Genomic DNA, 144,179 nt, shown 5'->3' on the forward strand with positions numbered 1-144,179 from the left:
CGCCCCACGCCGACTTTCAGCATTGTAGGATGGCCACACCAGTCCTGCAACTTGCTGGACACCACCTCGGTGCCATCCGGATCTTGGCGCGTTGTATTGCCTTCGGCCTATTCGCACATCGGTCCGCTACTGACGCCGCCTCACGTGCCAACGTATTTTCTCCGCATTTTATACCCTATGCCGCATAACAGGTCATGTGACTTGTTTATAAAACTTTTCATTGGTTCATTTTACTTTTGGTTTCCTAATGATGGAAGGCTTGATCATATGACCTAAAAACAACACTTTTCATTGGATGAAAACTTATTTTTTTTTCCCAAACGATGAAAGCCCCACCTTGTTTCTGGATGTTTCAGACTAAACTGGCGTCAGCATGAGAGCACCACCATCTCGTAGCTCCGTCGTGGTCATTCCGCGAGCAATCATGGCAGCCGCTCCCCACTAGAAGCCTGCAGGAGTCGGGGCCCCCAAAACTTTTGATGAATTCTCAAGGCAGAGGGGACGCTTTCGAGAATGGGGTCCAAGACCTAGCAGACAAGCGTCCGATTTCCAAGGTGTCCCAGGGCCATTTCAGTGGACCAGGCCCAAAAAGGAAAGAGCCTGCCGCCATTTTGAGAGTCCTGTGACAGCCGCCTATCGCTGCACCGCAAGAGTGGGCGCAACTCAGCTGAATTGCGGCTTTTGACACAGTGGACCAAAAACGGACGGAATGGCAACTGAAACGGTAAAGGGGCGCTCCACTACAACAGATGACACTCCACCTGGAGAGGCCCATTCACGCCGCCTCCCCCGGGGCGCCCCACGCCGTTATTCGGAGCAGCATTGTAGGATACCAAAACCAGTGCGGCAACTTACTGGACATCACCTTGGTGCCATCGTTCTGCTGCCTTGGAACTATTCGCACAACAGTTTGCTACTGATGACCCACCCCCCGCGACGCCCCACGCCGTTATTTGCTGGGTGGCAACTTACTAGACATCACTTTCGTGTCATCTAGATTTCGGCGCGTTCTGCTGCCTTGGAACTATTCGCACAACAGTTTGCTACTGATGACCCACCCCCCGCGACGCCCCACGCCGGAAATCTGGACGTTGTGCTGCATTGGGACTATTCGCACAGCCGACCGCTACTTCGTTGTTTTTCCCTAAAAATGTTTATATGTTATTACTATTTTTGTTTTCTTGTATATATTTATAAATTATTAAAGTTTTATAATCTTACTACTTTGTCGGAGTGCTATATATTTTTAATGTGACACATAATTGTAAAAACTTTGATGTACAAAGAGTCATCCCTGGAATCTTCCGCTTCACGCTCAGTCCCCTCCCCAATCACAATACAGGATGGTTTTCAGATAATAGCAACGCTTCTGCTGTGACGGATCTCATTGAGTGTGGGCCTTGATCTACTATAACTCCTTTGAAGAGGGGTGATTCTTTACAGCTGTGGCCATAAACTACATCTGCAGGGCTAGCTGATAGCCTAGGACCGGCCTGGACAATCGGACACAGAGGAAAAGGAGTGTCAGAGGGTGCGGTAGTGAATAGGGCGAAAGGGAGGTGTCGGGCGGGCACAGGGTGTGATTCTCAGGGAAGAGCAGCGCAGATGGGGGGAGGTTTATTACCCATGCATAAGACAGAGAGCGGGGGTGACCACTGCCTGGGTGAGATGCTTGCGAGGGTGGGGAGCCATGCTAAGGATCGACAGCGTGCACAGAGTGGGTCTGGTCAAGGCATCTAAAATGGCTGCCGTGCACGACAAAAGTGTGGCATTTGAAAAAAGACAAGATGGCGCAGACAATGTTTTTCAACACTTCCTGATTTCCTTCGAATCGAACGTTAACAGACGTTGGGGCATATTACCAAAGTTAAGCGATATTTATCCCTAACGATGCATTGCAAATATTTTTTTACCGTCAGAAATTATCGCAGATAAACCTTGCTATTATCAAGGTTTATCGCAAATACGATAAAAAACGACCGCAATGCATTAATATCGCTGAAAACTCAGCGATATTCATGCATTACCGAGCTAATGCTCTTAGCCATGTTATCCACCTCCCATTGCATAACATGGCTAAGAACTGCTCAGGGCAGCTGTTACTTTTTGGAGATATTCGCGCTTATCTCGAATATTTCCAAAAGTTGATAATAGGAGATAGCGATGTTAGCGACTGTTTCCAGTCGCTAACATCTTGGCATGCCCACTTTGCATGTCATTAGTGATAAATATCACTCACATGCAAAGTGGGGCCCAAGATGGTCGCTATCTCCTACTAGCCGTCGCTAACTGGTGTTAGCAACAGCTAGGTAATACAGATATAATTTTATCTCCGCGAAGCGGAGCGCTGTTACAGATATATATCTTGTTTTTGAACGTTAATTTCTCAAAATGCACTGAAGCACATATATTGAGACCTAGCAAAGGCACATCGGGCTACCAGTCCCTAATATTTTACCAAGTTTCGTGCAAATCCATTCAGCCGTTCGATTATTATTATTATTTTTTTTTTTTGCCCCGCGGGGCCCTTTTTAAACCTCCACATCAAACCTAGGGGGTCAGCGAGGATCTACTATGCCCCCTTATGGTCATTTGCCCCTTCGCTTTGGCCTCCTCTTGTCTCTCGATCCTACCGAGAGACAAGATGGCGGCCGCTACGTACTGTTTGGAATGTTTACAGACACCGGAGAGCCAATCAGCTTCGCTTCGCAAAGCTCCGTAACGCGAAAAGTACGCAAAGCGGTGCGCTGTTACAGATATATATCTTTTTTTGAACGTTAATTTCTCAAAATCCACTGAAGCACATATATTGAGACCTAGCAAAGGCACATCGGGCTACCAGTCCCTACAATTTTGCCAAGTTTCGTGCAAATCCATTCAGCAGTTCGATTATTATTATTATTTTTTTTTTTTTGCCCCGCGGGGCCCTTTTAAAACCTCCACATCAAACCTAGGGGGTCAGCGAGGATCTACTATTCCCCCTTATGGTCATTTGCCCCTTCGCTTTGGCCTCCTCTTGTCTCTCGATCCTACCGAGAGACAAGATGGCGGCCGCTACGGACTGTTTGGAATGTTGATAGACGCCGGAGAACCAATCAGCTTCGCTTCACAAAGCTCCGTTGTGCGCAAAGTACGCGTCCTGGGACGCTGCCCGGTCCGCTGTTACAGATATATATCTTTTTTTAAACGTTAATTTCTCAAAATCCACTGGAGCACATATATTGAGACCTACAAAAGGCACATCGGGCTACCAGTCCCTACAATTTTGCCAAGTTTCGTGCAAATCCATTCAGCCGTTCGGGCTAAAAGTGAGGCCAACCGCCCTATGGAAAACTCAATGTTAAAAACACGTTTTGGGACCCCCCTTTTTTCTCGGCCCCCCCTTGATGAACCCCCCCCAAATTTTCAAGGGCTGCTCAGAAACAAAATGTGCCATTTTCCTGAAAATGTCAGCCAATTCCGTCCACAAACGCCAAAGTTATTAGACATAGAATTTTCAAAAATACCATAGAGAAAAAATCCTAACTATATATACCTACTGGCGACCGCCAGTAGGTAATATATATATATATGTTTGCTCCCAGAAGTACACCAGCCTGCTGCACTCGCGAGCGGGAGCTCTTTCAGGTGGGGGTGTGCCCATCCAATAGATTCTTGCTCCAAAATCCAATCACAATCCTGTGAAATTAGACAACAGCACTCGCAGGGGCTCATCGCCGAAACGCGTCTTGTCTGTGCTGGTAGCCAAATAAAGAATCGTTGGCTTTATACCCCCCTGCGAGTGCTGTTGTCTAATTTCACAGGATTGTGATTGGATTTTGGAGCAAGAATATATATATATATATATATATTCACTGAAAAAACCATAGGTTATAGACCATATATAGTTAGGAATTAGCATTTAAAAAACCTTATTTTACTCACACAAAACCATTGAAATTCCATATATAGTTAGTTGCACTAACTATATATCGCGCACCCGCAATCCACTGCTGATGATGTCACATATTACATCATTCATGACATGGTCAGTGACATCACTGATGACATCATCCAGTGACTGTGTGTTTCTGTAAAGTTTAAATATGTTTTACATATTGAAGAATGAGTAGATGTAGAAGTGTCTGGATGAAGGATTTAGTAGGTGCGTGACTGACTGTATGAGTGAGTGATTAAATGTGTCTCACTGAGTGCATGGGTTAGTGACTAAACTGTCTTAATTTGTGCATCATTATGTCTGTTGTTCTGTAAACTGCTGCATGTGTTGATCAGTAGCTATATGAGTAACTATATGGGTTATTGATTGATTGCCCAAGTATTTGTATGGGACACTGAGTGTGTGTGTGGCTGGCTGGGAGGTGTGTGACTCTGTGCAGATCAATGTGTACTTGTATCAATGATTGTATAAGAGAGTAATTATGTGTTAGTATATGTTTCAAAATGTAAGGTGCTCTATGTTTAACTGTATAGATTAGAAAATGGAAGTGTGATTGATTCTTTACAGGACTGACTAGGTGTGTGAGTAACTCCATGGATGAGTGACAGAGTGTGAGAGTCTGTATAGGTGTATGAGTGCATATGATAGTGTTGTAAAGATGAGTGATTGTATGTATGAATGATTGTATGGGTAAATGAGTGAATGTGTGTGTAAACATAGGAATCACTGAGTGCGTATGTAGTAACTAGTATTGGTGTGTCAATGGTTTCAAAAATTATACTCTGTATTTAACACTGGGTGTAACAGAGGTTATATTAAAGTGTGAGGAGATGCATTGTATTGTCACATGAATGATATCATCAGTGATGTGGTCATTGATGTCAAATGAGATGTCATCAGTGATGTCATCAGTGATGTCATTTGAGATGTCATCAGTGATGTCATCAGTGATGTCACTGACCATGTCATGAATGATGTAATATGTGACATCATCAGCAGTGGATTGCGGGTGCGCGATATATAGTTAGTGCAACTAACTATATATGGAATTTCAATGGTTTTGTGTGAGTAAAATAAGGTTTTTTAAATGCTAATTCCTAACTATATATGGTCTATAACCTATGGTTTTTTCAGTGAATTTTCAAGGTTTTGTAAATGCTAATTCCTAACTATATATGGTCTATAACCTATGGTTTTTTCAGTGAATTTTCAAGGTTTTGTAAATGCTAATTCCTAACTATATATGGTCTATAACCTATGGTTTTTTCAGTGAATTTCAATGGTTTTTTAATAGCAAATATCATAAGCTGTCGAATGTCAAGTACGTGGTAAGTAAAAACATTTTCGTGTTTATGCACACTGATCTGCTTTGAATGCTGCCCCCCACCCCTCATTTCTATTAGGAGTACTCTCTCTTTGCAGATAGTGAAGGGTAGTTAACGCAGCCCTTTGCCCCCTTTGTAATCCGTCGTGCCTGCTTCTCTCTCCATTTGATTGATTGTTCTCTTTGGTTCATTCTCTATTTACAAACAAGCACAGAGTCGCAATACTCTGTTTAGTCTTTGCAGATAGCGAAAAATCGTGTAAAAAAACAAAAGGAATCGAGCAAAATCAGTAGGCCACTAATGGGATCTCTTTTTGACCTCGCTAAAATAGAAACATTAGGAACAACCTGTTAAAAATAGCAATGCGTATGTATATAAGCGGCGTTCATTTGTGTTCACAGTACCCCTTGTTGATTGTTTCAATCGAGCATTGAATTGTTCGAAGTTAATTCTCTTAAGGATCTTCTCTACCTGCAAACGAGGAAGAATAGGAATATTCTCTCTCCCTTTGCAGATAGTGAAGGGTAGGTAACGCAAGCCTTTAGCACGTCGTACCTATTTCATTCCTCATTGATTGATTGATTGTCCGAACATTGACTGTTTGGGAATTAGTTCTTTTTGGAGGAATTCCCTGTTTGCAAATAAACGTAGGAAAATCTTTGCAAGTAGTGAAAGGGTACGTAATGCGGACCGTTCTCCCCCGTTGTAATCTGTCATGCCTATCTACTCCCCACTGATTGATGCACCTTTTTCACCCGGACCATTTACTAGAGATACGTCATCTAGCCCGACCAGAGAGCACCCCTAGTGAAAAGGACATATGCAATAATAACGAAGTGATCACTGTATCCTGTTAACAGAAACTTTACCATGAAACAACCTGGAAAGAAAAAAATAGGAAAACGAAAATCAGTAGGCCACTGATGAACATGAACTTTTATTAAACAACGAACAAAGAAACGATAACATAACGTAATGATAAAACCTATTAATGTCCTAGAAACAAGAAAACGTTAAAATATGCCAGTGGTGAGAGACCAGAAAAACAGTAAGAGAAACCAAATCACCCCTCGCTGTCCCACCGCCTGCCACGCCAAAAAAATCGATAGACTAGGGAAAATGCAAGTCAGTAGAACATCCACCCCCACTCTGGAAACTTCCAAGGTGGGGCAGGGTTCCGGCTACGCCCAGCCGGGAGCAGCCCATATAAGGCAGGTCCTGTTGCCACGCCTCGGCCAGGAGATCCTAACGTAGGGTGTAGCCGAAGGAGAGGCCGAGGCCAGCGGGACCCGGCCAGGGGATTGCCTTTACAACGCTGAACAGTTGCAGGGGGGGGGAATGTCTCCTCGACCCTCCCCTCTCTCTCCCAGTCCGGCCGCGGTGGCCCTTGAGAGTTGCAGGTAGTCCCGCCACATGCTCTTCCGGTCCGACCACCAACGGTCGGGGGGCCGAGGCCGACGGGATCCGGCTGCAGCCGATAAACCAAGAAACCCGTTCATGGGGCCAGAGCCAGGGGCGTCCGGCCGACATCCACCGGAAGCCCGGCCCGAAGACGGACGGGACACTTCTTTCTTTTATAATGGCTGCGACAACACTGGGGGGGGATGTCTTGCACATGCCTCCGACCCCCCCCTCGTCCTCATCGCCTGGTCCGGCCATAACAAATCTCAAGCGAGACGCCGTGGGGTGCACTGGGAGGGAGAGACGGTGCGAACAGGCCTCTCCCGCCTCCCCAGGTGGAGACTTCCCAGCTGCACCCTCAGCGCTCCAGGCGCCCGGAAAACGGTTCTTCCACTGTGGCCATGCTGCAACGTCTCGCCCGGCAGGGTGGAGCCCGTCCGCTCATGTGACCCCGCGATCGCCGGTAGCTGCCGAACTCTCAAAATGGCGGTCGACCTGGCAAGAGCGGGCCCAGCATAAAGAAATGGCCCGGTCACTGGTTGACTCCACCACCGTAGTCCTCCACAACCTTGAAGATTCTAGAGGAGCCGCGGGAGTCTCCGACCCCCGATGGGGAATGACTGCCATGATCGCCCGTGGAGTGACGAAACTGTATCCGCGGGACGTCGGCGCTCCCATGCTGGCGCCAGCCTCACTTTGAATTACTAGAATCCTGCAGACCTCACTTCCGGTGAAAGCACAGTGTGACCCGGTAGGAAAAATTATTGCACCCCCTCCCCTTTTTGACTGATAGTTCAAACCACCGATCCTTTCCTTTGCCCTTTTAACGGAACTTTGGACTGCCTCCCCCTCTTTTACATTTTCTAGAGAAAACAAAACATTAACCACTACATTAGCATAGCAGTTGACACCAGAACTGTTTTCAAATTGAAAACCAACAACATTTTCAACAGAATCCTTTTTGTTTCTGCTGTGACCCTGCTACAGCACAGGCATTGTCCCCAGCAGTAATTCTGCAATGCCGGTAAGAATAGCTGTGGTGCCTACTGGACTCACTCACCCCCGCGGCGCCCCACGCCGTTTTTTGCTGGGCGGCAACTTACTAGACATCACTTTCGTGCCATCTAGATTTCAGAGCGTTCTGCTGCCTTGGAACTATTCGCACAACAGACCGCTACTGACAAGAATATTTCATTATTGGTGCTGTCAATTTCAATAAATCTATTGGATAATTAAAAAGAAATTGCCACGGTCTCTTCGTTGTTTAAATGTTTTTACTGTTTTTGTTTTGTTGTATATATTTATATGTTATTAAAGTTTCATATTCCTACTACTTTGTTGGAGTGCTATATATTTTTAATGTGACACATAATTGTAAAAACTTTGATGTACAAAGAGTCATTCCTGGAATCTTCCGCTTCAGGCTCGGTCCCCTCCCCAATCACAATACAGGATGGTTTTCAGATAGTAGGAACACGTGTGGTGTGACGGATCTCATCGGGTGTGGGCCTTGATCTACTATAACTCCTTTGAAGAGGGGTGATTCTTTACAGCTGGGGCCATAAACTACATCTGCAGGGCTAGCTGATAGCCTGGACAATCGGACACAGAGAAAGAGGAGTGTCAGAGGGTGCGGTAGTGAATAGGGCGAAAGGGAGGTGTCGGGCGGGTACAGAGTGTGATTCTCAGGGAAGAGCAGCGCAGATGGGGGGAGGTTTATTGCCCATGCATAAGACAGAGAGCGGTGGTGACCAGTGCCTAGGGAAGATGCTTGCGTGGGTGAGGAGCCATGCTACGAATCGACAGCGTGCAGAGAGTGGGTCTGGTCAAGACATCTAAAATGGCTGCCGTGCACGACAAAAGTGTGGCATTTCAAAAAAGGCAAGATGGCGCAGACAATGTTTTTCAACACTTCCTCATTTCCTTCGAATCGAACGTTAACAGACGTTGGGGTATATTACCAAAGTTAAGCGATATTTATCGCTAACGATGCTTACCAACCAATTTTTTACCACTAAGCATCGTCAGAAATTATCGAAGATAAACCTTACTATTATCAAGGTTTATCGCAAATGCGATAATAAACGGCCGCAATGCATGAATATCGCTAAAAACTCAGCGATATTCATGCATTACCGAGCTAATGCTCTTAGCCATGTTATCCACCTCCCATTGGATAACATGGCTAAGAACTGCTCAGGGCAGGTGTTACTTTTTGGAGATATTCGCGCTTAGCGCGAATATCTCCAAAAGTTGGTAATAGGAGATAGATATCTTGCATGTTGTAGTGCAAGTTATTGTGGTATATGGAACTCATACCATAATCTCTCAGGAAAGCAGAAACTGATCCTTTTGGGACCGCCTAAAAAGGCCTAGGGGGTGAGGAGTACTCTACTTTGCCCCCTTTTCACGTTCCGAACTATTTTATTTTACTCTCTTCTGTAATTACACAAAATAGCAGCGATAAGATGCATCGGAGACACACAGTGAGAGAAAGGAGGCCGGAGATGAAGAAGACATGTCAAATACACATTGGAGATAATATAGTGGCAGAAGGGAAGTAAATATGAGTAAACTTACCATGTAACATAAAAATGTTGCACTCTATACTCATTTTATACTACAATCACTTCGCTACAACCTCATAAATTAAAAATAAAAATGAATAATGTCTCAAACAATTTTTGATTTCTAAATATAAATTTATTCTTCAGAATTTTCTAAATTTGAAAGAACTAGTAACATGTCCTCATCAGCAATGTCCTCATTAAAAGTCTCCAATGATGATTCTTGTAACTCTATGGTCTCCAAACACTCGATAAATTCGCCATCAAGAGATTGATCAAAAAAATCATTCAAGTCATCTCCTCCTTGTGACAATATTTCATTATTGGTGCTGTCAATTTCAATCAATGTAGTGGAATCATTCAAGTCATCTCCTCGTGACAATATTTCATTATTGGTGCTCTCAATTTCAATCAATGTAGTGGAATCATTCAAGTCATCTCCTCCTTGTGACAATATTTCATTGTTGGTGCTGTCCATTTCAATCAATCTAATGGAATCATACAAGCCATCTCCTCCTTGTGACAATATTTCATTATTGGTGCTCTCAATTTCAATCAATGTGTTGGACAATTCAAAAGAAATTGCCACGGTCTCTTCATTGTGAGCCATTTTATTTTGAAATTGCTTGCTGTAAATTGCAGAAAAAAATAATCACTTTCATTTATCGTTTTTAGTAATACATAATATAAAACTAACTTTATCAAGTATTTAGTATAACAGAAGGACTGCAAATAAATAACAGAAAACATTTTTCAAATTATCTTCAAGTGTACAACATAGTTCCCCTTACAAATTAACAACTCACCTTTTTAAAAGTAGCAGAAGTGTTAGTACTGTGTAAATCAAACACCAGAAATTCACCACCAAAAATTCCTCACAAATGTACCTCAGACAGTAGTATCACAAAATGGCTGTGGTTTCCTCTCATTTGACATATATACATAACCAATTAACTTTCATCACACACAAATACAAAACCAAAGTAACATTTTAATTGGTTCTAAATTTCAACACTTTCAAATGTGTTTTCCCCATGCAATTTTCCATAGGACATTTACATACGTCTACAGCCTGAATGGCTGAACGGAATTACACCAAACTTGGCAAAATGGTACATCAAACCTAAGAGGTCAGGAAGGATCTACTATGCCCCCTTATGGTCATTTCCCCCTTCGCTTTGGCCTCCTCTTGTCTCTCAATCCTACCGAGGGACAAGATGGCGGCCGCTACGGACTGTTTGGAATGTTGACAGACGCCGGAGAACCAATCAGCTTCGCAAAGCTCCGTAACGCGAAAAGTACGCGAAGCGGAGCGCTGTTACAGATATATATCTTTTTTTGAACGTTAATTTCTCAAAATCCACTGGAGCACATATATTGAGACCTAGCAAAGGCACATCGGGCTACCAGTCCCTAATATTTTGCCAAGTTTCGTGCAAATCCATTCAGCCGTTCGATTATTATTATTTTGTTTTTTTTTTGGCCCGCGGGGCCCTTTTAAAACCTCCACATCAAACCTAGGGGGTCAGCGAGGATCTACTATGCCCCCTTATAGTTATTTCCCCCTTTGTTTTGACCTCCTCTTGTCTCTCGATCCTACCGAGAGACAAGATGGCGGCCGCTACGGACTTTTTGGAATGTTGACAGACGCCGGAGAACCAATCAGCTTCGCTTCACAAAGCTCCGTTGCGCGTAAAGTACGCGTCCTGGGACGCTGCCAGGTCCGCTGTTACAGATATATATCTTTTTTTAAACGTTAATTTCTCAAAATCCACTGGAGCACATATATTGAGACCTACAAAAGGCACATCGGGCTACCAGTCCCTACAATTTTGCCAAGTTTCGTGCAAATCCATTCAGCCGTTCGGGCTAAAAGTGAGGCCAACCGCCCTATGGAAAACTCAATGTTTAAAACATGTTTTGGGACCCCCCTTTTTTCTCGGCCCCCCCTTGACGAACCCCCCCCAAATTTTCAAGGGCTGCTCAGAAACAAAATGTGCCATTTTTCTGAAAATTTCAGCCAATTCCGTCCACAAACGCCAAAGTTATTAGACATAGAATTTTCAAAAAACCCATAGAGAAAAAATCCTAACTATATATACCTACTGGCGACCGCCAGTAGGTAATATATATATATATATATATATATATATATATATATTCACTGAAAAAACCAAAGGTTTCAGGGGTGTTATAGTTAGCTGGACATTTCACTCATACAAAACCATTGCAATTCCTCCGTTATAGTTAGTTGTACTAACTGTAACTCCTGCACCCGCAATCCACTGCTGATGATGTCACATATTACATCACTCATGACATAGTCAGTGACATCACTGATAACATCACTGATGACATCTCAAATGACATCACTGATGACATCACTGATGACATCATCCAGTGAATGTGATTTGCTTCCATAATGAAATAAGTATTATACACATAGGAATCTGCATTGAAGACTGAGTGAATGTATAAGTGACTGGATGGAAAATGTAGTAGCACTTGAATTGACTGTCTAAGTCCCTAATTTAAAGTGTCTCACTAAATATAAGGAATAGTGATTTAACTGTGTGAATATCTGTATCACTCTGTCTCTTGTTTTGTAAACTATTGCTGAAGTTGATTACTAGCTATTTAAACTTTATATTAGTTATTAATTAGTTAAGTGAGTATTTGTATGGGATTGTAAATGTGTGTGTGGTTGGGTGGGAGGTGTGTGTGACTGTTCAAAGATGTGTAAATAGTTGATTTAGTAGATATATGAGGTTAAGATTGTATGTGGAAACAGTTGTTTGGGTGAGTGAGTCTCTTTATGGGTGTGTTGATAATTAAATGCATTTCTCAATGGTACATGTCCAAGAGAGTAGAAATATAAATGCAGGATATGTGACAGTTTTTATATATATAAATAAGTATACATAACAGTCAGGCATTGTCTGAGTTACTGTATGGAAAACTAAATACTTGTTATACTGATTTTATAACACACTAAGTATGAGTTAGTATCTATATGAATAGATAAAGTGATGTTTGTAGGAGTGTATAGCTGAGTAAATGTAAGTATAATGAATAATGTGAATAAGGAGTTGGATGACTATATAACTCATTAAAATGTGTGCTGATGGGTAATGTCAATATAAGTCTATAAGTATATTTAATAGGGTTATATTGATCTTTGTCAGCATGAATGAGTAAAAGTATACGTAAGTGTTTAGATGTGTGTGTAGATCTACAAAGCAGTTAGTGGGTTTTTAGAAAGTTAAGTTGGTGTGTCATTCTTTTAAAAATGGTACTCTATATTTTTTAGTGAGTGATGAAAAGTTATACTAGTGTATGATCAGGTTTATCAGATTGTCACATGTGTGATGTCATCAGTGTTGTCATCAGTGACGTAATTTGAGATGTCATCAGTGATGTCACTGACTATGTCATGAATGATGTAATATGTGACATCATCAGCAGTGGATTGCGGGCGTGCGAGTTACAGTTAGTACAACTATAATGGAGGAATTTCAATGGTTTTGTATGAGTGAAATGTCCAGTTAACTATAACACCCCTGAAACCTATCGTTGTTTCAGTGAATTTCTAAGGTTTTTTAAACGCTAATTCCTAACTATAACATATCTGAAGCCTATGGTTTTTTCAGTAAATATATTTATATATATACACATCTCTCCCTCTCTCTCTCTCTCTCTCTCTCTCTTGCGACTTGGTATTTCCCTACCTCATATACCAATACCTGTTTCGAACATTAGGTTGCCGGTTGGTTTGGGACAGTGATAAAAAAGCAAGTCGCAATATTAATAGAACTGTGCATATCTATATACTTGCCTAAATATTAGCGCTATGGCGTCCACAACTGACGTGCTCAGGAACCGTGATGAGCGTGCGGATGCAATGTTTGCCAATATGCCGGTAACTTCAGGGACCGGGCAACAGCATAAAATGCAAACCACAGAGGTGAAAGACATGAAAAGCTTACTAAAAAAACTTGAAAAACTTCAAAAAAATGAACTTGCAAAATGGTGGGTACGAAGATCCTTGGAAAAGTATAAAGAGGCAGGAAGGGTGCCTTGAGGATTGGGTGTTCTTATTGCACCTTCGTTTGAAAAACCTAATCCTTTGATGTTGAAAGAGTGGGCTACGAACAATCTAGAATGTTCCATGAATATGGTTATAATGCTTGTCAAATACGCTGAGATAGACAGAGTGGAAATAGCGGCAGAAATTGAGTTGTTAATTGCAGAACTTGATGCATTAGATCAAAAAGATGCGGTAAAGAAAGGAAGAGAAGAGATACAAAGACGCCTTGATAAACATGAGAGTACTATAATGAATCGTAAAATAACTAAATTTGCGCGTGACAAACGCGATTACGAAACTGGACGTATTTTTACCTTTGCCATGCGTTTCGATAATGTCAAAAAACTGGCAATCAACAAGGTCCAACCACCGTTAATCTCTGTAAACCAAGGAACTATCTCTGATATTGCATCAAGTTCAGGATCTAGTATAATATCTAGCAATGCCGAATCAATCTCAGGAGAAAACGAGCATCATTTAAACCTGTCGGAACCTCAAAGCTTCACTCCCTCGGAAGAATTGGGGTTTATGATATAGCATCGACGCCAAACACTCAGATCATGGGCACCCCAAATGCAGCCACAAAATGCTGCAGACGGAACAAGCAACGCAAAGAGAGGAGGAAGGCGCGGAGGCTTCAAGAAAAGAAATTGAACACGCATGTGAGCCAGTCAAAGGATGTGGACTTATCGTCTGTCAACACTGTTATAAACATGACTGAGCTTGAATTAAATACTGCAGAATTACAGCTGCTGTCTCTGGGACTTTCTTTCTGTCCAAACAATTTTTTTAAATATGTACAATCTCGTATTGACATTTTCAAATTTATCAGAAAGTTAAAACTTGTAAAGTTCCATAAACTAAAGAAAGCAAACGTTAAGGCAACAGTGATCAATGCTAATAATCAGCCCAGTACTCGTTTTCAAGTAGCTGATGTACCTGCTCTTTGTACAGTGAGTGGATTGGCAGATGATAATGATGAGAGTGATTTAAACACACAGGAAGATCTCTTAGGCATGGGTATTTCAACATCTAACGCTGCCCTTACTCCTTTTCGCCCACCATCGACATTCATGCCGGTCATGGCAAGAGATGCCATAGATATTTTTGGTGACTGCGTGATTAATGATCTTAAGACTCTTCATATAAAATGCATTTCTATGAATAAAAAGATTCAATATAGAGAACAACAATATTTCCGCCTTATGGACAAACTTACTAAAGAAAAGAATATCATAATTAATAAAGCTGACAAAGGCGGAAATATTGTCCTCTGGCCTAGAGATGCCTATTTGGAAGAGGCTAAAAAGCAATTGAGTGATATTCAATGTTACAAGCAGGTAGCCTTTCCAATTCTTTTGAAAGTAAAGGATCAGAATTTTAAAGAACTATCTAAGTGGAAGAGAGAGAGTTTAATTGATAAGGATGAATACAACTTTTTAAGAACAGAGCATCCTATTACCCCAACCCTGTACCTACTCCCTAAAATTCATAAACAGATAACCCCAGTGCCAGGGCGTCCCATTATTTCGGCTCAAGGTAGTTTACTTGAATCAATGTCTAAGTACGTGGATTTTTTTCTTCACGACTATGTAGCTGATTTGCCTTCTTTTATTCGAGATACAGGACATTTTTTGGATAAACTTAAAGATGTTACTTGGGAGGATGGTTATCACTTGGTAGTGCTGGACATCTGTTCCTTATATACGAGTATTAATCATCAAGATGGCTTGAATGCTATTGAATTCTTCCTGTCTAACAGAAATATCTGTTATAATGAGCACAACAAAATTTTACTCCAGATGACGGAAATGTGTCTAACTAACAATTTCTTTATTTTTAACATGGAATTGTTTCATCAGCTTAGGGGTGTCGCTATGGGGGCGTGCTTCTCTCCAAGCTATGCGTGCTTGCACGTTGGCTGGTGGGAGAAGCACGTCCTCATGCAGACCCATAGTGAAGATTATTCAGAACACGTCATCAGATGGTGGCGTTTTATTGGTGACGTGTTTGTCATATGGAAAGGTACAAAAGACTCCGCTATGGAATTTGTCAGGGAGATCAATAGCAATTCTCTTAATTTCAAATTTACGGCACAGGTCAGTGATTCTAGGGTAGAATTTTTAGATGTAGAGGTATTTATTGATCAAATGAATATTTGCACAAAATTACACCGCAAAGTAACAGCTGGAAATTCCATTCTTCATGCCAGCAGCGCTCACCCTAGGGTCCTCATAAAAAGCATTCCTTATGGTGAGTTTTTACGTATAAAAAGGATCTGTAATAGAAAGGAGGATTTAGACATTTGTCTACATGAAGCCAAGGAAAGATTTTTGAACAGAGGATATAGTGCCAAAGATCTACAGCAGGCACTTGACAAATTGAACATAATTGCTGCAGCAGAGGTCAGTGAGGTGACTGATGAGACTGAGGTTGGACAAATGACTTTACCACCAGTGAGGTTAATTGCTACCTATAGTAGTCAAGAACATGATATCAGGAAAATTGTGAGTAGGCATTGGCCTATCCTTCACACTGACATTATCTTGTCACCAGAACTTCTTGATAAGCCTACTGTCACTTTCAGAAGAGCACCGTCAATGCGAGATGCTCTAGTTAGAACTAGTCCTGAAGTGATAGATAAAAGGAATTGGCTAACTGACAAGAGAGGTTTTGTAAAATGCTTCTCTTGTCGTGCATGTAAGTTTGGTATCAACAAACAATCTTTTGTAGACCCTTTTTCAGGTATACCTAATAAGATCAATGGTTACTTTACTTGTAAAACCGATTGAGCGGTATATGTTTTAGAATGCACATGTCATCTATCCTACATTGGTAGTACTAAACTCCCAGTTTTCAATAGGATTCTCCAACACCTGCGGGCAATCGTGAATTCTGATCCATCTTATCCGGTTGCCCGCCATTTCAAACTTGTACATCAAAACAAATTAGATGACCTCAAATACTATGTAATTGACTCTGTTCCAAAATCAATACGTGGTGGAGATAGGGAGAAGAAACTCCGCCAATTAGAAAGTCAATACATAGTTAGATTGAATACCAAGATACCCAACGGTTTGAACACTGGGGAAGATATGGTCAATTTTCTATGAATGTACAAGTTTCTGTTGGTTCTGTATCAAGAAGGTTTTAGATGTCTATGTGATATTGGGCTCAATATTAGGCTATTCCTCTTGTACTATATCTATACCTATGTTATGTTCACTTCATGATGAACTGAGCTCCTCGTATACAGATGTTATTAATTTGTGTATATATATGAATTTAGATTTTATAATTATGGGTTAATTTATTATTCTGAGAATAGAATGGATTTTTAACGTAACCTTTTATTGTATATTACCTTATTGGTCTTCTAGTTTGTTCTAGTGTGACTATGGGGTTTTCTGGGAGAGGGTTATCAATCTATTGTTAATATTTTAGATATGTATAATCACTTCAGTATGATTCCACTTATTAGCCTAGTAATATTTATTTAATTTATATTTATACACATTTATATTTCTCTGTTGAGAACTGATCCTTTTTAAAGACTTTCGAATTTGAAGATAGAATTGTAGAAGATTGTCGAACAATGTATTCATCTCTTTGGTTTTTTGCTAGACTGCTTGATAATTGCATCCGCACATTCATTTATTTTAATTTAGCATTCATGTAGGGTTGTAACCAACTACATTTTACTATTTGCACATATGGGTTTTACTATGATCAATGGTTGTCAAAATCGTGTTATACAAGTAGTCCTGTTTATGGATTAAGACTTGGGCACTGGCCCTGGATTTCTTTAAAATCTTTAAAATATTTTGCATTTAATCAAGTGTAAGTAATATTTAAGTTGAACAATGTACAAAATTAATTGTTGAACTCTTGTCACAGGACTTGTGTTTACTCGATTGCACTATGCACTTTAAAATTGACTACTAGTCTTTTTACCCTTTTCATGTGAAAATGGGAGGGTTTTGCATTGTTTCATAGTATTTAAAGGGTGTTTTTTACCTGACATGGCATGTGAACAAGGCCGGGGCGACCCGGCTGAAACGCGTCATGTTGTGTGAGAAGGCTGAATAAATTGTACTGAAATTTTGAAACCTTTTGTGGTGGTCCGTTCCTGGTGGAGGAGTTCGCTTTTTCAAATTCAGGATTTGGTTTCCATATATATATATATATATATATATATATATATATATATATATATATATATATATATATATATATATATATATATATATATATATATATATATATATATATATATATATATATATATATACATACATATATATATATTTGTGTGCCGCATTGGAGAGACAGAAGCTGCTCATATGTATATATATATATATATATTCACTGAAAAAACCATAGGTTATAGACCATATATAGTTAGGAATTAGCATTTACAAAACCTTGAAAATTCACTGCAAAAACCATAGGTTAGAGACCATATATAGTTAGCTGGACATTTTATTGACATAAAACCAATGAAATTCCATATATAGTTAGTTGCACTAACTATATATCGCGCACCCGCAATCCACTGCTGATGATGTCACATATTACATCATTCATGACATGGTCAGTGACATCACTGATGACATCACTGATGACATCTCAAATGACATCACTGATGACATCACTGATAACAACATCCAGTGATTTTTTGTTTCTATAAAGTTTAAATATGTCTTACATATTGAAGAATGAGTGGATGTGTAAGTGTCTGGACGAAGGATTTAGTAGGTGCATGACTGACTGTATGAGTGAGTGATTAAATGTGTCTCACTGAGTGCATGGGTTAGTGACTAAACTGTCTTAATTTGTGCATCATTATGTCTGTTGTTCTGTAAACTGCTGCATGTGTTGATCAGTAGCTATATGAGTAACTATATGGGTTATTGATTGATTGCCCAAGTATTTGTATGGGAGACTGAGTGTGTGTGTGGCTAGCTGGGAGGTGTGTGACTCTGTGCAGATCAATCTGTACTTGTATCAATGATTGTATAAGAAGGTAAGTATGTGTTAGTATATGTTTGAAAATGTAAGGTGCTCTATGTTTAACTGTATAGACAAGAAAATGGCAGTGTCATTGATTCTTTATAGGACTGACTAGGTGTGTGAGTAACTCCATGGATGAGTGGCAGACTGTGAGTGTCTGTATAGGTGTATGAGTGCATATGATAGTGTTGTAAAGATGAGTGATTGTATGTATGAATGATTGTATGGGTGAATGAGTGAAGGTGTGTGTAGACGTAGCAATCAGTGAGTGCGTATGTAGTAACTAGTATTGGTGTGTCAATGGTTTCAAAAATTATACTCTCTTTTTAACACTGGGTGAAACAGAGGTTATATTAAAATGTGAGGAGATGCATTGTATTGTCACATGAATGATATCATCAGTGATGTGGTCATTGATGTCAAATGAGATGTCATCAGTGATGTCATCAGTGATGTCATTTGAGATGTCATCAGTGATGTCATCAGTGATGTCACTGACCATATCATGAATGATGTAATATGTGACATCATCAGCAGTGGATTGCGGGTGCGCGATATATAGTTAGTGCAACTAACTATATATGGAATTTCATTGGTTTTATGTCAATAAAATGTCCAGCTAACTATATATGGTCTCTAACCTATGGTTTTTGCAGTGAATTTTCAAGGTTTTGTAAATGCTAATTCCTAACTATATATGGTCTATAACCTATGGTTTTTTCAGTGAATTTTCAAGGTTTTGTAAATGCTAATTCCTAACTATATATGGTCTATAACCTATGGTTTTTTCAGTGAATTTCAATGGTTTTTTAATAGCAAATATCATAAGCTGTCGAATGTCAAGTACGTGGTAAGTAAAAACATTTTCGTGTTTATGCACACTGATCTGCTTTGAATGCTGCCCCCCACCCCTCATTTCTATTAGGAGTACTCTCTCTTTGCAGATAGTGAAGGGTAGTTAACGCAGCCCTTTGCCCCCTTTGTAATCCGTCGTGCCTGCTTCTCTCTCCATTTGATTGATTGTTCTCTTTGGTTCATTCTCTATTTACAAACAAGCACAGAGTCGCAATACTCTGTTTAGTCTTTGCAGATAGCGAAAAATCGTGTAAAAAAACAAAAGGAATCGAGCAAAATCAGTAGGCCACTAATGGGATCTCTTTTTGACCTCGCTAAAATAGAAACATTAGGAACAACCTGTTGAAAATAGCAATGCGTATGTACATAAGCGGCGTTCATTTGTGTTCACAGTACCCCTTGTTGATTGTTTGAATCGAGCATTGAATTGTTCGAAGTTGGTTCTCTTAAGGATCTTTTCTGCCTGCAAACGAGGAAGAATAGGAATATTCTCTCTCCCTTTGCAGATAGTGAAGGGTAGGTAACGCAAGCCTTTAACACGTCGTACCTATTTCATTCCTCATTGATTGATTGATTGTCCGAACATTGACTGTTTGGGAATTAGTTCTTTTTGGAGGTATTTCCTGTTTGCAAATAAACGTAGGAAAATCTTTGCAAGTAGTGAAAGGGTACGTAATGCTGACCTTTCTCCCCCGTTGTAATCTGTCATGCCTATCTACTCCCCACTGATTGATGCACCTGTTTCACCCGGACCATTTACTAGAGATACGTCATCTGGCCCGACCAGAGAGCACCCCTAGTGAAAGGGACATATGCAATAATAACGAAGTGATCACTGTATCCTGTTAACAGAAACTTTAGCATGAAACAACCTGGAAAGAAAAGAATAGGAAAACGAAAATCAGTAGGCCACTGATGAACATGAACTTTTATTAAACAACGAACAAAGAAACGATAACATAACGTAATGATAAAACCTATTAATGTCCTAGAAACAAGAAAACGTTAAAATATGCCAGTGGTGAGAGACCAGAAAAACAGTAAGAGAAACCAAATCACCCCTCGCTGTCCCACCGCCTGCCACGCCAAAAAAATCGATAGACTAGGGAAAATGCAAGTCAGTAGAACATCCGCCCCCACTCTGGAAACTTCCAAGGTGGGGCAGGGTTGCGGCTACGCCCAGCCGGGAGCAGCCCATATAAGGCAGGTCCTGCTGCCACGCCTCGGCCAGGAGATCCTAACGTAGGGTGTAGCCGGAGGAGAGGCCGAGGCCAGCGGGACCCGGCCTGGGGATTGCCTTTACAACGCTGAACAGTTGCAGGGGGGGGAATGTCTCCTCGACCCTCCCCTCTCTCTCCCAGTCCGGCCGCGGTGGCCCTTGAGAGTTGCAGGTACTCCCGCCACATGCTCTTCCGGTCCGGCCACCAACGGTCGGGGGGCCGAGGCCGACGGGATCCGGCTGCAGCCGATAAACCAAGAAACCCGTTCATGGGGCCAGAGCCAGGGGCGTCCGGCCGACATCTACCGGAAGCCCGGCCCGAAGACGGACGGGACACTTCTTCTTTCATGAATAATGGCTGCGACAACACTGGGGGGGGATGTCTTGCACATGCCTCCGACCCCCCCCCCCTCGTCCTCATCGCCTGGTCCGGCCATAACAAATCTCAAGCGAGACGCCGTGGGGTGCACTGGGAGGGAGAGACGGTGCGAACAGGCCTATCCCGCCTCCCCAGGTGGAGGCTTCCCAGCTGCACCCTCAGCGCTCCAGGCGCCCGGAAAAGGGTTCTTCCACTGTGGCCATGCTGCAACGTCTCGCCCGGCAGGGTGGAGCCCGTCCGCTCATTTGACCCCGCGATCGCCAGTAGCTACCGAACTCTCAAAATGGCGGTCGACCTGGCAAGAGCGGGCCCAGCATAAAGAAATGGCCCGGTCACTGGTTGACTCCACCACCGTAGTCCTCCACGACCTTGAAGATTCTAGAGGAGCCGCGGGAGTCTCCGACCCCCGATGGGGAATGACTGCCATGATCGCCCGTGGAGTGACGAAACTGTATCCGCGGGACGTCGGCGCTCCCATGCTGGCGCCAGCCTCACTTTGAATTACTAGAATCCTGCAGACCTCAGTTCCGGTGAAAGCACAGTGTGACCCGGTAGGAAAAATTGTTGCACCCCCTCCCCTTTTTGACTGATAGTTCAAACCACCGATCCTTTCCTTTGCCCTTTTAACGGAACTTTGGACTGCCTCCCCCTCTTTTACATTTTCTAGAGAAAACAAAACATTAACCACTACATTAGCATAGCAGTTGACACCAGAACTGTTTTCAAATTTAAAACCAACAACATCTTCAACAGAATCCTTTTTGTTTCTGCTGTGACCCTGCTACAGCACAGGCATTGTCCCCAGCAGTAATTCTGCAATGCCGGTAAGAATAGCTGTGGTGCCTACTGGACTCACTCACCCCCGCGGCGCCCCACGCCGTTATTTGCTGGGCGGCAACTTACTAGACATCACTTTCGTGCCATCTAGATTTCAGCGCGTTCTGCTGCCTTGGAACTATTCGCACAACAGACCGCTACTGACAAGAATATTTCATTATTGGTGCTGTCAATTTCAATAAATCTATTGGATAATTCAAAAGAAATTGCCACGGTCTCTTCGTTGTTTAAATGTTTTTACTGTTTTTGTTTTGTTGTATATATTTATATGTTATTAAAGTTTTATATTCCTACTACTTTGTTGGAGTGCTATATATTTTTAATGTGACACATAATTGTAAAAACTTTGATGTACAAAGAGTCATTCCTGGAATCTTCCGCTTCAGGCTCGGTCCCCTCCCCAATCACAATACAGGATGGTTTTCAGATAGTAGGAACACGTGTGGTGTGACGGATCTCATCGGGTGTGGGCCTTGATCTACTATAACTCCTTTGAAGAGGGGTGATTCTTTACAGCTGGGGCCATAAACTACATCTGCAGGGCTAGGTGATAGCCTGGACAATCGGACACAGAGGAAGAGGAGTGTCAGAGGGTGCGGTAGTGAATAGGGCGAAAGGGAGGTGTCGGGCGGGCACAGAGTGTGATTCTCAGGGAAGAGCAGCGCAGATGGGGGGAGGTTTATTGCCCATGCATAAGACATAGAGCGGGGGTGACCAGTGCCTGGGGAAGATGCTTGCGAGGGTGAGGAGCCATGCTACGAATCGACAGCGTGCAGAGAGTGGGTCTGGTCAAGGCATCTAAAATGGCTGCCGTGCACGACAAAAGTGTGGCATTTCAAAAAAGGCAAGATGGCGCAGACAATGTTTTTCAACACTTCCTCATTTCCTTCGAATCGAACGTTAACAGACGTTGGGGCATATTACCAAAGTTAAGCGATATTTATCGCTAACGATGCTTACCAACGAATTTTTTACCGCTAAGCATCGTCAGAAATTATCGAAGATAAACCTTGCTATTATCAAGGTTTATCGCAAATGCGATAATAAACGGCCGCAATGCATGAATATCGCTAAAAACTCCGCGATATTCATGCATTACCGAGCTAATGCTCTTAGCCATGTTATCCACCTCCCATTGGATAACATGGCTAAGAACTGCTCAGGGCAGGTGTTACTTTTTGGAGATATTCGCGCTTAGCGCGAATATCTCCAAAAGTTGGTAATAGGAGATAGATATCTTGCATGTTGTAATGCAAGTTATTGTGGTATATGGAACTCATACCATAATCTCTCAGGAAAGCAGAAACTGATCCTTTTGGGACAGCCTAAAAAGGCCTAGGGGGTGAGGAGTACTCTACTTTGCCCCCTTTTCACGTTCTGAACTATTTTATTTTACTCTCTTCTGTAATTACACAAAATAGCAGCGATAAGATGCATCGGAGACACACAGTGAGAGAAAGGAGGCCGGAGATGAAGAAGAGATGTCAAATACACATTGGAGATAATATAGTGGCAGAAGGGAAGTAAATATGAGTAAACTTACCATGTAACATAAAAATGTTGCACTCTATACTATAAGTCTCATTTTATACTACAATCACTTCGCTACAACCTCATAAATTAAAAATAAAAATGAATAATGTCTCAAACGATTTCTAAATATAAATTTATTCTTCAGAATTTTCTAAATTTGAAAGAACTAGTAACATGTCCTCATCAGCAATTTCCTCATGAAAAGTCTGCAATGATGATTCTTCTAACTCTATGGTCTCCAAACATTCGATAAATTCGCCATCAACAGATTGATCAAAAAAATCATTCAAGTCATCTCCTCCTTGTGACAATATTTCATTATTGGTGCTGTCAATTTCAATCAATGTAGTGGAATCATTCAAGTCATCTCCTCGTGACAATATTTCATTATTGGTGCTCTCAATTTTAATCAATGTAGTGGAATCATTCAAGTCATCTCCTCCTTGTGACAATATTTCATTATTGGTGCTGTCCATTTCAATCAATCTAATGGAATCATACAAGTCATCTCCTCCTTGTGACAATATTTCATTATTGGTGCTCTCAATTTCAATCAATGTAGTGGAATCATTCAAGTCATCTCCTTGTGACAATATTTCATTATTGGTGCTGTCCATTTCAATCAATCTAATGGAATCATACAAGTCATCTCCTCCTTGTGACAATATTTCATTATTGGTGCTCTCAATTTCAATCAATGTAGTGGACAATTTAAAAGAAATTGCCACGGTCTCTTCATTGTGAGCCATTTTATTTTGAAATTGCTTGCTGTAAATTGCAGAAAAAAATAATCACTTTCATTTATCGTTTTTAGTAATACATAATATAAAACTAACTTTATCAAGTATTTAGTATAACAGAAGGACTGCAAATAAATAACAGAAAACATTTTTCAAATTATCTTCAAGTGTACAACATAGTTCCCCTTACAAATTAACAACTCACCTTTTTAAAAGTAGGAGAAGTGTTAGTACTGTGTAAATCAAACACCAGAAATTCACCACCAAAAATTCCTCACAAATGTACCTCAGACAGTAGTATCACAAAATGGCTGTGGTTTCCTCTCATTTGACATATATACATAACCAATTAACTTTCATCACACACAAATACAAAACCAAACTAACATTTTAATTGGTTCTAAATTTCAACACTTTCAAATGTGTTTTCCCCATGCAATTTTCCATAGGACATTTACATACGTCTACAGCCTGAATGGCTGAACGGAATTACACCAAACTTGGCAAAATGGTACATCAAACCGAAGAGGTCAGGAAGGATCTACTATGCCCCCTTATGGTCATTTCCCCCTTCGCTTTGGCCTCCTCTTGTCTCTCAATCCTACCGAGAGACAAGATGGCGGCCGCTACGGACTGTTTGGAATGTTGACAGACGCCGGAGAACCAATCAGCTTCGCAAAGCTCCGTAACGCGAAAAGTACGCGAAGCGGAGCGCTGTTACAGATATATATCTTTTTTGAACGTTAATTTCTCAAAATCCACTGGAGCACATATATTGAGACCTAGCAAAGGCACATCGGGCTACCAGTCCCTAATATTTTGCCAAGTTTCGTGCAAATCCATTCAGCCGTTCGATTATTATTATTATTTTTTTTTTTGCCCCGCGGGACCCTTTTAAAATCTCCACATCAAACGTAGGGGGTCAGCGAGGATCTACTATTCCCCCTTATGGTCATTTGCCCCTTCGCTTTGGCCTCCTCTTGTCTCTCGATCCTACCGAGAGACAAGATGGCGGCCGCTACGGACTGTTTGGAATGTTTACAGACGCCGGAGAACCAATCAGCTTCGCTTCACAAAGCTCCGTTGCGCGAAAAGTACGCGTACTGGAGCGCTGCCCGGTCCGCTGTTACAGATATATATCTTTTTTTAAACGTTAATTTCTCAAAATCCACTGGAGCACATATATTGAGACCTACAAAAGGCACATCGGGCTACCAGTCCCTACAATTTTGCCAAGTTTCGTGCAAATCCATTCAGCCGTTCGGGCTAAAAGTGAGGCCAACCGCCCTATGGAAAACTCAATGTTAAAAACACGTTTTGGGACCCCCCTTTTTTCTCGGCCCCCCCTTGACGAACCCCCCCCAAATTTTTTAAGGGCTGCTCAGAAACAAAATGTGCCATTTTCCTGAAAATTTCAGCCAATTCCGTCCACAAACGCCAAAGTTATTAGACATAGAATTTTCAAAAATCCCATAGAGAAAAAATCCTAACTATATATACCTACTGGCGACCGCCAGTAGGTAATATATATATATATATATATATATACATATATTCACTGAAAAAACTGTAGGTTTCATGGCCGTTATAGTTAGAATTTAGCATTTAAAAAAACTTTGATAATCACTGCCAAACCATAGGTGTCAGGCATGTTATAGCTATGTTTTTTTCAGTGAATTTCAATAGTTTTTTAATATGAAACTTCTAATGAAAACGTGCCTCAATCCTATGTTTTTTCAGTAGCCCACCAGGCACCTCCAGTAAGTGCCACAGAGCTGCATTGCAGAGAGGTGCTCTTAGGCCACACCCCTTTTTACACCAAACTGCAAACACGGCTTCTGGCGTACTGTTGCTCGATGATGAAATTCACTTGTGTCCTGAGGTCCTCAGGACACAAGAGGAACTCATAGCCCCACCAGCAGTGTAACAGAAGCCGCGTTTGCACAGCGGTGTAAAAAGTGAGTGGCCTAAGAGCACCTCTCTGCAATGCAGCTCTGCGTCGCTTACTTAACGTAAACAGAGCCCTGGGGAGGTGGTGAACCCCAGGGCTGTGGGGGGGGCAATGGGCCCCCTTGGTTTATTCTGAAAGCCACAGGAGATGATGGTCCCTGGGGCAGCATGGGGGGATTGGGACCCCCCTCGCATTTTCTTTACAGCCCCGGGGAGGTGGCGGTCCCCAGGGCTGTGGGGGGATGCAGTGCCCCCCGCATAAAATGTAATAAACCCCAGGAGGTGACAGTCCCAGGGGCCACCGCCGGCCACAGCTAGTTAATTTGCGAGTGCCCCCGGGACCTGGCCCACGCGGGGGCTTTTTCAAAATGAAGCGCGGGAGCCCACACTTTTTTTACAAATATAATTTTGGCAGGATTCGCGATCCCAACGCGATTTCCTTGTGGGCCCCCTGTGCAGGCCTAGGGGGTCAGGGTATTTTTACCCTGGCCCCTTTTCTTGCTTTTTCACTGTGTTTCACTGTTTTCTTGTGACTCGTTTCTACAAGTCACAAGATGGCTGCCAACACTTCCTGGTTTGGAGGGTTGTCAGCCAATCACAGTGAAGCTCGTGCTCGGGAGGGTTTGCGAATCCACCACTGTCCCAGATATCGAAATGTTTTCTTTTTCTATTTTCTCAGAAACTACTGAACGGATTTACACCATTTAAAAAAAAGGTCATTTTCTGAACCAAGACCTCCAGTAGGTAATATATATATATATGTATATATATGTGTGTGTGTACGCATATAAACACTTAAAACACTTAGATATTAAAACCTTTAATACTTTCATATATTTACCTTTAAAACTTCAAAAATGAATGTGCCTTATCAATCGTGCCTTCACAACCAAATGTAGTAATGGCATGCATGGTAAAGGCATATTCGTTTTATATCCTGTGTGGTAAAGTCTTGTGTAGTAATGTTGCTTAAGTCTTTAAGCCTGCATGGTAACGGCATGCCAGGTTCTGACTGCGGGGTTAAGGCTGTTTCATGTAAACATTTAAAAAAGCATTGTGAAACCGGTACGGTTCCTTCTTTACGGATCCAGTATCTTTCTCAAACCGTCCATTTGCAATTTCCCATCTTTTGGGCAAGGTTTGGACTTTTCTCTTCCACTTTTTTCACAATTGTACTGAAATTAGAGTATACATGTTAACATTTCAAGACATTCTGTGAATTTCAGTTCGTTTTGACATAGTAAACAATTTAACTATCTCTGTTTGAATTTGTGGCAGGAGCTAAATGTGCATTATTTTCTCTCCTTTATGGTATCCCTTCTTCACTTGTTCTTTTAAGCTGGCCCAAATGCCTACTGATCGACTGTTGATATATGTTTCTAAGTAATGCAATTTAAGCACTGTACCACCGTATTTATTTTCTTTGAAGGCATGGAATGAAGAAGCTGCGAAGGGTGCCGAGTTTTCTGCAAATCGATGTATATTTCGGCACGTACCAGAAGACAAGAGAAATATTTCTAGTAAGTAAGATATTGCCTTACATATTTTTCGGAACATCAAAACCCTAACCACCAAACCACAAATGTAAGGTTCTCTGCGAAGAAATATGCATGTGTAAAGTGACATTTACTTATAATATTCATACTACAACCTTTGAATTCATTCAAAAAAAGTTTAAAAAAGACTGTTGTGATTACTAGTGTCCCTTCCAGGACACCGTACGCCCTGTGCCCACGTCACCAGCTGTCTCTGGAATGTTGACAGATGACAGCAAGTGGCAGGCTTGAGCGTGTGTTGGTGTATAGCATTAAAGAAGTTTAATCAACATACGTGTCAGAGGAACTTCTTAACAAAGTTGGCGATGAGGACAACAACACAGGAACCCACTAAACAAAGCTGAATGAAAAAAATCGTGAGTGAAACGAAATGAAAATAAAGTAATGAAAGGATAATTTAAGTAAAATAAACGGAAGATATAATGAATTTAAGGAAGACTGCAGTGTAAACGACAGCAAAGGTTTGGACCTGGACAGAATGAAAGATCAAAAATAGTATATCCATATGTGAGACAGTGCTAAGGCAGAGTTCAACACAACTAAAAATGATACAGCGTGGTGAAATTATTTGAAGGAGAACATTGAGGAAATAGTTCTGTTTCTCTGTGAGCCTGAAGAGACGTTTGCCAGTTGTATCTATCAGCCGTTTGGAGCATGTCAGTGATTTGACAGTTTACAGCTGAGCGCAAGTCTCCTCAGCAGTGTGCCTCAAGCTGACTGAAAAGCGCGTCTACGTCACGCGCAGGCGGCCATTTTATAGAATAAACAAAACGCTTTGATATGAAGACTCTGTACCGGCGAGGGAAACGAAAGTGTTAGAATAACTATAGGAGCACCACGAGTAAATTATAAACTTAAAGGATAAAGAGGCTTTAAGCTAGCAGATATTACGATTTGTACGATAAACCTGACAACAAATAAAGGAACTAAAAGTGCAACACTGCCACCTGCTGGAAGAAAAGATAATAACTTTAGGAAAAGGAAAGAAAATACAGAGGTCATAGCCAGTGTGAAAAAAAGGAATAAATAAGTAGGAAAATAATGGCATCAGGGTATTTATGGAACTTGACACCACCACAAGCGTTCCTCCCAGGAAAAGGTGAACCTGAAGTAAAGTGGGAGGAATGGAGGGAATATTTCTTAAACTACATCTCTAACTTTGAGGATGATGATGAATTCAAGGCAGAGAAAAAGTATAAAATACTACTACACAGTCTGGGAACAGGAGGAATTAAAGTGTTCAAGAGCATCAATAAAAAGACGAGGGGAGAAGGAGAAAAGGACGTGTTCGAGAACGCTATTGATGACCTAAACACCTACTACAAACCAACTGTATGTGTGGGTGTAGACAGGTACAAACTTTTTCATAGAAGACAAGGCAAAGAGGAGTCAATTGATGACTATGTCGCGGCATTAAAAAACTGCCGTTTTGGGGACTTGCACGATGAATTAATAAGGGACCAAATTGTAATGCAGGGTTCCAACAGCAACATCCAGGACAACTTGTGGGCAAAGGGAGAATATCCCTTACAGAACATAATAGACATCGCAAAGAAAGCGGAACTAACAGGAAGGTGCGCCAAAGCAGTAATTGCAGAAAACAGTGAAAAGAAAGAAGGTGGAACAGTAAATAAAGTGACTGATGTTAAGAAAAACAACAAGACAGGCCAGACATTCAGCAGCTACAAACCAGTGCGAGTAAGAGCACAATACAGTGACAAACGGCGCTGTTACAGATGTGGGAGCACAAATCACATGGCTGATGATAGAAGTTGCCCAGCACATGGTGCAAAGTGCACGAATTGTGGACTTATTTGACACTTCCAAAAAGCATGCTACAGATGGGGTGCAAGCAAAATAAAAATGGTTGAATGTGAGGAACCTGACAGTCGAGAGACAACTGAGGACGAAGAAGAAGACCTGTTTACACTTAGTATCAAGGATGAATGCGTGAAGAGCGTAGTAAATGAAAAGAGAACAAGAACCAGAAAGCCAGTATGTGAGATGACAATAGGAGGAATTGAAATCAGCATCGTAGCGGACTCCGGATCTCCTTATACAATTGTTAACAATGAGGTGTGGAAAGAGAAGTTTGAACGCACTTAGGTATACATCTGGACAAAGCAGACATCAAAATAAAGACATTCAATAATGACCCAATCGAAGTCTGTGGATTTAGGAAATTGAAATTTGCCTTCAAGGGAAGCGAAGCAGTTTGCAAACTCTATGTGTCAGCAGTAGGACCGTCTGTTTTGGGCTGGATGGACCAAGGGGATCTAGGAATAAAACTTGACCCCACCAAGGCGGATCCATTCTAATAGTGGATGACAATGAGAGTTACAGTAAAGTCTTATTGGAAAAATTCCCAGGAGTCTTCAATGGCAAGATAGGGGCACTAAAAGGATATGCATACAAGATTGTTCTAAAGAAGGATGCAGTACCTGTGATGCACAAAGTACGTAACTTGCCCTTTTCAGTAAAGGAAGAAGTGAAGGAACAACTTGACAAACTGCTCATGGAGGGTGTTATTGAACAGGTGGAAGCATCTAAATGGGTTGCACCTTTAGTCGTAGCGAAACGGGCAGATGGCAGTTTAAGATTGTGCATCGACCTACGTGACCTAAACAGAAACATAGTAGTAGAACAATATCCGTTGCCAAGAATCAACGAAATGCTAGCCAGAACAAAAGATGGGAGGTGGTTCTCGACAATAGACCTGAAGGCCGTCTATCACCAGGTACCTCTCCACAGAGAGAGTAAGAATCTGACCACATTTGTGACGCCTTTTGGGTGCTATTGCTTCAACAGAGTTCCTTTTGGCCTGGCATCAGCCGCTGCCATGTTTCAAAGACTGATGCAGAACATCTTTGCAGACCATCCAGACTTGCTAATGTTCCAGGACGATATCCTCGTCATGGGAAAGACTCGTAAAGAACACGACGATAAGGTACATCAAGTTCTGGAAACACTAGCTGCAAAGGGTTTGACGGTGGAGCACAAGAAATGCAAGTTCGCATGTCGCAAGGTGAATTATCTGGGGCATGAATTATCAGGAGAAGGAATAAGCCCCAAAAAGGAACTGTTGGAAGCCATCAATGATGCACCTGAACCAAAAAATAGAGAGGAACTGAGGTCCTTCCTAGGATTAATTGAATTTTATGCGAAGTTCATAAAGAACTTTTCACACAAGATCTACCCACTAGGCAACTGATAAAGGAAAGGAACAAGTTCATTTGGAGTGACGAGTGTCAGAGTACTTTCGCAGAGCTGAAGAAAGATTTATGTTCAACTGTTCCATTACAAGGTTTTGACGCCAGACTTCAGAATGTAATAACAACGGACGCCCGCTGCAAAGGTTTAGGAGCTGTACTAACACAGAGAGAGGTCAATGGAAAGGAGTGTACCATTGCCATTGCCTCACGGTTCTTGACCCCAAGTGAGGAAACATTTTCGGTCATAGAACAGGAGGCATTGGCGTGCATATGGGCTCTGGAACACTTTATGTTTAAAATATTTTATTTGGTGCAACATAAAGGGACAAACATACAAAATTTAGGAGGTATCACGTTAGTGCGGACCAGGCCATGCCTCTAGCGTTATATCTGCAAAGGACAGTTCGATCACGGGCCAGTCCGCCTCAGCACTGAACGATCTTCATCGTTGCAATGATAAAGGAACCTTCCCTCCTTAAACTCCCCCCCAACCCCAACACCCGGGTCGCAGGATCCCCAACACCCCTACCCCCCCCTTGCCCACCCCCCATCGTCCAGTGCGCAGGTCATCTCCCAGCTGTCTACCTTGTTCACCCTTAGCGAGGAAGGAGAGTCCCTTATGTGCTCAGGAGGTCGGTGCTGCAGGACTCGTGAGCCTCAAGAGGCGAAAGTATTTAGGACAGGTGAGTTCCTTGAATTCAGTGAGCAGTAAAGAGTGGAACGGGTGCCAAAGATCGTTAAATTGCTCTGTATCCCCCGCTACCGTGAGCAACAACTTCTCCATGCCCAGTACATGCCATAATCTATGTAGCCAGCCCGTGAGAGAGGGTAGTGTGGTAGTGCGCCAGTGTGATAAAATGTTCTGAACTGCCGAACCCAATGCAATGGCTATTTGTCTGCCCCTGCGTGATCTGAGGGGATACATCAACCCATTTGAAAGCCCTAACAGGGTATATGCGGGGAAGCGTGGCAGTTCTGTGTCAAAGTGTGAATCAATGTCATCTAGCACTTCCTTCCAGTAGGGTCCTAGGAGCGGACAATCCCATAGAATGTGTGACAGTGTGCCCCGGTGTCCGCACCCTCTCCAACAGGTGTCGTCCCTGCTACGGTCCATTTCATGGAGCCGCTCCGGCGTATAGTACCAGTAGGTGGAGACCTTAGTCATTGTTTCAGTGAGGCCCATGTGGTATGCCGAGTGTCTCGCCCTGTAGGATATTTGCTCCCATTCTTTGTGGCTCAGTGCCCTGCCTAATTCTCGCTCCCAGCGCTCCCTCCCCGGGTTGTACAGGTGCGAAGAGAGTGGTTGCAGTAGCCGGTAGAGATCTGTGATCAGTTTTGTGTCTGATGTACGTGTCGTAAGCCATTTCTCATATGGGAGTAGTTGTCTATCGGCCGAGTCCCGTACCTGCGGGTGTAATGCCCAGTGACGAGCCTGCATATAGCCGAGTCTCTCAGATTCAGGGAGTGAAAACTCCTGTCGAAAGCACTGGAAGGGGATGATTCCTTCCGGGCTATACATATGACACAGGGCTTGACATCCGGCCGCTCGCCAGTGAGTAAAGGCCCCTTTTTCCATCCCTGGAGTAAAATCCGGGTTATCCACCAACGGTGTGAGTGGTGACAGGAACGTAGTAAGGTTATGGGCAAGGTTGGTTGCATCCCAGACCCGCAGGGGTACCCTGGTGACAAAGGAGGCATACACATTCGCGGGCCGGTGAGGCCGGCGCTGAAACAGGACTTCCTGCAGGGGTCGGCCCGCCACTGCCTGATCCTGGAAGAGCCAGTGCTTATCTGATTCCCACCTGCTCCATTCAACCAGATAACGCAGTTGCGCTGCTTGGAAGTACTTGCGTAGGTCCGGTATTCCCAATCCACCCGCCTCCGGGGCTAGCATGGAGAGAGTCCTGCGCATCCTGGGCTTCTTGCCTTGCCAAATGAAGCATGAGAGATCTGCCTGTAACTGTGGGATCCACCCGACCGGTGGCTGGAGCGGTAAGGCCCGAAACAGGTACAGAACCTGTGGTAGGACCGTCATTTTGACAGCAGCAATTCTGGCTAACCAGGACAGAGTGCTGCGGTTCCATCGCCCTAGTTCCTCCTGGATCTTCGTGCCCAGTGCAGTGTAATTAGCCGTCACCATGGCCGGTAAGGTAGGGGCTAGTTGTATCCCCAGATAAGGCACCAGCTCCGACGTCCAGAGCATGGGGTTTCGGCCCCGCAGATAAGATTTAGTGGCTGGGGTAAGGGAGATGTCCAGAGCCATCGATTTCTCCATATTTATTTTAAAACCCACGACCGCTGCAAAGGAGTCCAGCTCCGTAATGCATGCCGGAAGGGCCGTCCGGGGCTCGTCTAGCAAAAGTATAACGTCATCCGCGTAGAGGCTTACAGCGTGAGTAAAGCCCCCAAACCGCACCCTTGTCACCGCCAGATTGGTACGCACCCGTTGGGCGAATGGTTCCATATATAGGGCGAATAGCAGTGGTGAGAGCGGGCATCCCTGCCTGGTACCTCTCTCGATGTTGAAGCTCCCAGAACTGTAACCATTCACTCGCACCACCGCAGTCGGTAATCTGTAGCAATTAAGGATCATGGAGCGGAACTTGTCACCTATGCCCGCCTTCATTAGGACCCGTTCGGGATAAGGCCAATGCACTCGGTCAAAAGCCTTCTCGGCGTCCACCGCCAGCATCATCCTCTCCCCAGGGATCCGGGTGGCCTTCTCCAAGAGGTGAACGATCCTCTTGGTGTTGTCCACCGTCTGCCTCCCCGGGACAAACCCCGCCTGGTCCGGATCTATAAGTCCCGGTAGATGGGGGGCTAGACGTGCCGCAAGGATCCCAGTGTACAATTTAAGATCCACATTCAAGAGGGATATCGGCCTGTATGAGCCACAGTGCATCCGATCCTTCCCAGGTTTGGGGATAACCGTGACTGAGGCCCGCAGGAGGTCAGGTGGAATGGCCCCGGGGGCAGCGAACAAATTAAAAAGGCGGGTGAGGATTGGGGCCAATGTCGTGCAGAACGTTTTATAAAAAAGCTAGGTGTACCCGTCCGGACCCGGTGCCTTGCCATGTTTGAGTCTGGCGATGGCGGAGATGACTTCCTCTATCCTAATTGTCCTATCTATGTGCTCTGCCTGTGAGGAGTCTAGGGAGGGCAGGGTGACTGAGTCCAAATATGTGGACATTGCCAGGTCATCCGGCGGATCTCCGGCATATAGATCCGCGTAGAATCTGCGGAATGTTTCAGCTATGTGGGCGTCTTCCGTTACAACCGTCCCTGAGTAGTCAGAGATCCCTTTCACTTGCTGACTCTGATGCGCCACCCGAAGCCTATTAGCCAGCAGTCTGCCACAGCGGTCCCCCCGGTGTAGTAGGCATGGCGTAGGCGCAGCGCAGCGTACTCCGCGTGGTCCAAATCTAGGGCCGACAGGAGTTTTCTCGCCTCCTTAAGCTGCCTACATATTCGGGGGGCTCCCGTCCTGTTCGAGCTCACAGACCCGGTGGGTAAGTTCATCCCTCTTGGTCTGACGTTCCCTATTTTCAGCAGAGGAAATCGCCAAAAATTCCCTCCTAAGGACTGCCTTCAAGGCCGCCCATTGCGTCGCTAGGGTGGTGTCAGGGTTATCGTTGTGGGACAGGTACTCTCGGATCGCACCCTCAATTCGATCAACCACCACCTTCCTGTGTAGCAGAGTGCCGCGGAGGCGCCATATTCTGGGGGGATTAACGACCGGCGGCAGAGACAGAGTGGCAGGGACCGGGGCATGGTCCGATAGAGACAGCACTCCCAGTTCCGACGCTGAGACCAAAGCCCGCACCGGAGTCGTGACCAGGAGATGGTCTAGCCTCGCATACGTCTTGTGGGCATGGGAGTAATACGAATCCCCCGTTCAGTGGGATGCATATGGCGCCAGAGGTCGTGTAGGTCTACCTCCGCTAACTGTGCCTTACACCCAGTTGAGAATTCCCCGACCTGCGGGGAGCGTTGCGCTGATCTATCCATGGCCGAGTCAAAGACCATATTAAAGCCACAAGCACTGAGTGCAAGATGTGTTCCTGCTGGTCGTTAGGGCTATACAAGGACCCAATTGTGTAGGTGATACCCCCGATCTTAAACCGATATGCCAAAAGTCAACCTTTGTGTTCTGCATGTTTGTGGAGGACTTTCCCCCTAACGTGTCTGGCACCAGGATTGCCACCCCCGCCATCTTAGTGGTGCAAGAAGAGAAAAATTGTGTCGGGAACGTATGTGAGCGCAGTCTGTGAGTGTCTCGGGATAGTAGGTGTGTCTCTTGAAGGAGACAAACATCAGCCTGGGTGCTTTCTAGGAGAGACAGGATCGCCCGCCTTTTGACCGGATTGTTGAGGCCCCTAACATTAAGGGTCACCACCTTAAAATTGCCCGGAGGCATAGGAGAAAGTGTAGGTAAAAGCGCAGCATCCCCGCCTGAGCGAGGCAAGGTATATGAATGTCAATAAAGCGCGTAGGACCTGCATAATGCACTGGACGACCCACCCCCTCCCTACCAACCCCCTAGCCCCTACCCAAAACTCCCCCTCCCCACCCCTCCATCCCTCACTCCCCAACCAAACACCAGAAACTCCCCACCATCCCTCCCCCGTCCTCTGCGGTTTCCAACAAATCCCAGAGCATCATAAGCAACCCCAACATTCCCCACCTCCCTCCTCCCCCTCCCCGCAACAAGTCCCAAGTTCTCATAGTCCCAGTCCGGTCCCTCAAGGACAAGGCTGTGGTTGGTTACTGAAGTGGACGTCCCGCCACTGCACTCCTGTCCACCCCCCCACCCCCCAAACCCCCAAACCTGCGTCATAGAAAGGCTGCATCGATCTCCCCCCGGAGTCATTTTAAGCTGTCAACGCGACATCATTAGTGGCCGTGTCCCTGGCTGCCTCCTGTACCGCTCTGTCCATGCCAGACCGGATAGTAGGTGAATCTGGGTGGGCGGATGAGGCAGAAGACCGGCTGTCTGGGACCCGCTGCCAGCCGTCCCTGGTGGTGCGTCTGCGACGCGGTGTAGGTGGATCCTCGTCCGACGCGGTGATGCCCAGTACCTCGCATGTGTCCTGGAGGGAACGGAGCTGGTGCAGGGTGCCGTTCCATCGGAAGATAAGCCGGAAAGGGTGCCCCCATGAGTACTGCGTTCCATGGCTTCTCAGAAAGTCAGTCGCAATCTTAAATATCCTACATTTTTGGAGCGTAATCGCCGATAAGTCCTGGAAGAGTGCGACCGGGTGCCCTCGGAAGTGCAACGACTGCTGCCTCCTAGCTTCACGGAGGATTCGCTCCTTAAGCGGGTAGTCCGGCAGGAAGGCCAGGATGTCTGGTGGCGGTGCCGAGGTCCTGCGCGCCAGGCCCACTCTGTGCGCTCTGTCTATTCTGATGGGAAAGTCCTCCGATTCCCCAAGTATTTCCCTGAACATGCACTGTAGATAATTGGCAACGTCCTCCCCTTCTTCCTTGGATGGCACTCCCCGGACCCGGATATTGTTCCGACGGGACCAGTTCTCGAGGTCTTCATTGTGCGCCTGGAGGTCCAGTTGTTGATCCCGTAAGCGGAGCACTTCCTGCTGCAAGTGTTCGATCTCTTCATCTCTGGAATGTCCAGCTCCTTCCTTGGTAGCCACTCTCTCGCCCAGGCTATCTACTTCTCTCTGGACTTCTCTGACTTCTCCGGCTACCTCCTGTTTCAGTGTCTGGAAGTCTTCTCGTAGGGAACTGAATAGAGATTCCAGGAAGGATCTGGTGACCGGCGGTTCCCTTCCCTCCGCTTCCAGCGGACTTCTCGAGGGGCCCAGCGAGTGTTGCCCTTTGTCAGGTTTCGTTGGCCCCCTGTTCAACATTTCGGGCAGTGTCCGTTCCCCTTTCTTAGTCCCTCTGTTGCTAGCCATCACTGATGTTGGTGGTGCGTGGGCGGAGCTGCCCGGGCGGCAAGGCCAGTGCGAGGAGCGGCGGTGTGCAGGCTAGTGTCTGACCGGGGGGGGCGCGTCCTCGGACTCCGCTATGCAGCCCACCTCCCTTGGCCGAGGTTGTAGACCGACCTTTCCTTCTGGAGGGTCACCAATCCTCCCCAGGTGCAGTTCGTCGTTTTGGGAGGCTATGCTGGTGCAGTCGGGACCTCCGAGTCTCCCGTCCCTGCAGACCGAGACCTCTGGCCGGTGCTCTGCGTCTCCTTCATGTCCCAGCTGCACCCTCTTAACAATGCGTAGTTGGGTCCCCTTCAGTGCTGAGGCCGTATCAGCAGGCCGCCATCAGTCCCTGCTCATTGAGCCCATCCAAATGTCCTCATCAGAGTCAGCCTCGTGCCCCCGTTGGCCCTGTGGAGTGTTGATAATGTCCCTCCGGGCGCCCGCTGTGTTTCGTCCCCTACTGGTACTCAGGCCGGTCTCGCGCCTGGCTGCGCCCTGGCGAGGCCCAGATCTCCGGGTGGGCCTGATCCTGAGCTCACTCCCCTCGCCGGCCGCTGTACATCAATGCCCCATGAAGCGCGTTCTCCGTAGCTCTCCCTACCGTTGCAGGCTCCTCACCTGTCCTCCCCTGGTGGCCGGGTCGGTACACGCTCAGGTCGTGGCGGAGGGATCGGCCCGTTCCAGCTGTAGGCCGCGTCCCCGGCCTCGCGTGAGAGCCTCACGCTGGTTGCGTCACGTCGGTGCTCCCGCCGGCCCTCTCCGGTCGCCCTTTGGGCCCAGGGACCCTCAGCTCGCTGCACACCACTGCCACCGGGGGCCTAATTGGGACCGCAGGAGCCCGCTGTGTCCTGCCTTCCACCGGCACTCAGGTCGGTCTAGCGCCCGGTCACGCCCCAGCGAGGCTTCGAGCTCCGGGCGGGCTGGATCCTGGGTCTACTCCCCCTTCCAGCCGCTGTGTGCCAATGTCTAGGACGCTCGATCTCCGTAGCTCTCCCCACCGGTGCCGACTCCTCACCCGTCTCCCCCGGTGGCTGGGTCGATATACGCTCAGGCCGCTGCGGAGGGATCAGCCTTTGCCGCCTGCAGGCCGATACCCCGGCCTCGCGTATCAGCCTCGCGGCGGCTGCGCCGTTCCGGTGCTTCCGCCAGCCTTCTCCGTCGTCCCTCGGGCCCAGGGTCACGCCTGAGGCTCCACCAGCGTCACGCTCTCCAGTCGAGAAGGCCGCTGCAGGCCGGGCTACCGCAGTCGGGGTTGAGGACCCTCCCGACCACCAGCAGGCCCCCGCGCCAGGCCTCTCCTCCGCTCCGCCTCGGCCCTCGTCCGGTCGGCGCTCTGCTGTCGGGGTCCCGATGCCAGGGTCAGATTCAAGGTGAGCAGAGGGCGCTTCTCCGTCCCCGCAGCAAATGACCAACAGATCGGGGGGAGATTTGCGCTATTTCGTGGCTTAGGGGTTCAGGCCCGGGGGAGCTCGCAGAGAGTGCGACCGCTCACTCCGCCATCTTGGCCACGCCCCCTCTGGAACACTTTAGACAGTTTGTCTGGGGTGGCAGGGTTATTCTTCGCAGCGACCACAAACCTTTGACAAAAGTATTCACTACAAAAGGATTGTACAATGCGTCACCTAGGTTGGCGCAAATGTCCATGAAATTGTTGGAATACAACTATGTTGTGAAATATGTGCCTGGGGTAAGGAATGTTGTGGCAGACTTTTAAGTCGCAATCTTTTGCCAGGGCGTGAAATGTGTAATGATAATGATGAGGAGAGTGTCGCAAGCATAAAGGAAGAACTAGAGGGAATTTCACTCGATGAGTAGAATGTTGAACAAGACAATGACAAGACTTTGTGTGAGGTAGTTGAAATGGTAAAAAAAGGGTGGGGTTCTAAGAGTATCTTAACAGAGAAGATAAAACCCTTCTGGGAAGTAAGGGATGAACTATCCATTGAAGATGGGTTGTTGTTAAGGGGGGGAAAGTAGTACCACCTACGACACTAAGAAGAAGGATGCTGAACATTTGCCACTTGGGGCATTTAGGAATAGCAAAAACCAAGAACAGGTTTAAGAACAGTTACTGGTGGCCAGGGGTAAGCCTGGAGGTTGAAAGGGTTGTTAGGGACTGTCCCTCATGTTTAAACTCTGACAAAACACAAGTGACCCTGAGACCGCCATTGCAACCCATTCCCATGCCGTGGGAGAGAGTAGGGATAGACATCATGGGACCGATAGTGGACAATGGGGAACAAGTTTACATTGTTGTCCTCATTGATCACTTCTCCAAGTGGCCAGAAGTCAAATTCTTAACCCAACCCGACGCAGTCAATGTGGTGAAATGTATTGACAAAGTTTTCACAAGGGAAGGCCTTCCTAAAACCATAGTCAGTGACAAAGGCCCACAGTTCACCTCAGACACCTTTAAAAGTTACATTTTAAGAAACAAAGTGTGTCACAAAACAACATCTGTGTACCAACCCGCTGGCAATGGAGCGGTGGAAAGGCTTACCAGAGTCATAAAAGGGACAATTCAGTTGGCTAGTAACAACAACAAGAAATTGAGGCAGGAGGTGTGCAAAACAGTGTGGGCATATCGCATCACACCGTGCATTACTACAGGCCACAGCCCATTTGAACTGATGCGAGGTAGGACACCTTTGTGCAAAGATAATGTAGGATGGGCCAAGGCAGCAAAAAGAGTTAACTGGTCTGCCGAGCAAGTTGAGGAGAAGTTTAAGTTAAGCTAACTGCAAGGAAAGGTACGATGAGAAACATGGATGCAAACCAGTTACCGTGGAGGTTGGGGACGTGGTGAGGGTAAAGAAAACTGGACATGTAGGCAAGGGCAGGAACAGATGGACAGAGCCACTGGCAGTGCGGGAGGTGTATTGCAATTCAGCCTTACTCAGTGATGGCACAGTGTGGCACTTCTCTGCCCTGTCACCGTGCAAAAGCAAAACAGAGAGGCCAGAGGGTGTGACCCGAGAACAGACACAAGGCTTAGACAGAGCATGTTTGGAATGGTTAGATGAAGAGGCTGCCATAGGTTAGGTTAGGTTAGGCTAAACTTATAAAGCGCACTGACACCATAAGTTTCTTGGCGCTGAATAATGATTGTAAAGGAGGCAACCGAGAGACTAATTGGCAAAGAGAGGAGCCAGGTTTTCAAACTCTTTCTAAAACTCATTAGGGTGCTAGAGGTCTTGATTGCCAAGGGGAGGGAGTTCCACAGCTTAGGTGCCAAGTAACTAAATATGCGGCCTCCCAATTTTTTAAGTTTAACCATGGGGATGACCAGGAGGTGAAGATGGGCTGAGCAGAGGTTGCGGACCGGGCAGTGCTTAACAGTGAGTGACTTCAGAAAGTCAGGGCAGTTGCAATGGAGGGTCTTAAATATTAAGCAGCCAGTCTTGAAGGCGGCCCTTTGTTCAATTGCCAACCAGTGCAATTTGTGCAATAAGGGTTTCGCTGATTGCCATTACTGGGTTTTATGGATGAGCGTTGCTGCCTGATTTTTCACAATCTGTAGGCGGAGGAGCAAGGACTGCGGAAGGCCTAAGTAGAGGGAGTTAGAAAAATCAAGACAGGAAAGGACAAGGGAGATTACGGCTTGTACCAGTGCGGCATGCGAGAGCAGATGAAAAATGTTACTAATTTTTCGCAGCTGGAACATACTGGATGAAATAACAGCCCCTACATGGGTTTTAAGAGAGAGGTCAGAGTCGATAGTAACCCCTAGGCTCTTGACCGAGCCAGAGGGGCTGGGAGATGCACCCAGCTCCGTTGGCCAGAACTGTGGACCCCAGTGAGCCGCACTGTTGCCAGGCAGGATGAGTTTTGTTTTCCCCGGATTCAGTTTAAGTTGGTTGTGGATCATCCATTGCTGAATGTGGAGCATCACTGCTTGGAAATCTGATGCGGCATCGGGGGAGTCCAGGGGGAAGATGATCTGCATTTCATCAGCATAGTTGAGGACAGTGCATTTCCAATTTTTTAATGAATGGATCAATGGCCGGAGGTACAAGTTAAACAATAAGGGGGAAAGAGAGGATCCCTGCGGGACTCCACATGTCGTAAATACCTGAGTTGCCGTGAAGGGGCCTAGATTGACCTTTTGCCCTCTACCCGAGAGGAAGGACTTAATCCACTCAAGGGCAAGGCCCTGGATTCCAGCTTGTCCGACACGGTGGAGAAAGATGTCATGATCCGCCGTGTCGAACTCGGCCGACAAATCCAGGAGCACTAGTGGCTGCGGGGACCCCCTGTCCGCATTCCCCCGTAGGACATCCAGGACTTTCAGGATGACAGCCTCAGTAGAATGTGCTGGCCGGAAGCCTGCTTCATTAGGTTCCAAGAAGCCGAGGTCTCCATGAATTTTGACAGGCACGTAGTTACATGAGCCTCGAGAAGTTTAGACATGTAGGGCAGGAGGGAGATAGGACGGTAGTTAGCAGGGTTGACGGGATCAGCTCCCAGTTTTTTCAAGAGAGGAACTAATATCGCCTCCTTAAAAGTGCTGGGAACCGTACCAGTACTAAGAGAAGCGTTCAAGAAAGGGAGGATGCTATCAGGTAGGGAGGAGAAGACCTCTCTAAGAACTGAAGGGGGGCATCAATCCTTGGGGGACCCCGATTTAATACGGGTTATGAGCTCCGAGAGGATACTGGGGGTTATAACTGAAAATTGGGTAAGGGAAAAAGGATTAAGAGGGAGAGAATCTGACAGACTGGCAGAGGTGGGGGGAGGAATGGTGTTCTTAATATCCGCAATTTTCTGGATAAAGAAGGTATTGAGCGCGTTGCAGGGTTCTTGAGTAGGGGCCTGGGAGGGAAGAATTCTGTCATCCGATGAGAAGTCATTCATAATTTTGAAGATTTCTTTAGATTTATTATGGGCTGAGAGGATTCTTTCAGAGACAAGCGAGGCCTTCGCGCAAACGATTGCGTTTTTATATTCTTTACGGGCCATCACAAACAGCAATCGGTCCGAATTGGAATAACCCCGCCTCCAGTTACGTTCTAGTTGGCGTAGCTTAAGCTTTATTGCTTTAAGTTCCCCAGAAAACCATCGGTGAGTGTTGCCATGTCTGGCATGTACAAATTTAGTGAGGGGAGCAAACCTGTCACTGGCTGTTTGCAGCCATCTAGCAATGTCACCCTCCATAGAGTCAACACCTGATTCGGGGTCAATAATGGGACGAGTATTAGTCACAAAGTCCAGGAACCCTTGGGAGTCATAGGAGTTCCATTTACGGGACAGCCTACCTGCTAGAATGGGGGCCTTGGCCCTACCTTTGATTGTGATGGTAACCTCTATCAGGTGGTGGTCCGACCAGACACAGGGGGAAATGAGCGGACAAGATAATATTAGATTGTGAGTCCAAATATGGTCAAGAGTATGACCCTTAATATGGGTGGGTGCGGCGATATGCTGTGTCAGGTTGAGACTAGTTAAAATTTCAAATAGTTCTGTGGCATGCGGTCCGGCCTGGTCGTTGTCGAACCAGTAATTAAAATTGCCAAATATAGCGGTTTTAGTATGGTGAATCAGCAAATTAGCTACCTGTTCGCTCAGAGAAATGGGGAACGAAGGCATCGACTGGGGGGGGCGGTAGAGCAATACAGGAGCAAAGGCACCTGCATCAGTTTCAAGATTGATGACTAAATTGTCTACCCCAGGCAGAGTCAACGAGACAGTGGTGATGAATTTAAAAATGTTATGTATGACGGCTGCTACCCCGCCCCCGGGATGGCTAGATGATCGGTTAGCATTGAGGATGTAGTAGTCCGGGGGGAGGGCCGCCAGGACATCCGGATGGGAGTCAGATGTAAGCCATGTCTCAGTTAATCACCTTTTCCAAAATCGATTTTATCCACACTATGTGTGGGAGGGTATACTCAGACGTGAGTCCCTTGCTCATTGCACCATCAGGATTCAAGCAAGCCGGGCCGAAGAAGGCTGTGATGCCAGAAACCGGTCCCCGGAAGCTTGTTTCCTTCCCAGTATAAGAATTGGCTTGGTAGTTTGGTTTGCCCTGTTCCCATCATGCACTGGGACAGGAACAGACTAATTTGCATATAGCCAGGTTCTGAGCTGGGATGGTGCAGTGAGCTAAAAAACAGTGATGGATTAAAACCATGATCTATTGACTTGGTAAGAGTATTCTGCATCATTCAGAAACTCTGTCCATCACCTTTTCCAAAATCGATTTTATCCACACTATGTGTGGGAGGGTATACTCAGACGTGAGTCCCTTGCTCATTGCACCATCAGGATTCAAGCAAGCCGGGCCGAAGAAGGCTGTGATGCCAGAAACCGGTCCCCGGAAGCTTGTTTCCTTCCCAGTATAAGAATTGGCTTGGTAGTTTGGTTTGCCCTGTTCCCATCATGCACTGGGACAGGAACAGACTAATTTGCATATAGCCAGGTTCTGAGCTGGGATGGCGCAGTGAGCTAAAAAACAGTGATGGATTAAAACCATGATCTATTGACTTGGAAAGAGTATTCTGCATCATTCAGAAACTCTGTCCATCACCTTTTCCAAAATCGATTTTATCCACACTATGTGTGGGAGGGTATACTCAGACGTGAGTCCCTTGCTCATTGCACCATCAGGATTCAAGCAAGCCGGGCCGAAGAAGGCTGTGATGCCAGAAACCGGTCCCCGGAAGCTTGTTTCCTTCCCAGTATAAGAATTGGCTTGGTAGTTTGGTTTGCCCTGTTCCCATCATGCACTGGGACAGGAACAGACTAATTTGCATATAGCCAGGTTCTGAGCTGGGATGGTGCAGTGAGCTAAAAAACAGTGATGGATTAAAACCATGATCTATTGACTTGGTAAGAGTATTCTGCATCATTCAGAAACTCTGTCCATCACCTTTTCCAAAATCGATTTTATCCACACTATGTGTGGGAGGGTATACTCAGACGTGAGTCCCTTGCTCATTGCACCATCAGGATTCAAGCAAGCCGGGCCGAAGAAGGCTGTGATGCCAGAAACCGGTCCCCGGAAGCTTGTTTCCTTCCCAGTATAAGAATTGGCTTGGTAGTTTGGTTTGCCCTGTTCCCATCATGCACTGGGACAGGAACAGACTAATTTGCATATAGCCAGGTTCTGAGCTGGGATGGTGCAGTGAGCTAAAAAACAGTGATGGATTAACACCATGATCTATTGACTTGGTAAGAGTATTCTGCATCATTCAGAAACTCTGTCCATCACCTTTTCCAAAATCGATTTTAACCACACTATGTGTGGGAGGGTATACTCAGACGTGAGTCCCTTGCTCATTGCACCATCAGGATTCAAGCAAGCCGGGCCGAAGAAGGCTGTGATGCCAGAAACCGGTCCCTGGAAGCTTGTTTCCTTCCCAGTATAAGAATTGGCTTGGTAGTTTGGTTTGCCCTGTTCCCATCATGCACTGGGACAGGAACAGACTAATTTGCATATAGCCAGGTTCTGAGCTGGGATGGTGCAGTGAGCTAAAAAACAGTGATGGATTAAAACCATGATCTATTGACTTGGTAAGAGTATTCTGCATCATTCAGAAACTCTGTCCATCACCTTTTCCAAAATCGATTTTATCCACACTGTGGGGCCGATTAGGATGGCGGACGGACTTGCGTCCGTCCGCCACCCTTGAGGAGGAGGGAACGTCCGCAGGGGCTGCGGCGTTCCCTCCGTGCTGATTAGGATGTGACCGCCAGGGTGGCGGTCACATCCTCTATATTTAACATTGCGGCGGGTGCAGCTACAAGCTGCACCCGCCGCAATGTTAAAAAAGCATGTGTTACATTTACATGCACAAAGCGGCAGGCACCGCACGGTGCCTGCTGCTTTGTGCACGCAAATGCAGGGGGGTACCATAGGTACCCCCCATGTGCACCCCCCACCCCCCATTCACCCAGGGGACCCGCAACGGGCCCCCAAAGTGAATGTCCGTATGCTTTTCCATGGCGGAAAAGCCGCCGTGGAAAAGCAGTTTAACACAACCATCATAATATGGCGGACGGTGTCTCATAGACACCGCCTGCCATGTTATAGCTTTTCCGCCGCGGTCGGAAGCCGACCGCGGCGGAAAAGCGGCGGACGGAATTCCAGACCCACCAGCCATCCTAATTTGGCGGTGGGTCTTTGGAGCCTCCGCAGAGGATTTTCCGCCTCCTCCGGGCCGGAGGTGGCTTCCGCCGGCCCGGAGGAGGCGGAAAATCCTCCATCCTAATCGGCCCCTATGTGTGGGAGGGTATACTCAGACGTGAGTCCCTTGCTCATTGCACCATCAGGATTCAAGCAAGCCGGGCCGAAGAAGGCTGTGATGCCAGAAACCGGTCCCCGGAAGCTTGTTTCCTTCCCAGTATAAGAATTGGCTTGGTAGTTTGGTTTGCCCTGTTCCCATCATGCACTGGGACAGGAACAGACTAATTTGCATATAGCCAGGTTCTGAGCTGGGATGGTGCAGTGAGCTAAAAAACAGTGATGGATTAAAACCATGATCTATTGACTTGGTAAGAGTATTCTGCATCATTCAGAAACTCTGTCCATCACCTTTTCCAAAATCGATTTTATCCACACTATGTGTGGGAGGGTATACTCAGACGTGAGTCCCTTGCTCATTGCACCATCAGGATTCAAGCAAGCCGGGCCGAAGAAGGCTGTGATGCCAGAAACCGGTCCCCGGAAGCTTGTTTCCTTCCCAGTATAAGAATTGGCTTGGTAGTTTGGTTTGCCCTGTTCCCATCATGCACTGGGACAGGAACAGACTAATTTGCATATAGCCAGGTTCTGAGCTGGGATGGTGCAGTGAGCTAAAAAACAGTGATGGATTAAAACCATGATCTATTGACTTGGTAAGAGTATTCTGCATCATTCAGAAACTCTATCCATCACCTTTTCCAAAATCAGTTAATAGCAAGACATCTGGTTTATCCGTAGTAAGTAGGATAAATATGTCTAGCTGGTGTTTCACCATAGAGCGCGTGTTAAGATAGAGCACCCGAAGCGGTGTATCATTGCTTAGTGCCTGCGATGATGTTTTAGGAGGAGAACGGGTGACCCGACACTCACTCCTAACACAGGGACTCAGAGCATTCCGGGAGATGGCCATGTGTGAGATGCGCTCATGCGTGCCTGGAGATAGCAAGACGTCCGATGACTGTAACTCTCTGAGCACCTTGGCTGGATAAGTGATGGATTGCCCAGAGTTCCTGGCCCCTAGGCCCAGTCTGGCGCGGACGGGCGCAGACGGGCTTGCCTGTGGCGCGCCTTTGGCGCGCCTCCGGCGCACCCGCTGCACCCGTCCGCTGCGCTCCCATGAGAGGTACTGCATTAGGCCAGGACAGCCCGCCTCCAGGCTCCTCCCCGTCAAGGCCGATTGGCTGAGGCCTCCAGGAAGTGAGCAGGGGGGGTGTTAGGGGAGGGGTCGCGATTCGGAGTGAGTAACCAGCAATTTTTAAAAGTACATACACATTTTTTAATCAATTTGTCTTTAAAAAGCGCGTTTTCGCCAGATAAAGCAGCGCAAATAGTACAGACAGCGCGCACCAACAATGAAAATTGCCTGCTTGCTGCTCGGGGTTGGCTTTTCTACTAGCAGCCCGCCTCCAGGCTCCACCCCGTCAAGGCCGATTGCCTGGGGCCTCCGGGAAGTGAGCAGGGGGGGTGTTAGGTGAGCGGGCGCGATTCGGAGTGAGTAACCAGCAATTTTTGAAAGCACATACCAATTTTTTAATCAATTTGTCTTTAAAAAGCGCGTTTTCGCCAGATAAAGCAGCGCAAATAGTACAGACAGCGCGCACCAAAATGCCGTAGAACCTCATACACCCGACACCACCGGGATACCAAATCTTGCGGTGGGCAGTACCTCTTCTAATCAAAGTGAGCCAGGTAGGACAGATGACAGCAGGATAAATAGGAGGTTACCATCCACACAGGGTACTTACCGTGCATTTAACCTAGCCACCAGTAGAACAGGAAGGAGAATATTACCGCCCAATAAATTGTCAGATTATGTTTGTGACTAGCATCGAAATGTACATTTAAACACAGACTGTGACCTGTTTAATGCGCAGCTCTCCGTTGTATTTTCTCTCCTACTCTTTTAACTTATCCATCCCTGTCTTCTTCCATCCACCTTCTTTCCCTCTACCCCATTTCCCATGTTCTTTCTTCTTTCTCTTCCCTACCCTGTTTCTTTTCTTTACTCCAGGAGGAGGATGTGTTGTGATTACTAGTGTCCCTTCCAGGACACCGTACCCCCTGTGCCCACGTCACTATTTGTCTCTGGAATGTTGACAGATGACAGCTGGTGGCAGGCTTGGCAGGTCGAGCGCTCCGCTGCCCGGAGCGCATGTGTTGGTGTATAGCATTAAAGAAGTTAAATCAACATACGTGTCAGAGGAACTTCTTAACAAAGACCTTTGGCTAAAAATATTACTATAATGTTACTGGCTGTAAAATTACCTGTGCTGTCTACAGCTATGTATATCACAAAATAGGGCAGAAGCCAGCACCTGAGCACTATCAAACACCAGGCAAGAAATACAATTTAGAGAAGGTAAACATAGATGTCGCCTTGGGCTTCACCCACTTCTCTTTCTGCATCATCATGACATAGATCTGGAGACCTTCAACAGTCTTCAAGATGCAGGCCATCCACCACAAGGGCAAACAGAACTTCCCTGAGAAGGAGGCATTGTGATGGCCACTAGAGAGAACTGTATTTGTCTCTATGCATTTGAACTTGCCAATAGGACCCCTGAAGGGAAATTGAGGGGCACAACCTGGTTGGAAAGAACATAGTTAATCAATCAATGAACCAGCATTTGTAGAGGGCAGCACTATCACCCCTAAGGGTAACTGGTCACTTTGTCTCCATCGAAGAGCTAGGTTTTGAGTCTTTTTATGAAGTCTGCCAGCAAGGAGGCTGTGCAGAGATGGATGGGAAGGTCTTTTCAGGTCTTTGCAGCGATCTAGGAGTAGAAGCAGCCACTGCTGCAGCTTTAAAGGATGCGGGGTGTGAAGGCAAGGGCGAGTGAAGAGGAGCGCAGGTGTCTGGAATGTTGGTGATAATTCAGTCGATGGCTGATGTAGGCAAGTTACAACACAGAAGACATTGGCAAAATGTGACAATGTAGTCCGTCGCACTCCGTTGTTCAGTTTACCACACCAACCATGTGTATATGCAACATCGGTATAAATATTACCTTGTTGAGTATTTATATCAGTAATTGTCACCTTCCGTATCACTTATACATTCCCATGTTTTATTTACTTGCAGATTCAATGTATATTTCCCCTGATGAAGTGCGCAAGCACGAAATGCATAGGGATTTCAAATTAATTGGTATTGATGAATTGATACAGAAGAATTTCTGGATCGTATGCATAATGTTATGAATTATGATACTGAAAGTTGGACTGTGATAGAACAGTTGATAAAACATTGAATATACAATGATTGAAGATTAAAAAACATTGGAAACATCGTGGATTACTTTGTTTTATTGAGAATACACAGGTTTGGAGACACGTTGTCCCACAACGGAGTGCGACGGACCACATTGTCACGTTTCGCCAATGTCTTCTCTGTTGTAATTTGAGTACCACTCCCTAAGGTCAAAGGGAGGAATCCGCCAGCACCCAAACTACATTTAAATTCAAGAAAGAATCAATTAAGAATACACACATTCCGTGTGCCACACACACCCATTGGACTTTGTATGATGTAGGCAAGTTCCAGGTCGTGGAGGGCTTTGTAGGCATGCATGAGGATCTTGAAATGGCATCAGTTGAAAAGATTAAAGGACTTCATGGAACTGCTCCCAGTATATTGCCATGTGTGAAGGGAGAAAAATGCAAAGAAGCATGCAGTGGTCATGCAGCTTGCAGACTTCCTTGCCTACAGGGCCCACCTCGAGCTTCAACTGATGTATAGCTGGCAGCAAGCACTAGACAACCAAATGCAGGGCTGACCAACCTCACTCTCAATACTGTTCCCAGCGCACTGTCTAATCCTAAATTGAATGTAGGCCCTGTGTTGTGCAGTCAGGGAAGTGAATATGCCTCCAGCAGAAGAGACTAAAATTCACCAACTTATGAAGAAATTACAGACAACAAATAACGTCACACATTCTAGTGCTAAAATTAAGGTTTCCTTTTCTGTACTCAAGTAAACAATAAGCATCTATTATGTCTTAAACTTATGCTCTGTTTGAGTTTGTTAATACCTATACCTAAAAACAAGCATTTGCATTGCAATCGGTCTCACTTTTGGGACCTTATATGTATTTAGCCGTGCAGCACTTTCGCTTGGGTGCTGAAACAGCTACTGTTCTTTAACATGGAGAGAAAGTAAACTGCGTGACACGCCAGGTATGGGAACACATGGAGAGAAATATTGCATTTCAGTGGGAAATGGTATAGTCCAAACCTCTGTTTTTAATGTAAAGTCAGGGCCTTCGGCAGTCATATCACTGAAAATACAGATTTGAGAACATTTTTATTGTCTTCGGGTGTTCGTGGAAGACAATTTCTAAGGACTGGAATCTAGAGATTGCTAAAGTGATTCTGGTATTTTACTGACCTTTGCTGGTCGTTTTCTATCAAGAAAGTTAAATAGAGGCAGTGGCCAGAAAAATAAAAAAAATAAAGTCCCTAAGCAGAAAGCAATTCTGGTATTTTACAGACCTCTACTGGTAGTTTTCTTTCAAGACTGTTAAATAGAGGCAGTTGAACAAGCAGAAAGCAATTCTGGTATTTTATTGACCTCTACTGGTCGTTTTCTATCAAGACAGTTAAATAGATTCAGTTGAACAGAAAAAAAGTCCTTAAGCGGAATTAGGCAAGTTCGAGGGCTGATCTTCAGAGCCCACAAAGTACATACACATATAAGTATATACTAAAGTATATACAAGAGGTCTCAAATGCTAGACCGATCGATAGCATCATACAGCTTTATCATTGTTTGGACCAACCTTGATAATATGCTGTTAAATCACACAATATACACACATTTGTCAACCAACTTGCTCACAAAGAATGTGAATAATAAAAATATACTCCAGCAGGTTTGTGTGAGGGAAAGTATTTTTTTTAAATTATTTTTTTCCTTCCGAAAAAGCCAATAATAGTACATGTCATAACATTTCTTTAAAAGAGAAGACCGTCTCAGATATTTTAGAAAGAAAATACATATCAAATCAAAATTCATTCAGAGATATACAGAGAGAAACATAATTTCCTTAATTATTATATCATGCATAAAATGACTGTGCCAAGTGGGAGTTATTAAGTACTCGTTTACTGCTTCACTATGTTACTACTAGGGGCCCCTATCTTCTGCCCGAGCTCTCTTTTTTTTTTTACCCTCAAATGGATATACCGCAGATTCTATATTAAAGATAGCGAATAGCCTAGATCTCCAATTGGAAAAAGAAGGAAGAGCGAGCAATGGCCATGGAAATAAACAAAAACCCTATCTCTGCTCTGTTTCTTTTATTCGCTTCTATATTGTCTAATAGCCCCAAGATAAGTAGCATAGGAGTGATTAAAACCGGGAAGTCTAAAGCCTTAATTAAAAAGACCTCTATTTCCTGCAGAAAGCAGTCCACTTGGTGACACGTAAAAAACATATCGACTGCCACTAAATCGCATCTATTTTATTTTCCTCCTCTTCCCCCTTTTACCCATTGCCTGATTTACAAGCTCCAAGGAATCCTCTATATATACTGGTAGAGAGACAAAATATCGAAATTAAAATATCGACATACAATAATATCGATATTTTAATTTCGATGGTATAGAATATCGATGTGCAAAATAGCGATAGACAGAATATCGTTTTTAAGGTATGTATGTTACTAATATCGAAATTTACTAATATCAAAATTTTGTTTAGTGTTATGTAATGTATTGTAATGTAATGTAAAACATTCTTATAGAGCGCACTTACACCCAATGGTTTCTTGGCGCTATAGGTAATAGGGAGACAGATAGGAACAGGTGAGAGCGACAGAAGAAAGAACTAGTTATGTGCTTTACAGAACAAGTATGTTTTCAGGAGAGACCTGAAACGAGGGTAGGAGGTGGTGAGCCTAAACTCTAAAGGGAGTGCGTTCCAAAAAGAAGGGGCAAGAAACGAGAATCTGATCCCTCCATGTTTCTTGCGTTTGAAGATGAGGGTTTTAAGTAAAGCAAGATGGGAGGATCGGAGGTTACGGGAGGGGGCATAGTGGTAGAGAAGAGAAGAGATGTAGACTGGGCCGAGGCCGGCCAGCGCTTTGAAGATGGTGCAGCCCAGTTTGAAGTTACACCGTTCGGCTACAGGGAGCCAATGAAGGGTTTTTAACAGTGGAAGAACATGCTGATGCCTGGGCTGTTTAAAGATCAAGCGTGCAGCCTGGTTCTGAACCAGCTGCAATCGATTCAGCTGGTAGGCAGGAATGCCAACATAAAGGGAGTTGGCATAATCTAGCCTGGAAATTACCAGGACCAATAAAGCCAGGGTGAGAGCCTCTGTAGTAAGGAATCGAGATATCTTACGGATTTTACGTAAGTGAAAAAAACTAGAGGAGACCACCGCGTTAATCTGGGGTTTCATCGAAAGGTCTTTACCGATGACCACCCCAAGGCTTTTGGCAGAGTCAGCAGGGCAGGGGGGGAGACCTAAACAACTAGGCCAAAAGTTAGGACTCCACGTGTTGGAGGCGCCCCCGATAAGAACCAATTCAATCTTATCGGGGTTAAGTTTCAAATAATTTGCCCCCATCCAATCGCTGATATGACACAGAGTAGACTGGAAGTTGCGAATGGATTGGTCCGAGTAGTCGATGTCGAGGATCAGTTGAATGTCATCTGCATAATTAAATGCAGTGACATTACTGCCTCGTAGAGACCGGATGAGGGGGGTAAGGTACAGGTTGAAAAGGAGGGGGGAAAGAGAGGAGCCCTGCGGGACACCGCACGTCAACCCAACCTTGTCAGCAGAGAACTGAGAGAGACAGACAGCCTGGTGACGGTTACTCACGAACGAGCGAACCCAGTCAAGGCCTAATCCCCGGATGCCGGCCTCCTCGACACGGCCGACCAGAATATCATAGTCGACCATGTCAATGGCAGCCGACAAATCGAGAAGCACCAAAGCCTGACTGATGTTACAGTCCGCGCCCCTCCGCAGCTCTTCCATCACTGAGAGAATGACCAACTCAGTTGAATGGGCAGGTCGAAAACCGGCCTGTTGAGGGTTGAGGAACTGCGAGTGTTCAAAAAATGAGCTCAGAAAGTGGGTGACATGAGCCTCAAGAACTTTACTGAGGTAAGGGAGTATGGAAATAGGGCGAAAGTTGTTCATGAGGGAAGGATCAGCATTGGGCTTCTTGAGAATGGGCACCACAACAGCGGTTTTAAAAGAGCTAGGGACCAGGCCCACTTTGAGTGAGTTGTTGAGAAGAGTCAAAGGGGGGATGGGGCAGGCAGTAAAGGCCTCAGGCAGAACATGGGGGGACAACAGTCAATGGGGAGCCAGAGGTCACCTTATTTAACAGGGTTAGAAACTCATCCTCCGAGATAGGGGGTATCTGTGTAATTTGCTGAAGATTGTGAACAGCAGGAGTAGTGACTGGAGTAGATGAATCAGGAGGGGCAAGACAGGAAATACTGTTTTTAATTTTAGTAACTTTTTCAATAAAAAATGAATTAAGGGAATCACAAAGTGTCTGGGAGGGAGGAGGTTTAATAGTAATCCTATCTGGATGCAAAAGTTCTTCCACGATGGAAAAAATATCTTTTGCCTTAGAGGCTGAGTCTACAATTTTCTTGGAGAAATAGGAAGTTTTGGCTTGCAGGATAGCTAGCTTATAGTCTTTGAGCAGGGTCGTGAATACCAGCTTTTTGTCAGGGGCGTAAACTCGTCGCCAACAGCGCTCAGCCTGTCTAAGTTTAAGTTTATTTACACTACGTTCCTCTGAGAACCATCTTTGCGCATCATGGGGGCGTTTTAACCTGACCTGTTTGAAAGGGGCTACAGTATCGCTAGCAGATTCGAGCCAGCGCTGCAGGCCTAACGCTTGAGTGTCTAAAGAATCGCACTCAGGTGGGGAAGAGGCTCTAAGTAAAGTGACAAAAGTGCCCAAGTCAGCCCTATTCCAGTTCCTAGCTGGAAGATTGCCCTCAAGGGTACGACTAGAATGGGTGTTAACGGCAAAGGAGAAGGTAATAATGGAATGGTCCGACCAAGTACAGGGAAGAACAAGGGGAGAGGAGATATCCAGGTTAGAAGTCTACACTTGGTCAAGGATGTGGCCCTTGATATGGGTTGCTAGATGAATATGTTGAGAGCAGTTCATACCCAGTAACAAGTCGGATGAAAGTCCTCTTTCATCAGAGGGCCAGTAGTTGAAGTCCCCTAGCAGCAAGATTTTTGAGTTATTAATGACCAGCTGGGAGAGCATGTCACCAAACATTGACTGGAAGTTGGGCATAGGCTGAGGGGGCTGATTGGCCAGGACACAGATAAGGGGGGCCACTGGAGATTCCAATCTAAGAATAAGGCAGTCGACCAAAGGGATAGTGGCAGTAGCTACTGAAGAAAATCTAATGGGATGTTTAATAATGGCTGCCACCCCGCCACCTGACTTACCCGAGGATCTATTGGCTTGGAGAATGTAATAACCCGGCAGGACCGCCGCGAGGATGTCCGGAGAAGACTCCTCATTAACACCATCAATGCTGCAGAGATTCCTCCTCTGTGCTGCAGGACCTACATTCCGCGCTGCGCGTCCGGTAGGCCATTGCAATTTATGGCTTAACCCCACCCCCAGCTAGACCGCAGCGAGCGGCACCGCCAGGATCCAGGTCCTCACCCAAGATGGCGCCTGCCCTCCACAGCAATCGGCACGTCAGTCGCTGTGGACCGGGGCAGGGAGGCACACCCTGGAGAGGAAGCAGGTATTTAATCACCCGCAAAGAAACCTGGAATAAGTCAGGCACAATAAGGTAGGGGAGTTGATCAATTGTTAAAACAGTACAAAGCACTGAGAAATTCAATTAAAAACAGTCAAGAGATGCAATGGTAAAACGGGTGACAGAGGAGCTCCACGCTGCTCACAGCTCGCAATCTGTCCCCAAATGCGCAAGCGGACCTTGTGAGTGCTGTCACCATCCTTCAGACACCGCAAGGCACCCCACGTCTCTGGCCAATTTATGGCTTAACCCCACCCCCAGCTAGACCGCAGCGAGCGGCACCGCCGGGATCCAGGTCCTCACCCAAGTTGGCGCCTGCCCTCCACAGCAATCGTCACGTCAGCCGCGGTGGACCGGGGCAGGGAGGCACACCCTGGAGAGGAAGCAGGTATTTAATCACCCGCGAAGTAACCTGGAATAAGTCAGGCACAATAAGGTAGGGGAGTTGATAAATTGTTAAAAAAGTACAAAGCACTGAGAAATTCAATTAAAAACAGTCAAGAGATGCAATGGTAAAACGGGTGACAGAGGAGCTCCGCGCTGCTCACAGCTCGCAATCTGTCCCCAGATGCGCAAGCAGACCTCGTGAGTGCTGCCACCAACCTTCAGACATTATGTTGTTTATATGTTTGTTAAATATGTTTTTTAATGTATGTTTGGAAATTAGTAATTTTGTTTACATTTTGCGTTTTAGTATCAGAGCGGGTTGTGGGTTTATAGGGGAATAGGGTGGGAAGTAATTTAATAATAATTAATTAATTAATATATATTTTTTAATATTTTTAATTAATAATTAATTGGTAATTAATTATTATTAATTAGTTAATTGAATTAATTAGAGTTAATGTGCTAATATATTTAATTTTTTGGTATTGTTAATTACTAATTAATTGGTAATTAATTATTATTAATTAGTTATTTAAATTAATTAGAGTTAATGTGCTAATATATTTAATCTTTTGTTATTGTTAATTAATAATTAATTGGTAATTAATTATTAATAAGTGATTACATGATGTGATTTATTTATGTGTAGTGGGTTGTGTGTTTATAGGGGAATAGGGTGTGATATAATTAAATTTAATTAATTAAAGAGATTGTATTTATTTATTGGTATTTATTGTTAATTAATTGGTAATTAATATGTGTTAATTAGTTCATTTACAATTACATCAATTTAATAATATTAATTGTTATTAATTGATTAATTGATATTTATATTAATTGTGTTTTTTGTATGTGTAGTGTGTTGTGTGTTAAAGGGGGAGTAGTGTGGGAAGTAATTTTTACCCCCATGCTATCCAACACTTTCCCTACTGTTGCACCCTCTGGAGTGGGAATAGTAATTATTACCCCTACACTATCCAACGCTTTCCCTACTGTTGCACCCTCTGGAGTGGAAATAGTAATTTTTACCCCTACGCTATCCAACGCTTTCCCTACTGTTGCACCCTCTGGAGTGGGAATAGTAATTTTTACCCCTACGCTATCCAACGCTTTCCCTACTGTTGCACCCTCTGGAGTGGGAATAGTAATTTTTACCCCTACGCTATCCAACGCTTTCCCTACTGTTGCACTCTCTGGAGTGGGAACAGTAATTTTTACCCCTACGCTATCCAACGCTTTCCCTACTGTTGCACCCTCTGGAGTGGGAATAGTAATTTTTACCCCTACGCTATCCAACGCTTTCCCTACTGTTGCAACCTCTGGAGTGGGAATAGTAATTTTTACCCCTACGCTATCCAACGCTTTCCCTACTGTTGCACTCTCTGGAGTGGGAATAGTCATTTTTACCCCTACGCTATCCAACGCTTTCCCTACTGTTGCACCCTCTGGAGTGGGAATAGTCATTTTTACCCCTACGCTATCCAACGCTTTCCCTACTGTTGCACTCTCTGGAGTGGGAATATTAATTTTTACCCCTACGCTATCTAACGCTTTCCCTACTGTTGCACCCTCTGGAGTGGGAATAGTAATTTTTACTCCTACGCTATCCAACGTTTTCGCTACCGTTTCACCCTCTGGAGTGGGAATAGTAATTTTTACCCCAACGCTATCCAACGCTTTTTCTACTGTTACAATATGTGGAGTAAGTATATATATTAATTTATATGTAGAGTTTTTAATTTATTTTAAATGTATATGTATTAGTTATTATTTTAAAATGTTTAATTGTTTTTATTTAATATTTGTAAAATTATATGTATTTCTTTTTTTTTTACATTATTATTAATACATTTAATAAAACAATATTTTTAATTTCCATATTTTTGTACTACGATATTTTTTTCCCTACATTTTTGTACTTACCTTTATGAAGATATAACTCCGATATTTTTGATGTCGATATTTTTTTGTTGATAACTTTGTATGTAGATATTCTGTCTGTTGATATTATGTCATACAATCATAAATACTATATCCTCCCATAAACATTTTGCCCATTTCCTGTTCTGAACTTCCAAATCATCTGGGAAAGATTGTATTAGATTTTGATAAATCTTCCCTATCCTAGACTTGTTTCTCATTAATTCAACCAAAGGAACATTTTCTGATATTCCCTTTATCCTGTTCTCATTGTTTTCAAGAAAGCTTCTTATCTGTGGGAATTTAAAAAAGTCCCTTTTATCCACCCCAAACTTCTCATGTAAATCCACAAAGCACATAAGTCCTTCCATACATAAATCACTGAGGTTACTAATTCCTTTTTCCCTCCATCTGAAAGTTCTTTGATCCCGAAATAATATTGAAAGTATGACTGGTGCCAAAAATGGAGTATATACATTTAGATTTGGGATTTTTAGCTTCCGTCGCACATGCCTCCACACCACATACATTGCCCTTATGATTTAAATTAGGTTTTTTATAGTAACTTGATTGTAAAACCTTGACAAAGCATCCTTTAGCTTCATCCCCATTTCTATTTCATAAATTGACAGACTGACTTCCCTTGATACCAACGCTTTATCTCCCACCAAAAGAATACCCATAAATTTGCAGCAATGCCACCCAATAATAAAGAAAAAACTAGGAATTGCCCATCATCCCCGTTGTTTTGGGAGGAACGTCCATTTGTCTGCTCTCCTTGATTTACGATACCCCCATAAAAAATCTCTGACATATTTTATCAATCTTGGCTAAGGTATCTGAGGAAAATTGTAACGGGACCGTTCTAAAAATGTATAAAAACTTTGGGAGGACTGACATTTTAATAACATTACTGCGACCACACAGCGAAAGTTGAAGATGATCTAAATTTTCAAATTTTTTACTGACGTTATCAATTATTGGAGTGATGTTTATATCAAGTATTTTTTCTATTGCAGCTGTAATCCTTACCCCAAGGTAAATTGCTTCCTGAACAACCAGGAAATCCATCGCTTGAGCAGGACCAGAACATAACATTTGTGTCTTCTCGATATTTAGTTTATAGCCTGAGAAGATCTCAAACTGTTCTGCCAGCGGCTTTACCTCTGCAGTTGCCAAGATTTCATCTGATGGATCGATACTAGAGGGGTGATGACCTTACCTAATCTAGTTGCTAGTATCTTAGCATATATTTTCTATCGCAGTTTATAAGTGAGATAGGTCGGTACTATGCTGGTATTAGCTTGGATTTCTCCTTTTTTTTAAAACAAGCCATATTTTGCTATGAATGTGGAGCGTGTTCCCTCTGAGCCCTTCGACATATTTTTTAAATCTACCCGCTACGCGAATTGCATGTAGCAAAGTGCAAAAACCCGCAGCATAGCGTAGTTGGCATTTTTTGTTCGCTCGCGGTCCTCAACGTCAAGTTAACGACTGCGAGTGAGCAAAATGACATCCCGGGCAGACTTTTTCCTCGTTCGTGAGCAGCAACATCAAGTTGTCGATCACAAGCGTGGAAAATAAACCTCCCAACGAGATTCTCAACACAGGGAGGTCAGGTGTCTCATTGCGAGTGGTCGCGTATGCTCGCAACTGTTCGCAATGAAAAATTACCAGTCCGCGTTGAGAAAGTTAGCGCTCGAGTAAAATTCTACTTAAGCGGCAGAAAACAGCCGCTTGTACTGTACAAGATGCCGTTTGCAATGATTGCACAGTGCGGACAAGCATCCAGCACTGTGCAATCATTGTGAACAGCATTTCTCTACCGCACGACGCAGTTCGCGTAGTGCTACGCATAGCTGCGTAGTGAAAAGTACACTTCACGTAGCTATGCGTATCGCTACTACGTAACCATGCTCAGGGTTATTCACGGTATAGAAAAGGTGGGATAAACTATAACAGTTTAATTTTCCGAGGAATGAGCTGGAGCTAGGTTTGTTGGCCTTCCAAAAATCCTCTGCATCCGTAGGTGAATCAAAAGTGTGGTTCTTGCGATTGAGCTGAAAGCAGAGACACACCGTGTACAGCATAGCATAATTGATGTTTGCACATCTCAAAGACCTTTTTATATCTTGGAATTTGTGCAAGGCCTCCTAAAAAATGGGAGTGAAGTTAGGGGAAAAAGAGAGGGACATGCCCTGATATTGAAATTTGTCGCGGTCTCAGGCCTTTCGCAAAGCGGCATCCCGGTCATGGTAATTCAGGAGCTGGGTGACAATGAGTTGTGGTGGGCACCGAGGGCAATCAGGGAGTGAGTGTTCTATGAGACCGTTCTATCAAATATGTTGAGGAGAATATATCTCATCCGAAGATATCCCAAGAGCCACTCCACATATGCTTCCATGGGTCCGGTGTTGGTAGATTCCCCCACCCCAGGTATCTATGTTATTTTGTCATGATTGGGCTTATAAATACTCCGCTTTGGCTGCTGTGACCCTGAGAAGTCAATCTGTGCATTTCAGGCACTTGATCGCTGCTGATTGCGCATCCTATATCTCCAAAATGCTGAGCTCTGCAGCATCAATTTAGGCCTCATACTGCTCAATACGCCCATGCATGCCATCCAGGCGAGTTGCCAAGGTATCAAAGCACGCATCTATTGCCCTGAGGCCTGGTCGCAGTTCCAACCATTTAGCCCCTGTGCAGTCCACAGATGGTCGATCAGTCTCGGGAGAGTCTGTGGGCCTCAAAGGGTCACTGCATGATGGGTCCTTATTGCTCTCCCATCTGGGGGTCTTCTCAGTTTTGAAGGTGAGTTGTCTTTGTTTGGGGTGCACATGGCCCATGGTGAACTCAGAAGTCAAAGTGGCAGTTACGTCATTCGCATACAGAGAATTCAATGTGGAATAATCAATACTGGCACCTATGTACTTTAACAAGAGCAGGCCCAGAGCAAGGGAAACACAGGTGGGTGCCCCCAATGCTAGCTTCCACCCGGAATCAAGGCCAGATAAGAGAGAGGGCCTCGGCACCACCCCAACATTACAGTGCCCCACACAGGCCCAGTGTTCCGCCTCAACTTACCCCCAAGGCTGTGAGGGACTCAAGAGGTGATACCCGTCCAGCAGAATGTCCCATGTGGACCGTTGGTAGATATCTCAGCCTCAGACTCCAGCCGCAGGCCCCTATCGCAATGACAGACAAACCGATATGCAGCCAGTGAGGGCCCACGCCAGAGAAAAGGCACAGAGCTAGGAGGCAAGACCCATACACAGCTGAGTAAACAGGAGGGAGAGACATCCATCATATCTCCAGGCAGTGCAGTGCCATTTTGACTCTGGTTTAAATTTTCAACACCGCAGACCCGTCCTCGGGCTCAGCCGTGACCCCTGTCATTACGGGGCCTCTGAAGGCTGCAGCAGGCTGCTGCCGGTGGGAGGAACGGCACAGCCAACGAATCCTCGATTACAAATACTGCGGGCACCAGCACAATCCCACAGTCAGTCAACACCATGAAGGTTACAACATCAATGTAGCGGAGTAATATTGTATTCGTTGTGTGGCGACTCCAGAGCTCCTCGGTCAAGCCGCTATCTTGGCCAGGCCATGCCCCTCTTTTTTTACAATTTAAGTATATATATATATATATATTGTGATGAAAAATCGCTGCTGTGTGGTACCTCAATGTTCGACAGTCTCATATGGATTATGCAAGCGGCCTTGCCGGGGTCGCGAGGCACCCCGCTGCAAAAGTGCAGCTCCTCAACGCCGAGCAAGTGATAAATTGACGTCAGGAGGAACAGTGATACCGTTCATCACACGCAGTTTTGACAGCCAACACGGCGTTTTTTCTTTCAGCAAACCCACTATGGGATTAAACTACAAAGAAGACGGGGTGGCACTACTAAAGATGAATGAACTACAATTACCAGAGTGCTGACAAGCCACACCCACTACGGCGATCCACTTAAGCGCCGCTCCCTCGGCGCAAATCTACAAAACCTTGCCTTCTGACAATACCAGTGAACAAGGGCCGCAAGAGCCTGAAACGCGTTTGGACATACCTTGCTGCCAGGAGATGCCGGATGTGTTTGCCACTTGTGATGAATAAAAGGTGAAAAATCGCTGATGTGTGGTACCTCAATGTTTGGCAGTCTCATATGGATTATGTAAGCGGCTCTGCCGGGGTCGCGAGGCACCCCGCTGCAAAAGTGCAGCTCCTTCACGCCGAGCAAGTGATAAATCGACGTCAGGAGGAACAGAGAATCCGTTCATCACACACAATTTTGACAGCCAACACGGCGTTTTTTCTTTCAGCAAACCCACTATGGATTAAACTACAAAGAAGACGGGGTGGCACTACTAAAGATGAATGAGCTACAAATACCAGAGTGCTGACAAGCCACACCCACTACGGCGATCCACTTAAGCGCCGCACCCTCGGCGCGAATCTACCAAACCTTGCCTTCTGACAATACCAGTGACCAAGGGCCGCCAGAGCCTGAAACGCGTTTGGACATTCCTTGCTGCCAGGAGATGCCTGTTGTGCTTGCCACTTGTGATGAATAAAAGGTGAAAAATAGCTGATGTGTGGTACCTCAATGTTTGGCAGTCTCATATGGATTATGTAAGAGGCCCTGCCGGGGTCGCGAGGCACCACGCTGCAAAAGTGCAGCTCCTCAACGCCGAGCAAGTGATAAATCGACGTCAGGAGGAACAGCGATACCGTTCATCACACGCAGTTTTGACAGCCAACACGGCGTTTTTTCTTTCAGCAAACCCACTATGGGATTAAACTACAAAGAAGACGGGGTGGCACTACTAAAGATGAATGAACTACAAATACCAGAGTGCTGACAAGCCATGCCCACTATGGCGATCCATTTAAGCGCCGCACGCTCAGTGCGAATCTACCCAACCTTGCCTTCTGACAATACCAGTGAACAGGGACCACCAGAGCCTGAAGCGCGTTTGGACATACCTTGCTGCCAGGAGATGCCAGTTGTGCTTGCCCCTTGTGATAAATAAAAGGTGAAAAATTGCTGATGTGTGGTACCTCAATGTTCAGCAGTCCCATATGGAATCCATACTAATATAATAAAGAGAGAGTCCAAACATTTGAGGCGGGTAATCTCAGGAACCACAGCACCAATCACCACACCCAATACAGCGTTGGAAAGGGCAGTTGCAGCAGAAGGACATAGGCTATGCAGACGCCCACCATATACATTTAAAAGGTAAAAGAACCGTGCCAGCAAAGATGTCCCTTGAGGGCGTGTCTGCGTTGTGCTGTGGGCGTGCGCTGGGGGCGTGACAAACGCTGGGGGCGTGTGGTACGTTCCACCCTTCATGCCATGTCTCATATCGTGTGCTAATCCCACCCTGCTCCCTTTAAATACCCCCTCACCCCATAATCATAACCCACCCTTACTCCTTAAAATACCCCAACACCCTTAAACACTAACCCATCTTAACCCTATAAATATACCCTGTACCCCAAAACCCAAACCTATCCCTAAACCCTAAAAATACCCCTGTACCCCAAAACCCAAACCTAGCCCTGAACCCTATAAATACCCCTGTACCTCAAAACCCAAACCTACCCCTGAACCCTAAAAATACCCCTGTACCCCAAAACCTAAACCTAGCCCTGAACCCTAAAAATACCACTGTACCCCAAAAGCCAAACCTACCCCTGAACCCTAAAATACCCCTGTACCCCAAAACCCAAACCTAGCCCTGAACCCTTAAAATACCCCTGTACCCCAAAACCCAAACCTACCCCTGAACCCTAAAAATACCCCAGTACCCCAAAACCCAAACCTAGCCCTGAACCCCAAAAATAACTCTCTACCCCAAAACCCAAACATAGCCCTGAACCCTAAAAATAGCCCTGTACCCCAAAACACAAACCTAACCCTGAACCCTTAAAGTACCCCTGTACCCCAAAAACCAAACCTACCCCTGAACCCTAAAAATACCCCTATACCCCAAAACCCAAACCTAGCCCTGAACCCTAAAAATACCCCTGTACCCCAAAACCTAAACCTAGCCCTGAACCCTAAAAATACCACTGTACCCCAAAACCCAAACCTACCCCTGAACCCTAAAATACCCCTGTACCCCAAAACCCAAACCTAGCCCTGAACCCTTAAAATACCCCTGTACCCCAAAACCCAAACCTACCCCTGAACCCTAAAAATACCCCAGTACCCCAAAACCCAAACCTAGCCCTGAACCCCAAAAATAACTCTCTACCCCAAAACCCAAACATTGCCCTGAACCCTAAAAATACCCCTGTACCCCAAAACACAAACCTAACCCTGAACCCTTAAAGTACCCCTGTACCCCAAAAACCAAACCTACCCCTGAACCCTAAAAATACCCCTATAACCCAAAACCCAAACCTAGCCCTGAACCTTAAAAATACCCCTATACCCAAAAACCCATACCTATCCCTAAACCCTAAAACTACCCCTGCACCCCATAACCCAAAACTATATCTGAACCCTTAAAATATCCAAACACCCCAAAACATATACCTCAGTACCCCAAAACATATACCCCTATACCCATACTTACCTTATCCAAACATTTTAAAAAAATCATGCTTTTACCATTCATGCATTTACAACGAATTTCGTTGTAAATGTATGCGTGGTAAAAGCATATAAAATGTAATGCCATGCGTTATACTGTCATTTCGGAGTCATGGTACTTTCGTAATGAAAGTATGCGGAGTGATGGTATGCGGAAAGAAAGTTGCGTAATAATGGGTGTTTACCCTCCCCCGGTAAGGACATTGGTGGCACGGCGGCCCACATCTCCAGCAACATACTCATATTTTTTCACCACCCATTTGAAAAAATGCACAGGTCTCTTTCATTGATGGGCAGCACCGACATACACTTTTAGACACACCTCCCGCCACAAGTTCTAGAATTGCGAACTTTAGAGCTGGGAAGCTACGTTCGAATCTCGGCATCAGCTCAACATCCTGTGATTCCAGGCAAATCGCTTTGTCTCCCCGTGCCTACCACAAATTAATGTGTTCTTCTGTATTGTAAATTGTGCTCATGCCATGTTGTCGAGTTCGCGCTATATAATATTGCAAGGAAAAATAAAGTAGGGAAACTCGAGTTCACGCACTACTGAACGCGCATTCTTAAGTGCATCAGCAGTGCACTGTGAATCGGAGCGTTTCACAGGCCTGTCACAGATAAGAAATGCTATCAAAACGAAATCCTACAAAACAATATACTACTGGCCGGCAGCAATTCATACCCGGACAACGTCGGGACGGGCTGCTAGTATATATATATATATATATATATATATATATATATATATATATATATATATATATATATATATATATATATTTATATATATATATATATATGTATATATATATATATATAAATATATATATATATATATGTACATTTAAATTATAAAAACAAGATTTTATACATCGATATTAGTGACAACTATATCTTTTTTTATATTTTTGAATTTACCATTAGAAGTATGATATGACAATATTTTTAACTTCAATACGTGTGTCCTGATATGTTTGTATCATGATATTTTAGGAGGTGATATTTTGTCAGTGAACCCATTGCACGACGAGAACGTTGGCGCAAACCCCTTGTAAATGGGCCCCTAATTCTCTATGCAGGTTTTATAGAATTCAAGACAGCGTTTGACAGTATCAACCAAAATAACTTGTGGAATAAACTTTCTTATTTGGGGATCAAACAGAGTTCCTAAAGTTCAAACAGGGGTTGTATGCGGACACATGAGTCTAGGTCAAGCTTGACATATTATATTTGAGGAGGTTATGACAGTCCACCATCAAGACCAAATGATTGAAAAGCTATGTGTATCTATTTAAGGATTGCCCCCCAAATACCCATAGCGGGGTCCTTGCATCAGTCTCACCCCCAGCCGAGCCTCTGTGTGGCCTGTTTCCACATGGTCTCTACCATCTTCGTAGGGCAGGGGTCTACCCTCTCCCTCCATACAGTCTCTTCAGGTAATATTCCTGGGCCATTGCCACCCGTAAAGAGGGTCCTTCTGGGCCAAGTAGGCCAAGCCATTTATAGCCAACAGCTGGGTGGCCCTGTAATATAGTGTGATGCTCTAAAGCTATACTGACTGATGTCTAGTCAACGTGACAACCCAATTCATGGGATGCAGCCATCCCACAGTAACCTCCTTCTGATTCCATCCACCATCTCGAAGAATTTGTTTTAGATCGGGAAGGCATGTGGCAATTAATTTGAAGTTCTGAGTATGCCCCAAAAATGTCTAGGATATTGAGGTTCTCTGCACGGAGTGCGATGGGTCTGCCAAGCATAAACCATGTTGTCTGTATCAAAAGAAATGAAATCTTCCCAGTCTGGGACCCAGTGGAGGTCTATGATCTGTGCACTCCTGCAGATACAGGCCATGAGTGGATCCAAGGCCTCTGTAGACAATAGTGGTGCCAAGGAAATCCTTGTCTGGAAAGTTTAAAGCTCCTGGGCCACACTCCATTAACTAAAAACTCTTGCACAGGGTCTGTTTAGAACAACCTCACCCAGGAGAGATTGTACTCACCTAACCCTATTTTATTAAGCACCGACCGCATGTATGGCCATACCAACAATTCAAAGGCCTTTTCAGCATTGAGGGTCAGAAGGATCCCTGCTTCTTTAGGATCAGCACTATCCATGAAACAGCACACAAAGTGGCATCAATTGTGTTGTGTGGCCCTGTATGACATGAACCCAGACTGGTCCAGGGTGATGAGGGAGTCTACCACGTGTATGAGGTGGTTCCCCATTATTTTCATCAAACCTTTGTCTCAACTTTGGCGGTAGTTTTCCCTGATCCCTCACCTTGATGAACATTTTGTGCATTGACTTCACCACCTTGGATTTTAAGCATTTAAGAAAGAATGGTGGAAAGCCATTTGGACCAGCGGTCTTACCACTACTAAGCAGAGATATGGCTTATGCCAGCTCACTCTCAGTGATATCCGCTTCAAATAGATCTTTCTGTTAGTGGTTCATGCAGGGGGTCCGGAGGTCAGTGATGAAAGCCCCCATCTCTCTGCCATCAGCCTTGGTACCCATCCTATACAGTCCCTACAGGTAATCAGCAAAGGCTTGTGCAATTTATTGGGGGACATTCCACAGTTCCCCACCCCTCAACCTTACTCTCCAGACCCACCTCTATCCCTCCTTTTTCTTAGCCAGCGGGGGCAGGAGTTTCCTCACTTTGTTGCCGACTTTGTATAGTCTGCCCTGCATAACTTGAAACAGGGCCTGTCTTCCTGGTGGATCAGGTGTTCATCTTTATGCCTCACCTCCTCTATTCCATGCTCAATCTCCCTTGATTGAATATGTACGTAGTCGCCTTCCACTTGTACTAATGTATCCTCAAGCAATTTACACTCTTCCTCTCCCTTCCATCTCTTGTCCACTACTTGTGCGATTTTTTGTCCCCTCAACACGGTTATACATGCCTCACACAGGGCAACCTCAGATTGTACAGAGCCCTTTTTTCCTAGAAGTACCTTTCTGTGGCTCTGACCAGCAGGCACTTAGTATTATCCAAGACTGGGCGGAGCAGGCGTAGTGCCTCTATGCGAAGTTCCACAGAGTTGGAAAGTAACTCAGTGGAACTTCAATCCACTCCATGCCCTCCCCATCCCAAAATCATTACAAGTAATGAAAAGGCACTTACCTGCCCCGTGGCTGCAACCTCCTTGACATTGCCGCTCTCCTGCCTCCTCCTCGCTGTCCTTCTTGACTCATAACCCCTACTTAGTATGTCTTGTGCATGCGCAATGAAGCAGGATGGCAAGGAGGAGGTGGTAGAGCAGCCAGGACAAGGAGGAGGCAGTCACGGGGAAGATAAGTGCCTTTTTATTACTTTTAATTATTTTGGAAGGGTGGAGGGGCCGGATAACAGTTTTGTCTGAACCCCGCGTTTGCAACGGAACGTGGAGTAGGCAAAACTACGTAAACTCCACTGGCTGAGCGTAGTTACACGCCTAGTTTAGTATTACCCTCCATGAGGTCTCAGAAGTCCTACAGCGATACCCTCCTCAACCCCAGGCGACCCATTTAAAGTACTGTAATCATGGGTGAGTGCTCTGTGATTCCTCACTGGGGAAAAGTCATGTGAGTGAATCTGCCCATCTGGTGTATAAGCACCAGCAGGTAGTCTACCCTAATAAGGGGTTCTGTAGAGTTGGATGCTAGGAGTTTTGTTGTTGTCCTGAGCGCTTTTCTCTGCAAAGGTCTGCCAGTCCCAATGCCTCTGTGAAGGTGGCCAACCGTGTACCTTTCCTTGGTCACTCCCCTATTCTTGTAACCCTATTTAGGTATCCTTGTAGCATCAAATTATGATTGCCACCAATAGTTGTCAGTCCATCGGCGGTTTCCAACACCCTCATACCCATGCAATTCAGGCTCTCTGTCTGCAGACTTGGGTGAAGTGCCAAGAGCACAGTACCAGCTCCTCACCATAGCATCGCCTGTATATTGTCACTTGTCATATGTCCTCATTAACCCATGTTTTGCAGACTTCCAACAGGACAGATCTATGTGACGGGATTCCCATTTCCTGAGAGGCCCTAGAGAAACCTGCATGTGCCAGTAGGGTGCATCTACCTCAGATAAAGCACCCATAATTGTTCCCCTCAAAATGAGTTTCCTGCAGCAGAACCACGTTGGGGTCTTGTATCAATAGGTATTGTCTGACTTCCCCTCTCTTGAGTTGATCCTCCAGGCCATTTACTTTCCAGGAGAAGATCCTCAGGGTTTGGCCTCAGTTTGGGTTTCCTTTTGTTGTACTTCTTATAATGATTATTGGTCATTGCCCATGCTACCAGTCCTTACCTGCCAGGACTCACACCCTATTACACAACTTTTGTCCCCCCAACTCTCCTCACCCAATCACCTCCTGCTGCGGGCTCAGATCTACCAATCTACCAATCTCCCCAATGCCGGTGGCCTAAGTGTCATAACCATCAGCAAAAATAAAATACCAAACACAAGTCTCTAAATGTGATTCATAAACTATTAATGACTCTTGGAGGTGAGTGTTGGTCCTCTAGACCCTCAATTGACACTTATCGGGTGCTCCCCATACATATGTCCAGCTAGTCTTGACAACCATCCTATCAGACCAGTGTCAAACTGAGAACATTATCTTTAGACCAGTAAGTCTGCCATCATGGGAGTCACTTCAGGCAAGTCCTCATCATCATCATCTCTACAATGTTGGGACTGTGTAGAGCTGGTTCCCGATCCTTCTGCAGACTGTGCCAATTTCACCCACCTATTACACGTGGTGACAGGGTGATCCTTCTACAACGCTACCACCACTTTTGCTATCTCAGATTCTGCACAATCATTTGTTGTGGTCACTTTGGATCCATGGCAGGGTCCTTGCTTTGACTTAGGTACTTGCCAGCCAACATGTTCTTGGGAATCCCATGTGTCTGGTTGTGTACGGTCCCTGCTTTCCAAACATGTCCATGCTTCCTCTGCTGTATTGAAAATGTGGGAGCAGTCTTGGTCCATAATCCGCAAGGAGTGCATACTTTTAATCCATAGTGTGTAGCTGCCATTTCACTGCTACGAAAGACTCTTGTTGACATTGAACTGCTTGGGTATTATCTGGGTATGCATTCCCTGTTCCTCCTCCACCAGCTAAGGCCCATGTGTGTATACACACAGCGCTTTGGGGGAGCTGTTCTATGGGGGCCTCCAGGCACCCTATGGGCTCTTTCCACTGTGAACAGCCTGGTGCCTTGCCCTCGATGACCACCTTCAACAACCAGTCCTCCATGTACAGTTCTGCACTGGAGCCTTTCGCCTATACCGGTAGGCCCACCACTCGCACATTATTGAATCGGGATTCTGCTCTGCATCTTTCACCCTCTAATGTAGGCTTGCCTCTGATTGCTGAAGGGATTTACATCTGCTTCTCAGAATCAGTGGCAGTAGACTGCAGTTGTGCCACAGAGGACTCTGTCTTGCCCACCTTGTCAGCCAACTTTTTTGGCCTGCTTGGAGAAGTCCCAAGTCCAGAGTGAGCAAATCTATGTAATTTTCCAGTGCGCCTTAATCTGATTGGCGTTGATCAATCAACTCGGTGGAGCCCTGGTCCTTTCACGAATTTGGTATGAAGCCTTAATTTGCCATTTTAGTGCGTACCTTTCATCTGATGCAACAAGGCACAGTGTCCACAGACAATTGATGTCTGAGCCCAAAGATCGGAGGCCTCCAGAAACATAGGTTGGCCACTGCAGTCTAGCCACATGACGGCCTGGCCTCCCCCAAAGGGGCCTACTCTGTGGTCCGCTGGAGGGGAGCAACCAGGCCTCCATTCGATATCCCCATGGTAGCGCCACCCCCTAACCTGCAGACATGCCCTCACTCACCTTTTTTGCTTCTGGCAACTGCAAATTGCTGCAGGCAAAAAGCTGGGGCTCCCTGATGCCTCCGTCACACTGGAGTCATCACTCATCAAGGAGTTATGTCTCTCTTTCAGTCTGTCGTGGATCATCGAGCATCCACTGGGGCATCACCACCATACTTCACAGCCCCTGAAAGAGCACAATACTGACAGAGGGCACCTTCGGTTCTATTAGCGCCCTGACTCCTTTCAAGGCTAAACTGCAGCAGCCATTTACCATACTCTCTTCCACCTGACAGAGCTGAGATGTTATTTATTTCCTTATTTATGGTGTCATAGGTGTCCCAGTCACTCTCAGATGCCCCCCTAGGTCCACAGTCATCACAGCCATCAGTCACAGTCTTGTAACGGCCCGCCTTCACACTGGCAGTCATCTGCCATGCAAGGTCACTCCTCTCACAGTAGTCCCAAAGGAGGCCGGCTCACTGCGCGACTTGGGTCGATGAGGCTACTTGCTCCAATTCTTTACCCCCACTGCAGGCTTTGCTGGTGGCCAGGCAGGGCCCCGGACTGTGTCCCACCAACCCCAAAGTTCCGCTTCACCTCTGCAAAACTGTTTGGGCCACCTCGTGAAGAAAAGGGAGCCTCACGCATTGGGTGTGTTGTCCATTAAAGGGCCACTGCCATCTTAACAAAGCTGTAGCATTTTCAAGAGCGGCACTTGCAGGGCACTCCTTATGGTTCGTTTCAACCTCTCCACATGATGGAAGCACTGTTGTTGGGGGGCTAACTCAGCGCACCCCAAACTGTAGTAAACAGGCCATACTTAGGGCCATCGGCATGGTGCTTCAGAAGCTCACGTCTGGCTCCATGAATAGCTGGCCACTCCCCCCTCAAAGTGGTTTTTCAATGTTAGTAAAACAAAATATATGCCCCCACTATTCTAAAGCTGTGAGGTTTTTCCAGACTCTTTACATATGTGGAAGGACACTATGCAATGCAATTTATTTAGGCTACTTTTTGACTCTGCCATTTCAAATGTCCAAACACACCTAGAGGTCAATTAATTTAAATAGCCTCTTCAGCAAGCTAACTACATTTTAAATGTCTGGCACCTGTGCAAGTCTGCAAAGCAGGAGATGCTAAAAGTTTACTTGTGAAATTAACTGAGGGAAATCCAAATGAGTACTCAATGGCACAAGCTGACATTTTATAATGCTATAGAGCTATTAGAAATGCAAGACCTTTGGAACTCTTTGCTATCTCCAATACAATTTAAAAGCATTTTAAGAACGCACTGCATACTAAGGAGAATATTATCAAGAAACTGCGTTAAAATTATCGCTGCTTTGGCTGCAGAAAACTGCTGCTAAAGTGGCGATAATGGGCTTGATAATATGCCCTTGAGATTACAATAGAAGCCCATGTTCGGGTGTCAACCTGGGCTTCTATTGGAATTCTCAAGGTCATATTCTCAAGCCCATTAACGCCGTGCTTGAAATATGCCCCTCTATTTTAATAATGATAACATTTGCATTACACGAAAGCACAATGACACTTTACTAGCTCCTTATGTTTAGGGTAAGTTTCAACTTTACCTCGCTGGAGCAGTGCAACTAAGCCTAAAATTAATATTGCCAGACATAAGGGGAGATTTATCAATGTTACACGCAAAGCACATTGCTGCCCTGTGCTGCATGAAAGGGAAAGGGCAGTAATGCGCCTTATTTAACATCAGATGGTGATGAATTATTTTTTGAATACCTGCTTTTTAAATTGGTTTATTTATGTCTTTTTTTCAGTGTTCGACTGTGGTGAGAATTTGTTTATGGCAAGTTATCCTGCAACTTGGAAAGAAGCTATTCAAAGGTGGTATGATGAACAGAAAAACTTCATATATGGGAAAGGTCCGGCACATAAGGGTGATGTTACTGGGCATTATACCCAGGTAAAACTTTTATAGTGATGTATTTTTGACTTTCTATACCTGCATTGAAATATACTAGGCTATATGTTTCTGCACTTCGTGGTTTTCTACAAAACTACCTCTGAGACAAACACATTTAGTCAAGTGTCTATTCACAAGCCTTCCTGATTTTCCATGTATGATGGTAGTACTGTGGGCCATTGCAGGAGAGTCTAAATACCCATAATTTATAATCATGAAAATCATCTGCACATTTTTCCAGTGACAGCCCCAATGCCAATAGTTACTTCAAACTCATATGTTCAGGTATTTCAGGTATTTCTAACATAGACTCACAACACCCACACAGTGATGGCCTTACACAGACTAGAACTGCCTCACGCATAATGCTCCATAAAAACGCCTGTATTCATTTACTATAAGATCCTTAGAACATATTCAGCATTTTATAGATCCATGTATGCTAATTTATATTAGTTTTATGCTCATATACATTCTTCAAAATCGATAGGCATAAAGTAACACTGCATGTTTTTCTTCTCCTTAAGCCATTAAAATGAAACACTGTGGGATCTTTTCACAAACAGCATATTGTACTGTGCATAGTAGTACACCAAGAATACTAAACGCATACTACGAAATGTTTCTTTGGAAACCTTCCTGTCTAGGTCTCAGTCGCTCCCACGTCTATCTTTTCTGTGTAGACATCTGCCCGACTGCTGAGATCCCTGCACACTTATGCATACATTTGTAGTAAGAGAGTTAGGGGCTGGAAAATGGCGATTACTAACTGCACAAAGGGAGGGGTTTCGGGAGAGGCAAGGATGTTGATTATCTCATTCCCTGTTCCTCCTTGCAATTAAACCACTACTTTAATCTATTCACCCCAACCAATCATTACAGGTCTCTCCTTCAAAAAACTAGCATTTAAATCCACAGTGCATGTGGACGAGAAGCTCATATTCACCTAAAATTCTACATCGTCAATACAAGCTTTCATGGGGACCATTGAAAAATATGCTCTGGTTTCAGGTTACTCTCTTATTAGAGGCAAACCAGACAATAGTCACCTAAACATCCTATGTACTAAAAGTATTCTAGGGGTCTCAGTTATAAGCTAGCAACCAAACTTTCTGAAATACTCGAGACAGGAGTTTAAAATCATCCTGGTATAATACATTTAACGTAATGAACAGCAACTGTCTGTAATAATCTCAGACATTTCAGATGGTTGGTCTCTGAAGTTTTTAACGTAGCAAAATAGAATTATTAAAACTGATTTTTTTTCCCTAGTAGTCAAGTACCTGTTACCTGATAAGTATGGTACCCATTAAATTATCAGAATATAATATAAAAGTGAACCAGCTCTTTTCATCCGGAATGGGTAAAAACAACATGTAGCTCATTAAAAAGAATAAAATACCAAAAGAGATTGAAGGAGTGAACATAACTAATTTTAAAAACTATTAAACAACCTTTCCATTTAACCAAGTAACACACTGGTTAATTACTGAGAACAACTATCAACCTCCTTGGCTAGCCCCAGAGAAAGTCCTATTGAAGAACCTATCATATCTCATTCCTCACCATCCACAAAGTAAAGCTTCATCATTCCAAGTTAACTATTACATTTAAAGCATCCAATAGAAGTTCACTATGGATCACTTTTTAATACAAGATAGATGGTAGGCCTATAGTGTGGTAAGAATTTTACCACATAGTAATCCTTCTTCTTAGGGGCTTGACTCAACTAACAGCTGTGATTCATTGTTATAGTTCAAGGTATTTATGAACTAAATAATGCCTCCTTCAGAAGCACTGCATCCCTTCTTCCTGGCAGGGTATTCACAAGTTCCCCAGGTCCTGAAGACTTCAAAGAGGGGGTTTGAAGTGCACAAGGGCCCTCCTTTCCTGCCAAGGCTCCAAACTCAATTCAGGGTGTTAAGCATTCCTTTGTGTGGAAACAGACCGTTCTGGTGTAGGTGTGAGGCTATGCCCAGCTCCACCCTCCCTTCCTGCCCAAGCTGTCCCATCGGAATGTGGATGCCCCATCAAGTCATGCCTAATCTCCCTTTGTGTGTGGATGTCTAGAAGGAATGCCCACCCTAGACATGTATTGGAGGCAGGTCGTAGGCACACAGAGCAAAGAGCAGAAAAATGACATCTTTCTTAAAGTTATATGGAGGGAGGTTTTGCCCTAGGGCTATAGCGAGGTGGAGCCTTTTAAAGTGGAAAACTGTGGGGGTTACCTGGCCACTCTTTCATGGTACTGCTGTTTAATTCAACAGATATACACTACAAGAACCAGCGTTGAATTACTTCTCAGAAAGTGCCAAAATGCCAATGCCGACGAGTTTCGAGTTCCAGTAAAACTTATGGAACTCTCAACAGGGCTTCTTAATTTCTAATATGATTAAGGGGGGTAGAGAAATCTGCGGTGTTCAGATTTGTATTGCCTGTTTTAAGTTGTGTTAGGTTCATTCCTATATTCATGAGAGGCTGAGTCGTGGAAGGCTTCTTTCATTCATGCATGCCATTGTTTTATTGTGTAAGCAGGACTGTTCAAATCGCTTCTTTCCTGATTGTTGATAAATCACGTTTTTCTTTTTCTTGTGTGACGGGCTTCCAGCAACACCGGGGAATAACTTGCCGCGGTGATTTCTGCCTCTTTAGTGTCAGGCGGCATCTCCGTGTGTGTTCTTTCGTGAGTGCAATCTTCTTGCCTCTTTTCTTTACCACACAGCCATTTCGGTCTTTAGCGAAAGGCGTTGGCATTGGCATTTTGGCACTTTTTGAGAAGTATTCTTCAAAAAAACAGACTGATATTCTTTTGCCCCTTGCCAGTATATACAATACTAAACTGTATAGGTTAATTGTAAAGTAGTGTGTAAAAAGAATAGTGTATTATTCACCTTGTAAATATCTCACTTTTGTTGTCACAGTATTTTTTATTTATTTGTCGTTTATGTTTTTGAATGTACAAATGAAAAGTCTTTTCCTTATATTCAGACGTTTTAAGATTTAAAAAACAGTCTTTGAAACCAAAAAGAAAAAGGTTAAGTAAATAACCAGATTCAGCATAATTCAACATTGGTTCTTGTAGTGTGTCTGTTGAATAAAGAGAAGTACCACGAAACAGTACCCAGATAACTCCCACAATTTTCCATCTTTCTTAAAGTGGCATTTCTTTTTAAATAGTTATGATAAATTTGACTTTACCAGTAAATAGGATTTATCATTCCCAATCCAAAGGTATGAAACATGACAGATCCACTCCATCTCAATCAGAAATTAAAGCTTAATAACTTTAATTCGGAACCCCCAGTGTAATCCTATCAGAGCGGTGGGTCTCACAATATAGAACAGTGAATTTTGGTGTGCTTCACTATCAATACATGCAAAAACATAAAAGTACACCTCCTACCTTTTAGATTAGTCTGCACCCAGTCATATGGGTTACTTAGGGCCTACTTTAGAGATCACTTATATGTAATAAACGGGGAGTTTGAGGTTTGGCAAGGTATTTATTATGCCTAACTTGACATGACTGTTGAAGACTTAATTAAGGGAGTAATGGCAGGCCTGAGTCAAGTTTAAAGGGCTACTTAGGTGCGTGGTAAAATAAGTGCTGAAAGCCATTTAGTAATGTCAAAGTTGCAAGCCCTGGGTATGTGGCATACCAAAACACAAGGATTTACAAGTACATTAAATATGCCAAACAGGTGTAAACCAATTATACCATGTTTTAGGGAGGGCACAAGCACTTTAGCACTGATTATTGACGGTAAAGGACAGAGTCTTAAAGTCAACAAAAACGAATTCAGCAAAAAGGGAAGGAAAAAGGCAAAATGTTTGAGGGTGACAACAGGTACACACTATTTTCACATTTATTCATCCTCTTATGCATAAACCTATGAATTGGTCGCCAAGTCCATCCTGCTGCAAATTATGGCAACACACAGACCTTGTGTAAGTCGCTTCCTATTGCTTTCCCATCTCTCTCTCTCTCATTCTCTCTCTCTCTCGCTCCCTCTCTCTTTCGCTGTTTCTCTCTCTTCTTAGGAAGTCAAATTGATCTCTGTTCATACTATTCCCTGATGGAACTGTGTCTAACTCCCATTATCCTCAAAAGCATACTCCACAGTATAAATTGAAACTAAAATAAATATGATACTTAGCTCATACAACTGTGAAAATATTGAAACAATGCTTCATGCTTTAATAACAGGATCTGTATTACCATGAGGATAAGCTTGATAATCAGTTTGCTATGTACTAACTTGTTGCTATACTCTGTTTTTTATTTCGTTATGTTCTTGCATGATTATGAAACCAAAAACTATTTTGAAATAAAAAAACATGAATTGAGTATGAAATGAAGTATGGAAATTCAGCATTTACCCTTCTGTTAATTTGAGATACTTGAGAACAAACGTTTTCCAGCCAGTGCTATTTCCAAATAGATACCCACAATGACATTTTAGGCTGAACCCCTCAAAGAATAAGAGTGTAATGTTAGGACAGCAGTCAAATAATTAAGCTAATAGACATGCAGAACATTGTTCATTGAATACACCTTATGAATAGGATTTAAAATAAAAGAAATCGATAGTTTCTTGTTCAAATACATTTTTGTTTTTCAATAATTTAAAAATGGTATCGAATTTTACCATTACTTCCTAACCTTTTTAAAGTTAGACCAGTCCTAAAATTAAGGCCCTTTGTTATTTTTAGGACATGTGCAATGTTTACATAATTTTAAGCATGTTCGAATCGGTTGATAGAACATTTTAAAAGTTAGTCGTAGTCCTCAACAGAGCAGGTTCAGTTTATGAAAAAGTTAAGTAGGTTATTCTGTTCTGAAAGTAGAAGCATGGCAATACAGAGTAGCAAGTAAAAGCTAATTTCCTCAAACTACCTTCCTCCTTTCCAATTGATGGCATAAGCTAAAGAATGGTTTTCTAGGAGAACTTTGCCTGCTAAAACCCAGGAAGTGGATCTTGTCATTTCCAGGGTTTTTGCATTTACCGGAAGTAAACCTTGCCAAAGAGACCATCTTGATCGGACTACCGCAGCCAGCGTGAACGTCCTAATCAGCCAAGCCTGCAGTATCTTCAGTCTCAGTAACATGAGTAAAGGCTGGAGAAATTTGAAGCTGGCCACCTTTTGAACACTTCAAGTGCATTGCAACGGGGATTGAGAGGCACTGTATTTTCCACAAACCCCTTATCTCCCATGAAAAGCTTCCTAACCCCATCCTACTAGAGCCCCCATCAACATTCCTCCATGAGGTTTCACAAAGGAGTGGGGATATTATGACAGTTGTCACCGATCCCATCACACGTATATGTGGGTTATATAGCAGACTATAATGTACTTCAAAATCGTTTGATATACCTGATTTGTCCTAAATATAATTTACAAAACAGACAGAAGTCTAAAAAAGATATTCTGGTACCAGGCTCATTTGGCAGACGCCCATTTATTGTCGGTGTTACAATTTTCACGAGATTACTTGTACGTTTGCGAACTTATGTTGGCACAAGGCTTCTGCATGTTGCAATCATGTACAATGGCTACTTTAGGAGAATGGCGGATACCTGTCAGCAGTCATGCCAGAGCATGCACTGCAAAGACCCACACCAGACCTTAGAGGGCAGTCACAGACATAAGTACTTGTGTATGGCCTGATAAGAGTTTAGTTACATTTGTGGAGGCAAATGCTAAATTGGAAAAGAGAATTCACAGCTCAATTTTCTTTATCATTCTATTTATGTAGGTGACAACGAGTCAGCAATGTTGCACTGATGATTGGGCAAATTACATGCATATTTTCCATGACAAACCGATGCACAATGTTTAATTGATGCAAATGTTGTTCTCGCCCTCCTGCTTCTCCTTATGGATGGGTGATATCCTGCATGTGTGAAGAAGAAAAATAGATTTGATTGAAGAAGTATATTTTCTAACATTAAGTCATATATATTACATCACATTTTATGGTTAAAATAATGCCAACTTTAACTATAAATTAACGTGTTTTTCTAAATTGAAACACGTTATTCCAGAATGGCTTTATTCTTATATCCAATATTGGAATTGTTGTTTTTATTTCCATTGTTTAATTGTATCTTTGTATTCAATGTGTACAGAATGAATAGATTTAATGAATACTTCCTTCGTTTCAATGGAACTTACTGCTAAGCTAGAATAATTTTTAACAATTATTAGTCACTTTGTTTGAAAATGTATCCTCATCGGTTTATATTTGTTTTTATGTTTCAAGGTTGTTTGGGCCAAGACGTTCCTTTTCGGATGTGCAGTTGCATTTTGTGAGCATTTCTACATATATGCTTGCCACTACTGCCCTGAGTAAGTATTGATTTCTTTCTCTAAATAGTACCCTACTTATGTAATGACACAAAGAGGCTTCAGGCATATTCCCTAACCTCATGGTGTAAAGGCCATACATCTGCTTGATTAACCTTGCTTCACCCTTTTAAGTACTTTCCAGCTTCACAAATAGTCTTTATTAAATCCTGAAAATCTTTAAAAGCTATAAAGTTCCAGGTAGTGTATGTTATAAAAACAAGAAAGTGCTGGTGTCCTTAAAGCTCTTCACTGGCTGCATGGACTCTGTTCAAAGATGGTTGTCATATCTCTTTGAATCACAGAAGCGCTGTGGCACACCTTCCTCAAAGCAGGTTTGAGGGGGCATAAGCCCCAAAAAGGTGGGAAACAATTGTGTCAAAGTTTGACATTTTCAATACAATGTTCCCTTAAATTTGCTAGAAACAATGATCACTCCTGAAACACTTATTCCGAACAATTGTACCTGCAATATGCACCAGATGCACAGATACCAGATACAACACAATGTCCAATTAGTAAAACATTTCGAATTCAGTTGAAACACAGCTTACCTATTGTTTTTAAAGAACAATGGTTCTTTTATTTATTGCATCTGACAACAGTTTCATTATCAATATTCTTACTTAAATTTTAGCTCAGCAAACAATCTTGCATGTATGGTCCTCCAGCCAGTGTTTGAAGAATTGACCATAAGTCCATAGCCATATAGTTGAGTCATTAAATGTGCTGTTTAAGCTTTCCACCAAGAAAAATGCTACATACACCTTCATCTGCGACAATGATCATGCCACTAAACTAAAACATACTTCAGGAAATGGTAAAGTCATTCAGCCTCACCAAACTAAAAGATACATACACAAATTGTATAGCCCTGCAGACTCACCCTTACACACCGAAATCATGCACCCATATCTCATTAATCAGACACCCACTAGAGTTTCGGGTCAGGAAGGATGTGACATATTATCATAAGTTAACTCATGCTGCAATATAGAAACCATGGAATCATGTGGAAAGTTGTCAGGCTGAGATGAGAGCTCTAAGGTTTTACCAGTGGCAGAATATGCACGATACAAATAGCAATAGCATGCCAATATTACATAATACAAAAAAGATAATATAGGACCTAATGCTGACCAAGGCTGGCTTACAGCAAGGGCTTATGGGTGCCATATTACTAAAGTGGCTCAAAGTGCTAGTATTGTCGCAGGGATTCTGCTCCTACACAGAACTGTGCATAGAGACTTGGAACCTCAGTGAATTAGGGTGTGCCAAAACTCACCTTAGTACCCAAAAATCCCCTACCAGACTAGCAATCAGTGTCTCATTGGTTCTTACAAACTCCCAATGTTTAGACAACCCAGAACATGGACTTAGAACACCTCAGGTAACGTGGAACACATGAACACTCTTTCGTTATACAATCATATCAATCCAGAACGAGGAGTAAATGAGGACACGTGCACATTTGAAATGTTTATTTTCTAATGCAGTGTTCTCAAGCGCAGTATCTTAGCTAATACAAGCAAACATATTATAAGAAACAAAGTAATCAGCATAGTTACTAGTCCATAGAATACAAAGGGAGAAAGCATGTTAAAATGCTAGAGGGAAGAAGGCTAAAAGACACCTAAATCTCATCCTCCCTTGCTAGTAAATTACATTATATCTAAGAAGGTCTCTTTGGGTTTTAGTAGGGCGGCCCCATACCTCTGATCCTAGTGGAAAGGGCTCACATCATCTTCCACCAGTTCTCTGCATGCGAAGCATAATAAAGTGTGTGTGTATGCTCTGTGCAGTGCAAAATAAAACGTGCCTAAAGCCAGAGTTGGACGCAGCTGCATATATGTACAGGAGGTCAGGTTCGACCTACTCCTCGCGTCCTCTGCTCACTAGCCGAGCAGAGGACGCGAGGAGTAGGTCGAACCTGATCTCCCATGCCAGTAACTAAATATGTTACGCTATAGGCATTGACCCTACGCCCTGCCCGTTGAAGCGCTGAGAGCTCTTATCCGAGTCTTTTTTGCTTATTCGCCTGCCCATTTATTGTATTGTGCAGCACTTACCACTGGCCATTTTTGCCAGTAGGCACACAGGGGATCAAGGAACGGGTGTGCTTTTTAGGGAGCACGCACCTCCTGTCCTCCTGTTACTCTGGTCCTGACGAATACCGGGCAATAGCCCTTAAGGTAGAAACATGTTGACCACTCAACACATATAGAGATCCCTTTGGTCGTAACCCCCCTACCAGGATCTCGCCCTTATATTTTTAAACATTATTCAGTTGCTCTATAATTAAAATTAATTTTTTGAGTACAACCAGGACAATTTTTAACATTTATTTTTTTGCACCCACATTCACAACCCGCTCCACTGTAGTCCAGGTGTCGCAGCACACCTTGGTGTCGCTAGGACGCCAAGGTGGACCCCGATGATGAAGCATGTCACCACTAGGTGGTGAGTGAGGGGTTTTAAACAAAAGGATGAATTTCCTCCTTTTTGCCAAAAACCGGTCCTCCAGATACGTCTGTTCTTCAACCTCATAGGGGATACTCCTCTCATTGTTTTTGATACATTTCCTCCAGGGGAATAGGAGAAGTCTCTAGTTCACTTTCGAGTGAACGAACTCCCTTACTCTCTTTTTTGTTTGTAACAAACAAAACATTCTACCAGGCTCAAAGCTCTAATAACAATAGGTGCCGTGTGCAGAAGCAGCAGAACGGTAAAATGGCGTTTAAACTCCTAATAAGCTCAGGCTAACTTAACACAGTGTAAATGCAAGGCATATCTATATGACAGTATGTGCCAACAGCACCATTTGCCCAGCACAGGTCAGAACTGTGCACCAACTGCCACTATATTTGCACCACCATCCTATACACAATAGCTATGAGTCAATAGCTCAGAAGACTATTCACAAAGGTAAATTGACATGTGAGTAAATACGTAAGTGTAAATTTACTTTGTATTTTAAAAGTAGAGCAACATGAAAAATACTAATGCGGTAAAGACTTAGGGCCTGATTTAGTTGTATGTTGGATCGAAACATATTGGGCTTTTTCGGCAGTCTTCCCGCCCACCTACCTGACTGTCCACCCGCCCAATTACGTTGCTGGATTACAATGGGAGGGAAGTCCGTCGTAGTCCCACTAACTCTGCCAGGACTTCACTTCTTGCCACAACGGCTGGATGTGCTGCAGGTGACCGGAGTCCAGCCAGGATTCCCGCTGTTGGTATTTGGATGTAGGCTGTTTCTAAGGGAATTCCAATGGGAGTACCACCCACTTTGAGTCAGCAGAATGGGCCAAAAAGGGGTGAAAACTAACCTATTTTCAGTTTTGGCCTCCTCTCTTTCATACGGGTCCCAGGAGAACCGTTCCCCTTTGCAAATGCCTGTGAAAATATTTTTTCACTGCCTGCCCTTTTTTTAAATGCAGCCCCTTTTCCTTTAAGGAAAACCGGCTGCATTAAAAAAAACTGCTTTATTTAAAAGCAGTCCCAGACATGGTGGTCTGCTGAGCCGAGCAGGCCACCATCCACGGAAGGGACTGTCATTCCAAATGGGCTTGCAAATGGCGAGAGGCTCCTTAATATTAATGAGCCTCGCAATTTGTGACCCCATTGGGAATCGCAAACAGTGTTAAACACATTGTTGTACATTTTATTTTGTGCCTCGTAATTTGCGACTCGGAATTAGTCGCAAATTGCAAGGTTCAAAATGAAATGGTAGTACATCTAGCTCATAGCGTCTCCTTACTTCTCCTTAAACACCTCTCGTTTAGCCATAATTATTTCATATTTTCCAGCCTCAACCTCCATCCATCCCACATTTACAACTAAAATGTAGAATACATGTGTGAAGACCTACACACTCAGGGTGGAGATATCTGCACAGAAAACATATGCAAAGCAGAGGCACAGACCACTGCATAGAGATTTCTCAATACCATAATGTAGCACTTTTGTAGTACTATTGTAGTACTACCAAAATATTGCAAAATACAGTTTGTGGATATTCTGATAAAGAATAATGTTCTGTGTGAAATTAAATGCTGCAATTTTGAAGATTTTCTAGTCTCTCTATTATTTATAGGTCGAGTTGTTGATTGAAAGAAAACCTACTTGTGACGAAAATATTTTGTAGGTCAGTGACCTCACCAAAATCACAATTCGATATTAGGTACCATCAGGTTTGTCTTGAAAACCTTAGCTTAGTCCTGGGTATCTGTGGCTCAGAGAAGTCAGGATTTATCAAAGGATCAAGTGTAAACCATTAAGTGGTACCAGAACAGCTGAATAAGAAGAAAACGCAACACAATAAAAATGCAACTCCAATTCATAAAAAACTGTTTCATTCTTATCTTAAAATGAACACCTCAATGAAAATATCCACCAGAAAGTTCCAGAGGTATACATTGTAAAAGAAACAATAAATCACAGCTTTTCAATTAGCATAATAAATAATTGTAAACTACTTCAACTCGTGGTTTAGGGTTAGCCACAAAATATGACTTGAAAATGTCTATTAAGGCACTCTTGTGGTGCCCAACTCCAGCATGAAGTCAGTCACAGGGAGCCATATGGTCCAACAGAACAGTTACCTCGCAAGGAACAGTCTCCAGACCAGTTTCAAACTCTATGGGTGGGCTTCTATAGGAATCAATAGAGTGGTCCTGATGCAAAGGACAGGATGCTGGACATGCTCAAGGATGCTGAGCCACTGTTGGAGGTCTTCCTGTGACCACCCTTTAGTCCAGGAACATGGAGAGCTGACTTTGGCCTCAGAGGTCAATGTCTCATGACATCTGAATAAAGTCCAGCACAAAAACTGTTGCCACTGATCTACTGGTCTCCAGTTACATTAAAACAAGTGGTTCCCTTTAATTTGCTGCAACTTTTGTGCTGGGTGACCAAACTGCACTCTGATGACTCTCCTGGGTCGAACAGACTTGGGTGCAACTTTTGAGGGTCGTGTCACAGTCTCCCAGACTGCACCTCGCCATCCTATTGAAAATAGGCTTCTTAGCATTGGGTTCTCAAGGCAGGAGGTTTCTCAGTGTTCATGGCCCTGTGGCTGAAACAGGGAATCAGCCAACTGACTCTTAAAGTCACCTACTCTGTCTGGCGCTTGGGAATGGTTTTTCCTTGATACCGCAGGCAGAGGCCTTTCTTTCCTAGCCAAGGAATTTAATTAATTTAATTTATTTTTTAGAGTTTTATATAGCGCAAGCTAGACCCGAGATATCGGGTATCAGAGCGCTTTACATGAGCACCAGTTTCGTTACAGAAGGACACATTCATTATTGTTAGGTACAGGGAGATTAAGGGATTCGCCCAGAATCACAGGATGTTGAGCGGTGTTGCCGAGACTCGAAACTGTTTTCCCAGCTTCGAGGTCGACCGCTCTAGCCGTAAGGTTACATCCTGTCCCCAATGGAATCAGCAGATGCAGTCCAGTCTTTGGTGCAGCCTCTATTTCCTGGGCCCATGCAACAGCAAAACAGTCCTTCTTCAGTCCTCTATCCAGTACAGAATGATCTGAGGTCTGGTGCCAGAAATGCCAATGGTTTCTGTCAACCACTGAACATGACAACCCTGACCCCACAAGAATCATGGAAACATTACAGAATCTTTAGCTTAGTCACTCGTGCTTACTTATTTTCAGAGCAGTATACAGAGAACACACAGTGGGACGTTTTTAATATATTTATTGAATCAACGTTATTCTTGTATAGAATACATGTGCTGCATTGATTAAGAGAAAGAAGCAGATAAAAGTGATTACAAGCACCAACAACGTGAATAGTAGATATAGGTCTACCATGGTGCTAAAACAATGAATATATATTGGCATATAGAACAACGGTACAAGAAAGGAGTGGTCACAGTGAGAAATTACTACACTACAAAAATCAACTTCACCTTTGAATAAATCATTACCAATATTTTCTTGTTGAACACATTTATTGATGTCGAAAACGTTATGTTTAGGTTCAAAAACAGCACATTTGTCTGTAAAATCGTGAAGAGGTGCCCCAGAAAGGGAGGAAGGGGGTAAAAGTGCAGCAATGTGCGAAAGTGAAGGTTAGTGAGAGAGGGAGTACAATGTGCAATATATACATCAAAATCATAATTGACCTACCCAGCTTTTTCAAAGACTAACCTATTTACAAAACCATGATATTTGGGAGATACTGTGAATCTATCATGGTCATCAATATATGGAAAACAAAATAAAGCTGTTGACGTTTCAACCCCAAAGCTGTACTGTATGTAAGGCATTCTGATCATTACATAGGGCCTTCATTAGGACAGTGGGGTACACCCTTCATCCACCAGTGCATGCGGTGGGAAAGCTTAGAATAATAGGGCCTAGGGCTCCTGGGTCAGAGAGGGATGAACTCTTGAAGAAAAGTGCCAATAAGTTAATTCCCTCCTGTATGCAGTAAAACGTAGGGCAGAATTATTCAAGATGCTCCGGAATACTCTCAGCGTAGGAACAGCGTCTGTTAAATGGCTTGCAAATAAAAGGGCAGTAATCGAAAGTTACTCCTACTATGCAAACCCTACTCTAAGTGTATCTAGAGTGTGTGTAGGTGTGGCGCCAAGAATTCACTGAAGGGATGATCCAACCCCATTACCTGGTGGGAGAGAATGAAGGACCCCGCTTTGGTCACAAAGTCGGCACCCCTCATGAGATGTCAAACAGCTCTATTATGTGGTGAATTCTCAGCATGCAAGGACCTCTGGTGTCAGCTGCAGTGCCCCCTCTGCTAATCTATTAAGATACTCATTTGTTATAACAGAAAGCAGCCTTGCGCTGTGCGTAGAGATTAGTGATGTTATGGATATGTAGATAGCCCTGTCACCCCGTGTATGAAGAAAGAGATTACATTTGTACATAGTGTGAAAAGCGACCTTGTACATGATGTTCAGGGCATTGTGATAATATTGCGCAAAGCTAGATGTGTAAACAAGATTAGTTTTAGGGAAACTAATCCAACAAACCTAACACTGTTGCAGACGCAAATACGTGCAAAAGGTTACTTAAAAAAATGGATAATCTAAGATACAAGCTGCTTTGCTACATGGGCCTAACATGAGAATATAACACCTTCTCTTAGCACTCCCTAGCCCATTCTAGAGATATGGCTCCTAGGGGACTACACCCCCATGGCAAAGCCAGTTTGGCATTTGTGTTCTCTCTTCTGTCCAGGATGCCAGCCTGTCTGCCAAAAATTAGGAGCAGGGACTCGTGTGTGAAACTACCCTCACCTTTGAAACTCGACTTCTGGGCTCACTCTGGGTTTGGCCATCTGGCCTGGTGGAGGTCGCACCTCTTCCCTCTTCAGGACATTTGTGTTCCTTCCTAAGAGTCAGTCACACTGCTCACTTTTAGGGCAGAAGGCCGGCTTGAGGACAGCAGCTTGTGGGCAACTGTGAATGGTTGCTAGAAATTTTGGCCAACATAGTGGCAACTTTCTAAAGTTGAAGAAGTAAGTGATAGAATGAACACTCGTGGTGCGTGCTCTGCCCAAATCACATGAATTATTGATACAACGTGGGTGACCTGATGAGGTACAACAGTCCATGGGTTCACAGTATATTGACAGCCCCATGGGCCAATATGAATCCAAAGGCCATTGAAGTGCTCATTTTTCATCCTGCTCAATCACATTCAACCAATTTCCTCCATAATTACAAAAAATTTCACATTCAGAGTTTCCAATCTATTTGGGACAAAATTAAGAGTCCAGCATGTAAAAATCCATGATGTTAATATCTTCACCAGTAACAATCCGAATTTCATCCATAATGTTATAAACCCAATGCATTTCCAGAAAAAAGCTCTTCACCAAGAAATAGGAAAATTAAAAACGAGGTTCCATCAGAATCACCATTGAATGACATGCGTCCCTCTAAAGGTGCACCCACAGTAACTTAGATATACTTACTCAAATGTTGTGTGTTTAGGATGGAGTTTTATGTATTCTAACACTAGCATGCTATCCCCAGCAAGTAATCCACACAGTTCCCTCCAATCTAAAAAGAATACTATTCCTCAACAAGTGAAAACCACCACATGATGACGTCGCGCTCATGTGAAAACTATATGCTAATTAACCATAATGTAAAAAACAAACAAGATCTTAACTCGGAGAACATTTATACATGTTTTTAAAATACAACTATGTGTACGGGTCCATCCACCCTAAATAATGTGTAAAAAACAATAACGCATTAACAACTGGACTGTTGTACCTAATCAGGTTACCAGCTTTGTATCAACTTCCTAAAATGGCTAATTGTGCAGAAGTGACATCAAAGTCGAATTGGGAATCAAGTCGTGTTTAATGCAACGATTTGTTTAATACCTTGAAGTATCATATTTTATAGACCTATCCAGACGTTAACAATGTTAAATTAGCAGCGCGTAACTCTGTATTTGTTTTTCCAAAGTTAAAGCAATATGTTTTTTTGTTACTGACAGAACATGTATAAACACATGTTATTCTTTTTAAAATACTGCACCCTTCCTTAGGGCTCGTTAGACCTTCCTTAGTGGTGACTTATCTATGTTAAAAAAAGGATAGGCTTTTCCATGAGTTACATGCCAAAGTCGAGTTTGAGGTTTAAAACCACTCTACTAATCTGCAGTGTCAAGATGGGAGTCATACTTTACTTTGTCAAACTCATGGTGGCACAGTACGTGCTGCAGTCCATGAAGGATACCACCTACAGGCCCTAAATACCCATAGTACAATATACTGGGGACCTATAATTAAGTTAATGTATTCCAACTGGGGGGTTGAAGTAAACCATTTAAATTTACACTTGTAAGGGTTGGAGCACATGCATTGAGGACTGGACAGTAGCGTCCAGTGCACTACAGAGTCACAACACCAATATCTAATAGTTAATAAGGGGGCAAAAGAGGGGGTGAAGCTGCAAAAAGCCATTTCCTCACATATCCACAACTAGAAAAACTGTTAATGGCTAGCTGTAAGAAACCATAACACTCAGAGCTGATTTTAATGAAACAGCTAACAATTACACTACAAATCTTTCTCATATAAAAGCAGCAAGTAAATGTGAAAGGGATGTGCACATCAATTACAACATTACAGAAGAACTTTCAACGTGGCTTAGTGCAAACTTTCTGCAATAGTCAGATGCTATAATTACCTCCTGAAGTAAGATATATAATTCTTTATAACCTCTTGCCTGTCCTCTTTCGCGTTCTCTCTCATGTCCTCTTCTCCCCAGGCATCAATTGCTTTGCTTCTGATTCACCAAGCTTCGAGTGGGCAATGGAAATCTGAGATCTAAACCAACCAGGCACACACTATTTGTAATGAGACCCCAGACACGTAGGGATGGGTAGGCCTAACACTGTTGAAGAACTGTTGGATAACCATAAATGTAGTCAGTCGTTCTCTATCCTGTTGCCCTTTCACTTCATGCGGGCACAAGCTCCCTCACTGACTCAGCAACCTTTTTTCTTGCACTCAGTCTCACTTTCTTGTGGTCATAGTTTGTCACTTTCTCTGTTCCACTGTCTTTCATGCCTCTTCAAAGACCTGAGAAGGGAACTGAAGGAGATAAGCGATAGTAGTTTCATAACATGAGAGAGAAGTATAAGAAGAGCAACAGAAAAACACACTGTAGAGAGACAGAGCAGAGAGATAAATGTATTAAAAAAGTGCAACAAGAAGGAGGGCAAATGTGAGAAAAGGATAGAGTAACACCAGAATATAACTATTATAGTGGTGACAAAAGATGGGATCTAGTCCTACGTCTGTATAAAGTAACTTACAGTGAACTATTAGGGTATTTTATTTCTGTGGGCGCTCACAACAATAGCAACCTGTCGGCATACACTGGAAAGAGCAGAAAAGAACTAAGCCTGAGGATAGCGCCAATGTTTTGTGGAACACCATGCATAAGTTCTGTGTAAACAATATTTTCCACACATCAATCAAATAGATAATATACCTACAAACGATGTCTAGTTTTTTGCATAGGATTTATTTTCCTTAAAAACAGGTCCCTATATAGGTTGAACTAAAACATAAGTGCTTAATGCTAAAACATACATGCTCAATAAATAATGATTCATTGGTGGATTCCAATATAGTACATCACTGGTGAAAATTGGGTCTCTAGTTGGCAGAGGTATGCATCCTGTCCAAGTAGGGATCACAATCCTAGTCAGGGTAAGTCAGATACATACCCTAAATTAACCTGTGCACACCCTCTGGTAGCTTGGTACAGAGCAGGCGGGCTTCACTTAAGAGGCAATGTGTAAAGTATTTGTGCAATACTTAACACAGTACAACAGTAACAAGACCACACAAAAATATACCACACCTGGATAGAAAAATGGAACTTATTGTATTGAACAAAACAGCAAAAAGCCAATTAGTAGAACGTGAGTTAGGAATTTTTAAAGAATATCTGCCAATATAGTACTTAAAACCATAAGGCTCCAATTGGGGCTATCTGATCGTGATCGACAGTGATAAATCCAAAAGTCCAGGCTGATTGCAATGGAGTGCAGGTCAGATATAGAAACCAAAATTGTCCTACTGAAAAATACCTTGTTGGAGAATACGTTGAGGGCAAGATGTGTGTAGCAGGGAGACAATGCGTTGGTTCCGATCTGTAGGATTCGCGGGCGATGCTTAGTCATCGAGCCACTCGCATTGGGAATGCATCGTCATCGAGATGCATTGCATCTAGGGAATGCATTATTGTTGAGCTGTGGAGGTAGCGATGCAATGGCCTAGTCCTTGGTGGCATTGGCAATGCATTGGCCTCGTGGAGAGATGCGTCAGATCCGACTGGCACAATGACGGCGATGCGTGGGTTTTACAGGTGCAGCACAGAAAAACCCACTTCCAAGGGACCAGGACCAAATTGCCACCCCTTGGTACTGTAAGACTCCCAGTTGGAAGGTACAAAGCACAGATGTCACTCACCCCAGACTTATATTCAGAGACAAGCAGAAGGCACAGAATGGCTAAAGTAAGAATGGCAACTTTCTAAGAGTGGCATTTAAAAAAAAAAAAAAATCTAACTTCACCATAAGTTAGGATTTGAAATTGCAATTCCGGAGACACAAAACTTGGGAGTCCCATCCATCTTCCAATTGGAAATTACATATATAAGCTGCAATAAGGTAATCCCATGGGAGAGATAGGCCTTGTCATAATGAAAAGGAATGTAAGCATTTCTTACTACCTGTACAAGTAAAACTTAAAAGTAGATGTCCAACTTTTTAAATACACTCCACCCTGCCCTTAATAGTGTCCATGGCCAACATTAAGGTTGACTTATATGTTTTCAAAAGGAAGGTTTGAGCCTGGCAAAAGGGTTAACTTGCAGGTTAGCATGGCAGTTAATAACTGCACACACAGACTCTGCAATGGCAATCCTGAGACATGTTTAAAGTGCTACTTGAGTGAGTGGATCAATCAGTGCTGCAGCCAAGTAGTAACATTTAATTTACAGGCTGTGGACATGATGCACTTTACTAGGGACTTATAAGTAAATTAAATATGCAAATTTTGGATAGACAATGTTACCATGTTTTAACTACAGAGCACATGCACTTTAGCACTGGTTAGCAGTGGTAAAGTACCAAGATTCCTAAAGCCAGCACAAAGGGAGTCAGCAAAAAGGAGCTTAGAAGGCATAAAGTCAGGGGAAACCACGCCAAGGGTGCCAGTTCTACTAACAACATCTTAGACCCGTCCCAGTCCGGAATCAGACGTAACCACAGCACCGAAACTGCACTGATCACTGCCACAGATGACATCAGGCGCCAACTAGACAATGGCGAAACATCAGCCCTTATCCTCCTGGACATATCAGCTGCCTTCCACATGGTCTGCCACCGCACACTAAAGACACACCTCCAAGAAGCCGGAATCCAGGAAAAGGCCCTGGACTGAATCACGTCCTTCCTCTCCGGCAGAACACAGAGAGTCCACCTTCCACCCTTCCGATCTGAGGCCACCAACATCACCTGCGATGTACCCCAGGGCTCATCCCTCAGCCCGACCCTGTTCAATGTCTACATGGCCCCCCTCGCACAAGTAGCCCGTAATCATGACCTGAATATCATTTCCTACGCCGACGACACCCAGCTCATCCTCTCCCTCACCAATGACACACACACCGCCAAAACAAACCTCCACGAGAGATTGAAAGCCGTCGCGGAATGGATGAAGAGCAGCCGTCTGAAACTGAACTCGGACAAGACGGAGGTCCTCATCCATAGCCCCACCCCATCTGCCTGGGACGACTCCTGGTGGCCGACCACACTGGGAACAGCACCGTCACCCACAGACCACGCACGCAACCTAGGATTCATTCTGACTCCTCCCTCTCCATGTCAAAGCTGGTCAACGACATCTCCTCCTCCTGTTACACCACCCTCCGCATGCTTCGCAGGATCTACAAGTGGATCCCGTCCGAAACCAGAAGAACAGTGACCCAAGCCCTCGTCAGAAGCAGGCTAGACTACGGCAACACACTCTACACAGGAATCCCGGCCAAACACATACAACGACTGCAACGCATCCAAAACGCCTCCGCCCGCCTGATCCTTAACATCCCTCGTTGCAGCCATATCACCCCCACCTACGAAAACTGCACTGGATTGCCGTCAACAAAAGAATCACCTTTAAGCTCTTCACCCATGCACACAAAGCACTCCACAACACCGGACCAGCCTACCTGAACAGCAGACTCAGCTTCCACACCCCCACCTGCCAGCTCCACTCCACCAGCCTCGCCCTCGCCGCCGTCCCCCACATCCAACGAACAACATCCGGTGGCAGATCCTTCTCCTTCCTCGCCGCCAAGACCTGGAACACCCTCCCGGCCCTGCTGCGGCAGACACAGGACCTGCTCACCTTCAGAAAACTCCTCAAGACCTGGCTCTTCAAGCAGTAGCGGCACCCCTCCCCTCAGCGTCTTGAGACCCTCACGGATAAGTAGTGCGCTTTACAAGTATTCTGATTGATTGATTGATTGTGTCACCACCAATTGAAAGTGGGAAGACATACCCATCCCATTTGGAGTACTTTTCACTAAGGAGGAAGAACCTGGAGAGGCTGAACTGTATTGTTGCGGGGAGTCCGCTTGTAGCTGACTACATCCTGGCAGAGTGGCTCTCTTGGGAGTTTGTTCCAAGCCCTTCTTCACCAAACTGAGAGGCCCTCTCACAGGGTACACATACAGAAGTTCAAAGGGGCTAAAGCCAGCCCCCTTCTGTGGTACCTCCCTAGTATGCAAACTAAAGGAATGGCAGGAGGACCTCCCACTTACACCTCAAGGGCTCCGGCAGGCTCATAATCATGCTTTTTAGGGTTGTCTTGAACCTTACAACAAGCCTATTGGTCAGAGGGTGGTAAGGAGTGGGGAACATGTAGGTTACTCCACACTCCTTCCACATGACCTTCATGTCCCCTGGCATAAAGTTGGTACTCCGGTCAGATACAACCTCCTTGGGGAAACCCATATGTGCAAAGATCCCCATCAGTGCTTTGGTCGTGGTGGGTGCAGTCATGGTCCTTGGAGAGAGAGCTTCCAGGTATGGGGTGGCATGGTCTCTCAAGACCAGAATGAATCTTCTGCCCATGGCTGTCTTAGGGTCCAGAGGCCCAATCATGTTGATGTAAGCCCTCCCAATGGGAGTGGTAACAACAGGGCAACTGCTCTCTCTGGGTACAGACCAACCTCTGGAACTTCATTACCAAGAAGACAATCTAGGGAGAGATATGGACTGACTACCAACGTTTGTCTGCTAAGGGATCCCTCTACCTCTAACATTACTAAAGCCACAGGCCTAAATAATTTCACCTGGGGCAGCCCTTACTCTCATAGTCTTTCCTGGTGAATACTAGCCTGGAGACACTATCCTATCAAGAACAATGGTATGACTGGCACAGGTATCTGTTAGGACAGTGAATGGGATTCTATTCACCTTTATTGTATGAATGTGTTTACTATCCTCAGGTACCTCCAACTCACCCTCTGGGCTTTTTCCCCCAGTTAAAAGCAACTAGGATATCCTCATTTGAGGAATAACCCTCTATGGTAATACTGACAACTCCAATGGTTACATTTTTTGTGGGACAAGCTGGGTCCCCTCTGTAGTGCCCAACCTGCTGACAGTCATAGCAGGCCTACCTTCTATTAACTTATTAAACCCTGGGTCCCCAATCCTCCATTAACTAAAGTTGGGATGGGTCTTGATCTTTTCTCTTGTATGGTTCTGGGGCTCTGGGGAATTTTATTTGGTGGGTTTACCACTGCCCTCCTTCCCTTTCTGTGGACTAAACCCCAAAATCTTGGGCTCACCCCCCCTAAGTTGTCTTGGGTACTCTAGTCCTTACTCACACATCAACCCTCCTGCCTATCGCTAAAGGACTAGAAAGCTTTGAATCTACCAGATGTTAGTGTAACATATCCAAGGTACTGTATGTAAGTATGTGCTCTTTTACCACCATATTGCATAAGTTCTCATAAATATCAACCTTGTTACCCAAAATGCAGCCCTCCAGCTACTTCACAGAGGTATCAACAACATCTACCCATGTCTGTGTTGCCCCTTTGTGTATGGTCCTGACTTTTTGTCTGTACTCCTCTGGGGTTAGACCAAAATGATCAATGAGAGACTTCCTTCATGTGGGTATACTACTCTGCCACCTCATCATCTAGTGTAAGAAGTATTTTTCTCCCTACTGTTGGTACTAACTCCCAAATTAAGCACTCCCAATGTTGCGGGCCCACCTTCTCATTCTTAGAGCTCTCTCTTGGGATACCATCCACTTGTCAATGTCACCCCCCTCAGTGTACTTAGGAACAATACCCTTGGGAAACCTGGGATCATAGGCACCACCTGTGATTTCCTCTGCTTCTGAAGATATGCTGCCAACAGTCTTCTGGTGTCTCAGTCCCAGATATGGCCCTCTTATCGTTCAAAGCCAGTTTTCTCTCCTCCAGGCCCAACTTCCTTTCCTGGATGTTTAAGAGGGTCAGCCGTGCTGCCATGTTCTGTGGTCTCCTCAAGGATGGAACACTCCTCTCACTCCCAGGCAAGGAGTTCATCCCCAATTTTTTTGTGGGGAAACCACTTGCATCATCTCCATCTGTTTCCTCAAATTCTGGATCATCCCCCTCTTCTTCATTGTCATTGGGGATGATCTGCTCCTTTAGTAACTCTTGAACCCTCCTGGATTCCTCTGAAGCTTTGAGGGCCTTAGCCAGTTCCTCTATTTTCGCTGTTATGCCCAGTCCAATGCTTCTCCTCCTGCACATCCCTCTTAAATTGTTGATTTTAAGTGTGGGCAGGGTAGCCAAGTCAACTGCCATGTTTTCTATATTTTTAAAAATTTGCAAAACGTTTTGCCTTTTAAAGAAACTAGTTGTCAACTCCTTTATCTCTTCATAAAAAAGAGCTTAGAAAAAATTATTGGAACTGGTTCTCGACTTTTTTCAATAAGTTTCCTTCTTGTGGTTACTAACTTATTCATTGTGTAGTACAGCCAAACACAATTTCTGGGTCCCAATACTAGGCACCAATGTAAGGATTTGAATACATTATATCATATGGCTGTGAAGCCTTATCTTGCAATACACTTGCAAAAACTGTCTTAGGTCCAGTAAGGCTTGTTTGAAAACCTTAAGCTCAAAACTGGGAAGCTACAGCTCTAAGCAACAAGGCTTAGCAAAGGAACAATGTGTAAAGCATTTAACAGCCCCAAACAATGGAATAAGAAAGTCACACAAGAAAGAGACACTACAACAATGTATAATACTAGAGCACAGTATTATCAATTAATAGAGATCTTGATGAGCAAAATGCAGTGGAGGGTTCTGGAGATACAGATATTAGAACATTTCAATGCTTTTAGTTGCGACCGCCAACAAGCATGGGCCAACAAAATGTTTGAAAGCAATAGTTCGGCTACTCCAGCCAAGGTTAGAAAACCATTGTTGACAGGTCAGTGGTCTGGTGCCAGAGAGAATACTTTGGGCAGTTACCATGCCACCAGAGTATTTTAGAAGCAAGTTCAAGACATTACAAGATGGCCGCCATAGACATCAATGGAGTGGTCCTGATTCTGAGTGATGCAGGCTTAAAGATGCTCAAGGATGTTCTTGAAGCTGAGCGGTTCACATGGATGAAGTCCGGTCCAGTCCAGTCAACCATTGGTGAGTGGGGGTGACTCTGTACATGGAACTCGGGTGCCCCAATGTCCCCTGTATAGGGTACGAATGGCTGCTGATGCAGTCCTTGTGCTTTTGCAATACAGCGCTCAGGGTGCAAATCTGAGATGGAGGCTGGTGTCTGCTTGGGGAGACAAATCTGGTCACAGCCAACTCTCACAAGTCCAGTAGATGCAGGTGCACCTTTAGGCTATTTCCAAATTGTCCTTTGGGGTGCCCAGAATCTGGTAGAGGTAAAACTTCTCTTGTGGCTACCAGAGATGTGTCTTGAGCTCTGGAGCCGGTTCCAGGGGATCAACAAACTGATCTTTAGAGTCACTGCTATTGTTAAACATGGGAAACCAACATTTACCAGGATCAGGAGTCACTGGCACAGTCCCAAATAACTAGCCCAACAGTGCAGCATGTGCAGTCCTCTAGACGGTGCAGTTTTTCTTTGTGCGGGTAGAGGACAGCTGGGCAGTCCTTCTTTGATCCTTTCTTCAAGTTACCTAAATTACTGTGCAGGGTGCCAAGGCTGCTCTATTTATCCCAGGAAAGTGCCTCGAGGGAACCAAGGGGTCACTAGCCAATGGGCTACTGGGTCCCCTCCTATCTAGTTTTGAAGTTTGTCTGATGTGTGGCGTCTGGCTATACCACAGAGCCACATTCTTGCTTGGTTCACTGATAGAATATCGATGTAAAACTTATTGATGTTCTAGATTTCGAAAAATATATATAGAATACAAAATTATTGACTCCTATACCTAAACAGGTAAGTACAAAAATATTGAATCAAAAATATTGATATAACAAAATATAGATGTACAAATTATTGATTTAAATATATATATAAAATAAAATGATATATAGTAAATATATTAAAAACGTATTAATTTTAACAACATAAATTTAATTTAATATACATTTTTACAAAATATAACAAATAAACTTAATTAAAAAAGAAACACACACACATAATAATTGATACACATAGATATATTTACTTTAAAATAATTAATAAACTATTATATTTAATTTATTTTAAAATGTTAAAATTATATTAAAATAATACATATATATATATATATAATAAATATAATTTAAAATATAAAAAACATCGTAGAATAAATTGAAACATTAAACTTTAAAAAATATTTAAACCTAAATTGCCCAATACAATAAGTTCAACAGTAGAGAAAGTGTTGGATAATAAAATAATTCAATTTACTATTCCAACTCCATTGAGTGCAACAGTAGGGAAAACGTTGGATAGCAAAGATGTAAAAATGACTATTCCCACTCCAAAGAGTGCCCATTAGGGAAAGTATTGGATAGCAGTGGGGTAAACATTGCTATTCCTACTCCAGTATTAGCAACAGTAGGGAAAGTCTTGGATAGCAGAGGGATACAAATTACTATTCCCAAGTGCTGGATAGAGTAGAAAAAAATACTATTCACACTCAAACACTTAAACAAAAAACAAGAAAACAATATTTAGAAAATAAATATGAAAAATATTAAACATATAAAAAAGACATATTAAATATTAATTACGTATAACAAAATCCTAAAAATATTATATAAAATAAACTAATAAATACATTAACCAAAAATTATTTTAAACTAGAAAATATTTACAAACAAAGAAATTAATTAAAACGTAAATGTGTTTATCCTATTCCCTACCCTATAACACCACACCAATTACAAAACACTTCAACATGTTTAACTAAATGTATTTACATATTTAACATACCTAATAATCAATTACAAATAGTATTAATAAAATACTAACAAATATTAATTAACTACACAAACTTTAACGCTATAATATCCACAACACACACCTAAATTAAACTATAAAATAATAAAACACAATTAAAGCTGATTTTAAATATATCGGATTTAAGAAATTTATTAAAATCATGTGGTTCAACGTGAAGGAGTTTATTAATCACTTAATTTTTTAATGTCCACAAGTTATGCGCTTCTGGAAATCAATTTGGACCCGAATGAATGCTATTTTTAACACCAGTCTCCTCCTTACTTTTGTAAATATATTTTTTAGGTAGTCTCTCTAATAGCTGGAAGAAACCCAAAACTCAGACTCAAATTATTGACCTATTATTGGCTGCTGCTTTTCAGCAGATAACAAAAAATTGGAAGGACGCCTCCAAACTTTCATTTTTAGCTTGTTGGTATTCCATTTGCCATAATCTAAGACTTGACACAACTTTTGTATTTCTTATGTCTGCGAAATACAAAAGATTAATTTTATGGTCTCCTGTTACAACATTTTTGGATGAAAGTGCTAAAAGATCCTTTCCTTCAGTACCTTGTATTCAAGAAGTTGCTCAACACTCTTGAACTCTCTGTTTTTGTTCATCTCTTTAACTTGTACCTGATTTATTGTAACTTTGCTTTAATTGCATAATTATTAAGTCCCGTACCTGGTTTTCTCCTCTTTATACCCTTTTGCTTTTGGTATTCCTATCATCGACTTCTCTTTAATTATGTAATCATTTGCTTATTTGCCATTAATAAATGTTTTGTATTTCTAATATTTGATAGTTCGATGCTTGCTATAGTATTGTTGTTCCTTTTTTGACGTACTGTTAATAACCTTACCTTTTGAAACTTAAAGCTTTTTTAAAATGTAAAACTACTACTAACATCTAATATTTAAATAATTGAGTGTAATTTAATACCTACCCTTTACCCCTTTAAAGGTAAGAACAAACAAAAAAATATACAATTACCTAAGATAAATATAAAATAATTACAATGAATTAACAACCAATTAATTCATCAATTAAAAATAAATTACTTTCTATTCTTCCCATCCTGTACACCTATACAAACCATAACACACACCTAATCACTAAATGTATAATCAATTAATTAAAATTAATTAACAACCAGTTATTAATTCATAAAGTTAAAATAAATTACTTCCCACCCTTTCCACCTATAAACACCACAACACACACCTAAATTAATTACACTATTACCATAATTAATCACCAATTAATTAATTTTAATTAACAACTAATGATTAATACTTTACTTTACACATTTAACACTATAACAGCTCAATCAAACAAATATTAATACATTGAATTAATAAATATTAATAAATAAAAATTAATCAATACATTTAATATAATTAAATTACTTCCCACCATATTCCCCTATAAATCCACAACCCACTACGAACTAAAAACGCTAAATTGAAATAAAAATAAATGAATAACTTTAATATAATTAAATTACTTCCCACCGTATTTCCCTATAAACCCACAACCCACTATGGAACTAAAAGAACAAAATTAAAAAAATATATAATAATTTACTACAAAAAATGTAACACATATATTAAAAATACGAACAATTGTTACACGCACTTCTATATTTTTAAAATCGATATTACTCACCTTAAATCGATATTCTTGACCATGATATTCTTACTGTCGATATTTCTGACCCTCGATATTTATGCCTCGATATTTGTGCAACTCAATATTTATGGCTTGATATTCTGTCTCGGTTGTGGGGAGCTTTTTAGCTGACCTGAGGGGTGTGGCTGCCAGAGGGCTACATGCCAACAGTAAAACCAGCTTGGGTGTGAGCTTTCCCTCCTTAACCCTGTCAGTAAGAAACAACAGGCATCCTTCTCGAGAGTGTAGTCACAGAAGCCCTTCAATTGCGGCTTCACCTGTGAAGCATGCCTTTTGGGCTAACACCCTCGGCAGCCATCCTGTGGGTGGGGGTCACACCTTCCAGCATGGCAACAGTCTTTGTTCCTGGCCTGGTAGTTATCCCCATGTCGCCCAATGTGGGCAGATCCTCGTCTTTGTGCTAAAGCCTATGTGGACTCACTGAACTCGCTGAACAGAGAAATGGCAACTGTCTAAAATTGGCAAGCTTTAAAAGTAAAATGAATGTCAACTTGACCATTAAGTTGCATTTAATGTCACAATTCATTTGATACCTTACATAACCTAGGGGCCGATTATGATCGCCGATGGACTTGAGTCCGTCCGCGACCCCTGAGGAGGAGGGGCTGCGGCGTTCCCTCCGTGCTAATTAGGATGTGACTGCCACCCTGGCGGTCACATCCTGTATATTTAACATTGCAGCGGGTGCTGCTTGAAGCAGCACACGCCGCAATGTTAAAAAAGCATGTTTACCTTTACATGCACGAAGCTGCAGGCACCGCGTGGTGCCTGCCACTTCGTGCACGCAAAGGCAGGGGGGTACCACAGGTACCCCCCATGTGCACCCCCCTTCACCCCTGAGGGCCTGCAACGGGCCCCCAAAGTAAACACCGTATGCCTTTCCACGGCGGAAATGCCGCTGTGGAAAGGCATGCGAGCACAGCCATCCTAATATGGCTGGCGGTGTCTGATAGACACCGCCAGCCATGTTAGAGCTTTTCCGCCGCGGTCGGAAGGCGACCGCGGCAGAAAAGCGGCGGACTGAAAAAAGATGCCCCAGCCATCCTAATCTGGCGGGGGGTCTTTTCTCAGTCCGCAGCGGATAATCCGCATCCTCCGGGCCGGCGGTGGCTTCCGCCGGCCCGGAGGATGCGGATTATCCGCTGTCATAATGGGCCCCCTAGTTAGGTAGTCCCAGGAGTTAAATGGGTTGGGGGTGCCAAAGAGGAAACCCTGTACAAGCCAATGGGACTACTAACATTATCTACATTTAGAAATGTTGTTGTTAAGACATCTGAAATGCATGTCTAAGTTAACAAAATGCAGCTTCCTGCCTTAGGACTCTATAGGCCTTCCTAATGGGAGACTTATAACATATAGAGGCATATTCACAAGGAGCAATCGCCAAATTAGCTGCACTTTATCACAGCTAAAGTCGTCAAAAATGTACCTCCCCATTCACAAGCTGGTGTTAACAGCTCACAGCAACAGTTAACCAACGATAAGAGCCGCAAAAAACATTGCCACAGAGGACCTCCGCAACTATCACTAATAAGATGCAGAGTAGGCATTCAAATGCAAAAAGCAGTGAGAACACGACACCTCAACATTCACAACGACTAGTAAGATCTGTGTTAAGAACACAAAACACGTGATAGGGCGCTTTAGCAGCAGGAAATTAACACCTACTCTGACCTGGTGGAAAGTCGGACGGCAGCCTGCACCACAAAAGGGAACCCAGTCCAGGGCGTCATTGGAAGGGCAACAGATGCCATGGAGCCACACATCATGCAGCCCGGAAACCCAAGAGGGCCAAAACACCCACCCGGCACACCCCACCCCCGGGGTGTGCCAGGGGTGGGGTGCACCACAGAGGCAGCGCAGACAAAGACAGTGGCACCCCAGGAAATGCACCTGCCACACAGGCCCAACATCTGACAATGTCACTCCGCTACAGGCTGAAAGGGACACCATCCTACACATCCTGACCATCATCGCCTAACAGGCCAGGGGCACCAACACGTCGGACAACCAACATCCCACCCCACACCAAGCTGCTGGCTGTGCTGTACCTGTTGGCCCCTGGCACACCCCAACCAACTCTCGCCAGAGTCGGCGGAGTCTCACAGCCAGCCACATCCAAGTCTCCACACCAATCCTGGATATCACCATCACCCTGGCTCCACAGTCCCCATATGTCTAAAACAGGAACTGCTAGAGACCAATCAAGGACCAGACTCGATAGCCGGATGCACACAAGTCTTGGGAGCAATCCACTGCACACATGTCCCACCTGTGCCCCCTGGTGACACAGCACACAATCAGCACAACAGGAAACACACGTCACACATCAATGTGCAGGCAACATCAGAACACCGTGGGACCTTAACCAATGTTGCGTCCAAATACACAGCCAGTGTGCATGATCCCTTCACCCTCCGACAGTCCATCAGCAACCAGCGTTCCCAGGATGGCACCAAGGGAAATGCACAGTCCCTTGGCAAGTTCCAAATTAACACCCCACTCACTTCAATTCCACAACCATGCAATCCAAAACTCTGGCAATGCACACGTCACAAAATCACAACCAACATGAACAACAATATGCCCACCCACCAGACATGATCGAATAACTTACAATGGTAACCTTGGCAAGCAATGAACATGACCAATAAATGGCATGGCACCTCAGCCACACAATAGCCGAATGTGGGGAGAGGTGGCAATCAGGCATGTGTGAAGGATGCAGTAGAACCATGATTGGGAAAGTACACAATGTCAAGTGTGGCGGCGTTGTGCTAGACAGACCGCAGTACCAGAACACACCCATCTGCACGGCGACATACACCTCAGGTGTATGGAGTGTAGTGGAGAGTGGCGCATCGATATCACCCCAGCCAGATGGGGACCTTGCAGAAATGTTGCCTGTTACATTCCCCCCGAAAGCGTGAGCAGAGTGGGATGGGCCAGCGTACACCTGGCCAGTGTAGGGGTGTGAATAAAAAGCACGTAGCCCTGGGTCTGGTCCTCTTCTGGAAAGGCCAACATCTCTGCCAGGTCAGCACCTCCTACCCCACCACGAGGCCGATGCCATCCTCGTTACCGAAGTTGCCTGCGATCCTGTGCTCCTGCCGTACCCCGGCCCTCTGGACCATGGACACATCAGCCCGACACTGCATGGCCAGGCCACACTGATCAACAGCCGACACCGGCGTGTGTCAAGGAGTGCCCACTGCATGCCTGTGTAAGCTCCAAGCCCGAGACCAGCGACTCTGCCAGCCTCTCAGACCATCGTTGGGCCCCGACGCTGTCCATCATTACTCCTTCCTCATTTACATATTCCACTCGCGTCCTCTGCAGCCCAGTAGGTCCCATGTGTGAAACGGTATCCTGGCTCCTGAATGGCAGTGACCCCAAATCCGGGTCAGCGTCCACAACACCTGACCCCCCCGATCAGTGAGGCATAGTTCCAAATAGGCATCTTGTGACACGTTGTGCCATTAACCCTGTTGAACGCCAGCCGGTGACACGTGGTGCCACAAATCCTGTTCAACGCCCGTCGGTGACATGTGGATGTGGGACCAGGACTACCTTGCAGACCAGTAGGTCTCACATCCAGCACCTAGTCACGAATCACAAATGGCACACCAGTGGTCGCACGGAGAGGAGTAAGAGGAAGATGCGGCTCAGTCCAGATGAAAGCCCGGTCACAGTCACTGAGGTGACCAAACTGAACCTGAATTACGCAGGTCGGTGGGGCCACCAACCTATGCCGGCGGCACTCGGTGAATGGCCCGTGATGACCGCTGCCTCCGATCTACACCGCTCTCGGCCTAGGCTGCGCACGAGTAGGTTGCAGAGTCATGATTCAGCAATGGTGAAGTTCGTATCAGTGTACCGGCATTATCCCAGACTGTATCCCCTCTTAGTCCCATAGCCACTAAGTCTGTTCCTCGACATCCATGGACACTCACTGTTTGTACATTGATGGCGTCTAAGTCGATGGACATGGGGCTAGTTTTCATCCTCATGTAGCTGACACAGAATCGGTGGTAAAAACAACGCTTGCGCTTCCCACCCCACAATTTGCTGCTTCCAGATAAAATAAAACCTTTCAGCGTCATGACCTGGAGGACACCTTCCACTGTCCCCCGCAACCCTCCGCAACAAACACCTCGGACATTGATGGTGAACCACTCAGGTTGCATGGCCCATCTGACTGCACCGCAAGTCACCGTCCCGTGGCTGGGTGCCTGTGCTGGCTGGAGTGCATCCAGGGCCAGTAACTCTGTGCAGGTCGGGTCCAGGACCCCTTCTTTGGAGACATTGGATGGCCCATGAAGCATAGGCCTTGGGGTCATGAAAATGAAAAAAATGAAAAGTGTGTCTTGTAAAGCGCACTTCTACCCGCACCGCAGGCCTCGTAGCGCTATAGACCGCTGGGGAACCCGTCCTGGCTTTCCCTGTGAGATAGTTCCTCCTGGGAGTCTCCAAGGTGAAACCAGGCATCCCTGGCGTTTGTGGGGGGCCGTTGTGGAGATGAGGCAAGCTTAATGCCCAGAGTTACCGAGTGTGGTCCCTGGATTGAGTAGGCACCAAGGCGAGAATTATTGAGTCCGCTGATCATTTAGGTCCGAGACCCTGCCACAACGGGAATTGAACCCTGGTCCCAGCCCGTTCTCTGCTCTCGGGTCTGCCGCCTCTAACCAGTGAGCCACACCTCTCCATCAACGCCATTTCTCTGTGGCCTTTTGCTGTATGCAGCCTCCAGACCCAAATGTGTCAAAACAGGGCTCACACACGGATGCAAGTCCAGACCGCCTGGACGTCGCATCACCGCAGGAGTCACATGCCACCACCGCTAGGACCACCTCCAACCACCATCTGCCAGAGATGAAACGGTGGTCCTGACAGAATTACGGAGTTGCTCAGCCCTGTTGTGGATGCCATCATTGGCCTGATACCCTGCTCTGCACTCCAGGTGCCAGGTGCACCGCAGGCCATTGTCTGTTGCTGATTGTGTATTGTGCTGCGTAGAGGTTGCACAGCTATGTCACCTCAAACAGTGTGGGGTCCCTGAGACATTGATGGGGAAGATGATGAAGATCTAACACACCACACTGCATCTGCATCAGGAATATATGGCAGTGACACAATCCGAGACTTTTTCTTCACATGAGCGCGCTCATCTCTAGTGTCCCAACCCCAGTGCACTGCAACTCACGGCCACTTCTGCTTGCATGTTGGCTGTCCTCTGGACTATTACCGGCTCACTCCATGTTGCTCAGAAGTTAACTCTGTTATGCATGTGTTTTCTGTTTCCGTTATACTGATGTCCAATGTTCAAGTGGTTGCCAGCACCAGACATTCCATGCAGAATGGCTTACACTCACCTCACACACATCCTGCACTGGTGTCACTGTACATGTGGTCCTGCCAATAAAGAGGGCGGGCGCATGTGCCCATAGCCAGTTCAACATGATATCTGCATGTGTCCCTGTGGTCTTTTATGCATGAGGGCCCTGGACCCTACAAACTTTACATTGTGCTGTGTACATCGGATGCAGACATGTCACCGCAGGCAGCGGGTTGGAGCTTAGACATGTAACTTTGTCGTCACCCACTCAATTCGTAAGGGGAGTGGCCAGGGCCATCATAAGCAGAGCCAACATGGGTGTGGGACTACTATTTGAGTGCCCCTGGGTGTGGTTCTGTACTGTAAATGTGCATCTGCATGTGTCTCTATGGCAGTGTGGGTCTCCTTAGTGGGGTGTGGGTGGGCCCTTAAGGCACCTACGTATGTGTCCTGGTTCACATTCCATTGGTTTGGCCCCCCCATCGCCACGCTGACACATGGCATTGGGGTGCCATGTGTGGGTGGGTGAAGTGTTGTGAGCCAGCTTTTCTTGCAGATGCTTCCTGCTGTGTGGTCTGTTGCAGGCTCTGTGTTCTCCTCTGAGTAACTTGGCTGGCCGGGTCCTGGTGGGGGGTTGCGTGGGCTATTCATGGCCTTTTGTAGGTCATCGGTGTCGATGGTGTGGTGGTACTCTCAAGCATCACTGATGTGTTGTATTCTGTGCAGTGCTGAAGGTGTTGTGTGCCCCTCTGCGATGTGAAGGGGAGGTGCGTGTTGACTTTGTGTTGACATATATGTTGACACATCATGCTGGTTTGCATGCAGATTGTATGGCAATGTACATTGTAACTGGGGGTGCTGGATTCTTCTGCTGGACAGTGTACATTTGGACTATATGACAGATGTGAGGTCGTATGCGTACATTTCCATTTCCCAGTATCCAGCTCTGTCAGATGTAGTAGGCATGTTTCTGTGCATGTGCGGAGCCAGTTGTGTCCTCTGTTTTGCAGTGTCATCTATGCACGTTTTCCCACTTTGTCGTCAATGTGGGTGACTGAGGGTGTGCAGTGTGCTACTCCTCGTTGTGCATGTATGCCATTGTGCTCATCTCCGCCGTTCCCTCTAGTCTCTGTTCGTTGCACTCCTGTTGATGTTGTGTCAGGTCCACTCAAGCTGTGTCCGTACTCCCTACTTCTTGCACGGTCTCCACACTGATGACTGTGGCCTGGGTTTCCTCCAGCTCCTCCGCTGGCGCTGGACTGCCACCTCCTGTCGCCTTTGCTGCCTTCCTGTTGGCAGCGGCTTGGTGCCTGGTTTAGGTAGTTAAGTCATGCTGGCGCCTATTGGCTTCCTGGAATGGCCTCCTCGGCACTCCGACTGCAATCCAGAGGGTCTGCTGGTGGGTCAGTTGCTGGTAATGTTCTGTCACCTTCATGACGCTGGTCTTGTTTTCCTGCGGTCTGCATCACGTTTTCCTCTCCCTCTTCTCCTTGGCCTTCCCCGACCCTATTGTTCCTTGCTGGTAGTCTGTGGGGGTTGTGGGGTTTGAGTTGGCCTATGCGCTGGGTCAGGGTGCATCCATTCTGTTACGTGCTTTGGCTTGTTTCTGGTGTATATTTTATGTGGTTTTAATGGTGCATTGTACTGCCAGACGCGTGGGATTTGCAGGCCTGCGGCTGGTTTTTGCTACTTTTTGTACCGGGGTAGGCCTGATCGCATGTTTTTTTGTGTTCGCCTATCACATTTCTGCGGCGTGGCATTGATTTTCATGCAGACATTAAACTTGTTATCTGGTGTCTATCGCATGCTACCGCTGCTTTGTGAATTCCACGTTGAGTCAAGGTTATTTTCCCCCAATAGGCTGCAATGTTGAATGTTGCGTTACCCTACTCTTGCGGTAGTTATCACGCGTTCTTGTGAATATACCCCATAGTGTTAAGGGACGTGGTGGCCTTTGCCATTGACTTTAATGTCAAAGTCGAACTAGCAGTGTACCCTTCCAGTCTGCAGTGGCAGGCTGGGAGCCATTTTGTTCTTGTCACACAGAGGGTGGCACAAATAGGGCAGCACCCCTATGTGGACACTCTGCCTTACAAGCCCTGGGTACCCTGAGTACCACATACTAGGGATTTACAAGTAAGTCAGTCATTTGCCAATTGGGTATAGCCAATTCAACAAGTCTTTTGCAATGGGTCAGAGCGCTGGCACTGAGAAGAGGACAGCAGGCCTCAGTGCAATCTCAAAGTCAAATAATCATCATCTAGTAGTCCCAATGCGGGTAAAAATTGGGGGGAAACCTGCAAAAAACCTGTTTCCTCAAAAATGTATATATTTATACTGTGATATTGTGTTATATAAGTGAGTCTAGCTGGCCAACCAATCAGCCATCATGTAAAGCCGATCTCTGTATAGTAAAGCACCTATAGGTACTTCTTCCATGAAAATGGGAGTGTATATACATTTTTTAAAGATAGTATATATGTTGGTCATCAATAATGCCACAAACCTGCTCCTTGTTAAATAACTCATTGTTGTGAGGTTACTCCTAATAACAATTAAACTTGACTCACAAAGTTTTACACGTTAGCTGCATTCATACCTCGTAATAGCATGTTCTTTTCCACATGAGATCAGAACTATTACTGCATGGCGAAATTGAAGGTCACTAACCACTGTCCGGAACATATAAAATCAATGTAATATTCCGTTAACTTGAAATATAGTTAAGCCAATGCATGTACAGTGCATACGCATTCCATTCACAGAATAAAAAGTAACTTAACGTGCACAGTTCATATACCCATGCAAGTATGATGAGGGAGAGACATTTTATCCCTTTGGGCCTAACCAGGCATCTTAGGAATGTTCTGCGCCAATAGGGTGAGCAGACTGTCCCTCTCTACGACAGCATGGTTTAGAATGAAAGGTCTCCTCTGAGTCCTTCCTATATTGTATCTTTCTAGGCACGAAACAAAAAGATAATGATTATAGGATTATTGGAACCTTGACATGTAAACGTGAGATTGATCTGCCGAAGAAATGAGTCCATTCTTGCTTTATAAAAATGAATGAATATTGGGTTATCTAAAGGGCACAGTTTTTCTGAGGGGGGGTCCCAGCACTATTTTCGAAAGTGGGAGAGTGCAAGGGGACACATTAAGAATGAAAAGACAGGTTTTAAGTTGCTTTCTGAAAAAAGAGTTCATGGTTTATTTGACGTAACTCAGCAGGCATGCTGTTCCAAGCTTGTGGGCCCGAAAGGGAGAAGGATCTACCTTCAGTTTTTGATCATTTTACTCTAGTAACTTTGGCAAATTGACTGAGAGATGAGCGCAGAGTTCTTAGGGGGGAGTAAAATTGAATCCTGGAGGACAGATATGCAGGGCCATACTAGTGCGAAGCACTGTGCATAAGTGCCAATGTCTTAAACTGGGTCCTTTCTTAGGTTTCACCTAGGCAGCGCTTATGCTGTCTCTTCAAGACATTTTGGGGCTTATTTACAAGGCCCTTGCTCCACTTTTGCATCATTTTAACATGGGAAAAGTGATGCAAAAGTGGCGCAAGGGCCTTGTAAATAAGACCCTTTGTATTCTGAATATGGGCTTTAAGCCCCGCCCATTTTCAAGGACTGCTCCTCTTGCATGTGTTGTTACTCAGACTGTTTGTGAGCACTAGTTTTTCTTTAAGCTGGAGCACTAGAGAACAGTGCTCTATTTTTTGTGCACATGGCAACAAGTTTACCGAACGCATTTTTAGGAGAAATTGAAATGGAATTTTTATTTTCTTTAGACAACATGTCCCTGTCGTGCACATTATACATTTGTAAAACATTATAATTACTTTAAAACAAATGTTCCTTTTCACCTGCTAAAAAATTACTTGCACACACAGGTTTCAAATTAAATTGGGGCAATCCTTTTCCTGGCTTAGTGCTACACATATAAAATAACTTCAACATTTTTCTAGTCGAGTATGCTTCTATTAAACTTCTATATAAAATAATTACCTGCTTTAAGCTATAATAGGTTATAACAGGCCATTATTTTTAAATACATTTTATTAAGGATATTTTCTTAGCTCCAGTACAAATGGTGTGTTTGATAGGCATACGTTTTACTAAATTAAACACAAAGCTTTCCAAAATGCAAATGACACCCCGTCAGCATTTCGTTTCTTTTAAGTACAGCTTCTTGCAAACTGTTCACACCACTTTAAAGCAGCTTCATTGGTGCTCCAGGAAGGGGACAGCCCTGTTAAATACTATAAAGGACACATCCCTAGAAAGATAAGGGCAAGGAATTAAACACTGTCTCTATTTTTAAAACTGCTTAGCCATATGGTTAAATAATTTGAATTAACCTAGTACTTTTAAAACGCAAACTTTTGCTTGTCATATTTAGCCAAGTAGTATTACATATGGAAAATCAACCCATATAGTATTACCACTGTTCACGAAGATATAGTATACCATCCATTTTTTGCAAATCGTTTATTGACATTTTATTAGACACACCTTTCACACACTAATTATGAATATGTTCGCCTTTACTAAATTGCATTTGTAACAGTTTCACAATTGGTAAATGGTGACACTGTTTAGGTCCTGTTTATTTTTTTTTACAGCCTCTACATTTCTTTTCTTACTGAACCTTTTTTAGGTGGTTTGTAAAATAGCGTTGTTCGCAAAATGCAATTCTAACATGTTCCTATGTCTGTATTGTATTTATTTAACTACTTAGATATCGATGATATCGATGACAGTAAAAAGAAAGTGTTGGGCCCCTAAACATACACATGAGTTATATTATTATTTATTTTATAGACAAAGGGAAAATAAATATGTTATTTACGGGTTTGCCACTGTTTTCGTCTATATAGTGTAGGAATTATTACATAGCTTGCAAGGGAAAACATTTTTATGTTTACAGCGGTATTTTCAAAAACTTTATTTCCTAGAAGCTAATGCACAGTGTATTCAGATCATTTCTCACTATAGTATGCAATCGTGTACAAACTGAGAATAAACTTATACTTTTTTCTAAGAAAATTAGTGTGACAAAATGGGTAAAGGCGAAACTGGTGGTAGAGCTTAATTTATTTGCATCTTATCAGAAAGTTAGGATTCCCTATTCAAATACCAGAGGTTTTCGGGGGGAAAAGGAATTGCAGAAACATAATAATAATAATAATAATACAGCATTTATAAAGCGCCTGGCTACACATAGAACAGTGTGTCCCCGCGCTAATTACTGATAAATTCTACCTAGGGCCTGAGAGAACAGGATTATGAAGTGGGGAAAAGGAATGTTTTTAGTTTCCTCCGGAATCCTATTTCAGATGGCTCCATCCTCATATTCAGAGGTAGAGCATTCCAGTATTTGGGGGCTAAGTGCCTGAATGAGCGACCGCCCATTCTGGCCCTAAGAATACGGGGAGTTTTAAACAGCATCGCACCAGAAGATCTTAGATTGCGAGTAGGGCGATGTATGGCCAGGAGGTTCTTGAGATAATCCGGACCTTTGTTCTGGGCTATGCGATGTGCGTAGCAGAGGGCTTTAAATTTAATACGCTCCCTGACGGGAAGCCAGTGGAGTTTAGCCAAGGCAGACTTTCCTGATGCTCTTATGATGCCCATAACATTTTCTTAATCGTTTTCCTCCATGTAAATATGTTTACTGTCACAGTTTACGTTCTCAGTTTCACATTGTTCTTTGGGTCAACTGTAGATTGCCTAATGTTTTCTAATTGATATTTCCAGGGGCAATGATGTAGAAACCATGAATGAACCGTACAACGCAGGGGAACCATGTGCTGACTGCAAGGAACACTGTCTACAGGGACTTTGCAGTACGTTTTGTAATTGTTTTTTCAACGTTTTGTAATTGTTTTTTCAACGTTTTGTAATTGTTTTTCCCATAGTAAATGCAACATTGTTAAAGATGTAGGCATATTTGGTTAGGCTCCAATATTATTTCAAATGTTGGCCTATTGATAGCATACCAATGATTGGAAGCACTTATCACACTAAGTTATAAATATTCACGGTGTAAGAATGCCACTAGGATCCAAAATGTACTTTTCAATATAAGCGCTAGATCCAAGGCCCTGAATTTAGGTTTAAGTGACAAAAATTAAGGAGTTTGTTGCACGTTGTGTGGTATCTTTGTTTCCATTATAACCAACATTTCATTGTTATGATACAGTATGAACACTTTTGGATAAAGCAGTATTTCCACAATAAACAACATCTGGGGAAATGGTATAAGTAAAAACTCCTTGGAATGCACCCAGGGACAGCTTTTCTAAATTGTCATGGAATGCAGTGCAGCAACCACATGTGCTGCACTGTGTTACACTAAAGCCAAATTACAGTGCAAAGCAATATCTACCAAACGTGGCCTGTTGGTGTTATCTCCTCTGCTGACTATCAAACCAGGATGCCTTTAGCAATGTTCAACCTTGCACAATGGTGCAAAGGTTAGTGTGTACTGTCTAGCATAGAATGTTTACTGGAAGTATACCTTTCACCGCAAATTCCTATGCATAGACAAACTCAGAAGTATGAAGAGCATTGAATATGTGCTGTGCCCTCATCACACGTGCAATGCGTGTTTTTTTCTTTTAAATAAACATATTTCTCATTATTAAAGCCTGCTTCAATGATGCATTAGTTGTGATGCAAATTTTAGTCTTGATGTCTTGGTACATTATGCGTTGTGTCAAAACCTGTGGATATTTGTGCAGAACTGCGCCAATAAATCTCCCTTGGCGCACTGTGACATAAAGCAGCACTAAAGCGTTTTTGCACTGAGAAAAAGACACCTTTCATCCCTAAAGACCCTGTGCATCGGATAGTACACACCCTAACGACATTTTACTTTGCTTTGCATCAAGTTTAGTACATTTTTGTTGTTTTGTGCCAGAGCAAAGCATTAGTAAATCTAGGCCATAGAACTGTACACAAGTTGCACATTTCTAGGCATACTTCTTCAACCAGGTGGTGGTACATTTTATGCACAGTACACCAAAATCTCAGGACATTAAAAAAAAGTGTAGAAGGCTAGTCTGCAATAAATTTAAATGAAAGAACATACATATTTTACAGTAACTATAACATATGGGATTCTGCAATACCTGTATAAAAGCCTGCCTCTAATTTCTTTATAGAACGCGACTAGCGATCATCTCAACTATAATATTTTATTATAGTTGAGTTCTGATGCCACAGTGCCAGCACCAATCACTGACAAGCAGAAAGGTGATATTTATGGCAGCAGGTTTACTTTTTGCAGTCCTTAAGTAATTATTTAAAGTCAGAATCCTTCTGCACCATTCTACTCAGTTCAATCAACTGCGCTTTTTAAAATTGAATTGTATTAAACTGATTCTAATATCTTTTTGCAACATATATATAACTTCATTTTGCACTATAGGTTATATTGTTATTCTTAATTTCTGCAAACATGCTCTCTCTTTAATATTAAAGAGCTACCCACCAAAGATTTAAGTGGTGTGTAGGAAAGGTGATGGTGTGTCCATGTATCATTATGACTAAAGTACCACCTGCTGTACATGATAAGGATATTGCAAGTCATCTTGGAGTTCCATATCCTTGTAAAGGAACTCGGCCTGCACCCTTGTTCCGCTGTATGGTCATTGAACTTCTCTGTGACTTTCAATATCTCTATAATGTACAAATACAGCAGGGAATACTCTGTCCTGTATATCTAACATGCAAAGCTACCAAATAACCCTGGGGAAGATGAGTCTGTAATCTTAAGAAATATACTCTTGCATTAACAAAGCCTTATCGTTGCCCAAGAAAGCTCAAGGTCTTCCTCCACGTCTTGATATTAGAGGTGACTGTGATTGTTCACAAGCAGTGGCAATGTTACTCGATAAAAGATGCCTTGCTTAATTTGTCTCCTGCATAGATGAAATGGGTTTGTTGATTGTGCTGAATACTTGAGTACTAGTCTATCAATCTGATACAGGCCTGAGAGCTAGTCACAGTACATGGAAAGGGTTTTAGATTTTCTGGATTACCTGACTGGAATATTAATAAAGTTTCCGCTACCGGGTAGGATCAGTGCCTGATGAAGAGCCTGAAACACTGATTTGAGCCTGCTAATATTGCTCCATAAATAAGACTTCATGTATCTCAATCTCTATTAGCTGATTGGAACAAGAGGTTGATTTGAAGAAACAGCAATAGCAGGGTAGCTAGATTATTTTTCTCTGTATTCACTCTTGGTATTTTGCAACTGTTATTGGGTTAGAAACTGCAAAAGGAATTTTCCTAATGTACAAAATCCTTTTTACGAGTTGCTACGAAAAGGCTTTCCTGATGTTTGCAAATCACAAATATGACAAGCCATCCCCCTCTTAGTTATGTATGAGAGAGGAATGTATCAATGGTTTATGACCTTAACAGTCAAGTAGTGGTCCTCCAGTAGGATTTGTAAATGAATCACAAAAGAGAAGGTGAAACTTTTTTGCAATGCAGCACTGATTCGTTAAGGCACAGGGCTCCTTTAAAAAATATGTTTTCCATATGCGAATTCAAACAAGGTGATATTGGTCTGTTGTTCCTTGCAGGCATCCATCATTATGTTTGCAACCAAGAGCAAGAGATAGCAAATTATGATCTGCCTAATTACCTGAGACCGGTCTTTAAAGGCCCACTCCAGTGTTCCTCCAAGGAATTGAAAAAGGAAGCCTCTAAGGCTATTAGAACATTTCACCCCTAGAGGGAAGAATGTCCTGATTTGTAAAACAAGGGCCACACGGAGCATGAGGTAGTTGAAATCCCTTCGGACTCCATAATGCCTTTATTCACAGCTTCTGCTGTGAATATACAGTGGAATGTTGATGCTCCGGGTTTCTACCAGCCATTAGAAGCCCAGAGAACTCGATTGTCTTCAATGGAGCTCTCAACATTCCATTGTTCTAATATTCTTTAGGTAAATCTTTCAGTGAAAATCTGTGATTGGAAATTTTACAATGTGACCTATTTGTACAATTTGGTCACACTACAAAATTAAAGCATGGTTCGACTTTTTGTGACCATTCTCTTGGTGCATCTTGCCCAAAGTTCTTTCTTTGAGCTTGCAACTTCACTCAGCTCATGGAGGGTCTATGACACCGAAAGGTGCCTGTTAGGTGCAAAATGGGAGGGATAATGTAAACTGTCTGTCTCCTCCAAGTCTTCTTCACTGTACCAGTAGTCATATCTTAATACATTTGTAGGATTTTTGAGAGCTGAATATTCAGTCATCTTCCTCTTCATGAGTCCTGAACTATTGGTTAAGCTGTAAGATGCAGTACTCGAAAAAGAAACACGTTAGAGTGGGTAGAAGAAGTGGATTCATGACAGAGCAGGAACATATATGTGCTTCTATCATTAGTGATCTTGAATCCAGTTAATGCCCGTTAGTCTCATTGACCCACACTGCGGCTGGTAACCAAAGGGTAGCATTACTCTGTAGTTCCACGGTCATTAATGCTCAACACCTACCATCTGTCATCTGCTGTAACCAAAGCTGAATAAATACATAAAATCAATGTCTTCTGCACGTGCCTTCCCCAAATCTATCATTAAATTAACAAATGCTTTGAGTGTGCTTCACTATCATCAACCTTGTGATGAATGTATATAAATTGTCCATATGTTCTCTGTGTGACCTACTTGTGGTATGAACTTCGAATAGTTCTAATATTAAAAAAAGTTTAAACGGTTGCACAAATGTAGTCATTTTATATAATTTGCATAAAGCGAATGTACTCTACACATGTACCCATATTTTCGTCTCATTTTCTAATTTCAGCCAATCCCTGCAAACATCAAGACCAGGCTGCATACTGCAAATCAGTAAAGGAGCAGGATTTGTGCTGGGTGCCGAAGTTCAGGAAGGGCTGTATGGCCACCTGTGACTGTAAGGGGAAAATCTAGGACTTCTTACCTACAACGTCCCCTCGTTTTCATTATGGTGCTTCAAGACCTACTTGACCCCATGAAGAATGGTTTCTTCATTACCTTGTTTCAATCTGTCATTTGCATGTATTGGCTGAAGTATTTGGCTTGAGAGTAGCATAAAACGTTGAAATATGCATAGGATGAATTTTATTAAATTGCTAGAAATATTTGAGAGCATTCCATTTCCTACTAGTTTCGTTAAAAACATGTATATGGAGTGGAACGTTGAGGTAAGGACTGTTTGCGCTTTTGAGAAATCAACATGTAATCTTGACATTTTTTCCAAATGTTTAATGATTTTTCACAGAACTTGTAGCAAAAGTTGTTTTCCCATGTTATAATTTGCTATAACTTCTATGTTTTTGTCACTGCTGTCATATCTACTGGTAACTTTTTAATAAATCAATTAGTCTTCTGTCTTTGTGTATTAGCGGTGCTTAGTTTATTATGCCTGGCTGTATACCACCTGGACAGTTGTCTGTGTGAAACCTTTTGGCAAGGTATGCCTTTGCTAGCGTGATGCGTGTATGCTGAGACTGACTAGACTATTAAGCTGCATAACAGCCCTGACAGACATTAATTGGAATAGAGACAAACATAAATGCCCATTGGCAAAGATAATAGACCTCGCCTATGCAATATCAATTGGCTTTGTCACAGCTGTGCAACTTTGCTACAAATGAAGCAAATAAAGGAGCTTTGACTTAGTCAATGCTGGCTGCTTTATAGCGCTCTTTTTATTTTACTTTCAGCCATATTGTACAGCAGCTGAGGATGTCCAACTTAAAATCCTGAAAAGAGGAACAATATGTCACACATAGTTGCATACGCAATCAACGAGCTGACTTTGAATTCTCTAGTCATGCTTCTGCTTTCTTGACCATACACATTGGATGTTCCATGTTTCACAACTTCGCAATGCAATGGGGCTTACTTGTAGACTTTACCCCAGAGCCATGGATCCATCCAGCTTCCTGGGGCGGAACACAGAACAGAGGTCAGTGTCTGCAGGTGCATGACCAACTAGGGCCTGCTTGTATTTTGGTTGATCCATCACAGTGGTTGGACTGGGTTGACTCAATAATGAAAGGTGGTCTATGCCACAAACCACATACACCTTTCAATGAGACACTGCTGTTACACAACCATGATGGCACATCTGCACTTGCAAACCTCAATGTACTATATGCATGGCCAGATATACAACTTGCTTACTAATTTTTTCATAGATTATTTACTATCACTCATGTACACATGCTATCATTTTCAAGTCACATTCAAACACCTCCTATATAGGGGCTGATTACGATGGCGGGTGGTTCGTCACCCCTGTCCCGGAGGTGGCGATCCGCCGTCCATCGTAACCTGATTCCCCCCCGCCATAATATAATGGCAGGGGGTATCTGGGCAGACGCAAAGTCCGTCCACAGCTTTTACGCCTCCTATATAGGGGCTGATTACGATGGCGGGTGGTTCGTCACCCCTGTCCCGGAGGTGGCGATCCGCCGTCCATCGTAACCTGATTCCCCCCGCCATAATATAATGGCAGGGGGTATCTGGGCAGACGCAAAGTCCGTCCACAGCTTTTACGCCTCCTATATAGGGGCTGATTACGATGGCGGGTGGTTCGTCACCCCTGTCCCGGAGGTGGCGATCCGCCGTCCATCGTAACCTGATTCCCCCCGCCATTATATAATGGCAGGGGGTATCTGGGCAGACGCAAAGTCCGTCCACCGCTTTTATGCCGGTTGGCAATCGTTGAGATTGCCAGCCAGACGGATTGGACCACGATATGGTAGGATGTGTGGCTTTGAAGGTCTTTCCATGGCAGCAATGCCGCCATGGAAAGGCTGACAGGGAATTGCTTTGGGTGCCTGTTGCGGGCCCCCGGGGGGTGGTGGGGTGGGGTGCTGCACTGGTCCATTGTCGTGCACAAGGTGGCAGAAGCCACCCGGTGCCTGCCACGTTATGGCAATGCACAACATGGCATTTTACCATTGCGGCGGGTGCTGCAGCTAGCAGCACCGCCGCAATGTTAAAATGCCTGATGCGACTGCTGCAGTGGCGGTCACATCATGATTGGGGTGGCGGTCCAGCTGCTTGGCAGGCGGGCAGTCCCGTTACTGCTAGGGTGGTGGGCAGACTTAAGTCTGCCCGCCATCCTAATCACCCCATAGTAAATGGATTCAAAATTAAAATGAATGTAGGATCACCTTCATCAACACAAACCTGTACTTCTAAATGCATGTATTTCTGATTTATTTTAAATTCCATACACTAGGGATGCTTTCAAAACCAGATGTGTATTTCCCTTTTTCTGACATATCATAACAATTTAAATCACATTTGTACCTGCTTTCTCTGACTCCAATTTGTAGGCAATGACACTTGTGCAAATGAGTTCTACCTATTTACTCCACTAGGATGTTTTTCTTTTCATCCCCCAGTTTTTCGACCTTTAGTCTGGGTGAGTTTCACTGTCTGAGCATCATTCACAGACATTTTAGTACTTAGACTACTGGGAATAGATGGTCCTGCACTGGCCTGGATTGCCTCCTTTTTAAGTGAGCGCACTTTCCAGGTCTTCTCTACGAAAGCCGCACCTGCTATTTGTCCCTCGGCGTATGGCGTCCCTCAGGGGTCCATTCTCAGCCCTTTATTATTTAATATTTACATCAAACCCCTAGCTTCCATCGCGGAGGACGCTGGGCTGACTATTTTTTCATACGCCGATGACACGCAAATTGTCTTCTCCCTCTCCAGCACTGAAGGCATCAATGTGTCTAGTCTGAAAATCGGATTGCCACGTGTGGCTGAGTGGATGCAGAGGCATCTCCTCAAGCTAAACGGTGACAAGACCGAGATCGTCATCCTGGGGAAACACAAAGATCTTTGGGGCCCGCAACACTGGCCTTGTGCTATGGGTCCCCTTCCTCAACCGGTCTCTGTGGTCCGCAACCTTGGATTCCTCATAGATGACAAGCTCTCTATGAGGCAACAGGCTACCAAGGTGGCTGACATCTGTTTTACCACATTGAGATGGCTCCAGAAATTTCTCTGGATGTTACCTCATGCCACCAGGAGAACCGTTGTCCAGGCGTTAGTAACATCTCGCCTGGACTATGGTAACGTCCTTTACCTTGGTGCCGATGTTGCGACCATAAATAAACTACAGGTAGTACAAAACTCATCGGCCCGACTTTTATGTAACATCCCGAGGAGATCTTCGGCCACCCAGGCCCTTCGAGATCTACATTGGCTCAAGGTCTCGAGCCGTATCAAATTTAAAGCCTTATGCTACCTTTTTAAAATCAAGCAGGGCTCAGCCCCATTGTATCTTCAGAGTCTTGTTCAATCGTACAGGCCCAGCCGTACATTAAGATCTTCGGCTAACTGTGACTTTGTCATTCCTAGATTCAAACTTGCGAAGATGGGGGGAAGATCTTTCTCCCATCTAGGCCCCAAATCCTGGAATGCTCTACCTGTTGCTCTGAAAACTGAGACTAACATGCTTTGCTTCCGCAAAAAATTGAAAAATTTACTTTTTCAATAGTTTTCCTGCCACCCTAGCTGTCAATAATGCTGTTGTGTTGTCCACTTTTCTGCTTTAGTCTATCCCTTGCGCCGGGAAACCCATTGCGGGTAGCTGTCGCGCATTATAAGTTTTAAATAAATAAATAAATAAATAAATAGACTGAGTGTGATTGCCACTAGTGTTCACAAGATAAGGCCACTGCAGTGCAGCTAGGGGCACTGAGCTGGTTACATGTAAACCCATTTGGCATGTGTGCGGGCTGCATGTGAGAGACTATTGTCATGTGCAGCCTGGTGCTGCACAAAGCTTTAAATTGCAAAGTAACACCCTTCCGATAGGCCAAAACCTTTCTTTTAAATATTAATACATTACCCCTAAGGAGGCCTTATTGCCAATAAAGGTATGGTGCATAGTATTTAAAAATAAAACATGTAAATGTTAATGTTGAACATGTCTTTAGTGGATGGAAATAATTTACTATTCCCACTTCAGCAAGTGCAACAGTAGGGAAAGTGTTGGATAGCGGAGGGATAAAAATGACTATTCCCACTCCAGCGACTGCAACGGGAGGGAAAGTGTTGGATAGCAGAGAGGAGTAATTTACTATTCCCACTACAGTGAGTGCAACAGTAGGGAAAGTGTTGGATAGCGGAGGAGAAAAATGTCATGTTCCCACTCCAATCACCGCAACAGTAGGGAAAGTGTTAGATAGTGGAGGGAAAAATTACTATTCCCACTCCAGCAAGTGCAACAGTAGGGAAAGTGTTGGATAGGGGAGGGGAAAAATGTCATATTCCCACTCCAATCAACGCAACAGTAGGGAAAGTGTTGGATAGCGGAGGGAAAAAATTACTATTCCCACGCCAGCAAGTGTAACAGTAGGTAAAGTGTTGGATAGCGGAGGGGAATAATTTACTATTCCCACTCCAGCGAGTGCAACAGTAGGGAAATTGTTGGATAGCGGATGGGAATCATTTACTATTCACACTACAATGAGTGAAACAGTAGGGAAAGTGTTGGATAGCAGAGGGGAAAAACTACTATTCCAATTTCAGCAAGTGCAACAGTAGGGAAAGTGTTGGATAGCGGAGGGATAAAAATTACTATTCCCACTCCGGCGAGTGCAACAGTAGAGAAAGTGTTGGATAGCGTAGGGGTAGAAATTGCTATTCCCACTCCAATGAGTGCAACAGTAGTGAAACTATTTGATAGCAGCGGGGAATATATAACTATTTCCCCTCCAGTGAGTGCAACAGTAGAGAAAGTGTTGGATAGCGGAGGGATAAGAATTACTATTTCCACTCCAGTGAGGGCAACAGTAGGGGAAGTGTTGGATAGTGGAGGGAAGTGATTAACTATTCCCATTCCAGCAAGTGCAACAGCAGAGAAAGTGTTGGATATGGGAGGGATGAAAATTACTATTCCCACCTCAGTGAATGCAACAGTAGGGAAAGTGTTGGATACCGAAGGGGTAAAAATTACTATTCCCACTCCAGCAAGTGCAACAGTAGGGAAGGTGTTGGATAGTGTAGGGGGATAATTTACTATTCTCACTCCAGCAAGTGCAACAGTAAGGAAAGTGTTGGATAGCGGAGGGGATAAAATTACTATTCCCACTCTAGGGAGTGCAACAGGAGGGAAAGTGTTGGATAGCGGAGGGGAATAATTTACTATTCCCACTCCAGGGAGTGCAACAGTAGGGAAAGTGTAGCATAGCGGAGGGGATAAAATTACTATTCCCACTCCAGGGAGTGCAACAGTAGGGAAAGTGTTGGATAGCGGAGGGGAATCATTTACTATTCCCACTCCAGGGAGTGCAACAGTAGGGAAAGTGTTGGATAGCGGAGGGGTAAAAATTACTATTCCCACAGAACAACATTCAAATTGAAGAACAAACAAAATATCAACTAAATACAACATATAATAAAAAACAAACAAAACAAATATATACAAATATAAAAAATAACAAAACATAGATATATATTATAATGTAGCGAACATCTAAAATTACTTTTTTTTATTTAACAAATAAATATTGTGTAATAGAAATATTTCCCTTTTTCTGACATATCATAACTATTCAAATCACATTTGTACCTGCTTTCTCTGACTCCACTTTGTAGGCAATGACACTTGTGCAAATGAGTTCTACCCATTTACCCCACCAGGATGTTTTTCTTTTCATCCCCCAGTTTTTCGACCTTTAGATTGGGTGAGTTTCACTGCCTGAGCATCATTCACAGTAATTTTAGTAGTTAGACTGAGTGTGATTGCCACTAGTGTTCACAAGATAACGCCACTGCAGTGCAGCTAGGGGCACTGAGCTAGTTACATGTAAACTCATTTGGCATGTGTGCGGGCTGCATGTGAGAGACTATCGTCATGTGCAGCCTGGTGCTGCACATAGCTTTAAATTGCAAAGTAACACCCTTCCGATAGGCCAAAACATTTCTTTTAAATATTAATACATTACCCCTAAGGAGGCCTTATTGCCAATAAAGGTATGGTGCATAGTATTTAAAACTAAAACATGTAAATGTTAATGTTGAACATGTCTTTAGTGGATGGAAATAATTTACTATTGCCACTTCAGCAAGTGCAACAGTAGGGAAAGTGTTGGATAGCGGAGGGATAAAAATGACGATTCCCACTCCAGCGACTGCAACAGTAGGGAAAGTGTTGGATAGCAGAGAGGAGTAATTTACTATTCCCACTACAGTGAGTGCAACAGTAGGGAAAGTGTTGGATAGTGGAGGGGGAAAATGTCATGTTCCCACTCCAATCACCGCAACAGTAGGTAAAGTGTTGGATAGTGGAGGGAAAAATTACTATTCCCACTCCAGCAAGTGCAACAGTAGGGAAAGTGTTGGATAGGGGAGGGGAAAAATGTCATATTCCCACTCCAATCACCGCAACAGTAGGGAAAGTGTTGGATAGAGGAGGGGAAAAATTACTTTTCCCACTCCAGCAAGTGTAACAATAGGTAAAGTGTTGGATAGCGGAGGGGAATAATTTAATATTCCGACTCCAGCGAGTGCAACAGTAGGGAAATTGTTGGATAGCGGAGGGGATAAAATTAATATTCCCACTCTAGGGAGTGCAACAGTAGGGAAAGTGTTGGATAGCGGAGGGATAAAAATTACTATTCCCACTCCGGCGAGTGCAACAGTAGAGAAAGCGTTAGATAGCGTAGGGGTAAAAATTGCTATTCCCACTCCAATGAGTGCAACAGTAGTGAAACTATTTGATAGCAGTGGTGAATATATAACTATTCCCCCTCCGGTGAGTGCAACAGTAGAGAAAGTGTTGGATAGCGGAGGGATAAGAATGACTATTCCCACTCCAGTGAGTGCAACAGTAGGGAAAGTGTTGGATAGTGGAGGGAAGTAATTTACTATTCCTATTCCAGCAAATGCAACAGCAGAGAAAGTGTTGGATATGGGAGGGATGAACATTACTATTCCCACCTCAGTGAATGCAACAGTAGGGAAAGTGTTGGATACCGAAGGGGTAAAAATTACTATTCCCACTCCAGCAAGTGCAACAGTAGGGAAGGTGTTGGATAGTGTAGGGGAATAATTTACTATTCCCACTCCAGCAAGTGCAACAGTAAGGAAAGTGTTGGATAGCGGAGGAGATAAAATTACTATTCCCACTCTTAGCAGTGCAACAGTAGGGAAAGTGTTGGATAGCGGAGGGGAATAATTTACTATTCCCACTCCAGGGAGTGCAACAGTAGGGAAAGTGTCGGATAGCGGAGGGGATAAAATTACTATTCCCACTCCAGGGAGTACAACAGTAGGGAAAGTGTTGGATAGGGGAGGGATAAAAAATACTATTCCCACAGAACAAAATTCAAATTGAAAAACAAACAAAATATCAACTAAATACAAAATATAATAAAAAACAAACAAAACAAATATATACAAATATAAAAAATAACAAAACATGGATATATATTATAATGTAGCGAACATCTAAAATTACTTTTTTTTATTTAGCAAATAAATATTGTGTAATAGAAATTTCCCTACCCTACCCTATAACACCACACAATTTGCAGCACATAAATTTAGAAATTTAGAAATTATCAATTAAACACATATTAATAATTAAGAACACATTTGAATTGACCAAATATAAAAAAATTAAAAACACATTTAAAAATGAAAAAAAAAAATACTAACCTGATGTTACAGGTTTCAAACCTAAATCCCCAAACAAAATAAAAACTAAACAATTGCCAAAAATATTTATCAATTAATAAATGAATATTAATGATCAAGTAATAATTAATTCAGTTATTCTAAATTACTTTGCATCCTCTACCCCAATAATCAACAAAACACACACCTAAAAATATTTACACAATTTCCATAACCAATTTTACATTAATAAATTAATATCAATTAACATCAAATAATTAATTAATAAAAAAAAATACTTCCCACCATTTACCACTATAAACCCACAACTCAGACATCAAAATGATTACACAATTGACGTATTCAAATGTTGATTATTAATTAGCATTGATTAACATATAATTAATTAATTATACATAAATTACCTCCCTCCATATTCCCCTATAAATGCCACTACCAATTTCATAAAACATTGCACAATTGACATCATTAATTAGGAATTAGTTAATTAATTAATAACAAACAACATATAAATGATTTTAATACATAAATTCACACAATTTACAATATAAAATACATTTATTACATGTTATATTAAAAATATTGATAAATGTATTAAAATTAAATTACTTCCCACCCTACTCCCCTATCAACCCACAACGCGCTCCTTAGAAAATGACACAATTAACATAAATACCATTTAATTAATAATAATTAACAATACATTAATTTCCACAATTAATAATATAAAATATGAAATAAATACATATTAAGTAATAGAAAATATTAATACATTAATTATAATTAAATTACTTCCCAACCTATTCCACTATAAACCAACAACCCACTCCTAAAAAAATGACACAATTAACATACTTACCAATTAATTAATCAATACAAATGTACATCCAATTATTAATTAATTAATAATAAGTTAATTCCCAGAATTAACACTATGTAATCAAAAATAAATCAATACTAATAAATAATAAAAATAAATATATCCAATTTATTATAATTAAATTACTTCCCACCCTATTCCCCCATAAAACCACAACCACCTACGTAACAAAAATGCAAAATGTTACAATAAAATTAATAACTTCTCAAATGTAACACATAGTTTAAAAAACAAATGCAATACTTACACAAATAAAATAGAGCACATACATTTAAAACATACTAAAATACATTAAACTAACTAAAAAAATATATTTTTTTAACAACTATATTTTTGCTAACGATATTACTGACTTCGATATTTTTGAAAAACAATATTTCTTACCTTAAACTCGATATTCTTGACTACGATATTCTCGCAATTGATATTTATCTTTCTCGATATTTTGCAGTCAATATTAGTGCACATCGACATTTCCAACTCAATATTCTGACTCTTTACCTTTTTATAGTTTTCCAAAATCCAATGTAATAATTCTGACACGCTATTAAGCATCCCATAAATAATGTTTTAGAGTATTTCTTCTGCTGAAACCTAAATTTGTCATCAGCATTTGGTAGCATTCACCCGGCCATTAGTCTGTATGACACATGATGGTAGCTGCCCCAGGGACTACAGTTGCCATTATTATGATGCCACAACTTCACCCTGTTGTCAAATTAAATGCACTTGATTCCTCCCACATCAGTTACAACTAAGGCCTAGCCAAAATACCTGATACTCACTTCAAAAAGAGAAACATCTCATGTGCCTTGGAAGATATCCTGGAAGAATTATATATGCCATCTGACAGAAGGAATGTTTAAACCATTTCTCTGTCAGTTGCACTTCCAACATTCATTTTCCCTAAATCCTCAACAAACTGGTCCCATCTCACTGAATTGTATTCCTCCGACATCTGATGACCCAGGAAATTCCAATATATTCGTGCCCCTTCATTCGATGAGTCATGTTTTACTATGTATCATGATTTCCCTGTTTTTTTTAAATTAAGTAATGATAGTCTCACTTGGAATAATTTATAACGTCATTTCTGCACTGTATAGGAGTTAGAAGCTTTTGTCCATTTTAAGGTATGAAAAGTAATCTTTTTCACTGTGCACTGTAGTGGAGCACTAGTGGTTGACCTTCAATTCTGAGCGACTTCTTCTAATTTTTGTCACCACAGGCCAGTCCAGCTCCTTGTCCTGAGGCGAGCCTTTAAATCATTTGGGGTCAAAACTCATTGACACTTCTACCCAGGATAATACATTGAGATAAGGAATCACAGGGGGCCATTTTGAAAAGACTGATAAGAGACTCATGTGCTTTCAACATTCTACAACCGCTTAAACATGACATAACCTTTAAATGAAGGAAATGCAGTCAGTTCCCTGAAGTAATGTACCCCATACTCGCATTTTAAAAACTAAAGAACTGGGACTTATGCTTAATTGGTATTTTTTTTAAATAAAGATACTTGAAAGAAATTCACTCCAAGTGACTAGTACCACAAAAAAGGTGTTGGCACATTTTTTTTAACTTTTCTCCCCTCTTTTTCCCAATTCACTGGTAAATATATATTTTTGATAAATATTTAGGAATAGTTATTTTTAAAAAGCTATACTTAGGGCCTGATTTAAATCTCGGCGGACGGGTTAATCCATCACAACGGTGACAGAAATCCCATCTGCTGAATATATGAATCCAATAATATCCAATTGGATGTATATTTTGGCGGGCGGGATATCTCTGTGATGGAGTAACCCATCTGCCAAAATCTAAATCAGGCCCTTTGTCTGCCTAAACGTCCAGTTGCTAATTAGCATTAATCTGCTTGCAGCTGGTCACTGTCAGTAGTTCTCCTTGATGAGGTATTAAAATGGGTCCTAGAGCAGAAACAATCACTTAGGCCTTTTGGCAGGTAGACATGGGTGTGAGGTATGCAACTCCACTCAGCTTAGAAAGGTCAGTTGGGGAAGGAGCTGGAATCTCATTAAATTAGGCTGAGGCATGCCCATTCATAGTTAAGCGTAAAGGGGGACATGGAGAAAAGAAGACTTGGTTCCCTGGACACACTGTATCCAGCTTGGCACCAGCCCAGTGTGACGGAGAGCTGATCCCAAAACCAAATTTTTTAAGGTGAGGTGCTCATTTCCAGAAACATACCCCTTGCTGGGGTAGAATCCATCTTCAAGAGCAGAAGGGTGCTACCAAGCTGAATTTTATGAGGCATAGGGCCAGATGTAGGTGGCCAAATACCGGTCGGTAACGGCCGATTTCGGCCGTTACCGACCGGTATTTGGAGTTTCAGATGTAGGGGGCCTTAAAATTACCGATTTGGTAAATTTACAGATTCGTTAAATTTACCGATTCTGTAAATTACCGAATCGGTAAATTTACCGAATCGGTAATTTGTGATGTAGGTGGCACTAAAACAGTGCCACAGGCCCATAAGAATTCGTTATTTACCATCAAATACTATTTTATGGTAAATAACGAATTCCTGTGTACATGCACATCTGTGCATGTACACCTGTGCCATGTGACACACATACATGCCCTTCGAAAAACAGAATTCCCAGTTCAATATTTCATAAAAGTTCTGTATTCAAACATGACTAATGCCCTAAGGGCATGTATGTGTGTCACATGGCACACAAGCCTGAATCAGGGGTGCAACAGGGTGTCAAAGTGACACCCTGTCCCCCTTGTCAATTCGGTAATTTTACTGAAACGGTATTTACCGATTTGGTAATTTTACCGAATCGGTAATTGCCATTGGTTCCTATGGGCCTGAATGACCATAGGAATCAATGGCAATTACCGAATCGGTAAATACCGATTCGGTAATTTCCGAATATTACCGATTCGTTAAATTATTCGGTAAAAATACCTACATAGCATTTACCGATTTGTAAATACCGAATCGGTAAAATTCGGTATTTACGAATCAGTAAATGCCATTTACCTACATCTAGCCCATAGTGCACTATAGTATAGTTTGTAGTAAGGCAAGCAGGATGTGCTGTAAAAGTGGGAAGAGTTGCCTATGGGAACTTTTTTCCCATTGGTTAGAAGAGTCGAGGATTCTGCCCAACCACTGCCTAGTGAATCCATCAGAAGTCACACCCCATCTTCAGCTCATTAGAAAACATCTGGACCTGTAGCTGAATGAATGAGGTCTGGACCTGCTGTCTGTGAATTGTCTGGAGGTCTGGCCTGAAATGCCACACCTATTCCAACCTCACCACAGGACCGAAAGATGGACTCCAAGGTTTAGTTAGCTGACCTATTGTATGAATAAAGTACATAACAAGCTCAAAAAAGGAATTGATCTTACAGTGGCCACATGACCAGTACAATGTGGACCTGGATTAGACCCTGCTGGTGGTCTTTGCTGGAGTGAGTAATTTTACTAAGAGGTTCCCCAGCATTCCAGGAAACCTTAAAAAAGACCAAACGGAACTACCCCAGTAAGTGTGAACAATTGGGATTTGGTTTCCAAAACCTCTAGAGTTTCAGCGTGTCTTTACTGCAAAGGTGTTCAACTTTGAAAGGACTTTGTCAGATACAGCTTGCAGGCTTTACCTGATGGAGGATTTTGAACTCCCAAAAAGTCACTAAGGGCCTGATTTAAAGTTTGGTGGACAAGGTATTCCTTCTCAAATATGACAGACTACCCTTTCCATCAAACACTCGATCCACGTGCCTCAAAAAGCACCACCTGTTCTATATCCTAAACTTCCAAGGATAATATGCACGATTTGTCAAATGGATTACTAAGTATCTCAGAGACCCTGTGATCATGCAGACCTGATTAGATACAATGTATCACATTATTCCCATTTCTGAATAATTCAAGGTAGACCCTACATTCATAAATATGTAAATTGTGTTTTCACTTCATTAAAAGTGTAAACTCCTGTTGAAATGTATTTAGGTTTAAACATCTTTTTGTTAGTACTCCCAAAGTCTAATGGAGGTAAATGTTGGACATTTGGGTATCATAGTTTTATGTAGAGTCACTTAAGTTCAATTGTTTCTACTTCAATTCCATAATATTTGTTGGAGGGTCTTAATTTCAATGTTGGGTATCTTGCAATTAGTCTACATAAGTATACCATATGCTTTTTCCCAAAATGTCTCAGTTCAATATGTCATAAAAGTTCTGTATTCAAACATGACTAATTCCCAACCTATTTTAACCCTTTCACTGCTCTTACAACGTATACATACATGAAAGGGTGTCCCCAAGATGCTCTTATGATGTATATGTATATGTCTATATATATATATATATATATATATATATATAGATATTCACTGAAAAAAACATAGGTTTCAGGGACGTTATAGTTAGTTGGACATTTCACTTGTACAAACCCAGAGAAATTCGAACGTTATAGTTAGTAGAGCTAACTATAGTTCGCGTCCCCATAATGCACTGCTGATGATGTCACATATTACATCACTCATGACATGGTCAGTGACATCACTCATGACATCACTGATGACATCTTAAATTACATCATTGATGACATCATCCAGTTAATTTGTGTTTCTCTAAAGCTTAAATATATTTTATATATGTAAATGCCAAGGTGTATTGAAGAATGAGTTGGTGTATCCGTGTCTGGGTGGAGGATTTAGTAGGTGTGTCACTGACTGTATAAGTGAGTGATTAATTGTGTTTTACTGAATGCATGGGTTAGTGACTAAACTGTGTGAATGTCTTTATCAGTCTCTCTGTTGTTGTGTAAGCTGCTGCATGAGTTGATGGGTAGGTACATGACTGTCTATTGGTTGCATGAGTATCTGTATTAGTCTTTCAGTGTTTGTGTGTGTGGGTGGGCGAGGGGTGTGTGACTTTCTGCCTACATGTGTGAGTGGATAATTTATGGGGTATATGGATTCAATAGCACATGTGGAAATAGCTGTATAGGTGAGTGAGTGTGTGTATCAGTTTGTTGGTGAGTAAATGTATGTCACAGTGGTATATGTGTGAGTAACTACATTTGTGAAAGACAGTATATGTGAGTGTTGGAGTATATAAATGACTATATGTGAGAGTGAGTAATTATGAGAGTGGCTGTATAAATTAGTGTCTGCGTGTGTAGTGATTGTATAAGAGAGTAAGTATATGATAGTATCTGTTAGAATAGATCAGATAGTGAATGTATAACTGTAGAGGTGAGTAAATGCCATTGTTATTGATTCTTTACATGACTAGCTAGATGTGTCAATAACTCTATGGATGAGTGACAGTGTATGAGTGTTTGATAGGTGTATGAGTACATATAATAGTGCTGTATTGTTGAGTGACTGCATGTCTGAGTAACTGTATGCATGAATGAATGAATGTGTGTGTGTATAGCTAGGAATTAGTCAGTTGGTATATAGTAATTGCTATTGGTTTGTCTATGGTTTCAAAACTGGTAGTCTGTATTTTAGAGTGGGTGTATCAAAGGTTATTTTAGGGTGTGAGGATGTGCATCAGATTATCACGTGGATGATGCCATCAGTGATTTCATTTGAGATGTCATCAGTGATGTCCCTGACCATGTCATGAGTGATGTAATATGTGACGTCATCAGCAGTGCATTGCGGGGGCGCGAGTTATAGGTAGCTCTACTAACTATAACGTTCAAATTTCTCTGGTTTTGTACGAGTGAAATGTCCAACTAACTATAACGTCCCTGAAACCTATGGTTTTTTCAGTGCATTTCTAAGGTTTTTTAAATGCTAATTTCTAACTATAACTTCCCTGAAACCTATGTTTTTTTCAGTGAATTTCAATGTTTTTTTTAATGTTAATTTCTAATTATAATGTTCATTAAACCTATAGTTTTTTCAAATATTTTAAATTATCAATCCATTCTCAACCTGGGGACAACAGCTGATATCGACAGTTTTCCAGCAATAGCTTCCGCAAAAAAAATCACCACAAATGAGAGCAACAACTAACGCTAATAATATGCGATATTTTCAACCAACAGCCAAATCTGCAGTGCGAGTCAATAACAGGCGATAAGTCGCGTTAGCAGTAGGAATCTAACATCTGCCTTTTACTGGTGTAAAGCAGGATGCCACACCTACAGTGTGAAAGGGAGCCCAGGCCAGAATCACATCTGAAGACCAACACATGTCATAGAGCTACTGATTATGCACCTCCCACACCCAAGAAGGCTACAATACCCACTGCGACCACCCTCAGGACCTCCCCCCAGAACACCCCCCTCCCTACTACCACAGAGGCAATGCAGAACAGGACAGTAGACCTTCCAAAAACGGCATGGTCCCTCAGCCACACAATAGCTGATTGTTGGGAGATGTGGCAACCAAGTATGTGTGATGGATGCAAGTCACCCATCATTAATAATGCACACAATACCAAGTGTAGTGATGATGTGCTGGACAGACCTCACTGTGCAGAGCAAAAACCTCTCCATGTGGACATATACTGCTGGTACTTATAGTGTTGTGCACAGTGGACTCAACCATGTTACTTCAGGCAGTTGAGAACATCTTGGTAATGTAGTTGTGTTGCTCCCCCTGGTAGCAGAAGCGGAGTGGGCTGGTCCAATGTATGCCACTACAGCGTAAGAGTATGAATAAATAGGCTGGGGCTCTGGGCGTGGTTCACTTGTGGGAAGGCCAAAGCATTTGCCAGGGTGGTGGCCCTCACACTACCATGAGGCCTCCGCCGTGACCACCGGCCTCTTCGATATAGGCTTATGTCTGTACAGACTACTGCCTTCGATGTACACTGCGGACAGCAGGGCTCACAGTTTAGATGGAGTGGCGATTGCAGATGACGCAGTCCAGTAGACAAGACACATTGCTCCCAGTGGGGCCCACCCGGACCATGCTTCATCGCAGGCTAAGCGCATGCTGAGCGCCAGAGGTACCACTAACTAAGTGTACCACAAGTCAATGCACGCTGCCTTATTAAGGCAGAATTCATTAGACAAAAGACATTGCTCCCAGTGCAGACTGACAGGACCACGCATCATCGCAGAGTGTGCACATGCTGAGTGCTTTAGGTGCCACTAACTCATTGCACCATAAGTCATCACCACGTACCCTTATTAAGGCAGAATTCATTAGACAAAAGACATTGCTACCAGTGTGGCCCGACGAGGCCACGCATCATCGCAGGGTGTACACACACTGAGTGCTTCAGGTGCCACTAACTGTGCAGCTAAACTCAACACCACGTGGCTGTGGGCCCTTGCTGACCACTGCCTCCAGCCTACGCTGCGATCAGCAGAGCTCACAATTAAAATTGAGTCTTGATTCATTAATTACAGAGTCCAGTATGCAACTAACTACAACATCCCTAAATCCTACATAATATTCCTTTAGTATCTTCACTTCAAGAAGTTTTTTTATGTCAATTATAGCTTTAGTACAATGACCAAATTCATCTTGCAAGTCCAAAGGAACACTGATTGGCAGTCTACACTGCGACAGCTGAGACCACAATTTGAATCCAGTTTTGATTTATTTATTACAGAGTGAACTGTACTCTACGTCGATCTACATTGAGGACAGTAGGGCTCACAATTCAGATGGAGTCGCGATTGCAGATGACGCAGTCCAGTATGCAGGAGACATTGCTCCCACTGCGGCCCGCCCACACCACGCATCATCGCAGGCTGCGCACACGTTGAGCGCCACACCTACAACTAACTCTATACATCTCAAGTCGACGCCACGTGGATGTGGGCCCTTCCTGACCACTGCCTCCGGTCTACACTGCGCTCAGCAGAGCTCACAATTCAAGATTAGTACCAATGTAAATTGTGTAAGAGACTATAATCGGTTAAGAAAACCAAATGCTCCCAATCTGTGCAGCTAAAGTCAATGCCACGTGGCTGTGGGCCTTTACTGACCGCTGCCTCCAGCCTACACTGCGGACAGCAGGGCTCACAATTAAGATGGATTGGCGATTGCAGATGACATAGTCCAGTAGGCAAGACACATTGCTCCCAGTGCAGCCAGCCCGGACCACGCATCATCGCGGACTGCGCACATGCTAAGTGCCAGAGGTAGCACTAACTGAATGTATGACGTTACAACGCATACATTTACAATGCATGCACTTACAACGCAGTTTATATAATCGCAACATACACTACAATGCATTCCATTACATCACAGAACACTACATCGCATTTTAAAAAACTACTTTTACAAAGCATTCCATTACATCGCATACTACCGTTACAACGCACACCATTACAACGCATACAATTACATTGCATTTAAGGTAAGTATTGGATAGTATACGGGTCAAAATTACTATTCTAACTCTAGCGGGTGCAACAGTAGGGTAAGTGTTGAACAGTGTAGGGGTAGAAATTACTATTCTAACTCAGAAGGGTGCAACAGTAGGGTAAGTGTAGGGGTTACAAAGTACTATTTTAACTCCAATGTTATGCGATGTAATGCCTGCGTTGTAGTGTCATGCGTTGTAAAGGATGTTGCGATGTAATGCCTGCTTTGTAAGTGTAGTGTGATGTAATGGTTGCATTGTAAAGGTTGTTTCCCCCACTAACTCAGTGCCGCAAAAGTCAAACCCACCTGGCCTTCATATGGCAGAATTCATTAGACAAAATACATTGCTACCATTGCGGCCTGCGCAGACCACGCATCATCGCAGGGTGCACAAACACTGAGTGCTACAGGTGCCACTAACTCATTGCACCACAAGTCATCGCCACGTAGCCTTATTAAGGCAGAATTCAGTAGGCAAAATACATTGCTTCCAGTGCGGCCCACCCGGACCACACATCATCACAGGCTCCGCCTAGCTGGTTGCTTCAGGTGCCACTAACTGTGCAGCGCAACTCAACATCACATGGCAGTGAGCCCTTCCTGACCGCTGTGGAGCTCGCAATTAAAACTGAGTTTTGATTATTTAATTACAGAGTCCTGTAGACAACGAAATACAACGTCCCTAAAACCTACATAATATCCTTTTAGTATCCTTGCTTCAAGAACTTGTTTTATATCAGTTATAGCTTTACTACAATGACCATATTCATCTTGCAAGTCCAAATGAACACTGAATGACAGTCTACACTGCGGACAGCAGAGCTCACAATTTGAACTATAACATCCCTGAAATCTACATATTTCGACAATGTATTCCATACATATTTCATGTTTTCTTCCATATGCCTACACTGCGGTCAGCCGAGCTCACAATTTGAATTCAGTCTTGTTTTATTAACTGTAGAGAGAATTGTGCTCTATGTTCTCGGATTTTGTTAAAAGGCTGTGACAAAAAGCATTCCTCAATATCTGTGCTGACTACTGCCTTGGATCTACCCAGCAGACAGCAGAGCTCACAATTCACATTGAGTCGCAATTGCAGATGGCGCAGTCCAGTAGGCAACAGACATTGCTCCCAGTATGGCTCGCCCGCACTACGCATCATCGCTAGCTGCGCACACGCTAAATGCTTCTGATCCCCCTATTTCAATGCAGCACAATTCATGGACCCTTTATGATACAATGTTTTGTGTAAAATTTCACATCTGCTGCCCCTGCCTCAGTGTACCACAAGTCATGGACCCTTTACAAAAGAATCTTTTGTGTATTATTTCACATCTGCTGCCCCTACCTTAGTGCAGCACAAATCATTGACCCGTTATGATTGAATCTCTGTGTCTGATCCAATGATTACTGTTGCACTTGTTACCAGCACCAACCATTCTTGGAGAGCGGGCTTACACTCACCCCACACGCAGCCAGCACAGACGTCACTGGACATGTGATCCTGGTAATAAAAAGGAGTTGAGCGCACATGACCGTACCCAGTTCCACTATCTATCTGTGTTCGTGTGTTCATTATGTATGCAAGATGCTGCCCCTGGGCCCTACCACATTACATTGTGCTGTGGACAGCGTATGCAACCATGTTACCTCTGGCAGTGGGGAAAACTTCGGTTATGTAACTTTGTCTCGGTCATTGCCCAAGTACGTACGTAGAGACTGGATCATTGGAGTACTGCAAGGAGAGTGTATAGTGAATTAATAAGTGCTTGGGGATTGGCGGAGTGATTGCATAAGTACATATGTTGGAGGAGCCTAACCCCCGAGCATGAGCTTGGCTCTAATTGGCTGCCCTTCATGTGCCAAAATGGAAATTTAGGCTTTGCAAGACCCTGCATTGCTACAGCGGCAACACTCCACTGAATGTACAATAAACATTCATATCCACACAGATGTGTCATGTGGACCATTTTTCACGTGTGGAAGTATGGATGAATGTAGGGTCAGTGATTCTCCCTACCTTCCATGTTGGCCATGTTTTGGGCCTTGGGTCACAGGGTAAAACATTGGCGCTTGCTGCACGTGTGGCAGCAGCACTACAACAGGGACACCTGCATCAGTTTACTTATTTTATTTATTTAGTGTGTTTTATATAGCGCACGGCTACCCCAACGGGGTGTCCCGGCACTCCTGAGAGTGTAAATGAGTCTTACTCCTGAGGAAATCAGCAAAAGAGGAACGTTTTTAATGCCTTACGAAAGGGGAGCTCGTCCGGGATCATCCGGATGGAAAGAGGGAGTTTGTTCCAGTGGTAGGCGGTACAAACCTGGAAGGTTTTCCCTCCAGAACGGGTTTTGTTAAATCTGCTGGTGGTAAGAGATTTTGGAGCTGGAGCGAAGAGATCTCACATTCTTATAGGGGCGCAAACCGGAGGACAGGTAAGCAGAGCCTTGTTCTTTAATTGCCCTGTGAGCCAATGTAAGGGCTTTGAATTCAGCTCTCTTATATATTGGCAGCCAGTGAAGCGAGCGCCAGTGACGAGAAATGTGCTTTCTAAGGGATATGCCACATACCAATCGGACCGCTGCGTTTTGAACTGTCAGTAGTCGATGGCTGAGCCCTGTGGCCAAACCAATGTACAGACCATTGGCGTTGTCCAAGTGAGAGGTAATCAACGCTTGGACTATGGCTCTCCTGGTGTTATTAGGAAGGAAGTTGATGAATTTTTTTACGATCCTAATTTTGGAGAAGCAGGCCGCTGATACAGTCTGTACTTGGGTATGAAAGGAAAGGTTGGAGTCCCATCTAACTCCCAGGTTCTTTACGGATTCCTTAAGTGAAGGGGGAGGGCTCAGATCGAATGGCCTCCAAAGGTTTGGGTCCAAGGGGGAAGGCTGATGGAAAAAAAGGACCTCGGTTTTCCCGGCGTTAAGTCGGAGACAGTTACAGTCCATCCAGGATGCAATTTTACGCAAGCAGTCTTTTAAAGGATCAAAGGTGGATTGGGAGAGTTTATAATAGGAGAACAAAAGTTGGATATCGTCCGCGTATGAGGTGACTTTGGTTCCGGACTGAGCAATCATCTCAGCAAGCGGGGAAAAATAAACATTAAAAAGAAGGGGGCTTAAGGAGGAGCGCTGAGGGACTCCCCACTTTAGTGGCCAGCTGTTGGAAGTATACGGTGGGGTGAAGACCGCCTGAGTCCTGTTGGACAAGAAGGAGGACAGCCACTTCAAGGCCTGGCCTTGAATGCCCTTGGCGTGGAGACGATCAAGGAGGACAGAGTGAGAGACGGTGTCAAATGCTGCCGACAAGTCCAGCAGCACCAGCACCAGCACCACCTTTGAGCCTCCATCAAGTTTCCAACGAACAGCATCGGCCATCTCTATCAGAGCTGATTCCGTGCTGTAGCCTTGTGTTGCGAATCATGAAATGACCCGTTGGTTTCCAGAAAACTAGCAAGTTGTTTTTGCACTAGCTTTTCCAATACCTTGGCTGGGGCCGGTAACAGAGAGATGGGTCTATAGTTAGCCGGCTCATTGGGGTCCGCATTAGCCTTTTTGAGGATTGGAACTAGTTGTGCATGCTTCCACGAGTCTGGAAAGGTGCCAGTCCGGAGAGAGTCATTCCAGATGCTGTTCAGGATAGGATTAAGGGGAGGGGCCAAGGCTTTATATTGTTTGGCCGGCCATAGGTCGGTCGGCGAGCAAGATCTACATTTGGATAGTTCTGCTAGAGAGAGATCAAGGGAGATTTATTCAAAGTTGGATAAGATCTGGGAAGGGACCGAGTCAGGGGTTGTGTTCGATGTAGAATTACGGGTAAGATCAGAGCAATTTTTTCTGGGGAAGGAGTCATAAATGGTGGCGATTTTATCCTCAAAGTTATCTGATAGACGGTTACAGAGGGATTGTGAGACCGGGGAACGGCGTTTGAGGGCCAAGGGGTCAGTGAAAGATCTCACGGTCTGAAAAATCTCCCTGGCGGAGCCATGAGCTTTATTAATTTTTTCCTCTAGGTAGATTCTTTTATGATCTATGATCTTTTTTCTGTACCTTTTGAGTGCTGATTTATATTCCAATTTACTATCTGAGGAATATGAGAGTCTCCAGCGCCTTTCCAAGAGTTTACAGGCAGACTTGCATTTACGTAGATCTTCTGAGAACCACGGTGCGGAGGGGGCAGAACGGAATGTTTTAATTGGCCTGAGGGGAGCAATTGAGTCAATAGCAGAAGAAATCCAGCTATTAAAGTTGTTCAGCCTAGAGTCTAGATCAGTGGCTTCCCTCGGAGCTGTGGTACCCCAGTGAGCTTCAAGGCTATCTGGAGAGATATTGCTCCAGTTACGCCCGAGAGTTTTGGTCTTTCTTGATGAGATAGACAGAAAGAAAACGGAATAAAGAAATGGTCGGACCAGATCACCGGGTAAGGATCGCTAGTAGTTAAGTCTGGCAGATTGGAACATATCAGATCAAGAGTATGTCCAGCCTTATGAGTGGGGCTGTGGATCCATTGTTTTAGACCACCGTCAGAAAGTGTGTAGAGGAAATTGGAGCTTGTCGGATCCGAGGTGTCCTCCACATGGAGATTAAAGTCTCCAAGAAGGGTGAAATTTGCATAGCGCGAGCTAGCCTGGAGGACATAATCTAGAAAGTCCGGAAGGGAGGAGGTCTTGGATTTAGGAGGTCGGTAAACTAATAGGCCTGAGTGGGTAATGTTAGCCAGAAAATAAATACAAAAAGATAGTGCCTCAATGGAGTCTATTTGAGTGTAAGGGAAAGAGGAAATGGTCAGGAATCAGTTGATTCCTCATACAGCCCAGGACGGTACAACACCCAGAGCTCTGGAGTCATTCTTCACAACCTCACAGAGGACTGACATACGCCAGGTCAGCCCACTCTGCTTACGCATAAAGGGAGGGACAACAATGCTACATGGCCCAGATTTTCATGGTAGTGATCTGCTGCTCACAGGTCTAGTTGTCAGTATGCCATTGTGGAGAAGTGTGGCTCAGGGGTTAGAGGCAGCAGACCCGGAAGCTGAGATCGGTCCTGGACCAGGGTTCAATTCCCTGCCTCGGTGGGTCTCGGGCTAAAAATTCCACGGACTCGATAATTCTCGCCCCGGTGCCTCCTCGACTCATGGGTTCACACTCTGCGACTCTGGGCAATAGCTTGCTTAATCTCCACAACGGCCCCTCGCGGCGGGATGCCTGACTTTCACCTTGTGGATACCCTGCTATCTCACAGGGGAATACCAGGAAGGGTTCCCTAAACAAGCGCCGGGAAACCCACTGCGGGTAGCTGTGCGCTAAATAAGCTCAACTTCATTTACATTTACATTTATGCCACAGCCACTCCCTGATGGCTGGTTTATACCCACACCCATCAAGCACAGGCATCCGAGGACACGTGACCCTGCCAATGAAAAGGACCAGGCACACATGCTCCACACCATTTCCATTTCAGACTTGGTGGCACCAGATGCACTGTGGCCGGCACAGGCACACCGCCACAGGATGGTGACTTTCGGTGTACTGAGGTAGGGGCACTGTAAGTGCTGATCGGGTGTGCAGCCTGCAGTGATGGCCCGTGCCAGCGATCCGGAGAGGTCAGGTTTTGTGTGCCCTACTGGACCGCAGTGTAGGCCTGAGCCAGTGAAAAGTGGGGGCCTACCGCCATGTGGCGTGGCCTCACTGGTCACAGAGATAGTGCCACTGCAAGGGCTGATCAGATGTTCAAACTGTGATGGTGGCGGGTTCACTGGTATGTCCTCTGCCATGGTGAAATCAAGATACAGCACCGAATGTGAGACCTGGTGGCCTGCTAAGCGAGCTTCATGATATGCAGGGTGCCCTCCCTGTCCGCGGGCCCCGGGCTTGGGGCTTGCGTCTTGCAGTGGCACGGGGTAGGCCCTCATTTCTGCATGGAGGTTGCAAAAGGTGAGCAGAGATGCTTGTTTGCACTGCGGTGGGCAGTCACCTCCTGGTAGTGGCAGTGCATGGGGTGTGGCAGCCTGGGTGCTCAGCAGCGGGCAAAAACCTCTGGGCAGTGGAAGTGGATGGGGTGCAGCATCCTGGTTGGGGAGCGGCGGGTCAGCTATTTAGGCATGCACAGTTGTATGTACTTGACCATTTGTGATTCCATAGTATGTTTCAGATGAGTAAGCTTGAGGGCTGCCCTATATCCTGGCACGTGGTTAGAGACACACCAGTAGCAGAAAGGTGAGCTGTGAGGATTTACTCCACAGTGTCAACACTCACTCTCCCTCTCCATCTCTTCCCTTCTGTCACTCACACTCTTTCTCTCTCTAACTCTCTATCTCTTCCTTTCTCTCTCTCCCACACTTTCTCTGTCTCTTCCTCTCTCTCTTTCTTTTCCTCTCTCTCTCACCCTCTCTCTTGCTCTTATTCTTACTGTTTCTCTCTTTCTCTCTCTCTTCCTCTCTGTCTCACTCTTTCTCTCTCTCTTTCTCTCTCTCCACTCTCTCATTCTTCCTTGTTTCTCTTTTCCTCTTTTTCACACTGTTTCTCTCTTTCTCTCTCTCTTTCTCTCTCAATTTCTGTCTCTCGCTCTTCCTCTATCTTACTCTTTCTCTCTGTCTTCCTCTCTCTCACTCTCTCTCTCTGTCTTCCTCTAACTCTTTCTTTCTTTGTTTCTTTGTTTGTTTGTTTGTTTCTTTCTCTCTCTCACTCTTTCTCTCTCTGTCCCTCTCGCTCTCTCTCTCTCCTTTGATGGACGCATGACGCACAATCTTATCTTGCTTTTTGTCTAGCAGGCCTGCAATGATGCGTGGCCATCCTGCAATCAAGACTCAACCTAATTTGTGAGCTCGGCTTCCCGCATGTATACAATGGGTGAGGAGGTTGCTTCGACAGGTGGTGGACCCTCTTTGACACACGCCGGTGGCAGAGAAGGTGAGCAGAGAGGCTTGTTTGCGCAGCAGCGAGAAATCACCTCTGGGCAGTGGGAGTGGATGGGGTGCAGCAGCCTGGGTACGCAGTGGCAGGCAGTCACGTCCGGGAAGTGGGAGTGCATGGGGTAGAGCAGCCTGGATGCACAGCGGCTGTCATACACCTCTGGGCAGTGGGAGTGGATGGGGTACAGCAGTCTGGGTGCGCAGCGGCGGGCAAACACCCATGGACAGTGGGAGTGGATAGGGTGCAGCAGCCTGGGTGTACAGCAGTGGGTAGATACCTCTGGGCAGTGGAAGTGGATGGGGTACATTAGCCTGAATACACAAAGGCGGGACAGCGATTTAGGTGTGCTCAGTTGTATGTACTCTTCCATTACTGATTCCATACTATGTTTCAGATAGACTGCCCTATATCCCGGCACGTGGTTGGAGACACACCAGTGGCAGAAAGGTAAGCTGTGAGGATTTTCTCCACAGTGTCAACATTCACTCTCCCTCTCCATCTCTTCCTTTCTGTCACTTACACTCTTTCTCTCTCTCTGACTCTCTCTCTTCCTTTCTCTCTCTCACACTCTTTCTCTCTTTCTATCTTTCTCTGTCTCCTCTTTTCTCTCTCATTCTTTCTCTTTCTCTCTCTCTTTCTCTCTGGCACAATCTTTCTCTCTCTCTTCCACTGTCTCTCACTCTATCTCTTCATCTCTCTCACACTGTTTCTCTCTTCCTCTTCCTCTCTCTCTCACTCTTTCTGTCTCTCTTTCTCTCTATCTCAGTCTTCCTGTTTCTCTCTTCCTCTTTCTCACACTGTTTCTCAATTTCTCTCTCCTCTCTCTCACTGTTTGTCTCTCTCTTCCTCTCTCGCTCTCTCTCTCTCTCTCTCTCTCTCACTCTTGGTTTCTTTCCCTCTCTCTTCCTCTCTCTCACTCTTTCTCTCTCTCTCCTTTGATGGACGCATGACGCACAATCTTATCTTTCTTTTTGTCTTACAGGCTGTGAGTCACAAATTTGTCGAGGAATGTCACGCCATGGCTGTAACTACTTTTATGTTTTTTGTTTTGTTTAAATAAAATGTTTTTATATAATCCATAGATGACTGAGATTCTTATTTGTCCAACCTCACATGCATCTTTTTTATTATAATTGTGCAACATCAGCCAATTTATTGCGTTCCAGATTTTCTATGGTTGCTCTCACATTTGTTTGTGGGGGGGGGTGACGGATAAAGGGCTGGTGGCAGGTGGTGTTGGGGCAGTGTTTTAGGGTGTAGGCCAGTGCAGTAGTATTTGGGTAGTTTAGGGGGTTGTGCTGGGAGTAGTCATTTAGGGTTTAGGGTAGTGCAGTGGTGTTTTTGTACTGTAGGGGGTCATGCTGGGGATAGTGTTTTAGGGTTTAGGATAGTGCAGTGGTGTTTGTGTAGTGTAGGGAGTCCTGCTGGGGGTAGTGTTTTAGAGTTTATAACAATGCAGTGGTGTTTGGGTACTGTAGGGGGTCATGCTGGGAGTAGTGTTTTAGTGTTTAGGGTAGTGCAGTGGTGTTTGGGTAGTGTAGGGAGTCGTGCTGGGGGTAGTGTTTTAAGGTTTAGGGTAGTGCGGTGGTGTTTGGTCATTGTAGGGGATCATGCTGGTGGTCATGTTTTAGGATTTAGAGTAGTGCAGTGGTGTTTGAGTACTGTTCAGAGGTTTGTGTTTGGACCAGTGTTTTAGGGTTTATAGTACCGCAGTGGTGTTTGTGTAATGTAGGAGGTCATGCTGAGAGTAGCGTTTTTGGTTTTAGGTTAGCAGTGTAGTTTGTTTTGTGTAGTGAAGGACGTCATGCTGGGAGTAGTAGTTTTTAGGATAGTGCAGTGGTGTAGGAGGTCGTGCTGGGAGTAGTTTTAGTGTTTAGTGTAGTGGGTAGTGTAGGGGGTCATGCCGACAGACTGATTCACAGAGTTCCGAGCAGACACACATGCAAAATATTTTCAGTGTGGCCTTACACAGGTAGAACAACGGACCCAATGGCTTGTAGAGGGAGAGATGCAAGCTCCCAGACTGAGTTACAAAATGTCTGACAGCTTGCAGCCCCAGAGCTGCAAGCCGACGCACTGGCTTCTAAAAGCATAACCGCAAACTGGTGATGTGGGGAGAGGAACTGTGAAGGGGGTATCTCGCAGAGACAGAGCTGCAGTATATTTTCAGTGTTGCCTCGCAGATGTAGAACTATGGACCCGATGGCTTGTAGACAGAGAGATGCGAGCTGACAGACTGAGTCACAAAATGGCTACCAACACTTCCTAATTTCAACAATTCACAGCTAATGAGCCGCAAGCTCCTGCTCGTAATCCCTCAGCCAATCAGATGTCAGAATTCTCAAATATCGATATCTGTAAAATTTGATATTTCTCAAAAACTACTGAAAAGATTTACACCATATAAACAAAAGCATGCTTTATGGACCAAGACCATTCTCCCTGCCAAATTTGGCATAATTCCGTTCAGCAGTCTGACCTGTAGCCTTGTCTAAAGTTTCCAATGGAAATTGCACTGAGAGGACACATTTTGGGACCCCCTTTTTTCTCAGCCCCCTCCTTGACCAATCACCGCCAAACATTCAAGATAGCAGCTGATCAAAAAAGAGAAACTTTTTGGAGAATTTCAAAAAGTTTCGCTCATGGAAGGTTCCAGGAGGGGGACCGCGCAACCAACATGAGTGAAGCCCTAGGGCTGTGGGGCCCCAGCGGGCCCCCGCAGCCCCAGCGAGCCCCCGCTATTATTTTTTAAGAAACGCCCCCAGAGCCTTGCCCACCCAGAGACCTCATTAAAATAAAATGCGACCGCAGTGCAAATTGGGATGAATAATTTTTTTTTAATGTTTTTTGGGCCCTGGGGGTCCTTCTGGGTCCCCATGAGCAGGCCTAGAGGGTCAGGGGGTCCTATTCACAGAACTAACTTAAGACAAAATCCTAAACTTACTTACTAAATTTTCTCAATTTAGGAGTCCTAAAGTCCTAACTTTACTACTTCTAAACTGAGAAAAATCCTAACTTTAAGACTTTCGGTATTCACAGAAGGCATTTAGGAGTCCTAAAGTTAGGCCTCCTAACTTCTGTGAATACTGAAAAGAGTAAGTGCCTTCTGTGAATACCAAAATGGTAGTAAGTTTAGGATTTTGTCTTAAGTTAGTTCTGTGAATCTGGCCCAGGGTGTTTCTACCCCGCCCTCTTCTCTTGTTTTATATCTTTGTTTCTCTGTTTTCCGGTGACTCGCTTCTACTGAGTCACAACTCCTGGTTGGAGTGTTGGCAGCCAATCACAGTGAAGCTTGTGCTCGGGACATAGGCTCCGCCCAGATATCGAAACTTTTATTTTTCTAATTTCTCAGCAACTACTGAATGGATTTACACCATTTTAAATGATTCAAGCACTACCTTTTTGCCAAAATTTGGGGTAATTCCGTTCAGTAGTTTCGGCTATAGCCTTGCCCAAAGTTTCCTATGGGAAATTGATTTTTTGACTCCTATTTTTTTAATTTCTCAAAAATCTCCGGAACGGATTTACACCATTTAAAAAAAAGGTCGCTTTCTGAACCAAGCTCTACCTTTTTGCCAACTTTGAGGTAATTCCATTCAGTAGTTCGGGCTGCAGCCCGTCGCAAAATTTCCTATGGAAATGAACATGGGAAAAACGTGTTTTGGGACCCCCATTTTTCTCAGCCCCCGCTTGATGAATCACCCCTAAACTTTCAGGATAGGAGCTGACCTGGATAGACTTTTTTTGGGAGAATTTCACGAAGATTGGTCAAACGACGCCAGAGTTATTAGCAAATCAAAAAATGCTTTTCCTGTGGAAAAGAGGTTCTAACTATAACTACCTTCTGGTGACAGCCAGTAGGTAATGTGTCATGGTTTCACTGTATGCTCCAAAACCCCCACTTTCATCAGGTAAGTCTGTGGAAGGTGCGAGTAGTCTGGTTGTAGCCTGTGAAGCAAAATCCAATGGCACACAGCATCAGGTTCTGCTTCGCATTTAAAAGTGCTGTTTGCATGCTGACTGTCTAAAAAGAGACAGCGCATATCACATTCCAAGTGCTCCCCCATGGCAGGCAAGTGCCTGTCAGCCTGAGGGGCTCAAACAATCCCATAAGTGAAGAAGGCTCTGATCTCAGAGAGGATTTGACCCTGCTTCCCTCTCCCCAAGAGCTGATTCATCTTCTTTCTGTTTAACATCGTATATGTAGCAACTTTAATAAATGAAACTTTAGAATGTGGAGACTTAGGACCTAACAAGACAAAGTGGAATGTTGCAACCTTTGCTGGCATAAGGTAGTTACAACCCCTGACTGTTGAGACTGAATGTAACGCGGGTCCGGTCTGCTAGCTTTAAAACCCTGTGTAGGATTAAAAAAGGTGTACATGACAACCATTTGTGTCCATTGGCACACTAACCAGCTATAGGTACCTGAAAGTGTAGAATTGTATGTAATGTTTTGCACCATACTATTGAGCTATTCCTCAGTGTAATTTACCAAATGTTGTCAATTATCAAAAGAGGCAATTGAGGGAATGCTGGGCGCATCATTTGTTTAATTTTTGATAGACCCAAGCAAGTGGTCTTCTGCACTGTCTCATTCAAGAAAATCCTCTGTTTTGGAATCAAGCAGTCTATAAATAAAGTGTCTGTTCCCTGAACGTGCCAGTGTCTATATCCCCAAACTGATTTCAAATCAAGTCAGTGCCTTTTAGGGCTCTGTGTAAATAATGATTTGCATAGTGATTGCAACAAAATATCTCCCCATAATTAGCTCAAGGTACAGGTCTTGACTTTCAAATACAGTATAATATTCGAGCTCTGAGAGAATTGCTGTTACTGTTTTAACATCCAAATTATCAGAACTAAAGCCAGGGATAATCATGTCACACATCACAAACTTAGAGACATAAGGAAACTGCAAAGTCTCTGTATGAAAAAAAATATTAACTGGGACCTTATCACAAACAATTCCATCAAGCACTGGAAAAGCAGAATATACCTCAACTACTAGTTCTGAACACATAATGTCCATTTATTAGCAAGAAGAAAACTGTTGCAAATCCAGTCCAAAGAAGTAGGGAAAGTAACAAGATGGCAAACCAAATGTAAAGCCATGGATGGATCAGCTAAGTGCAACTCAGCCAAAGAAGAAAACCTTGTACACCATCTAGTGAAGTGTGATAAGAATCAAAAGAAAATACATCAACAATGGGAACCAGTGGCAGTCTGTTGAAAAACAGGGTCCTCAGTTCGCAGAAGAGAACCTCCAAAAGTGGTTAACCATAAACAACTCTGTTATTAGGAGTAGAATAGCAAGTTGTATACTCACATCCGATGTATGGTTTGTATGTGTAGAGGTAAGAGGAATGAACATTAGTTAATTCTCCACGCTCCCCAGCAGGGGAGAACCAACGCTGGTGTTGCTTAATACTTGTAGAGGAATTTCCTGTTGGGTAGTTGGAGGAGTCAGGAAACTACCCAGGAGTCCTCGGGGCCTACTGTGTAGTACTGGCCAAAAATCAATTTTACTCAATCAATTGAGGCAAGTCTTAACAACCAGAAAGCAGTGTCAAAATCACTGTTCCTTGCACCTTAAATGCCAAGGACTGGCACTGGTGCATATTATGATGGGCCAAACACGTCCTTTCTTGCAATCTTCGCGTAAACTAGATCCCAAACGTTACTAATCCAGCCAGAAGGTGATGGTTGCTCCTTCACTCCATCAGTGGCATGATTCTTTGGAAGTTCATCAGACCGCTCATTCCCAAATATTTGTAGTTCCTGTATGACAGTGAAACATTCATTTATGCCTAAAGGTATATCTGCAACCACTGTGCCAGGACTGTCAAGATCTGGAACCTACATCTTGATGCAAAACAAGGCCTAGTACGGGATCTGTTCACCTAAAGATCATCTAGGCAGAATATTTAATGCTCTCTGGACTCCATACAAATGATGAATCCAACGATGATCTGAACCTAAAACTCTAGCTTTTAACGATTTGCTTTACATACTGTTTTTTCTCTTCACAATCAAATTTCCCATTGGGGTGATATGGTGAGGAATAATGCACTTCAACACCCAAGGTTCCCATTTTATCCCAGTAAACCTTAGAGGCAAAGGCAGGGTCCTAGTCTGAGTGGAATACAGCTACTGTATATTTCCTGATGAAGAATTGCAAATATTTAATAACAGTGCAAGCTTCAGCCAATTAGCGTGGCCACACCAAAAGATTTGGGAGCAAGATCTACAGCAAGTTGAATGAATTTAAATGCACCATCCAAATTTAAGGGAGCGCAATAATCAAGGTACACTCATTGGAGGGGTATATTTGAAAATAAGGGGCTCATTATGATGGCGGGCAGATATGGGTCCGCCCGCCATCGTTGCGGTGGTAGGGAACACCCGCCAGTAATGCAGCAGTCCTGCCACACATATTACAATGCGCCTGCCAATATGGCGGGCGCATCTATGGACAGTGCTGCTGGATTCAGCACCGTATGCAAAGTCAAAATGGCATGCACTACATTTCCCTGCACTGCATGGTGGAAAGGCCTTGTCCACACAACATCCTCATTTGGTGGACGGTGGCTGCTAGGAACTACCACCATTTCAGGCACCCCGCACTGTCTGCCAGGCAATCTGCACTATTGCCTTTGGCGGTGTAGTGGCAGACGGACTCTGCATCCACCACGGTAACCACCGCCATCCTAATTGGTTGGAGGGAAAAACACTTTGTGATGGCGGAAGGACTGCCCCAGCCGGCCCGGCAGTGTTGGCTCTACCATAGTTACTGAGGGGTTGAGATCAGGTTAGTGACTTTTAGGGTTCATCCTTACAAGTTAGTGTTATTATTCCTTGATGTGGAAGACAGCCCACTCCAAATATGAATTCACTTTCATAGCATAGGGGATAGTTTGAAATCCTGGGAGAATCAGCTGGTGATAGGAATGTTTTTGAATAAGCAGGTACCCATGTGAACAAACTGGCATTGGTTGGGTAGGTAGGAAGCAACCAATGAAGGACATTGCCTATTAGTCGCACTTAGGACTTCATGGTGTCAATAGGAGTGGGATAGTCACTGTGGTCATAGGTAGCCGAGAGTTCCAGCAATATTAGGAGGCAGGAGCATCTTCATTGGTGGTTAGGGGAATGCCATCTATGATGTGCAGGGTTGGTGTCTCATGCTGCAATCTGATTTGAAGTGAGATTGGTAGTCATGCACAAAATGTTTGACACTGATGCAATCTTAAATTTGAACATCGACACATTTTTGATGATTTTACTGATGCAGAGTATTTGATTTGTAGGCCAGTAGTTGGCAAGGTGTCTTCAGAAGTGGAAGGACAATGTCTGTCATGTTACCTTTCAGGGGGACCTTACATTAGGATTTTGTGACAATGATAACCATTTTCAATTACCAGTTTGTTATCTCAGTTTTTTTTATCAGCTCTGGCTGCCTAGCCATCCGGCCCCGACAGGAGAGATAGTGAGGGTTAAAGAAAAATACAGATTAATTTCTGATTAGATTTATCAAGGGTTTAACATTTGAAAGTGCATAGGTTTGGCCCAACTGCACCAGTCTATGCAATGAAGTATGTGCCACTTACTGTACAGGAAAGTTTGCCTTTGTGTGCTTCCTATGTGACAGTATCATCATTTTGAAGCTACTTCCAGACCAGTGTCATCACACCCTAGTGCCACCAAACTCTGAATATTAGTCCCATGCAGCAGTGGCAGTGCTATAAACTAAAGCATACATGAGCACCATATGCCTCAATGGTGCTGACAAACTATACCACACACTATGAGTATAAGGCTTAGGCAGACTACTAGTCTTTCTTCTTTTCTGGCGTAATCCAGCTGGAGACTGCTTGCGCGGTTAGGGCCCCAGGGTGAGGCCACATGTGTAGGCTGCATGTGAAAGTACAGGACAGAGCTGCGCTATGTTCTTCCTTCTTTACTGCACAGTTCATGTAGAGCTGTTGCTGCTGAGGCGGTGCAATCACAGCATAGTGCCAACTGACTCAAAATACCTGTTCCTTGGTCAGTAGGGACTTGAGTGCATTAAACAAAAATGTGATCTGTTTCCCCAGCTTTTGTTAGGATGGCACAAGACTACTGAGCTTTTTGTAGGCTCTTGTGATTTGGCTGCCCTTTCAGATATATTGGACATTGTTTGAATTTGTCCTAAACATAAGATGTTGCAATATAATTGTATTAATTCGCTTTTATTACCAATGAACTTTAGTCAATTGAGGCCAGCCTTATTGTTCTTGCAATATCTATCCACATAACATTTATGTTTTTACCTGTCATGGTTCTTATCAGGTGTTTAAATTTCAAATTCTTAAGGTGTAACGATTTTGATTGCCCAAATTTATTGTCTAATGAATTGTTTGTTTGTACTTTTATGATTTACCTTGCCTGTCTGAAAGTTAGTCCATTATCAATCAGTTAGGCTTCTGCTGGAACACAATATCAAAAACTTACCATGCTAATTTACTGCTATATTGTTTTTCACAAGGGCAGTTGCTAACACTACCTAGGCTTCGAGCACAAGTTGCGTTTAAATAAGTCATATGTCTAGATTTTCACACTATCTCCAAATTTCTGAAATGCATCTGGCCAAAAGGTGGGGCACTCAAATACAAGCCATTTTTCCTTCCATTCCCCGAAGGGAGTACTGAAGCCAACAAGATAATATAGGTAGCAACAACCCAGGAATTAACAAATATTCTCTAAATCCACAGGATGCCTCAAATTTGGTACTTTTTGTGAATTCACACTGAACTGTTGGTTTCTAGGAGTCAAGAATGACTCTGTGCTCTTGCTCACATCAA

The 144,179-nt window shown here is 43.7% G+C and overlaps 1 protein-coding gene across 2 annotated transcripts; it reads left to right on the forward strand.

The window, feature by feature from the left end:
- Positions 1-27,608: 27,608 nt before the first annotated feature.
- On the forward strand, positions 27,609-111,930 carry LOC144761283 (cysteine-rich secretory protein 1-like). 2 transcript variants are annotated; one of them, XM_078646730.1, is made up of 5 exons: positions 27,609-27,755; positions 70,019-70,164; positions 76,430-76,515; positions 107,294-107,382; positions 111,363-111,930. In XM_078646730.1, exons 2-5 carry the CDS (start codon positions 70,045-70,047, stop codon positions 111,485-111,487), a joined length of 420 nt encoding a protein of 139 aa, XP_078502856.1. In that variant the 5' UTR covers positions 27,609-27,755; positions 70,019-70,044; the 3' UTR covers positions 111,488-111,930. The 2 variants fall into 2 exon arrangements, with proteins under 2 accessions (XP_078502856.1, XP_078502855.1); XM_078646729.1 differs by lacking the exon at positions 27,609-27,755 and adding an exon at positions 27,817-31,294.
- Positions 111,931-144,179: the final 32,249 nt, after the last annotated feature.

The sequence above is a fragment of the Lissotriton helveticus genome, chromosome 6, assembly GCF_964261635.1.
Source record: "Lissotriton helveticus chromosome 6, aLisHel1.1, whole genome shotgun sequence".
In the NCBI taxonomy this organism is placed as follows: domain Eukaryota; kingdom Metazoa; phylum Chordata; class Amphibia; order Caudata; family Salamandridae; genus Lissotriton; species Lissotriton helveticus.

Excerpts from the sequence above, each read along its gene's own strand:
- LOC144761283 (XM_078646729.1), top strand. The coding sequence starts at position 31,231 with ATGTGCTCAGGAGGTCGGTGCTGCAGGACTCGTGAGCCTCAAGAGGCG. Across the intron at positions 31,295-70,018 it reads GGCGAAAGTATTTAGGACAG|TGTTCGACTGTGGTGAGAAT; the intron begins GTGAGTTCCTTG and ends TCTTTTTTTCAG. Across the intron at positions 76,516-107,293 it reads GCTTGCCACTACTGCCCTGA|GGGCAATGATGTAGAAACCA; the intron begins GTAAGTATTGAT and ends TGATATTTCCAG.